At 40.5% G+C, this 144,179-nt stretch overlaps 4 protein-coding genes across 9 annotated transcripts in view; 1 reads left to right on the top strand and 3 right to left on the bottom strand.

The window, feature by feature from the left end:
• The window catches only part of cpne5a (copine Va), a 217,765-nt gene extending 201,070 nt beyond the window's left edge, over positions 1 to 16,695 (bottom strand). For both annotated transcript variants that reach the window (XM_061987293.2, XM_061987300.2), the window contains exon 1: positions 16,390 to 16,695. In XM_061987293.2, coding sequence (XP_061843277.1) covers positions 16,390 to 16,499 — 110 coding nt within the window. In that variant the 5' untranslated portion in view covers positions 16,500 to 16,695. The remainder of the gene's footprint in view (positions 1 to 16,389) is intronic.
• A 61,730-nt stretch (positions 16,696 to 78,425) lies between these two features.
• On the top strand, positions 78,426 to 91,120 carry lhfpl5b (LHFPL tetraspan subfamily member 5b). Its single transcript, XM_061969654.2, has 3 exons — positions 78,426 to 78,837; positions 85,865 to 86,101; positions 91,110 to 91,120. The coding sequence occupies exons 1-3, from the start codon at positions 78,429 to 78,431 to the stop codon at positions 91,118 to 91,120; spliced, it is 657 nt and encodes a 218-aa protein (XP_061825638.1). The 5' UTR covers positions 78,426 to 78,428.
• Positions 91,121 to 91,302: 182 nt separating this feature from the next.
• srpk1a (SRSF protein kinase 1a) lies at positions 91,303 to 114,584 on the bottom strand. 4 transcript variants are annotated; one of them, XM_061987247.1, is made up of 16 exons: positions 114,473 to 114,582; positions 113,788 to 113,842; positions 104,001 to 104,140; positions 103,759 to 103,867; positions 102,515 to 102,602; positions 102,300 to 102,387; positions 101,476 to 101,582; positions 101,008 to 101,173; positions 100,904 to 100,929; positions 100,574 to 100,799; positions 100,072 to 100,437; positions 99,848 to 99,948; positions 97,292 to 97,399; positions 97,044 to 97,113; positions 94,734 to 94,826; positions 91,303 to 92,784 (listed from the first exon to the last, which is right to left on the bottom strand). In XM_061987247.1, the coding sequence occupies exons 1-16, from the start codon at positions 114,483 to 114,485 to the stop codon at positions 92,600 to 92,602; spliced, it is 1,941 nt and encodes a 646-aa protein (XP_061843231.1). In that variant the 5' UTR covers positions 114,486 to 114,582; the 3' UTR covers positions 91,303 to 92,599. The 4 variants fall into 4 exon arrangements, with proteins under 4 accessions (XP_061843231.1, XP_061843239.1, XP_061843213.1 ...); XM_061987255.1 differs by having other exon boundaries at positions 104,001 to 104,128; positions 114,473 to 114,580; XM_061987229.1 differs by having other exon boundaries at positions 99,848 to 100,437; positions 114,473 to 114,584.
• Positions 114,585 to 115,020: 436 nt separating this feature from the next.
• On the bottom strand, positions 115,021 to 141,862 carry mapk14a (mitogen-activated protein kinase 14a). 2 transcript variants are annotated; one of them, XM_061987330.2, is made up of 12 exons: positions 141,433 to 141,862; positions 133,517 to 133,646; positions 133,368 to 133,426; positions 129,976 to 130,087; positions 129,842 to 129,871; positions 128,130 to 128,177; positions 127,911 to 128,025; positions 127,768 to 127,839; positions 127,158 to 127,237; positions 121,544 to 121,622; positions 120,788 to 120,961; positions 115,021 to 115,977 (listed from the first exon to the last, which is right to left on the bottom strand). In XM_061987330.2, exons 1-12 carry the CDS (start codon positions 141,549 to 141,551, stop codon positions 115,913 to 115,915), a joined length of 1,083 nt encoding a protein of 360 aa, XP_061843314.1. In that variant the 5' UTR covers positions 141,552 to 141,862; the 3' UTR covers positions 115,021 to 115,912. The 2 variants fall into 2 exon arrangements, with proteins under 2 accessions (XP_061843314.1, XP_061843304.1); XM_061987320.2 differs by lacking the exon at positions 127,158 to 127,237 and adding an exon at positions 126,732 to 126,811 and having other exon boundaries at positions 141,433 to 141,860.
• Between the last annotated feature and the right edge of the window lie 2,317 nt (positions 141,863 to 144,179).

The raw sequence follows: 144,179 nt of genomic DNA, 5'->3' as shown, positions 1-144,179 counted from the left end.
TATATATATATATAAATATATATATATTGTATGTATATAAATAAATCTAGAGCTTAACTACGCCCCCTTGTGGTCTGTGCCGTCCACTCCTCCTGTACACAACACAATGAGTGTCCGAGAGGCAGTTCCAAGCCCGGATCAATGGGAAGGTTGTGTCAAGAAGGGGGCGGGGGGGAGCAATGCATGGTTCTATGTTGGCCTAGTAGCCACAATTACAGAGTTATTGTGACAAATGTGTTTTCCCAGTATATTAGTTATTGCAAAATAACTGTGTTGGGATTCTTCCTAAACTTTGGCTAAATATATTCTCATATCATTCGGAGATTTCCAACCAGCAGCCTATGTAGTGTATAACTGTTGAATGTTTTTAATAATACCTTGGTGACGGATGATGATTCAGAGTACAGTTGATTCTATGTGGCTGTGGTTATATTAAAAAAATCACACTCTGATTCGTTATTAGCCACAAAGCCATCTGCTGACCTTCACTGTGGTGGCACCAGGTGTCTGCCCCTTCTCCTCCATCTGCTTCATTATTCAGCCCCTGTTCCACCTGACGTCTCTCCAGGTCGACAGCATCACAAGCAGCGCTCTCCCTCAGCAGCGGTCTTACGGACAGTGAAGGATTCTCACTTCTAAGAGCCGCTCGCCTGACAGTTTATTAAACATGCACAGGTCGTGCACATGCCCCTCCCTTTCCCCTTGCTTTTGCCATGTGACAAACGTCTAAGCTGGAAATAAGACCACTGGCTAATTGCTTACTGTGATGTGTACAGAGAACATGCAAGCGACACAGGAGCTAGTAGAGATGCTCACATGGTCATACTGATACAATATGGCCAGCACTTTGCCCTTAGCTCACTATGAATTCACACCAATCGTTCCTACCCTTCATTTCCACAACTGCAGTTGAACATGAAACACGCACTTTGCATTGAATGTAATCAAGTCCGGAACAGCCTTTCTAACCCGGTGTGTGATTCTGAATAGGAACTAATCATTCTAAAGGAAAGGATGTGATTCGAGCAGAGGGAGCAGAGTTCAGTCTCGACGCTGAAGCGCCCAAAGAAATTCACCATGTTGATGACAGTAATGGATGTTAACAAGGGGAGCGATCGCTGTGAGCACACTGCACTGTACAATATAAAGAAAGAAAAGAGCTAATTGGTTCTAAACTTATGTTGATCTCTGGGAGGTGAAAGCGGAACAGCAGGTAGCCATGAGGAACCATAATGAGCAGGTGGAAATAAAGTTACAGTATTCGGAAGCTGCTATTTAATGATTGAGAACAGGTGTACTCAAACTATATCCCACGGGCCGGATGCAGCCCGCCAACGTCCCCAATCTGACCTATATATGTACATATATATATATATACACTATATTGCCAAAAGTATTTGGCCACCTGCCTTTACTCACATATGAACTTGAAGTGCCATACCATGGAATTGTCCAAAATGTTTTGGTATCCTGGAGCATTCAAAGTTACTGTCACTGGAACTAAGGGGCCAAGCCCAACTCATGAAAAACAACCCCAAACCATAATTCCTCCTCCACCAAATTTCACACTTGGCACAATGTAGTCCGAAATGTAGCGTTCTCCCGGCAACCTCCAAACCCAGACTGGTCCATCAGCTTGCCAGATGGAAAAGTGTGATTCATCAGTCTAGAGAAGGCGTCTCCACTGCTCTAGAGTCCAGTGGGGACGTGCTTTACACCACTGCATCCAACGCTTTGCATTGGACTTGGTGATGTATGGCTTAGATGCAGCTGATCGGCCATGGAAACCCATTCCATGAAGCTCTCTGCGTACTGTACGTGGGCTAATTGGAAGGTCACATGAAGTTTGGAGCTCTGTAGCAACTGACTGTGCAGAAAGTCTTTGCACTATGCGGTTCAGCATCCACTGACCCCTCTCTGTCAGTTTACGTGGCCTACCACTTGGTGGCTGACTTGCTGTTGTTCCCAAACTATTCACTTTTCTTATAATAAAGTTGACTTTGGAATATTTAGGAGCGAGGAAATTTCACGACTGGATTTGTTGCACAGGTCCTATGACAGTTCCACGCTGGAAAATTCCTGAGAGCGGCCCATTCTTTCACAAATGTTTGTAGAAACAGTCTCCATGCCTAAGTGCTTGATTTTATACACCGGGCCAAGTGATTAAGACACCTGATTCTCATCATTTGGATGGGTGGCCAAATACTTTTGGCAATATATATATATATATATATATATATATATATATATATATATATATATATATATATATATATATATATATATATATATATATACAGTACAGGCCAAAAGTTTGGACATACCTTCTCATTCAATGGGTTTCTTTATTTTCATGACTATTTACATTGTAGATTGTCACTGAAGGCACTTAACAAAAAAAGGTGAAATAACTGAAAACATGTTTTATATTCTAGTTTCTTCAAAATAGCCACCCTTTGCTCTGATTACTGCTTTGCACACTCTTGGCATTCTCTCAATGAGTTTCAAGAGGTAGTCACCTGAAATGGTTTTCACTTCACAGGTGTGCTTGACGCTCATCGAAAGAATGCCAAGAGTGTGCAAAGCAGTAATCAGAGCAAAGGGTGGCTATTTTGAAGAAGCTAGAATATAAAACATATTTTCAGTTAGTTCACCCTTTTTTGTTAAGTGCATAACTCCACATGTGTTTTGAACAATATTCTGGAAATTATTACAGTAAAAATTATCAATGGCACAAGCAAAAATACTATTGTCACTCCTGTGTACAGAAGATCTGGGTGTTCTGTACAATAGTTTACGAATAATTTAACAGAGTTGTATGATAGAATTCTAATCAAAACAGTGTTTCTACGTGGTGATTTTATTATTGATTTTGAAGGGCTGCGAACATCAGATGAGTTTGTGAGCACACAAGGAATGATGAATAAAAATGTTACTATGCGGTATTTTGATGACTGATGTAAGTGATCATCGACCAGTATTTTCTGTGTATGAGAATCAATGTACTACAGCAGTACAAGACCCAATTGAGATATTTATAAGAAACAGATTATTAGAAGCCTTAAATGCTTTGCGAGAAAACCTAAAGAAACAAAATTGGGACAAAGTGTACAAAGATGATGTGAATAATTTATATGACTCATTTATTAGTCTGTATGAAAATAACCGGGAAAAAAAACAAAATTGGAGACAATGGCAACAAAAAGACAATTAACAAACCAGGAAAGATAAATGGGGTAAAAAAAAATAAATGCTTGCAAGAAAAAAAAAAAATTGTATAGAATGTTTTGGAATTAAGAATAACATATTCAGAAGAGCGGTATAGAAAATATAAAAATAAATGTATGTGGACTATGAAAAGACATAGGAGTGAATACTATAGTTAGTCGTTTTACAAAAATAGAGACAATACAGGTAAATGGGGCATAATTAACAAGGTTCTACAAAAAGGAAAAGCACCACTAAAAATGCCAAACTATTTCAACAAAGACAATAAAAAAGTTTACGACAAAAATTGTATAGTAAATGATTTTAATAATAATAATTTGTTAAACTTGATAATATAATGGCAGAAACAATAATAGATAATATGCATAGTATTTGTTCTTGATAAAGTGTAAAAGTTTCAAATATTATTATTATGAATAAGAGGAGTGGCTCATGAGTAGGATCAAAAGTTATCTGAAAGACAGAAAACCGTTTGTGGAAGTTAACAATAGGAAATCTGCCTTACATAATATCAGTTGTGGAGTGCCACAATGACCGGTCTTTGGGGCCTATACTGTTTCTAATGTATGTCAATGACATTGCTATACTTTCCAGACTGCTTAAGTAAATGGTAAATGGGTTATACTTGTATAGCACTTTTTTACCTTCAAGGTACTCAAAGCGCTTTGACACTATTTCCACATTCACCCATTCACACACACATTCACACACTGATGGCGGGAGCTGCCATGCAAGGCGCTAACCACGACCCATCAGGAGCAAGGGTGAAGTGTCTTGCTCAAGGACACAACGGACGTGATAAGGTTGGTAGAAGGTGGGGATTGAACCCTCAGGTTGCTGGCACGGCCACTCTCCCAACTGCGCCACGCGGTCCCCTAGTGTATTTTATATGCGGACGACACAATCCTATTTGATTCAGGACAAAATATTACAGATGTGTTAGAGGTGGTTGAACATGAATTTATCAAAATGAAAGGGGACCTATAATACAAAACCAACTTTTATACCTTGATGGTACCTTCTTATGTGCCTTTAGGATCTGCATAAGTCCTGAAAATGTGAAATCAAACCATGGAAGAATTGCATAGAGATTTATAAAACAATCTTGCCTTCCTTTCTACTTCCTCCAAACAGTCCGTTTAGAATGTGTCAGTCCTGTGACGTCTGCCGATATCTCTATATATTGTATGTAAAGACTTACCAAAATATCTTTGTGTGAGTCCACCATTTTATTTAATGTTTGCGCATTTGTAGTCCAAACGACACAATGCCAATGGTACAACATGAAGACCGAAAATGCTGTTGGTTGTTTTAACCAGCACAAGTCTCTACACAAACATTCAGCCTCATCTGAAGCAAGAAAGTGCCTTACTTTTAACTTATATTATTTGTGGCAATAAACTTTCAACTCGGAAGAAGTCTCTCTTTGTGTGTGCAAAGCACTTCAAAGAGTCCTGCTTCAGAAACCTGCATCAGTATAAAGATGGATGTTCCATTAAACTACTTGTAATGTCCGGCTTGGTGACTACTATTTATGGCAATGGAGGAGACAATAAAATGGTAAGTAATAACAGTAGCTTAGAAATGTGTGAATGATACGTTAGCATTGTTAACTTGAGTTGTTGTGTAGCTAGCTTAGCCTTCTAATGTAAGACAATAGCGTCACCGAAATAATTATTATCCTAAAAACTACTTTTAATTGGATCAGTGCCTACTGTGTTCGGCAATGGAGCAGTAAATTATATAATCCGTTATTAAGTTTGCGATGTTGCACCTCGCTCGTAGTTTAGTTTATAGCCTTGAGCCTCCATTGTTTGCAACTCAAAGCTGCTGTGCAGCAGAGTTATTTACATAATATAAAATAGAAAAGCTTTTTATTGCCAATATATACACATATATACGTCCAGGGTCTAGCCTTAGAAAGTTACAGGCTTGGTAAAAGTTTAACCTTAGCCAGACTATAGTTCCAACCTCTACGTCTGCCCGCCTTGTCTCCTCAGTGCCGGCAACAAACCAAGGTGAGCCGCTGATCTCGCAATATCATCTGGGATGTTGTGTTGTGGTGACAGTCACTCAAAACAGATGGATGGTGGCGGTCACCGATGTCCATAGGGCACAATAAAAGCAAGAAAGCTAAAAAAAAAAACTACAAAACATTTCTGCCGAGATGGCGAGGTTCCTTTGCATCGAACTCCCCCATTCCTCAAAACAAACCGTTTTAAAGGGGAGCAAAAAGTGGCTTGAAAATAGGTATGTAAAACAAAATCTATGCACAATTTTCAACAAAGAACCACCATCACATGTTATATAGACCACAAGGAAGTGTTTTAGATGTACAAGTAGAAAAAAAAACATGATACGACCCCTTTAAAATGTGTTTTGATGTTAATAGATTATTCTTGAATATTGGTAAAACTAAATTTATGATTTTTTTTGTAGTAGTAAGAAAAGTGTGAATGCCTCATATGTAGAAGGAGTTGAGATTCATAGAACAGAAGAGATCAAGTTTTTTGGTGTTATGATTGATGAAAATGTGTCATGGAAATCACATATAAATTAGACAAAGGTTAAAATATCTTAAAATATTGCTCTTTTACACAAGGTGAAATAATTGCAATATCAAAAACATTGTATATTTTGTATAACTCACTGATTGTTCCATATGTAACAATCTTCCTTTTGCTTAAGAGAGCCATAAGAATCATTACTGGAAATGCATATAGAGAACCCACAAACCCAATATTCAAACAGTTAAACTTACCGAAATGTAATTAATTAGTAGAGTATTATATCTTAAAATCATCAAGCACATACAAAAATTCTACCAAAGCTTTAAAACAGATTTGTTAAAATAGAAGGTAATTATAATTTAAAAGGAAATGAGATCTTTAATAAATTGAGATTTAGAACAGTGACAATGGAAAGAAGCATTTCAATCAGAGCTGTTAGATTATGGAACAAACTTGATAGTGAAACAAAAAATGTTCAATTTATTTCTGTATTTAAAAATACAAAAAAATCATGATGATAAAAATATATGATTTGGAGTATATTATTGTTTTCATGTTTGTTTTCATGTTTGTTTGTATTAAACATTGCCTTAAGAAAACTTTAAGTTCAACAACAAAAGTAATATCATATCTGCTCTTTTTCATTCACAATTGATTTTTTTTTTTTTTAAATATTGTTTTATTTGTTTACCTTTAATGAACAAAATAAAAACAAATAGAAATGGGATAGAATAAAGAAAAAAAGTTGAAGACGGAAAGGAAAATTGTGGGGACAAAAGACATACATTATTAAGATTATTTGGGGGGGCTATTTATTGAAGCTTGGGGAAGGGGGCCACCAAGAGTCCTAAACGCCGGGGCCCCTCGTTGGATTAAGGCGGCCCTGACTATAGGGTAGTCCTTGGGAAAGTCTATTTATGTTACTGGAGCATACAATATGGTTTCAATCCTAGTTGCGGCCCACTGAACTAGCTTTATACTCTCACAAAGATATTGAAAGGTCGTTGGGAGTTTGCAGTCAATGTGTGCTTTGTGTGCTATAGAAATTGTGTAGACTGTAGTTGTCTGTAAAAGGTGCTGCAGGAGTACTAGTAGTAGGTTTGGATACTAGGAAACAATTTAGTTCACGGAGGGTCAGAGTAGAAGCTTCTTTTACATTGCTGGTAATAAGTCATACAAGTTCTCTGTCAATGTTGGACTATGCCCTTTGTCATTGGTTCTCTTCATTATTTCTATGGACAGAATTTCCAGATGCAAGCCAAGGCATAAAGCGTGTCCAATTTGATGTTCTTACAGTATCTAATCTTTGCTTTTTACAGATGATCCTTATGGCTTCATTGAGCTATGGCCTTGTGTGTGGGCTGGGCCGTGTAACTGCCAGGATGAGACTCTGCCCCCTCTAAATTCAGCCGGAGGAGTTTAGGTATATCAGGGGCTTGTTCTTGAGTGAGGAAAGGAAGGAGTGTGAAATCGATGGACTTATCAATGTGGCTTCTACAGTTGCTGTATGTGAAGAGGGAGCTGAGCCAAAAAGGAAAAGCCCTCATTTCTCCGGTCAATATAGGTTCTGACCTTAACCTATAGAGCTCTGGGTAATGACCAAAAAACAAGGTCTCAGAAATAAGCAGCTGAAATCAATTTCCATCGAGATAAAGATGGAGAGTTCTGTCAATAAGAAGGGATCCAACTGGCAACCAATGTTGAACGGTGTTTGGGTTAAATGTACTGCGCACAACTTTAGACCATAACATGAATCCTACAACTAAAGCAAGATTAAACTTCTACAGGCTAGTCACACAAAAAAAAAACATAACTCATTAGGAAGGTGATAAAATATCACTATGGTAACAACAAACATGTGCTGATCAACCTATTGCAAGTAAGTGTACGGTCAACATTTTTTCAACTGATTGCAATCTTCTTTTGGGGGGAGGAGGAGTAATTGTGTTTAATATGTCCCACTTGGGCAGCACGGTGAAAGAGGGGTTAGTGCGTCTGCCTCACAATACGAATGTCCTGAGCAGTCCTGGGTTCAATCCTTTCTGTGTGGAGTTTGCATGTTCTCCCCGTGACTGCGTGGGTTCCCTCCGGGTACTCCGGCTTCCTCCCACCTCCAAAGACATGCACCTGGGGATAGGTTGTTGGCAACACTAAATTGACCCTAGTGTGTGAATGTAAGTGTGAATGTTGTCTGTCTATCTGTGTTGGCCCTGCGATGAGGTGGCGACTTGTCCAGGGTGTACACCGCCTTCCGCCCGAATACAGCTGAGATAGGCTCCAGTGCCCCCCGCGACCCCGAAGGGATTAAGCGGTAGAAAAAATGGATGGAATGGATGTCCCACTTGAATCTTTTGATTCCTCACGTAGTCATTTTCCAAGTTTCAAAGTCCAGTTTTAATACCTTCAGAAGACTAAGCTTACAAAGCCTATCGTTTCCGTGAACTGTGGTGTACTGGTGTCATCAACATTGTACTATCATCCATTCTCTTCTTTGTCCCCCAAACATACACAACATGCAATACGCAGAGCTGGTTGTCCAGTAGCCAGAGGGTTCCCGGTTCAAGTCCTGCTTTATCGATCCCAGTTTCCGCTGTTATGTCCTTGGGCAGGAGACACCGCACACAATGCCAACATCGGTAAACACTCCACGATGGCTGCCCACTGCTCTTCAGAAGAATGGGTTGAATGCAAATCAGCATTTTAAACAACAGAAGTGACAATAAAAATGTATTTTTCTTAAAAGCCACAGTGTTATGATCCGCTGCCCGGATCATAGTTTGTTTACGTTTTCTAGTCACGTGTGTTTTCAGCACCTTGAGTTTGTTTGTTTCAGTTGCCATGACAGCAGATTACATTCACCTGCCTCTGGTTAGCGTCCGGGACGCGCACCTGTTGCCCGGGCGCTAATCAGAGGGCTATTTAGTCTATGCGCTGGCCTCACTCGGTCTGGCTTCCTAATTTGCTTGATGCAACAGTTGACGACTTTTTCTATTCCTGCTAGTTTACACGCTAGGCTATTTTCTTGCTAGCTCCCACGCTAGCCCCTTTGTTTTTGTCTATAGTGCTATGAGCATGTTTTTGTTTGTTCTCGTATAATTTCATTCTTAATAAATCATTTTCCTACCTGCACGCTGTGTCCGAAGCCGTCTGCATTCCTGGGAAAACAACCACGCACCACGATGCGACCAAGTCGTTACACACAGTTTCATAACCTGACTCTCGCCAGATCCTTGTAGTTCACTGAGCTCCACACAAGGATCTGGGACTTCTCAATAGGAAAGTATTTCAGAAGGCGGGGCCTGGTAAAAATATCATTGTATGTAATTGGATAAACCACTTGTCCATTATCTTGAATGACGTGCTACTTCAACCACTCACATGGAAATCAACCCGTGACGCTGATGAGAGCGAAGCTGGGAAATCCAAAACAGAACAGCCGACATATTGGATAATAACAGGGCGAAAAGTTAGAGAACTTTTACTGAAACAAAGCAGCAATGTCAGTAGACGATCGATGTCGCAAAACAGTTGCAATAGCAAAATCAATGTCATCACACGACTCCTCGCTGCATGCCGCCATTCTTGTTTGAATCAAACAGTCGCTTCGGCGCTACGTCACATCTATGAATCCTGATTGGTTCATTATTTTTGCTATCTTGAAGGAGTTTGCAATGCCCTCAGTTTCCCCAACATACAGTTGTTTCCCCAACAACTGTATGTGTTTGCCCTTATCAGGCATTCTTGGAATTGTAAAGACCCCCACACACACTTCAGATTTGTATCTAGACAAACAAAAAACATAATTTCTGTTATTGTTTGACTCGAATCTACCAAACTGTTGGAAAATAGAAAAGTCACCAGAACAGTTAGTACTGTCTGCAAAAGTGCTTACGATGAGAGGTTTGATTCAGCTTGCAAAGAAAACAGTCACCATCAGAAAGAAACTGTGCGACACTACAAAACATGTCAGTCATTTCACATTCCCTAAACCAGCAGGATGTTGGGTCAAATATCCTTAAAAAACAGAAAACATGCTCTCCTGACCCTTGGGGACGCTCTGAAAATAGTGACAAAAGCAGCTTGATACCTCTGAGCCAGCAGGGATCGCCTTGTTTCTACTCTTGGCTGTCCCTGTCATTCCTATCAACACATTCAGATGCCTTCTTGTCATCAAGGCGCCAAAATGGAGCCACAACTGTTACCATGGGATCCACCGCTGCTGTGCTGCATCCCCGATAGGGTGAACGTTTATAACAGTGACACCAGCAAAAGTCAACAAAAACGCTCTGAGATCCAAACTCATTTTCACTGTGTCATGGGTTCATGCATAATCACGCGCTTCATCGACCTGTGAGACTGCATTGATCTGAGCGCACTTACATTCAAGGAAAAGAACAACAAATACTTGGCCCAAAACACATCCTGGTATTTTACCTGCAAGTCAGTCTGGGCAGCATGTGAAAACAGTACAGTAAATTTATTTAAAAAAAATGCAAATTAAAATGACTGTCTCACTTATTAATATGTATACATGCCCAATACAAAGTAGCTCAAGCTGAATTTGCCTTCTGCCAAGGCAAAACATGAAGGCTGTTTGAGGCAGGTCACAAGGTTAAAGAAGTTACGGGAAAGTTAAAGTTAAAGTTAAAGTACCAATGATTGTCACACACACACGAGGTGTGGCGAAATTATTCTCTGCATTTGACCCATCACCCTTGACCCATCACCCTTGATCACCCCCTGGGAGGTGAGGGGAGTAGTGAGCAGCAGCGGTGGCCGCGCCCAGGAATAATTTTTAGTGATTTAACCCCCAATTCCAACCCTTGATGCTGAGTGCCAAGCAGGGAGGTAATGGGTCCCATTTTTTATAGTCTTTGGTATGACTCGGCCGGGGTTTGAACTCACAACCTACCGATCTCAGGGCGGACACTCCAACCACTAGGCCACTAAGTAGAAGTACAACAGCAGCAGCAAGTGTGAATAAGCATGAAGTCGGTCACCCGGCTTGAATCCAAAGCGCCTCACACGGGGGATTGTTTTTGACTGATGGAGTGGCGGCAGCACACGCTAATTGTGCTGATGATTTCATTTGGCCTCCCTGCACAGCTGCAATTACAGCCTCGCCAAGAGCTCAGATCAGGAAGTACAGCGTGCATTTTTCTTCTTCTTTTTTTCTGCGTGACCCCTGCAATCGGAGATGTAGGACTCTCCCCCTGCGCATGGTCACATGTCCAAGGTAATGACTGCCTTGGGAGGCGAGTGGCCAGACTATGTTAGATACCCCCGCAGCTATGGAATGTATTGATTCGCTGCTGCGTTGCTCTCATCAATCCATCAATGCGATTGAATGGTTACGACGAGGTCCAACGTAACGACTGAGAATGACATGAAGCACCATTTATTTCCTGGATAACTGGCACTGATGGATGTTGAAGCTGTCAGGTAGGAGGCTGCGTTATAGGCACATGACATCACTAACTGCTTCTGCGATGGCAAAAAAATAAATCATAACTTAACATTAAACCTGAAAGGGAAATAAAAAAATAAACCATGTCGTTGGCTAAAAGTTCTTAATTTGAAATCACTTTACAGTGGTACCTCAACTTAAGAGTGTTTTTGGGCTAATTGTTTTGCTTTAAGTTGCATGCAAAAAATGGAGTTACAGCATCCACGTCACTAGTTTGAGTAGCAAATGTCACAGAAATGATATGGTCTTACTCACTAACATTAGCTTAAGCTAGAGATCAACATAAAACTTAGTTTCCCAACCATGGAAAGAAAGAAAGTCAGCCTTAAAGACAGTGCTGAGAATAAGAAGTGAATGGTTCATTGAAATAAAGACAGAAATCATCAAAAACATGACGTGTAGCCAACTTGGCAAAGCAATTTGAGAGGATCACTGCTAGTCTGCAGCATACTGAAGCAGAATTCATGTAAAGCAGGGGTGTCAAACGTACAGCAGGTTTAAAGGCCTACTGAAATGCGATTTTCTTATTTAAACGGGGATAGCAGGTTAATTTTATGTGTCATACTTGATCATTTCGCGATATTGCCATATTTTTGCTGAAAGGATTTAGTAGAGAACATCGACGATAAAGTTCACAACTTTTGGTCACTGATAAAAAAGCCTTGCCTCTACCGGAAGTAGCAGACAAGTAGCGTGACGTCACAGGTTGTGGAGATCCTCACATCTGCACATTGTTTACAATCATGGCCACCAGCAGCGAGAGCAATTCGAACCGAGAAAGCAACAATTTCCCCATTAATTTGAGCGAGGATGAAAGATTTGTGGATGAGGAAAGTGAGAGTGAAGGACTAGAGCAGTGGTCCCCAACCTTTTTGGAGCTGTGGACCGGTCAACGCTTGAAAATTTGTCCCGCGGACCGGGGGGGGGGGGGGTGATTTTTTTTTTTAAATGTTTTTTTTAATAAAGAAATACAATCATGTGTGCTTACGGACTGTATCCCTGCAGACTGTATTATATGCATTGATATATAGTGTATATATTGTGTTTTTATGTTGATTTAATAATTTCTTTTTTTTTTCTTGTGCGGCCAGGTACCGGTCCGCGGCCCGGTGGTTGGGGACCACTGGACTAGAGGGCAGTGGGAGCGATTCAGATAGGGAAGATGCTGTGAGAGGCGGGTGGGACCTGATATTCAGCTGGGAATGACTAAAACAGTAAATAAACACAAGACATATATATACTCTATTAGTCACAACACAACCAGGCTTATATTTAATATGCCACAAATTAATACTGCATAACAAACACCTCCCCCCTCCCGTCCATATAACCCGCCAATACAACTCAAACACCTGCACAACACACTCAATCCCACAGCCCAAAGTACCGTTCACCTCCCCAAAGTTCATACAGCACATATATTTCCCCAAAGTCCCCAAAGTTACGTACGTGACATGCACATAGCGGCACGCACGTACGGGCAAGCGATCAAATGTTTGGAAGCCGCAGCTGCATGCGTACTCACGGTACCGTGTCTGCGCATCCAACTCAAAGTCCTCCTGGTAAGAGTCTCTGTTGTCCCAGTTCTCCACAGGCCAATGGTAAAGCTTGACTGTCATCTTCCGGGAATGTAAACAATGAAACACCGGCTGTGTTTGTGTTGCTGCAGTCGGCCGCAATACACCGCTTCCCACCTACAGCTTTCTTCTTTGCTGTCTCCATTGTTCATTGAACAAATTGCAAAAGATTCACCAACACAGATGTCCAGAATACTGTGTAATTTTGCGATGAAAACAGACGACTTAATAGCTGGCCACCATGCTGTCCCAAAATGTCCGCTACAATCCGTGACATCACGCGCTGACGTCATCATACCGAGACGTTTTCAGCAGGATATTTTGCGCGAAATTTAAAATTGCACTCTAGTAAGCTAACCCGGCCGTATTGGCATGTGTTGCATTGTTAAGATTTCATCATTGATATATAAAACATCAGACTGCGTGGTCAGTAGTAGTGGGTTTCAGTAGGCCTTTAAGAGATGAATTTGCTCAGTATAAAAAAAGAAACTGCAGTTCTAAATGTGTCCACTGGATATTGCAATGGCAATTCTGTTAGGCAAGCAAACAGTTTGTACCGGGGCCAAGCAAGAGGTACACAGTAAAGTGTGGCTGCGGTTCCTTCCCCTCAACCCAAATGAAACGTAAAACCTGCCAATTTAGGTTTTCTGCTTATTGACCCAAAATGTTTCTGTCAAAGAAAAGAAAAGTGGACGGAGAGTGTAGTAACTCAACCAGGAGTATACATCTATTTAATATTTATTTTTGTTCAATCCCAGTTCGGCTGCGACTTAATATTTGATTGCTTTGTAGATAACCCTGAGACAAAGTCTAAGTTCATTGTGTTCTTCATGGTGTTTTTGAAACTGCACCATTTTTTCTCTCAGAATTATCAACTAACTTGGAGCTTTTTGTCAAGAGGATTATTTGTGATTTGTACATTTTCAGAAAGTGCTTCTTCTACATTTTGCCAAAGTAAAACAAAGAAAACAATCTGAAGTTGTCTTTATTTTTAAGTTATCATGCCATGATTTTATCAGTCCGGCCCACTTGGGAATAGACTTTTCTCCATGTGGCCCCTGAGCTAAAATGAGTTTGACACCCCTGATCTAACGTCAGCCAAGAATGTTAAAATTATACCTAAACGGTGGACATGTAACCATGAAAATATGGAAAAGCTGCTGATGGTGTGTTTGAAGGAGAAGCAACTGGAAGGATATACCGTAGAAGTCCACTCTCCAAGGCAAATACTGTACATTATTATTACATTATTTTATAAAACTACTGTAGTTGTCTGTACTACATTCCATTGTATTGTTTTTGTAATATTTATTATCGGAGAGTTAGTTTTTCTTTTTGATAGGCATTGTAAATGGTAAAAGTGTGCTGTTTTGGGGTTGGTGCTGCAAACACCAATTGATTTCAGTTCATTAGGGACGGAGGATTCTCTGTCTATCGTCTGTCTGTGCAGTGTGAGCACTGATCCTGCAGCTGTGTATGGAACTATCAGTTTGCACGTCCTTCTCACAGGTGCTAAATAAAACGCAAAATAGCGCTTGCAAATAAGTTTTAATAAATCACATTGCGCATGCTCAATATCTATTTTTGTATTTTCTCTTCCCAGTAGAGCGTTTTGATGATTATAGCATATAGTTTGCATACTAATGAAAACAGACCCAAAATGGATTGCACACCGTATTCCACTCACTTATCAAACACAATCCACTTGGCACATTTTCTTTGCGTGTGCTAACAGGTTTGCACCTGTTTTAATACACGCAAACCTTTCCTAAATCAGCCCCTAAGAGGTTTAAATTTAGAACTATTGTCTCGATTAAAGCATGATGTGGCAAACTGTATAGAAAATGTATGAAATATTTATTAGCATAGCTTAAATATTAACACATGACCGTGGAGAAGATCGGACAGTAAGTGCAACGGTGTGAAGAGTCATACTGATTTGGAACAAAGCCCTCACTACCTAAAAAGCAGTTGGTGCTCGGATCACTGACTGACCTGTGAGCAAAAATCAATCAACACTTTGGTAGCGTGCCTTCACAGCGATGCGCACTTTGGTTTTGATGAGGACTTGTCTGCCTCCCTCCATTCACTTTTTTCAAGGGTCTTTCAACAATATTGGCAGATAATATAGGAACGCCTGCAGGGCTGAACGCTGCAATTCAATTCCAAGTGCTCTGCAATCTCAGAGTTTTCAGGCTGACTAAATCAATTACACAGCATTGTGGAGCGCCTCAGCCACACAACACCCACTTGCTCCTTTTTGTCTCCGTTCGATGCACCAAATGTACATCTGTAGTAATAACTGAGGGGTGAGTGGCTGCAAGCATTGATGTATGTGTATTCCAAACAGTGTGTGCAACTTTTAAGTGTGTTGCAGTGCTTCAGAGGGCAGTGGAAATGTGTCTCAAACAGCAGCCAAACCTCTCTCGGCTCTCTGAGAGCAGAAATAATTTTCCTTCTCTATAAAAGTGTGGCCAGAAGCAAGTCTTTGTCTGGAGAGACATTAATGACAAACAAGGGAGCTGTAGACCAACAGAGCCTCAAGGTATCAACACTGATGCATGCCATTTTAAGTATGAGGGGCTGAAGGATAAAAAACAATCATGTGCATCAAGAGGGTTGCACTCGAGTCCAGCTGCTACTTCGGCAAACACACACAGGCCTGGTTCCCATCTGACAAGGTTAAGAAATATACCCGAAAAGAGATAAGCACACAGAAATTGGTTCACGGAGAGGATGGACACTCTCCTTCCTTTCCAAACTATGATGCTCTTTTGCGTGCAGCCTATACATGAGATAGAACTCATCAATTATGAACCCATGAATAATTCAAGCGTACATAACATTGTGTTGTAGGCACCGAGTGCACACAAAGTGTTCCCATGAAGCAGCGTGTAAATGTGTGCCAGCTGCACATACGGGTTCACCTTTAAGGGTGGAGAAGAAAACCAGTGCATGTTGCAGCAGAGACATGCAGCCCTGCCCCACCCTAAAGCATGAATGCTTGGGCAGGACTTTGTATTTTTGGGGGGTGTATAATAGAGCCTAGATTGTAAAATGTTGTGTTTTGAACTAACTGATGATGCTTGTGGAGCACTTGGACAAAGGGCTCCCTGGAAAGGGTTAGGTGGTGTACTGGCATCAAGCAACACACACACACACACACACACACACACACACACGAAGCATACAAGAACATTCACTGATGTCCACCTGACAAACAAAGGAGAAAAGTTCAAAAGTGCAAAATGGCACTTTTTTAGACCAATATTTTATTCTATTCATCACTGTCTTTTGTTTTTCCATCCATTTTCTACCGCTTGTCCCTTTTGGGGTCGCGGGGGATGCTGGAGCCTATCTCAGCTGCATTCGGGCGGTAGGCGGGGTACACCCTGGACAAGTCACCACCTCATCACAGGTTTTTTTTTTTTTTTTTTTTTTTTTTTAAGGAAAGTGAATACTTCCTATTGCATTTTTTTATGTATTTTATTTATTTACATTTTTCAAAAATATCAAATGTTAGAAAATGCAGAATTTTATGATAAAGTTCAAATTTGATGAAGAGTTATTTGAACGTTAAAAAGGTGCGCACGCAAAATCCACCCACCTGCAAGAGACGGTGATCTCCACCTTGGTGGCCGGTATGCTCCCACTGATGGGGTCGAAGTCGCACACCGTCGCCGTGGCCTCCACCTTGTCCATCACGTCGCCCTCCATGTTGCCGGGAGACCCTGCCAAGGCTCCCCCGAGGTCGAGCGTTGCACCCTGGGTAACCTACAGAGCGAATGGCGCGGAGGAGTCCGGTCAAACCTCCACGGACGTGGAAAGCAGACGGAAAGTTTAGTGGGAGTGCGGCGAGGCTGCAGGATGGACCGGAGGGCGGGCTCACATCAGCCTCCCAGACCGCCTGGCAGACGAGGAATGCGCGCTTTGACGCGGAGGTTCGCCGGTGGAGTGCGAGCTTGTGAACTCCACCCTCCTCCTCCTCCTCCTCCTCCTCCTCCTCTCGTTCAAAACGTGCATTCTCCTGCAAGCTATTGATCCGCTGCACGGATGTTTACCGGGCATCAAACGGGCGTTAAAAGAGAATAAACAAGCTTTAGGTGGGGAATGGGTATGAATAAAAAAGTAGAATATTTTGTGTTGAGCATATACTCTCTAATCGTTATTTCAGCACTTGGACAGCTCCTCGGACTCAGTTTGGTGCGGAATTCCTTCTTATTATGAAGAGTGACGTTCTTGTCTCCCTTTTCTGGCTCATTAATGTCTTGCTTTGCAGCTTTGAGAAGAGACCAGAAGTTGTAGCGAGAGTTTGCACGCTGTGGTGTGAAGATGAAGATTGACATTTGGGTTATAATTGCCTTGAGTGATGCAGGGATTGGCGCACATTTCCCTGCAAGGATTTTCCAATGAACTGCAAGTGTGTGTGCTTTTTTTTTTTTACACTATTCAAAGTACAGCATTTAAGTGCATTTGCACGGGGAGCTTCCATTGGTGACATATGGAAATGAATACTGCCCACATGGGCACTTATATGATTGTGTGCCCACACCATAGACCGGGGATATTCAACTAAATTGTTTTAGGGGCCACATTTTCAGTAAGTCAAACTATTAATCTTATTATGTATTCTCCAAAGAGCCAATGCCCTCTACAGTAATTGTTTTCTTTTGGTCTATTTATTTTGGCAGAGTATACAGAAGTGTTCTGCTGTTTTTAATGACCTTCTGCAAAAAAGCTAGTCAAAGATCATCTCCATGGCAGCACTCTAGTGTTGAACAGCCCATATCACCTCCGTTCTATCCAGTCTTCATTGGCTTCCAGTTAAATTCCGCATTGAGTTTAAGATTTTAGTCCTGACATTCCGTGCGTTGCATGGTGCGACCCCTCAGTACACCACTGATTTGCTATGCCCCTACTCCTCAGGGCGCAGCCTCTGGTCTTCAGGCCAGGGTCTTCTAAAGATCCCAAAAACACAGAAGATGCTGTGGCCTGCCTGCTGCTTCTCCTCCTCCAGGCAACTTTGCCAGGATTCTCTTTGTGGACTTCAACTCCGCCTTCAATCCCTACAGAAGCATCTACTGATCCGGAAACTACACCATCTCAACATCCCCCCTCAGCTGATCCACCTCACCCACCTCAACTTCCTCACCGACCGACAGCAAGCAATAAGGGTGGGCTCAAACACGCTTACCATCAACACCGAGGTCCCACAGGGATGTGTGTTGAGCCCTTTCCTGTACACACTCTACACCAATGACTGCCGTAGCATCTCACAACACCACAACACCACAACATACTTAAAATACTCAGACGACACAGCCATTCTTGCACTCCTCTCCAACAGTCAATCCATCCTGGACTATCATAACACAGTCAAACATTTCACAGAGTCATGCACAGCCAGTTATCTGGAAATCATTGTCAATAAAACAGAAGAAATATGGTTCAACCCCCTCTCACCTCAGCACCCCATCATCATAAACACACAAACAGTTGACACTTTTAAATACCTGGGCGTAACCTTGGACAATAAACTCACCTTTGATCAGCACACCACGGACATTCAAAAAAGAAGTCAACATAGACTGTCAGCCATCCGTAAACTTAAAGGACTATACGTTGCACCTCACCTCCTGTTATTACTAGACCAAAGCACCGTTCAACCCATCCTTCTGTACTGTTCCACATGTTTTTTCACTATACATTCTGTAACCAACCGGACCAAACTCGCACGCATTACAAACACAGCAGCTAAAATCATCGGCCTACCCACACCCAACATCGCAGATCCAAACCACAGGTCCATCATTCGACTGGCAAACACGATAGTCCAGGATATGACTCATCCACTACACCAATACATCATCCCACTACCATCAGTGCGCAGGTACAGAACTATCAAATTCCGGAAAAGCCTTATCCCTGCATCTGTAGCCGCCCTAAACAGCAGGCCCGGCCGACCTGTCTGACAAGCCTGTAAATGTGTTGGTCATGTATGATATCTTTTTGTTATTTTTGTTTGTGATGTGTAATGTCTATTGTTCAAATGTACGGCAGTGAAAATGAATTCCCCCAACAGGGACCAATAAATCTAAATCAAATCAAATCAAATCAAACTTGTTTTAAAACCCGTGGAGACCTGGCATTCCAAGCTAAAGCTCCCAGACTCTGGAACAATTTGCACCAGTCCCTCTGTGATCTTGACTGTGTTGAAACTTTTAAGAAACATTTGAAAAGTTCTCTTTTTAGTAAAGCTTTTAGTTATTGTGCCTTTTAACTATCATTTTTAATCCTCTTTGTATCCTTTTTATGTTGTTGCCCCTGTTGTTTTAATTGAATTGTTATAAATAATGATAAATGGGTTGTACTTGTATAGCGCTTTTCTACCTTCAAGGTACTCAAAGCGCTTTGACACTACTTCCACATTTACCCATTCACACACACATTCACACACTGATGGCGGGAGCTGCCATGCAAGGCGCTAACCAGCACTTCACCTATGTTTTGTACAGCGCTTTGTGATTTTATCTGTGAAAGCGCTTTATAAATAAAATGTACTTACTTACTTACTTACTTTAATGGGAACTACTTTTTTGGAATGTTGCCTATCATTCGCAATCCCTATGTAAGACAAGAACACATGTTTTCTTTGTATAAAGCATTCTTACTTGTAATATACGGAAAGTACAAGGTGGCTAACAATGCAGCTAACAGGAGATCTTTATTGCGCCCATAAATCCCATCCAAAAAGCACCAATAATACTCCATTTACATGTCCTGACCTGAATATTAAACAAGTATTAATGCTATTGTTAATATAAGTGCTAACGCTGATGTAATGGTTGGACTAAGGGGAGGTGACGGCGGCAGACACTAGATGGCAGTATGTACAATGATTTATTATATATATATATATATATATATATATATATATATATATATATATATATATATATAATAATCAAACAATACAAATATAAACTAAGGAAAATGGAGTGTGAACTAGATCCAAAAGTATATGTGGTGTGTGGCTATGTGTGTGATTAGCTGTAGTGTGTGTTACCAAGTGTTGTGTTGGACGAGAGGAGGAACAAGACAGGAAGACAGTCCGTTGGGCAGGCAGATGATCCAGGGCAGGAGAGAAGAGGCAAGATCCGTTTCCAAGCGGGAGGTCGTGAATCCAAAAGGGCAGTCCAGGAGGTAAGGGAAACAACAGGGGATCACGGAAGAACACGGGAAGCGAAGGGTAAGAAGACTATACTCCGGCGAGCGACCGAAGGTTGTCCAGGCTTAAGAAGACCACTTGATCATCCCAGGCAGGTGTGCCGATTGCCGGCAAATGATTGCAGCTGGCGGCTTCTGCTGGGCGGAGACGCGCGCGGCGCGTCCCTGGCTGAGCGCGGCCGTGGGCGTGTCCCGAGGTGCACTCACTGGAGTGCACAGATGGATGAACGGCGTTGGCAGGAGTCTGGGCCGTAACAGTACCCCCCTCCTTATGGACAGCTCCCAGATGTCCTACAGGTCGAACCACAAAAAGCACAGGAACAAACATCATGGGAGGGCGGAGGGGCGAACTGGTGGTGTGTCGCCGGCCCAAGTGTCCCCGAATCCACCGGGGACGAGTCTGGTGGCGGCGGCGAGTAGAACGCCGCTGAAGATGGCGAGACGGGCGACCAAGGAATGACCACCATCTTGGCCGTAGGGAAGGCGGACGCGAGTGGTACCATGGTGCATCTCGCCGGAAACGAGAAGGAGACGTCGGAGGCGTGGAAGCAGCAGACGTCAAAGCCAGAGACGAGGAGGGCAGCTGAGGAGCTGGCCGAGGTGCTGAAGCCAGTGCTGCTGGCCGAGGTGCTGAAGCCGGCGCTGCTGGCCGAGGTGCTGAAGCCGGCGCTGCTGGCCGAGGTGCTGAAGCCGGCGCTGCCGGCCGAGGTGCAGAGGTCGGGGCCAGCCTGGGAGCTGGTGGAGACGCGGGGCCAGCCTGGGAGCTGGTGGAGACGCGGGGACCAGCCTGGGAGCTGGTGGAGACGCGGGGGCCAGCCTGGGAGCTGGTGGAGACGCGGGGACCAGTCTGGGGACTGGCGCTAGCTCAGACGCTAGCCTGGGGACTTCTGCTAGCTCGGACGCTAGCCTGGGGACTTCTGCTAGCTCGGACGCTAGCCTGGGGACTTCTGCTAGCTCGGACGCTAGCCTGGGGACTTCTGCTAGCTCGGATGCTAGCCTGGGGACTTCTGCTAGCTCTGGTGCTAGCTCGGACGCTAGCCGGGGGACTGGTGCTAGCTCGGACGCTAGCCGAGGGACTGGTGCTAGCTCGGACGCTAGCCGAGGGACTGGTGCTAGCTCGGACGCTAGCCGAGGGATTGGTGCTAGCTCGGACGCTAGCCGAGGGACTGGTGCTAGCTCGGACGCTAGCCGAGGGACTGGTGCTAGCTCGGACGCTAGACGAGAGTCTGGTGCTAGCTCGAAGGCTAGCCGGGGGTCTGGTGCTAGCTCGGAGGCTAGCCGGGGGACTGGTGGCTGCGGCTGGGAAAAACAGAAGAGAGGTGGAATTTGTCTGGCAGGGGGTAGCCTGTCTGGGTGCAGCTGCGCCACCACACCAGCACAGCCACCAGTGCTAAAATGGAAGAGACTAGTACTATCCCCCCCCTCCGAACGCGGATGCCAGACGCTTCCAGCTGACTGAGGGACAGTCACAAAGGGTGGGAGGTGGGTGGCCAGGCGGCGGGTAAATTCTTCCATCCCTACAGCACTGCTAAACAGTCCAAGATTTTGCTGAGGTGGGCTAGAAAAATTGTCCAGGGTGGATTGAAAAGAAAAAGACATCCTGAGAGGGTCAAAAAGGAAAAAAAAAAAAAAAAAAACGAGAAATGTCTTTTTTCTTCTTTTCTTTTCTTTTACTGGGGGCGGGGTTGAAGTCACTGGGGGCGGGGCTAAGGAACTGTGCCGTCAGGTCCCTAATCAATTGGCCGGAGTATACTGTAATGGTTGGACTAAGGGGAGGTGACGGCGGCAGACACTAGATGGCAGTATGTACAATGATTTATTATATATATATATATATATATATATATATATATAATAATCAAACAATACAAATATAAACTAAGGAAAATGGAGTGTGAACTAGATCCAAAAGTATATGTGGTGTGTGGCTATGTGTGTGATTAGCTGTAGTGTGTGTTACCAAGTGTTGTGTTGGACGAGAGGAGGAACAAGACAGGAAGACAGTCCGTTGGGCAGGCAGATGATCCAGGGCAGGAGAGAAGAGGCAAGATCCGTTTCCAAGCGGGAGGTCGTGAATCCAAAAGGGCAGTCCGGGAGGTAAGGGAAACAACAGGGGATCACGGAAGAACACGGGAAGCGAAGGGTAAGAAGACTATACTCCGGCGAGCGACCGAAGGTTGTCCAGGCTTAAGAAGACCGCTTGATCATCCCAGGTAGGTGTGCCGATTGCCGGCAAATGATTGCAGCTGGCGGCTTCTGCTGGGCAGAGACGCGCGCGGCTCGTCCCTGGCTGAGCGCGGCCGTGGGCGTGTCCCGAGGTGCACTCACTGGAGTGCACAGATGGATGAACGGCGTTGGCAGGAGTCTGGGCCGTAACAGCTGAGGGACTAAACAGTAACTGAGCCACTGCTGCATCGCTTCTGTGCTGGTAAAAGTTAGTTCTAGATTGTAAATCATACCTCTCACTTGTATAGTGGAAGGTTGTGGCCATAAACAGAGAGGTTGGTCAACTTTAACATTCAACTTAGACGCCCAAGATGTTGGCGCCCACTTTTTTTCTACCTATATGAGGATTACAATTATTTCTTCATTAAAACGAGAAGATATGAGCATCCCATCAGTCGGTATCTCGATGAGAGCAGACATTGTGCAGTTAGTGATTGTTTTAGTATGTTGGTATTTTTGGTTTAGCACTTAGCAATAGTGCCACTTGCTGGCTGTGCTTATCACTTATCTTAACCTCGTACCTCGCCCTCCTTATATACTGTATTGTATTCAGTCACGTGACTTTTGAACGTAAGTAAATGAAGTGGTGGGCCACAAAACCAACATGGCTACTGTGCAGCAAACAGAGTGCAAACGATCCAAGTACACAAGGGGCTTAGATCTTACCATTAATAGAAAATACAAACTTTGCAATGGAATCCATCCCTATATGTTTAAAAAAAAAAAAAGATATGTCGTTTGATCTCAAGGATTTTCCGTCGCGTTCCCAGTCATATCGAACTATTCGGTGCACCAGACATCATACTGCACAACAAAACAGATGAAAACTTGGAAAAGCATGAAGGTCTACAATGTCTTTGTGTGTGGCTGGGTCAAGGATACTGGTATTGTAGAGGTTGCTTTAAGGCAGTGCTTCTCAAATATTTGCTGTTACGCCCCCGCCCCACATACACCCCCAGTCTCCACCATGACTAAAAATAGTATATTTTGTGGATAAATTTGTTATGACAATACCTCTGCATAACATTGTAAGCTTATCAAAAATAAAGGAAACAACACTCCAGTGGTTCCTCGTCCCCCACCGTGGTTACAGTGAAGCCAAGTGCGACATTGCACCATGCCCCCCTCCATCCCCCCAGGGGGGCCTGCCCCACTGTTTGAGAGAGACTGCTTTAAGGACATAATTTACCACACCTGTTTACTTGACTTTGTCGTCATTATTCAATGCCATTGTTCTATTGTGCACATAACAATGTTGTTCTTGTTCAGCATTCATATACAGTATGCAGTTAAGAGTGAGTAATTCGGTGCGGTCCCTTTTAAGTGACCGTCGAGAGATTTACCCAAAAGGTGGGGGTTTGTTGTGACCGCCTTTTTGAGTCTCTTTGATGTAAGCATTCATTCAGTCTTCTCTTTGATGGAATAAACGGCGCACACGTTTTTGTGTGTCAAAAGATACTTCAAGCTGTCTTACTTTCGCATTACAAGCGCAACAGTATCAAGATTCTCCCGGATAAAACATGCATTGTTTTTGCTCGGGTAAGGTTGCATTTCATGATTTAACTTTGCGTCTACTGCTACGTCTGTTGCCATGTTCTTGTTGTTGCACACGTCGTTATGTTTTCCCCATCTTTATCAAAATATAACTATAGAGCTCAATGTTTTGTATGTGCTAAAAGCTTTGTTTATGATTCCTGCCTTTGGTAAAAGCCTAAAAAGTGCTGTTTGTAACTTCCTCACAGTAAGATTTTTTCAAAGCAAAAACAACTTAAAGGGGAACATTATCACCAGACCTATGTAAGCGTCAATATATACCTTGATGTTGCAGAAAAAAGACCATATATTTTTTTAACCGATTTCCGAACTCTAAATTTCCGAACTCTGGCGAATTAAACGCCTTTCTAATATTCGCTCTCGGAGCGATGACGTCACAACATTTTCTCAAACACCGAGTCAAATTAGCTCTGTTATTTTCCGTTTTTTCGACTATTTTCCGTACCTTGGAGACATCATGCCTCGTCGGTGTGTTGTCGGAGGGTGTAACAACACGAACAGGGACGGATTCAAGTTGCACCAGTGGCCCAAAGATGCGAAAGTGGCAAGAAATTGGACGTTTGTTCCGCACACTTTACCGACGAAAGCTATGCTACGACAGAGATGGCAAGAATGTGTGGATATCCTGCGACACTCAAAGCAGATGCATTTCCAACGATAAAGTCAAAGAAATCTGCCGCCAGACCCCCATTGAATCTGCTGGAGTGTGTGAGCAATTCAGGGACAAAGGCCCTCGGTAGCAGGGCAAGCAATGGCGGCAGTTTGTTCCCGCAGACGAGCGAGCTAAACCCCCTATAGACCCTAGCTTCCCTGGCCTGCTGACATCAACTCCAAAACTGGACAGATCAGCTTTCAGGAAAAGAGCGCGGATGAGGGTATGTCTACAGAATATATTAATTGATGAAAATTGGGCTGTCTGCACTCTCAAAGTGCATGTTGTTGCCAAATGTATTTCATATGCTGTAAACCTAGTTCATAGTTGTTAGTTTCCTTTAATGCCAAACAAACACATACAATTTGTTAGTTAGAAGGCGATAGCCGAATTCGTCCTCGCTTTCTCCCGTGTCGCTGGCTGTCGTGTCGTTTTCGTCGGTTTCGCTTGCATACGGTTCAAACCGATATGGCTCAATAGCTTCAGTTTCTTCTTCAATTTCGTTTTCGCTACCTGCCTCCACACTACAACCATCCGTTTCAATACATTCGTAATCTGTTGAATCGCTTAAGCCGCTGAAATCCGAGTCTGAATCCGAGCTAATGTCGCTATAGCTTGCTGTTCTTTCCGCCATGTTTGTTTGTGTTGGCTTCACTATGTGACGTCACAGGAAAATGGACAGATGGTTAAAATCAGGCACTTTGAAGCTTTTTTTAGGGATATTGCGTGATGGGTAAAATTTTGAAAAAAACTTCGAAAAATATAATAAGCCACTGGGAACTGATTTTTAATGGTTTTAACAATTCTGAAATGGTGATAATGTTCCCCTTTAAGAAGACCACCAGCTAGTTTATTTTACCATTAGCGGTTTAACAGAACACATTTGTTTGACAATAGTTGATATTTTTCACAATTACAAAGTTTATGTAATAAAAAAAATGTACCGGCCCGAATAAAATGGCGCGTGCACACATACAGTCGACAATTTGCAGTTATGTTGTTGTTATGATAGAATATGCATTCAATGACAGCTCACGCGAACTACCCAAATTGGTATTATTAGCTAACAACACCTAAAGCTAGTGTGCGTGCATGTGTTACATGTGTACATAATAAGAAGCTATAAGAGAGCGGGATATACTGTGTAAAATACATTGGGAAGTTGGCACCTTCTAGGATTCTGTGTAAATGTTGCAAACAGCCACTTTAACTCTTTTGGGTTTTGCTCATATTTGATGTATTTTATCTAGATTTGCCGAGCATGTGGTTTACGAAACACTCTTGGCAAAAATGTGTTTTAAGGACTCCAAAACAAGATAAAATACACATAATATCAAGATAATATTATATATTAAAAGTATATCAAACAAACCTTTATCGAAGTGATTACTGCAAACGTGTGCATTCTTTGACTCTGCCTTCTTGGACTAGAGTGCGTGACACTTCTCTCGGAGTCTTTCGTCAAATCTGAACATCTTTCGCCCTTCTTGATTTCCTCTCGAGGAACTCTGAAGAGGCTTTTATCCTTTTCAGAATTGAACGGTTCCAACAGCCTAAAACATTGCAAACATAGGGCATGTTTCTTGGAGAAAGGCAAAATGCTGCCCAGAACACTATGACAACGAACGCTCGCTGGCCCACCACTTCGGGCCTCGCATAGTTAATGAGCCGGACGTGATGCCAGGTGACTACAGCCTATATTCAGCCACAAAAATACAAAGTTCTGGATAATCATTTGTTCCAAAGTAGTCGTTGATGGCTCTCATGAGGGCTGCCATGATTGGCAGTGTTGTTGTTGTTATTGTAGAAATTAGTGAACGCTGTCTGTAAAATTAATACAATAACGTATTCCTTTAAATGCCTAAAATACGTAAATTATACATGTTGTCATGTCTTATTAGTACATTACGTATATACTATGTAAAACGTTGATAGAGGTTTTTGAGTGCGCTTTATAGGCGGAATAGAGCAAATTCCATTACCTCCATTGTTAGCTGACTTCTGCTAACGTTTATTTACTAGTTAGAATTAGGGATGTCCGATAATGGCTTTTTGCCAATATCCGATATTTCGATATTGTCCAACTCTTTAATTACCGATATCAACCGATATATCATGGAATTAACACATTATTATGCCTAATTTGGACAACCAGGTATGGTGAAGATAAGGTACTTTAAAAAAAAAAAAAAAAAAAAAAAATAAGCTAAATAAATTAAAAACATTTTCTTGAATAAAACAGAAAGTAAAACAATATAAAAACAGTTACATTGAAACTAGTAATTAATGAAAATTAGTAAAATTAACTACTAAAGGTTAGTACTATTAGTGGACCAGCAGCACGCACAATCATGTGTGTTTACGGACTGTATCCCTTGCAGACTGTATTGATATATATTGACATATAATGTAGGAACCAGAATATTAATAACAGAAAGAAACAACCCTTTTGTGTGAATGAGTGTAAATGGGGGAGGAATGTTTTTTGGGTTGGTGCACTAATTGTAAGTGTATCTTGTGGTTTTTATGTTGATTTAATAAAAAAAACAAAAAATAAAAAAACGATACCTATAATAAAAAAAACGATACCGATAATTTCCGATATTACATTTTAACGCATTTATCGGCCGATAATATCGGCAGGCCAATATTAATACAATTATCGGACATCTCTAGTTAGAATGCATAAACAAAGAAAAACATATGTGTGCTTGTATCCAATAAGGATTGTGAATGATGGACACAATTCCAAAAAAGTGCTGTTCCCCTTTAAGAATCTTCTGCAAAAATAAAAGCCTCTCACAAGTTTTTGAACTGAACTGATAGACCACCAAAAATGTTGAAAAAGAGAGGACCTAAAACGGAACCTAGAGGAACAAACCAAAGAAGCTGGACAAACTACTACTGACTGCATCTGAAGTAAACAAGCTACAGCAACAACTTAGTTACATAAATCACAATACACCAAACAATGTGTAACTGCCAAAAAGGAGAGGATTTAAAGGGGTGCCTAGAGGAATTCCTTAGTTATGTAAATCACAAGTTTAGACCCCAGTGCTTTGTTTGCTGGCAAGGTTAAAATGTTAATGCAAGGACCTGCCAACGTGTTTACAGTGGTCTATCCATTTTCTATAAATGATAAATACTGCTTGCTTGTCCCTCTCAGGGTCGCGGGGTTTTGGGGCTTATTCCAGCTGCACTCGAGCGGAAGGCGGGGTACACCCTGGACAAATTGCCACCTCATCACAGGGCCAACACAGATAGACTGAAGGTGTTCCAAATCAGCCTACTCCTTGGTGCATGTCTTTGGAGGAGAGAGGAAGCCGGACTACCTGGAGAGAACCCACACAGTCACATGCAAACTCCATACAGAAAGAGCCCAGGAATCAAACCCAGGAACTTCTTGCTGTTAGGCACAAGCGCTAACCAGTGTTTACAGTGGTCCAAGTTCCTCAATACAACAGTAGATCTCAAGCGGTTGTGGGAATTTTCTGTAAAAATGTTTGTCTCTTAAGTAGTCGATATTGTGTCACTCCTGGGTCGGATTTGGCCCCTGGGCCGCCAGTTGAATAGGCCTGACTTAGACCTCGCATCCATCCAACCATCGCTCTCCATAAGGTTTTGTTCCACAGTGTATCTCATGAGAACACTTTGGCCTGATTGGAGGAGCTGAACAGTTATTTTAGACACACATGCACCGCTAAAGCATCACTATCGGAATGCTCGTACAGTAATTAGGGGCCTGTGGTAGCTCTGGTTGGCTGATTGGTAGAAACCTGCTGATAATTTCCATCCACCGCTCCCCCCAGACCAGCACCACTTCCTATGGCTGAGCTGAATGTGATTACAACTGCCTGCAGTGAGTGTTACTACATGGTAGTCTTTTAGTTGTTGATGGAACACTATTTTTCCCAAAGGAAATAATAGGTTTAAATGTGTCTGTTCCAGGGTTAAACTGTTACCTTCATGGAACCTTATTTAACAACAGGATTTTAAGAAGCATTTTAACTTGGGCTGTCAAACTAGTTTATGTATGCGATTGATCACGAAAAAATATCACATTATCTATCAGCGTTGAAGAATGTGACACATTTAGCTCTAAACACAACCCCATGGGAATTTAAATGAAAATGTTACCAAGTTATGAGCAAACACATTTTAGTGTAACATTTAAAAAAAAAAATCCCTACAATATTCTGGCAATAAAATAGCATTTGTGTCAAAAAATGGGGGTTCTTTCAAAAATGTTGTGCGAAAAAGAGGTCTCTGAAAAAGTGTCTGTCTTTAAATAGTGAGGACAGTATGAATTATAACTAACAAATTGGGTGAAATATACAAACTTTAAGACGTACAAGACGTGTGTTAATGGTTAGTATAGGTTTAAAGTTTGTCAGTTTTTGGTGTAGAATAGGCAATGCTTCTTTCATGCTCTGTTGATAAATAAGGTTTAAAACATGTGATAATAATGCACATTAATGTACGTGTATGAGACAGCTGTGATTGACAGTAAGGAATGCCAATCAATGCCAACATTTCCACCAATCCGTTTGACCAAGTTTAACATCTAATGAGGATTTTATTTTATTTTATTTATTTGTCAAATGTGTTTTCTTTAACCAATATCGGTAACATGCTAGCACTGTGATTGAGTGGTATGTTTGATTTATTTTATATTATTTATTCATTTTATTTTATTTATTTTTTTATCAAAAGAAGAAAAAACTGAATAATTTCAACATTCAATATTTATTGCTCAGAAAATTATTTTTACCGGTTTTTGATGTATTAACTTCAACACTTTGTATGGACCCGATGTTACATTTTAGTAAGTAAAACAGACGACTTAACTTCAAGTATGTTAAAAACAAGAATTCACTTCATATAAACACTTCATAAAAACACACATATATATGTATATACTGTGTATATGTATATATATATATATATATATATATATATATATATACTGTATATATGTAATAGATTTAGATAGATAGATAGATAGATCATTTATAATAATGTAATGAATTTAAATTGAAATACTGTACTTCAAATTAAGGGCTTTTTTCTGAATTTTTTTAGCTGAGATTAAAAAAGAGATTGACTTCAATAATTAATTACAGTTCATAATTAATTCATCAGATTTTTTTTTTTTTTTCGTATGACTGATATGAATGTTATGTATGAATGGTTGTTTTTAAAATGATAACTGTCTTAATTTAATGATGCAGAAGGTAAATACTGCTTGCTGGTCTGAAAGCCAGGCTTGCATACTCCACCTAACTAGTAAGGTGTGTCTGTTGGAATGAGCGCCGGTGCAAAAAAGCCAAAGTAAAACGTGACCAAAAGTAAATCTTAGATCTTCACTGGACTGAACTCTTGTGAGGTTACCTCTGGAGCCATCATTTTTCAAAAGGTTTTGCAAAACTGCCACACAAAGTACGAGAAAAGCGAATAAAAAAAACTGTGTAATGCTCACTGAATCTCTTCACTTCACTCGTTGTACAACTTACAACTGACAAAAATTCCACTGTACATCAGTGAGTGCTTGAATGTCCTTTTGAAATATAAACAATATACATAGAAATGTAAATATTGGTCACGAGAGCAAAGGTTAAACTGCTTATCGCTGTCTTCAAGGCAACAGCTTCAGCAGACAGCAGATGGAAGAGGAGTGAATATTGCTGCTGGTCCTCTTCAGGGTGATTCATCTACGAGAGGAAAAGAAAATTGCTACTTTTTATGGTAAATGGGCTTATAAAGCACGGTTTTACCTTCGAGGTATTTAAAGGGCACCTATTCACCTTCTGAAGTGGCAACAACGGCTGATTGAAAACCAGTCGTTTTATTTTAAGCTCTATTATTATATGTACAAGAAAAGTACATAATAATGATGTATAAGTATTAATCAATTACAATGTTCTTTAAGATGTTTGCAAAATACTATAAATACATTTGAATTATCAACTCTCCGACTGAGTTCTCCATTATAGAGATATCCAGCCTGCCCAAACATTTTTATACTCTATTCCTAAGGTTAAAAAAAAAACCCACTTGAATTGGTTTTAAGATATCAGTTTGGGAACTATTAGGTGACTTCACAGTGTTAACAATTATATGACAAAGGTTATCCGAGCCAAATTTTCATAAAGAATGTGAATGCAAAACTTATGCATACTTGGACCTTTACACACAAGGCTTTAGCTCATTATTTCAATCTGTGACCTTTTACAAAGCACAGACACACTAACAGCATATTTATCAGTGAATTTTAAACAAAAAAAAATGCAAACAAGAAACACCACAAGTGCAATAATGGCTTGAATTGACAAAAAGTGGTTTTATTGGGCTGCCCTAATAGATTTGAAGCTGATGGAGACAACATAAATCTACAACATTCTACTTTTGTACACAGAAGAGTTAAGAAACAGATCCCTTGTGACTTATTAATATTCAACTCGTGTAGCATGTATCCAAACACACACTACGAAGGGCACAAGTTTTCATATGTCATTAAATGACTGTCAACCAGGCCAGGGTGTATCCCTACACTTGCCTACAATTAACTGACCTAGTCACCCTCGCAACTTTGTCTAATGCTTGCAACTCTCCTGCACATTTTCGCCGATCAAATGTGTCTCGCCTAATTGCACACATCCAGTCACTCATCAAAACTTAAGTTTGTTGCTTGGGTAGACGAAACAACATGTAACAATATATCAACTCTTTATTGCCATCCATCCATCCATCCATCTCCGAGGTCGGGTCGCGGGGACAGCAGCCTAAGCAGGGAAGCCCAGACTTTCCTCTCCCCAGCCACTTCGTCCAGCTCCTCCCGGGGGATCCCGAGGCGTTCCCAAGCCAGCCGGGAGACATAGTCTTCCCAAACAACACAATTGTCGGCATAGCTCAGAACTAATTCCTGTTCCTGCCTACTGCGCTAACCCTTCTGGGTAATGTACTATGTAAACATTTAGGAACACACCAGCGTCCTCACTTCCTCGTTTACATATATATTAATATATTAATTTAACCATTATTTATCCAGGGTAAGACATTTAAGAACCGATTTTCATTTGCAAAGCCGACCAAGCAAAGAAGCAGCATTTATATGTTAGAGATGTTGAAGTCTGATCATAATTCTTCATGGTCTCTCATTTATCAACAAAAATTTGCGCTATAGATTGCTCTCAGCAGTTCATGAATGTTTAAGATGGATAAACATGTTTCAAACATACATGGAGAATGGATAATAATAAAGTGGCCCACAGTGGTTTCTGAAGGTACACTGCCAGCTCATGCTGGTTTCCTGCTGCTACCTCAACTGCTAAAGGGGCTAGCCAGCCGGTCCCTGTGCAGCACCACCACGCTTTTCCTCTTGACCAGCCACACTCTGTACACAACGTCTGACAGCCTCTCCAGCACAGTGGCTCATCAGCTTTGGGGAAAGGCCCTTCTTTCTCTCAAGATTGTAGACCCAAAACTGTGCCCCTGCGGTGAAGTCCGCTCCCCTACAACGAGTGTCGAAGGCCCGCTTCTGACGAAACCCAGCATCCGCAAGGGCCATTCTAGTTAGGCCATGGGCCTACTGAAGCCTCTTTCAAAGATGGAAGCGATAGTCTAAACCGAGCCCACCCACCACTTCTGAGCTCTTGTCCGAACATGAGGGACGCAGGGGTGCGCGAGGTGGACTCTTGGAAAACTGTTCAGTAAGCCCATAAGACCAGGAGTAGGTGCAGATCCCGGTCTCTAACGACTGGTTAGGATAGCCAGTTGGGTGGCCAGGGGTGCGGTTATAACACCAGCTCGTCACTTTGAGGATGCAGCTGTGTAGTCCGGGTCTTTCTGACGCCCAACCTTTTACAAACCTCGGCAAACACCTGAGCCTCAAAGTACTGCCCCGGGTCGCTGTGTAGCTCCCCCAGTACCCAGAAGCAGCAGAACATCTTGTTTTACCAGGCACTCTGCGGTTGTGACGGCACTCTGGTCAGGTACTGTGTAGATTTCAGCCCATTTGGGGTAATAGTCCATGGCAACCAGAATGTAGCAGTTATCTCGTTTTGTGGTCGGAAAAGAGCCTAGGATGTCAACCGCAATACGCTCCGTGGTATTCCCCACCTGGTACTGTTGCAAAGGGGCATGGGAGCGCCGGTTGGGCCCCTTCTTTGCATTGCAGGTGTCAAACCGATGAACAAAGAGCTCCACATCCTAGCGTCACTCTGGCCAGTAGAACCGGGACGGGGGGTGGTGAAGGGTCTTGGTAACCCCAAAATGGCCTGCTCCCACCGAACCATGAACGAACTGGACCACTTTAGAATGTAATTGGCGGGGCAACAGAAGCTGGAGAATGTTGTTTGTTGCCCCTAGGGGTCTGCCAGCGGGGATGTAAGAGCTGCTGTCTTACGTTCTTTTAGCCGCTGGCAGTACCTGCACTCTTCCTCCTCGCAGGGCCGGCGAGATAGTGCGTCTGCGGTGATATGGAGATGACTTGCCTGGTGGAAAATCTCAAAGTCGTAGTCTTTCAGCATCTCCAGGCACCGGGCCAGATTCCAGTTTCTTAAAGTTGAGGAGCCAGTCGAGGGATGCATTGTCTGTGCACAGCTGGAACCTTTGTCGGTAAAAGTATGGTCGGAAGTGGTGTAGATCGAGGACAACAGCCAACAGCTCCCGATGTGTGACGCAGTAGACCCTCTCTGGTTTGCTAAAGGACCGGCTGGAATACTACCCCAATGCTTACATTGGGGCAATCAACGCAGAAACGCCAGACACTTTGTGAGGGGAAGAAGGTGCGGCCGTAGGCTGATGGGATGTGTGATACCAGTGTCAATGTCATGCTGCACCAAACCGGTGTGTGTGCAGTCCTCATCCATTGCTGCAAAGATGTCAGGAAACATGTCCAGTAACTCACAAAGTTGATGTCTGTGCTGCGCCTCCAGGCCCTCACTACTGTTGCAGTACAGATCCTCAATCGCCTGCTTCGTCTCGACGGATGTCGGTTGAGGTGGCTCTTTGGCAAGAGATGATGCAGCTGTGGCCCCACTGGTTCCCACAGCTGCTGAAGGAGTGGAGAGCCTTTGTGCTGGCAACGACACGGTTTGCAGTCCTTCCTCTCTAGTGGTCTGGAGTGCTACAGTCTCAGAACCCAGGTGTAGTGTGGCTTTGGTTACGTCGACCACAGCTTTTGACTTAGCCAGCAGGTCCAGCCCGATAATGCAAGACTCAAACACAGTGAAGCTGTCACACCTGGGTGAAGTCTTGTCGGGGTTTTGTCTGGTTTCATGTTGTCTTATCATTTCCTGTTTTATTTTGAAATGTTAACTCTCCCTCTCGTTTCAGATCGCTTGCCCTTCCTCCTGTTTCATTGGTTTGATGTCTCTCCTGATTGCCTGATTGTGCCCACCTGTGTCACCCTCCCTCATGTGTATAAATGTCTCGTCCTCCTCCTGTCCTGTGCCAGAGTGTTTCGTATCTTCTTGTGCGTACCTCCAGCGTTCCTTTGTCACAGTCTTGTCTACAGCCATTTCCACGTTTTTGTGTGTACTTTTTGCTCCACGGGAGATTCTTGGTTTGTAAAGTTTTGTCAGGTAAGATTAGCTTCCTACCATCGCCTGTGTTGGAGCGCTTTTTGTTGTATTTGGTAGTTTTTGTTCTTAGCCCCTTTTTCCCTCCGTAGCCGGAGCGTTTTGAGTTGTTAATATTTGTGTTAGTTTAGTGGTCAGGTTAGATCTGTTTTGATAGCCTGTTTTGTTTCTCCCGTTTTGGACCCTTTCCCTTGTCAGAATAAATATCTGTTTCTGAAATCCTGCATCTGTGTCCAGAGTCCTATTCGGGTCGTGACAGAAGCAATGCAACTCGCAACAGTGACTTGAAGGGATCACTACCCTGGCATTCTGGTACGTTCGCCAGTGACTTTGGTGATACGGAGCTTGAACCGTATGGATTCTGGCACTTTGTCCCAGGTAACGTTCCGGGCCGGATGAGGAAGATAATGGACCGAGTGTCGATGTCGCAGAAATGGAAATGTTGGAGGCTGAGTGAGGATTAGGTTGTTGGGTTTGGCAGGTCTCCTGTCGTTCCACCACGTTCTAGTTTGACGGCAGTTAAGGGGCTGGGCTTCTCGGAGCTGGTGCAGGGCAGTAGCACGCGATGTGGCCTGGTTCTCCGCATTGGTAGCATTCCTCCGTAGGCCATCCGGCAACCTGGTTCCCCAACGGGGTTGTTGTGGTGGTGTGCTGATGACTTGGCAGTTCACTTCTTCGGGATCACTGATTTCGAATTCTGCTTGACAAGCCATACAGTATCATGTCAGGTGGCTGTCGCTTTGTGCCCAGTATGTGCTCAACCCGCTCTGCTTCAGCCAGGGCCTCAGCCAAAGTAGTTGGTGCAAGCAGGCGGACGCGCTGATGGAGTTGTTCTGGTTGTAGACCCCGAACGAAGGCCTGGAGAGCAAGCTCTTCTTGTGCAGCAGCATCAAAGGAGGGGTACCCTTGACGTGCTTAAAGGCGGAGATCTGCGGTGTAGGCACATAGCCACCCCCCTTCTTTCCTCTGGAGGCTGACTAGTTTTTCCCGAGCATCATCAGCATAGGTGCGGTGACCAAAACAATGCTGTGGTGCTCTATCGATAGATAGCCAGTTCAGTCTCTTTTGTGGCTGTTTGTCGGTAAGGATCTGCAGGTCTCTGCCTTCCAGGGCGAGGGTGTCTTGGACTGCTGTCTTTTCTATTTACCAGCCATTAAAATAAGCAGCCAACTTCACTTGGTTGAGGTAGGTCTCCAGGGGCTCTTCTCCAAAATAACATGGCAATTTCATCGCCGGCGGCCACACGCCCTTTAGTTCCAGCCCTGGAGTACTATTGGTGGCACTGTGGCTGCTTGTGAGCGAGGTTGTGGGCACACTGCCGGCTATCAGCAGTAGAGGCGCTGCAGCGCCGTTCTCCCTCGCTGATGCTGGCTGGACGATTATTCCCCCCTGAGCAACTGGGCAGCGATCACTGGTCGAAGATTAACAGCTGCATCGGGTCACCAAGCTGGTAAGGAATTGTACTTGCCACAATGTTGCTAGGCATTTTGGGTCGAGCGCTCTCTGTCATCTGATTACGTAAAATCAGTTCTTTAATCTACTTCAGCATAACTGCCAGCTCTATCCCACTTCTGACACCAATGTGGTGAGCCTGGGCTCGGAATGCAAGATTGCAGTGAAACCAACAGTGACATTGCCTGAACTCATGGTGCTAACTAACACTTTTTGCAGTGCATGCTGGGAGATTAACCACAACAATTTACATTATGAATCATCATCACCGGCTCCACTGTTATTTTTTCAGAGATAAATCAACAATATCCCTGCGTGTCAAGCTGGAAATACTTCTGCTATTCTGCAACAATAAAAGGGAGCAATCACTTTGTTTTGTTGACAATCCCTCACAATCCGTGACGTTCAAGGCTGTTACCAGCGCAGCGCTTCACGTGAACCTCCAGTCATACATAACCACACAGATAAACATCATTTCATCCATTGCATTGTCTAAGTGAGCTGCACTGATCTAAAGTAAATCTGCAGGGAGGCACTTTCTCATTCCTCTTCTGTGATGGAACAAAGCTAAATATGAGCACTACAGCACATACGTGTGATCAATGTAACGCCTGTCGCCACCGTGCATCGTTCTGCTCAAAAACAATCAGTGTGCGCCACGGTAAAGTGAAGAATTTTGGCGGGGTGTTGAGGTACTTTTCTAGCTTTCACACAAACAATCTACAGTATCCTGATTACAGACTGAGAAATATTAGCAATGCGATGTGTGATGAAAGGTGCACACTGACAATGGCTTTCATTGAAATGCTGCACACGTTCATCAAGAGGAACTTAGCGATTCCCTTGTAGCGCTTTTTTTCTACCCCTACATGATAAAAAATGAACAATTTATTGAGAACTGTCACGCGTGCCCGAATCATAATCTGTCATAGTCGTAGTGTGATTCTGAAGTGTGATAGTAGTGCAGGAGGGGGAAACGCCTGCACAATTTAATGAAAGCAAATATGAATAAAGGCATTTTTCATATTATCTGAGAGATTAATTTTTTTGTATCCACAGACACAACACACACATCTATTCAGGTTTACGGTAATACCCTGCAGTGATTTTTCAACATGTATCCAATCCAGTAAAATATGTTTGAATTGCTCTATAAGAATATTATGATTGTTTTACAGCAGGGATGTGAATATATTTGTTAAAACTGTGTGGGTTAATTACATTTCTCAACATGCAAAGAATCCCCGCATTTCACCATTTATAATCCAAAATATCTTTAATAGATGAAGAGAATGTGGGTTTGCGTGTGAGATGCATGGCTGAAAACCAACATTAGAACAGTGGATCCTGAGGCACTAGTGCATTAAAAAACAAATTAAAAAAAGTCTCAGGAAGATACTTATTAAAATCTGTACATGAAAGCATCACTGATGCTGGAAGAACACAGTGTACAACTATCTAGCGCTCAACCTCATAAATGGAAAAAACTTGTGTTTTCTGTTGACATGGAATTTTTGTATTTGAACATTTTTGTCGTGATATCAAATTCAGAACAGCAGATACATTATTTTTATGCCAAAACATTTATTTATTTAAAAAAAAAAGTATTTATTCCTAAATGTGGCTTCCATCTTCCATGTCTGTAGGTCCACCGCTCACAGTTGTTTTGTATCAATGCAGGAATCCTACTGATTTTATATTTGAGGTTAAAAATCATTACATCATATTTCCCTTATGGTGTCTCAAAGCGTGCATTCACTTGCCCATACTAAAAATAAAAAAATAAAAAAATTCAAGGCCTTATCTACTAAAGGGTTACGTGTACTAAAACATGTGCGAACTTGATAGTGCTCATAAAGCTGATCTACTAAGCTCGTGGATTGCATCTCTTAAATGCACAAAATAGAAAGTGCATTCCATTTAGCGTGTGTACAGAAAATATGCTGATTATCAAAACACCCAAAATAATGGGAGGAAAACATGCAAATATAATGATTTTGCACTTGAAATGTGATTTATCAAGACTGAAACTGTTTTCCGGCTGCTGTTTTGCGTCAATATTTAGCACGTTTGAAATATCCGTGCATACTGGCACACAATTGGCCAGAAAGAGGCAATCAGTGCAATATTCTGTGTTCATGTCGACAATCAACTTGTTTCTGTCAGATATATATTAAATGTATCCTGTTACTATACATGATACTAGTGTCACATGATTGTGTTGTATTGATAATTAAGAATCAGATTATTTTAGAGAGGAGGCAGGGCAGTATAAGCTTTTGCTTCTTCCTGCCCATTTTCGGACACAGCATGTTTCTTTGTTTATTTGACATTTTCTTTTCATATTACTATTGTTTTTTCTTTAGGTTTTTTTTTGCTGATGAAGATAATGTATGGGACATGATTAATTGTTTGAATTGTGTAGATGAGTTGTGTGTTCGAAATAGATTGTTGAAGTGGAAATATAATAATAGACATATCGTATGTCCAGCAATTCAATCTTTGAGCTGATGAACGACTTCAGGGCTGATTCGAAGACAACAGGCTGCTGGCGTTATTTTTATTCAATTGTTTTTCAGATGGTAGATATATCATTAACGTACAGTATCTCTGAATAAAAAAAATCATTTGCAATATGCATTTTCTTGCATCTGGATCAGTCCAGCACACACTCACAGTTAGTGTCAGCCTCTTCCAGAGTGCACCAACTAAAAAGAGGGTTCCGTTGTTTGCATTGCAGGACAACTTCCAAATAAGCTAGAAAAAGTGGAACATACTATAGTGCTCTATTATTCTGCATGTTCCAAAACATTGTAAAACGCCACAGGTCGGAGCATGATGTTTCCGTGGTGACAGCTGTATAGTCCACACAAAAACCTAATTTAAATAGGGCGGTCTGCACCACTTTTGCCCTATAATCAACTGTACCAAGGACTTAGTACAGACCTGGGCAATTATTTTGACTCGGGGCCAAATTTAGAGAAAAAATGTGTCTGGGGGCCAGTATATCTATTTTTAGGAACACTGATACACAACCTCACAATAATGTCTGATTGAATGCTAAAAATCGTTATGACAGACCACATTAAAAAACGGAACGGAATTTTAATTACATTTTTTCACTGAATGAGAAATCCAGAATGTACATGAAAATAAAGAATGTGGGATTTACAATATTAACTATGAACAATAAAACACTGAATATTGACAACAAATGAACGTCACACCCCCTCTCGATCGACATGTTTTACAATCAAGTGAAACGCAACAAAAATGCAACAAACACAGCGAAATATGAACGCGAAGGGTAAAAAAAAAAATACAATCTGATACATCTGATATATCACTAAGCTTTAGAACTTTGGTGTAAAAAATCTCCTTTCGCGTCTGTCCCTGACACCCACATTTCAGGCTGGCCGCGCTGGAAACACTCTGTGGAAACAACCCCACCTACACTGCATGGTGCCTGGTTTGAGCTACCATAGTAACTAGCGCAGATTCCGAACCATTGAAATACTTTGTATAGTTCAAGACTTCCCGTAATTTGAAAACATCACTGCACATCATAATGGCAGCTACAGTTTCCATCTTAAAGATCTTGTCAGAGTTTGTAGGTGCCGAACCCCAAGATGCAGAGAAGGTGGAAGGCATTGTGCGGGAAAACAAGATTTAATGTTTATAAAATAAAGGAAAAAACACAAACCAGGAACTAGGAACAGGAAACAGGATGCCAGGGAAACAAGAACTGGAAGACGAGGAACAAAAAGACAGCAGACTACAAACAGCTACAGAATATAGCTTACCGCTACCGCATCCAGCTACACTGACAACGACAAGTAGAAATGACAATGATCCAGCACTGACTGGAGGGGAAGGCAGGTTTAAATAGCAGCTGGCTGATTGACACCAGGTGTGGCCAGGTGCCAATCAGCCACAGCTGAGGGGACACAGCACTCAGGGAGACAAGTAGGAAATAAAGACAAAATAAAAGTTCTGGACAGAAAACTAAGACAAACGCAGAGAAAAAACTAAAACACAGTCAAACTGTCAGGGACAAGCCTGACAGTAGCCCCCCTTCCTATAACGGATACCAGACGTTCTAGAACCCCTCCCTCCCCAAAAAAGTCCAAAGTCACGGGAGGGTGGAGGGAGGACAAGGAGGTGGGCCACCAGGCTAAGTGTCCCCGCAACCAGCGGGGAAGAGTTAGGTGGCGACGGCGAGTTGAACGCCGCCGCAATTGGCGAGGCGGCTCGTCCGCCGGTGTGGGAGAACCCACCGGAGAAGATGGTGGTGGCGCCCTCTGCTGGCCCACCGGGGAGGATGGTGGTGGCGCCCTCTGCTGGCCCACCGGGGAGGATGGTGGTGGCGCCCTCTGCTGGCCCACCGGGGAGGATGGTGGTGGCACCCTCTGCTGGCCCACCGGGGAGGATGGTGGTGGCGCCCTATGCTGGCCCACCGGGGAGGATGGTGGTGGCGCCCTCTGCTGGCCCACCGGGGAGGATGGTGGTGGCGCCCTGTGCTGGCCCACCGGGGAGGATGGTGGTGGCGCCCTCTGCTGGCCCACCGGAGAGGATGGTGGTGGCGTCTGTTGGCCCACCGGAGAGGAGGACGGTGGCGCCCTCTGCTGCTGGCCCACCGGAGAAGAGGATGGTGGCGCCCTCTGCTGCTGACCCACCGGAGAAGAGGATGGTGGCGCCCTCTGCTGCTGGCCCACCGGAGAGGAGGATGGTGGCGCCCTCTGCTGCTGGCCCACCGGAGAGGAGGATGGTGGCGCCCTCTGCTGCTGGCCCACCGGAGAGGAGGATGGTGGCGCCCTCTGCTGCTGGCCCACCGGAGAGGAGGATGGTGGCGCCCTCTGCTGCTGGCCCACCGGAGAGGAGGATGGTGGCGCCCTCTGCTGCTGGCCCACCGGAGAGGAGGATGGTGGCGCCCTCTGCTGCTGGCCCACCGGAGAGGAGGATGGTGGCGCCCTCTGCTGCTGGCCCACCGGAGAGGAGGATGGTGGCGCCCTCTGCTGCTGGCCCACCGGAGAGGAGGATGGTGGCGCCCTCTGCTGCTGGCCCACCGGACAGGATGGTGGTGCCGTAGGTTGTAGACCCACCGGAGTGCATGGTGGCGTCTGCCGGCCCACCGGACTGCATGGTGGCGTCTGCCGGCCCACCGGACTGCATGGTGGCGTCTGCCGGCCCACCGGACTGCATGGTGGCGTCTGCCGGCCCACCGGAGAGGATGGCGCCGTCTGTTGCAGACCCACTGGGGTGAGGAGTAGCTGTGCCTCCCCAGCTGCACAGCTACTCATAACCCCCCCCTCAAGGGACGGATCCAAGACGTCCCACGAGAAACCAACACAGGACAGGGATGGGTGGGAGGGATTGCAAAAAGAGGCAAAGCTTTTTTTTGATTCGGCCATCAACGATAAAGCTTTGTTTAGTCTCTCCGCCAAGGAAATCTCCGCGAGGTTCGTACTAGGCTGGATCATTATGTCAGAGTTTGTAGGTGCCGAACCCCAAGATGCAGAGAAGGCGGAAGGCATTGTGCGGGAAAACAAGATTTAATGTTTATAAAATAAAGGAAAAAACACAAACCAGGAACTAGGAACAGGAAACAGGATGCCAGGGAAACAAGAACTGGAAGACGAGGAACAAAAAGACAGCAGACTACAAACAGCTACAGAATATAGCTTACCGCTACCGCATCCAGCTACACTGACAACGACAAGTAGAAATGACAATGATCCAGCACTGACTGGAGGTGAAGGCAGGTTTAAATAGCAGCTGACTGATTGACACCAGGTGTGGCCAGGTGCCAATCAGCCACAGCTGAGGGGACACAGCACTCAGGGAGACAAGTAGGAAATAAAGACAAAATAAAAGTGCTGGACAGAAAACTAAGACAAACGCAGAGAAAAAACTAAAACACAGTCAAACTGTCAGGGACAAGCCTGACAGATCTAAAAAAAAATGATTTGGGAATGTCCGGCGGGCCGGATTAATTTTCCCAGATCTGGTTTAGTAGATCCCCAGCAACACCCCCAATTTGATGGTTTGCACACATTATTCAACATGTGTTTTTTGGGATCTGAGTGGATCAGGCTCGTAGTGTGCACTTTAGTGGTTCTGTTAGCATTCACACCTGTGTTTATGTCAGCTAATTTAATTAAGTAATTGCATAAAGTCGGGCCTTGATTGGAACTCATCAGTGACGTGTTCATTGTTGGACGAAACACATCACGGATCACCTGTCCATAACAACATGTCATTAACCCATTCCGGGTTAAATACATTACAACCTTTGTTGAAGAGAGCCAGGTAAGTTTAACCTCTGCATTTACGCTTTTAGGTTTACATTTGACTCTGTTTACCTCAGCTTTCTGTTGGGTTTAGCTAAACATCGCCTGGTTTCACTCACATTTGGTGACATCAAATCTGGTGATCTGCAGACTATAGTCCACTTACACGCAGACTAAGACCTTTGGTCTTGGTTTGCCTGTTTGTTACGACCCTGGCTTCAGTGGACAGAGTTCACACTTGAGCAAATGGACTATAGTTAGTTTTAAAGTGAACCAAAAATGCCAAGTGTGAACACAGCACTGGTAATACAAACACAAATAATGCAAACTGTCCATGTTTGATATTTATTTGTATACTTGTATTATTTATTTCATTCATTACCACTTATCCTTTTTAGGGTCAAAGTAAACTGGAGCCTATCCCAGCTGACATTTGGCAAGAGCCAAAGTACACCCAGGACCGGTCACCAGTTAATCACAGGAGACACATTAAGACAAAGAACCATATATGGACGATTTAAAGTCTCCAGTCAACTTAACGTGCACTTTGGACTGTGGGGGAAACCGACTGAACCCAGAACCACTGTGCTGTGCTGCCCCTGATTGGACAGCTGTATCTTTTGATGCCGCTGAATCGCTTGTCAGCGCAGTTCTCCGTTACCAAGCCTTTGTGACGCTGGAATTACATCAGCTGCAGAAGAGGTTGATGATTACATTTGGTGTACTGTCGGTTCGCGACAGAGCTTCTCCCTGGCTTTGGAAACATACATTGCCTGTTGCTGTCTTGCTTCGCTGTGTTGGAGTGTAAAATATGTCCACACAGTAAACGTTGGTTAGCTTCAATGATAAAAAGTCAACGCCCTGCAGGTTTCTAAGCGAGCTGGCTGCAAACTGCAGAATGGATTCTGGAATAGAGGGGGTGTCACGCCCACAATAATGGTGATTATTTGAAAATTTGAAGCAAGGAGTTTGAATATATGCAGTAGACTTTCGGGGAGGTACAGCAGCTTGAGAAAAACATTACTTTTCAAACTAGCTAAGCTATATTTAATAAAGTCCAACGCGTAAAGATTATTTAGGTCCAACAATCAGGGTAAACAGTCAGGGGTGAGCAGACAATGCCACAAAATATGTTTTAAAAGAAAATATTTTACTAGGGGTGCTAAAAAATATATATTCACATTCAATCATATAGCAATTTTTATCTATTCAAATTATAAACTGAATCGTAATTTTAAAAAATCTATTTTTTTTGTTTTGTTTTTATGAATAATTTTTTTTAAAGACTTGTTTAGGTCATTGTCATAATTACTTGCGGTGCATATATCATGCGTCAGCAGCCGAGACAAATTTTAGTAACCTGTTTTTTAAAAAAATTCTTGTTATTTTACACCAAATAATATACTATGAGAATCCGTTGGAATTGAGAATCATGTTGAATTCTAGAATCAACTCTGAGTCAAATCCTCACTCCATGAATCAGAATAAAATGTATTTGTGACTTGTTGTAAAATCACCATCCCATAGTTTGACTCCTTTTTGTCACTTTGTGGGGGAAACTGTCATCCTTAAAATCCTCTCCTTGCTTTTAGCCTCTTATTGTGATTTAATTGATGTTTACCGTTTAATAACGTCAATGGTTTGTTGAGTTTTTAATGTGTTTTAATTATTTATTTGGGCTGATTATTAATGTTTAAAAATCACTTTGGTAAAGCCTCCTGATTTGAATTGTGCAATAAATCAGGTTCAATTGGATCTGTTACCATTTCGGTGGTTTTCATTCCTTTTATCTGTTTGTTTTTACCCTGAAATGACGCATTATCTTCAATAAAACACAAATTCTCGTCACCTGGAAACGCGACATCCTCTTTGCTGTCATGATTCACACAGCCAATAAAAAATGTGGTTGCCCTATTTAAATGCCAGGCTTTAACACTGAAATGGTCTCTCGGGAAGTCATTTCAGGCTCCTTAGCTGGGATGGGTAAAAAAAAAAAAATCCATATGACTGAAAACTTCTCAGACATGCAATCTTGAAGACATAAGGTCTTGCAATTTCTCTTGAGGGTTTCTCTGAATAGTCTTGGGTTGCTTGGCTTCACAGGCATCTCATCAGCAACCAGCAGCTTGACCTAGATCCGTTCCCATGCTCGTATTCCATACATATTCATAGGGCTCTCAATCATAAGGCTGCCTCTTGAGCGGAAGAGAAAACTCTCTAATTAGCAGCTCTCATCCGATGGCAGCTCATTGGGATGTGTTTTCCCCGTCCTTAACGCACGCTGGAGAAGTCATGCAGGTTGGAGGCTGGCTTTGTGGTGCTTTGATGATGTCCACTGTCAAGAATGATGCAAGCAAAGCAACGGTTTGTTTGGGTGCTTCACTGCGTGACAGATTTCAATTTGGAAATAATTATAATGATGTCTGCTTGCCTCTCTCAAAAGTGTGACGCTGACTCCGTTGGAATTTGATGCTCGTAAATAAGACAATAAACAAATGCAATCCTTTCTCAAATGTTGCCCAAGTTTGCGCTGTTGCTTCCTATTCCATCCATCAGTGTCAACCACATGGTTGTGTGGCTGTGAGAGCCCATTAACACAACACCATCTATCTCAACACATTAAATTGTTATTGATGAACAAACATTGTATCAATTAACATTCAGCAAGGATTCATAGTTTGGTTCTGTTTTTTTCTCCACAATCTTTCCTCAAAAAACTGAAGCACTGTTATGTTGTATGCTGCTGTGAGGCAGAATGGCTTCGGTTGGATCGTTAGAACAAGACCATATGCTCGTTAATGAGGCGTTTAGAAAATTGCAATACTTTGTTCACGAGTTCTGAGCAAGAGCCAGCGCCGCAGGTCATAGCTGCAGCCAAAACTGAAGGGGCATTCACCATGACACACGTGCTTTGTTTAGAGTCACTGCAAACTGCAACACGGCAAGAATATAATTTGAGACCCAACAGAAATATAAATATGATTATGCAAATTATTGGCATATTTGGAGTGACAAAGCCAAATGGTCTATGATGAATTTTGTCGTTTCTTACTTATAAATGTTGCTACGTTGTTGGATATTCGTGTTGAACAAAAGAGTCAATTTATAATGTCCATACATTTTGTCGTAAGCTTGCACACAGTTTTAGATGCCTGTGTTCCCTTCAGAGCGAGGTGCATATACTTATTTGGACATTAAAGGGACCCTATTATGCCAAATCAAATGTTCTTACCTATTGGTACCTATTTTTGTGTATTTGGGACCTGCATGTACCAAAAATTTGAAATCATACCATGGGGGCATTGCAGAGATATTTATAAAACACCCTTCATACTTCCTCCGAACGAGCCTTTTGGAATTTGACCAAATTTAGAAATGTTTCCAATTCTTGACGTCAGCGGACATGTCCATACATGGTAATGCTTTACCCTAAGAGCTTTGCGCGAGTCCGCCATTGTAGTCCAACTTCTTAGTCAATAAGTTCCTTCTTTTTCTCAATCTCTTGTTGTGGGGCAGACTGGCTCGTACATGCTCATGCATATAATACAAAGTAGCATACAGTTCTGACTGGGGCTGCAACAACTAATCGATTAAATTGATTAAAATCGATTATAAAAATAGTAGGCGATTGATTTAGTCATCAATTCGTTGGATCTATGCTATGCGCATGCGCAGACGCTAATTTTTTTGTATTTATTTTTTTTTAAACCTTTATTTATAAACTGCAACATTTACAAACAGCTGAGAAACAATAAAACATTTTTGTAACATTTTCCTTGTTATATTTGGCAAGTTGAAAGAACATGGTGCCAGTATGCTGTTTTTTTTCTCAAGAAAATACTGGAAAGGATAGAAATGTAGTTTGTCTCTTTTATCCGATTATTAATCGATTAATCGAAGTAAAGTCGACAGATTAATCGATTATCAAATTAGTTGTTAGTTGCAGCCCTAGGTCTTATACTGTCTTATATCTGTCAAGAGACTCGCAATTGAAACGCTGAAAACTACAACATGGCTGACGGGGAGAAGATGCATTAGAAGTGGGGGTACATAAATAAAACCGCATCTTAAACAGGCAGCCAGAAAACGGCTTGTAGACGGGCTGTAAAACGAAAAGTATGCAAAGTTTTTACCAAATAACCACCATTACATGTCAGATAGACCACAAGGAATATGACTCCCCTAAATCAAGCTCTCAACTAGAGGGGGAGGAACTCCTCTGGTCCAAAAAAAATGGAGGATAAAGTATAATTTTCATCTAATTGTGGCATGCACATAATAACGCAGACGTGCACTGTACAGAGACATAAATGTTGCTAAAAGCAGGGGGGGTTTTTTTAGTTTAAATCGATCGCTGAGTGTGCAGGTGTACCTAATGTTGCGACCGCGTGAATCTAAATAATGTTTATGAAGTTTATTTTCGAACACGTCTGGAAAAAAATATGTATATTTAAACAGTGTACATTTTCAAAAGATAGATGATGATACTTTGTAGAGAGTGGGGCATGGTTTCATTTGCAATCTGGGAATGCCTCCACAATCAAACATCTTGCATCCATCCATCCATTTGCTACCGCTTGTCCCTTTCGGGGTCGCGGGGGGTGCTGGAAACTCAAAAAAACGCGTTACAAAAGTGACTGTAGAAAAAAATGGACACAAAAGCATATCCAATACAAACGTATGTATTAGGTATTGAAGAAAGTGTTTAAACATTGTAGATTAAAGTCATCATAGGTCCCATTTTTAAACATCAATTTCATATGACAGAATGATAATGATGATGATGATGATGATGATGAAGTCTGATGCAATGTACCACGATTGTATCTCTGTCAATGATGACTGCACATATTGTGACCAGTAGTCATGCATCACATTACTTCAAGTAACTTTTTCGATAAATTACACTTGTCAGAGTACTGCAACATACTTTTGACGTTTCCTTTTACTCTGTTACATGGAGTTTTATTCCGATTGCTGCATTTATTTATATCATCATTATATTTATTTATGAACTATTGATTACTGCATTCAAAGACACATTCTTTTGGCTTGTTAGAGAGACTTCTTCCTTGGAGCAGCGTCACATGACTCTGTTTCACCAATCCAACCTAAGCACTACTAGTGACTAGTGACCTTATATGAGGGGACAAAGAGGACATGTCCAATGCACTTTTTCAAAAGGCTGTTTTTGTCCCCCGCACTTTATAATGTCCAAAAATAATGTAACAATATTAAATGCAGACAATCTGCCAGGACCTGTCGTAACAGGCCTGACTTTATTATGCATATTTCCTTATTTCTGTATTTATTTCTCTGTTAGCGCTCTTACTTTAGTTGCACTTTCTGTCTGGCTGCACTACTCTTCTGGCCTGAACTATTCCCTCACTAGTCCTTGAATGGCAATCTGGGCGCGCCTGTCCCTGGTTGCAAATCAGGCTTCTTTATATACGAGCCTGTTGGACCATTGTTTGTGACCACATACTCTGGCTTCCATGCATTGCGTTGTTTTGCTTGCAGTAGCTTAGTGTTTGGTGTTTTGCTTGTAATTGCATTTATGTTTCCTGTGCACTTCCCAGCTGCACTATTCCTACCTTGTTTTTGTTACAGCTCGGGCGCACGTCAGTGTGCATTCATGCACTGTAAAAAAAAAAAAAAAAGAATGTAGAGAAAACTCAAATTTTCAAGTTAACATGATGCAACAAGATTTTTGCGTTTTCTCAACTTTTGACTACTGCTGGCCAGACACTGTTTTGGTATATTTTGTCGGACTAATTATAGTCTTCAAGTTAGTCAGACTCAGAAATAAGGTTTCACTATGTTTAACTACCAAAACAGTGTCTGGCCAGCAGTAGTCAAAAGTTGAGAAAATGCAAAAATCTTGTTGCATCATGTTAACTTGAAAACTTGCTTTTTCTCACCTTTTTGTTTTTTACAGTGTGTGTGCGCTGCACTGAGCGCACCTCCGAGAGCGCGCCGGGTGCATGCCAGTCTGGCTGCAGCTGGCAACTGTAAACAATCACTGGCAATCAACACACCTGAAGCTGATGATGAGACCTGCCTTCATGAGCCAGCACAACCTGCTATCCGGGGCCAGAACGTAGTCACCTGTTCCTGTACAGTAAGCTCTATGTACTCTTGCTCTCTCTGTCTGTTCTCCCCCGTCGTGTTGAATTGTCTCGTGTCCTCCTTGTCGTCCTCCCTGCAGCCTGCCTTTGTTCCCACGTTACGAGTTGTGTGTCTCGTTCCCTCTGCTTCCCTGGCTGCCTCTTGGATCTCGACCTCCCGCCTGCACACGGACTCTGACGCCTCGCTATTACCCCCGACTACCTGCCTGTCTCACGGACCTTCGAGCCTGTCTTTCCTCTTCCAGGACTTCCACCTCTCGCTCAACACTCCGGTAACACACAACAGTTAACTCACACACATAGTTGCACACATACACACCTTTTTGGCTTAGTCACACCCCATACCCTTGTTTGTTAAGATTATTAGTTGTTATTTTTATATATAGTGTATATAGTGTACCGTATTTTTCGGAGTATAAGTCGCACCTGCCGAAAATGCATAATAGAAAAGGAAAAAAACATATATAAGTCGCACTGGAGCCCGGCCAAACTGTGACTTATAGTCCGAAAAATACGGTATATATATAAATAAATAGTGCTAATATGACGTCCCTCCTGTCTGTGCCGTCCCCTTCCTCCTGTACACATAACAGTTTTAGGTATTAAAGAGATTCCTACCTGCACGGCATCTCCTGTCTCTGCTTTTTGGGGTTTAAGACCAACAGAACCTAACACTGTCACAGTCCCTGCAATGTCTTGTGTTTCTATGTGTAGTCTGTCTGGGCGTGGTTATGTGTGGGCGGAGTTCTGGTTCCTGGCTTCTGAGTTTGGCACACCTGTCGCTGATCATCTCACTCACCTGCCTGCCATCTTCTCATCACCTCCACTCTACAAAAGCCCTGATCTTCTCACAGTTCTCCAAGGGATAACGCTTGTAGTTGGTTTTTCTAGCATTTTAATGATCTTGCTGATCTGCTGTTTTTGTGTTTTTTGCTCCTGGTGTTTGTGCTCCTCGACTTACCCCTGTTTTCCTCTGCCTTCAGTGCCTACCTACTACAAGTCTGTCTGCCTGCAAAAAACACCTCCACTCCAGCTGACGACTCCTCTCCCTCCTCCCTCGTTTGTTTAAATTAAAACCTTTGGACTTTGGATCTGTCCTCTTGTCTGCTTTTGGGTCCGCCAGTTTGTTAAATCGTGACAAACACTCCCCAAACATTTGTGCCGCCGCTCAGAGTAAAGCTGTCCGCCACAAGCTTATTGATTGGCTTTCTGGCACGGCCTTCTTACCAACGTGACACTGACTGACAGCATGCGCAGCTGACCAATCAGTGGTCAGATGCAAGATAAATGAAGATAAGTCATTCACTGTAGAGAGAGATATTTTTGATAGAAATGGTTAAAAAATGTTTGCTATTAAACCATAAAGTGAGATCATGCCCCTTTTCAAACACTGCTTTTGTAACAATACGGGTGTAGTTCACAATACATTATATCTGACCAAGACAAGAGCAGATTACAGGGGTGGACTGGCCGTGATTTTTGTTTTTTAACGCCCTCGACACTTGATACACACTTAAGAAGCAAAAATAGCTTGTAAAATGTAAATATACAAATTATACGGTCACGGTGCATTTAATGAAGTTTTATGATAAATATAGTCGCCTTACCCAATACGCCTGGCACGGTTATATACCATTTTTATAAGGGCAGTGTTTATCACATCAATCGCTGATGGTCTGTGACAGGGCAGTTGTGGATTTGTCGTCAATTCAGTGGGCGGAGAGCACTGGCCAAACAATAAGCCACCCGGCGAGGTTAGGCTCATGGGATCCCCATAAGACCACAGCGATAAAAGGCCCATGTTGTCTCAGGAGAAAATAAATACGAAACCCAAAACCAGTGAAGTTGGCACGTTGTGTAAATCATAAATAAGAACAAAATACAATCATTTGCAAATCCTTTTCAACCTATATTCAATTGAATAGACTGCAAACACAAGATACATAACGTTCGAACGGGAAAACGTTATTTTTTGCAAATATTAGCTCATTTGGAATTTGATGCCTGTAACCTGTTTCAAAAAAGCTGGCACAAGTGGCAAAAAAGACTGAGAAAGTTGAGGAATGCTCATCTAACACTTAGGCTAATTGTGAACAGGTGTGTGGCATGGTTGGGTATAAAAGCAGCTTCCATGAAATGCTCAGTCATTCACAAACAAGGATGGGGAGAGGGTAACCATTTTGTGAACAAATACGGGAGCAAATTGTCGAACAGTTTAAGAACAACATTTCTCAATGAGCTATTGCAGGAATTTGGGGATTTCACCATCTACGGTCCGTAATATTATTAAAATCTGGAGAAATCACTGCACGAAAGCAATGATATTACGGACCTTCGATCCCTCAGGCAGTACTGCATCAAAAAGCGACATCAGTGTGTAAAGGATATCACCACATGAGCTCAGGAACACATCAGAAAACCACTGTCATTAACTACAGTTAAAACTCTACTATGCAAAGTGAAAGCCATTTATCAACAACACCCAGGTTGAGTAAGCAGTCTGGCTCTTTCTCTACTGTCTCTACTGTATGAGTCATTCAGAAATATTAGTTTAGGCCTACTTACTGTTGCGTAGATGTCGTGATAATTAGCCTGCAGTTGGCTCTTCAAGTTGGTTGTATTTTTACCAGAGAAAATCAAGCCACAGGGTTTACAACGTATTTTGTTGTCTACCGTTGCAAAAGTAAAATGTCTCCATATGTCTTCTCTATCTTCCAGGTTTAGGAGACATATCGAAATGATGTGTGTAACAATACAGTAGGGATGTAACATAAGAATTTCATACCACGGTTATTGTGACCAATAACCAACTAGGATAATTTTAATGCTAACATTAACATACACCTAATAAGGTTTTATTGCATGCAATCATTATTACCGTTGATCGTTACTTCCCTAATATATACTAAGTCTTGTTTCCCGGTGAAAAATCCAAACACCGTGTCTCAGTAGTTGTAGTTCTGATTGGATCCACGCCGTGAGGCTTCGTCTAATTGGTAAAATGGAGTCAAACGTCACTGAAGGTTACGTTGGATTGGCGAAACAGAGTCATGTGACAGTGCCTGCCGGAAGAAAGCTCGCTGACCAAATTAATGTGTCTTTGCAAATCTTAATCAATAGATTATAAAATAAATATGATATAAATAATGTAACATCCGGAATTAAACTCAATGTAATGAGTAAAAAGTATGTGACATTAAAACTACTCTGACAAGTAATTTTTTTTCAAAATGTTACTTAAGTAAATTAAACGGAGTAAATGTAACGTGTTACGAACCACCTCTGCTCCTGCTTGTTTGAAAACATAGCAAACACCACAGAATGTGCAGGAAAGAGTGTGTCTCTATGGTGTTACACACAAAATACTCATTTAATAAGGCGGTCTGCGCTACCTTACAATTGCACGCCCAGTGTTAGTAGATCTTATGCAACATGCCCACTAATAGTACACGCTGTTTTAATGCGTGGTGTTTGGATCTTAGTAAATCAAGCCTATAGTTGCTACAACAAAAATGACAATGGATTAATGACTAATGTAGTATTGACTAATGACAATGATTAATTTCCAAAAGTATGCTGCGTCCAAGTTGTGCCGGGGGACACAACATCCGCTTGGACATGTCCAGAGGTGTGTCACCGACACATTGACTGTTGTTGTTAAGTGACTAAAGCTCACTTCAATAGGGGCAATTGTTCGAGATATTTTCTCCTCAAGTAGAATGAAATGCTTCAGGAGTCATCCTTTGTGTACTCTGTTTTGCTTGAGGAACACAACTCAATGAGGCCACCATGTTGCTATGGTAGCGCCGGCACTCATACACATATAGAAAATACTCCTTAGTTTCGATGGTGAGAGGAGGTGCCAGGTCTGAAATGGAGCGAGAGCGGATGTCTGTATGAGTGTGTGTGTGTGTGTGTGTGTGTGTGTGTGTGTGTGTGTGTGTGTGTGTGTGTGTGTGTGTGTGTGTGTGTGTGTGTGTGTGTGTGTGTGTGTGTGTGTGTGTGTGTGTGTGTGTGATCATACACACACACAAACTTAGATTAACTTTCAGTTTGAATGGATTGAAGCCAAAGCAGCTCCACTTGTGAGAGGTAGCAGGATGTACAAAATCAATTGAGCAATGTGACTACCTTCAGAGAACGCGCCAGCCTTTAGTGAGCGTGGTCTTCTCTCCAGCTAGTTGGTATTGCTAATGTTTGTACTTACCGTATTTTTCGGAGTATAAGTCGCTCCAGAGTATAAGTCGCACCGGACGAAAATGCATAATAAAGAAGGAAAAAAACATATATAAGTCGCACTGGAGTATGAGTCGCATTTTTTGGGGAAATGTATTTGATAAAAGTAAACTCAACACCAAGAATAGACATTTGAAAGGCAATTTAAATTAAATAAAGAATAGTGAACAACAGACTGAATAAGTCTACGTTATATGAGGCATAAAACACCAACTGAGAACGTGCCTGGTATGTTAACGTAACATATTATGGTAAGAGTCATTCAAATAACTATAACATATAGAACATGCTATACGTTTACCAAACAATCTGTCACTCCTGATCGCTAAATCCCATGAAATCTTATACGTCTAGTCTCTTACGTGAATTAGATAAATAATATTATTTGATATTTTACGCTAATGTGTTAATAATTTCACACATAAGTTGCTCCTGAGCATAAGTCACACCCCCGGAAACTATGAAAACAACTGCGACTTATAGTCCGAAAAATACGGTACTCAATTTGTAGGATGAATTGTTCAACTTAATTTCTAGCCTCCTCATTTTAGTCAGACAGTTGCTAGAACAAAGGAACCTGGGAGGACTTCGCCCTTGAAAAAATAGGAAGCCCGAACAGTACCAAACCGTGAGGATGCCGTACTGTTACACGCCTGGAATGCACATATTAATCAGTTGACAGCTGTTGCATTGGACTGCACCAATTTGTGCAGGTGTGAACTCGGTAATCAGATGTCGACTGGGATGTAGCACCAGCACCGTTTAATTTTCTTTCAGCATTGTTACAAGGTTAAACAGAAACACTGTCAATGACACGTCCATTTAAAGTAACACCTGTTGTCACATCTGTTCAATCAGACAGTTCATCTCTCTCTCGTACTCAGTATAGGCAGCGACTGTGAGGATGGAAATAATCCCTACAAACATGATGAGGTGTAATAACTTAATTAAACTACGGCAATAACAAACGGCTGAGTACCTAAAAAGCTGTTATGATGAGTGGCAATGCTGAAGCAATAAACAACGTCAACCTCCTGATCATTATTTCCATAATCAGAAAATTGTGCAAAAGGGCAGTAGCATTCACATATCTGCAGGAAAAATGAAAGCAGAACAAAATGTGCTCTATTTGCAAAAAAGGGTTATCAATCCAAAAATGACACGCATGCACTTTCTGAGCTGCGGCGTCTTCGGAATGAGCCATGGTAGATTTTAACAAAATGTATGGCAGGAAATTCCTCGGCCGCCTGCTTGAAGAAAGTCCAAGCATAACTGTGACCGGCGGTAATCAATAAAAGAAAAATAAATTACCTGAGGGGCAGGGATTCTTAGAGACATGCATCATCTCTCCATCCACACCACAGTTCCAGGCCAGCTCAGTTTTCCATTTGGGGTATCATCGTCATGTGACAGCGGCACATCCACTAATCGTTTTCCCCGCAGCTGCACTTCCTCTGCTCATCTTCATTTTTGCAAAGAAATATTCAGCTCAAAATGCTTCTACTGTCCAAATTATGTTTTGATTGCAGTTGAACAAGCTAAATGCTGCACCTCAGTACCTCCTGCCCTTGTGATGCCAGGAGACATTCCCCTCACTGATCAAAGTTTACTTTCCATCTTGTGCAGGAGGGACTTTCATTAGACTGTTCACTCAGAGCTGTATGCATGCAAATCATTACAATTATCCCCTGAGTGCAAGTACGGGCGGAAATGAATGCTCGCCCACTGATATGAGCGGGGTAAGTCTCGCAGCAGGTGCAGCACATTGCCGAGGGCCCACTGAGGAGTAATATCAACGTTCCTCCCACGCAGAGCTGGGATGCAACTGTTCTGCTGAGCCAGATCAGTGAGGACCAGTTTCGCACAAATCATCAAATATGATCAGGAGTTGACCTGCTAACAGAGCAGAGAGAGGCCTGCTTTTGGTATATGCTTAAATGTCACTCTTGTCATGGTTAAAAGCGCTTGCTGTCAGCGCCCATGCCTCGGAATGTGACGTGTGAACTTCTGTCTGCACCGTGGACCCTCGCTTGTGTGACGGTGTGATTAATGCGACTGCACACCCACGCTGTTTTTCCACCCTTGTGGCACTGACCTCCAGTTAATGAGAAGAGATCACTCGCCAAGCTGAAACACCCTCGCTATATGGTGAGCACGCGCTGCCGTCATATCCAGCGCAGGGGCCTCTGAGTACAACTTGCTATTAAGGCGTTTTTTTATTACAGTAGCAGCATGATATCTGCGCTTGATAGGCATCTGTAGACCTGAGGACATCCCAGGGAAGTAAAACCTATGGCTTAACATCCGCAGCCTTCAGCCCCTTAGAGGTCATCCAGTTGTTATGAATTCTGGGCCCCCGGAAAGAATATCCCATTCATACCCCATTCATTGCCACCTTCAATGTTCAATAAATCAATCAATCAAAGTTCATTTATACAGCCCTTAATCACAAATGCCTCAAAGGGCTGCACAAACCACAGGCTTGTGAATGCTAACTTGTGAATGCTAGCTCCCCCGCCCCCGTTTTACTTTTGTCTTTTTGAACAAAAGACAGCTACCATGACCACCCCCGAACTGTGAACCATCACTGTAGACACTTTTCATCTTTGATCACTAAAGACACTTTAACTGCTGCTGTGACCAAATGTCACCTCCATATTTATACTGTTGACTGTCAATCAGAATGTGCAATAATGTTATGTTACTTACTGTGCCTTGTATATACATTTTTATTTTTATTTTTTATTTTTAGCTAAGTACCGTGTGACTTGTTGAAGGGTGGACTAGCAAAGTAAGATTTTCATTGTACGGCAAACTGTCTGTTTAACTGTGCATATGACAATAAACAATCTTGAATCTTGAATCTTGAATCATATCACGTATATAGTGGAACCTTGATTACGAACACCTCATTGTACAAACTTTTCGATTTACAAACCACTGACCAAATAAAAAATGCTGATCTCCTCTGGCTGACACAGTATTTACTTTTAGTACCCCGACTGACAAGAGGCTAGCAGCTAATTATGTGTATCCACGCACAGTGTGGAGTCGCTCCACTGAGCTAATAATAATGACCTCCATTACAGTAAATAAACAAAAAAATTGTTGTATTTTAAGTATCATTGTCAAGTACCATTATTGCTGAAGGACGAGGCTAAACATGTTACACAGCGAAAGCAGGAGCAGCGATCCTAATAGCTAAGCTGACCACTAAGCACAGGACACAGGAGGACTTTGCGGGCAAAAACCAAAGGATTTATATGAGCAATAGATACATTAGTAGTTTTTGCTTTCGCTTAGTTATTGTGTACTACTGACATTGTTTTGTTCATGTAATTGTATATAATAAAAGAGAATAAGAAAGTAGTTTAAATATTGTGTTGATATTGATAAACTGTCAATAGCACTGGTTTAAATGTAACTTAGATATTGGGTTTCACTATGTAAAGTGCTTTGAGTCACTTGAGAAAAAGCGCTATATAAATGTAATTCACTTCACTTCACACTTCACCAAAAATAAATAGAAAAGTTTACTGTTAATACTAGAGATGTCGGCAGGCCGATATTATCGGCCGATAAATGCGTTAAAATGTAATATCGGAAATTATCGGTATCGGTTTTTTTTATAATCGGTATCGGGTTTTTGGGGGGGGGGTTTTTGTTTGTTTTTTATTAAATCAACATAAAAAAAACACAAGATACACTTACAATTAGTGCACCAACCCAAAAAACCTTCCTCCCCCATTTACACTCATTCACACAAAAGGGTTGTTTCTTTCTGTTATTAATATTCTGGTTCCTACATTATATATCAATATATATCAATACAGTCTGCAAGGGATACAGTCCGTAAGCACACATGATTGTGCGTGCTACTGGTCCACTAATAGTACGAACCTTTAACAGTTAATTTTACTAATTTTCATTAATTACTAGTTTCAATGTAACTGTTTTTATATTGTTTTACTTTATTTTTTATTAAAGAAAATGTTTTAAATTTATTTATCTTATTTTATTTTATTAATTTTTTTTTAAACGTTTCTTATCTTCACCATACCTGGTTGTCCAAATTAGGCATAATAATGTGTTAATTTCACGACTGTATATATCGGTTGATATCGGTATCGGTAATTAAAGAGTTGGACAATATCGGAATATCGGATATCGGCAAAAAGCCAGTATCAAACATCCCTAGTTAATACATGTGATCAGTTTTGGCATCGACCAATCTCACTCATAGATGATCTGTATCAGAATGGGCACTATGTTGTTGTTTTTGATTGGGACATTCCTAGTTTATTTGGTACATATAATATAACAAGTTTTCGGATTTAATTAAGTGTATGCATTGAAGTTAAATCTCATTATCAAAGTACATAACTATTTTCTGCTAGCCTGGCCTTTTCACACCCGAGCCACATTCATATTCCCAAGGTTGAAAGTGCATGTGAATTCAGTGGTACATTTTAGTCGCGCTCACCAAATTACCTCCCAAAATTGTTTATTAGGTATGAAGGTGGGTGCCACATCCATTTTGTATAGAAACTGAATTGAGTGAGCGGGCTATTTATCCTTAGTCAAAGACACTGTGCTCCCTTGGTGGAGGTTTACCTTCACTGAAGGCTGCTTTATTGGATTCCATTGTAACAAGCTAGATTTACACACGCGGACCTACCAACACAGTCCTTGCTGAAACGAATAAGGTATGTGACTAGCATCACCAAGGAGTGTATTTTACAACGTACAGTGTAAATTTGCAGAAAAAGCCAGAGGGAGTGGGTTAAGTCTGAAATCGACACAAATAATAACTCAATTAACAAGAGGGGATTTTTCCCTCAGCGTCTGCAGAGATGTGTGACCACACGTTATTGCTGAAGAGGGGGAAATTGAGTTTGTTTGTTACAAGGTTATATAAGCAATATAAAAGTGACAAGGCAATCATATCAAAAAACTAAACGGCAGATTTCCAGAAAAGAAGGCTAGTTGTGTTTGAATACTTTAGGTGTCAAACTCTGGCCCGCGGGCCAAATTTGGCCCGCCTTGTAATTTCATTTGGCCCTTGAGGCAATTTCAAATTAATATTAGAGCCGGTCCGCCGGTATTATTTTCAGTGCTCCTCTCGAAAGTCTCCCGGGGAAACCATTCTCCCGAATTTCTCCCGATTTTCACCAGGACAACAATATTGGGGGCGTGCCTTAAAGGCACAGCCTTTAGCGTCCTCTACAACCTGTCGCCACGTCTGCTTTTCCTCCATACAAACAGCGAGCCGGCCCCTATCACATGATATATGTGGCTTCTACACACACATAAGTGAATGCAAAGTATACTTGATCAAAAGCCATACAGGTCACACTGAGGGTGGCCGCATAAACAACTTTAACACTGTTAAAAATATGCGCCACACTGTGAAACCACACCAAACAAGAATGACAAACACATTTCGGGAGAACATCCGCACCGTAACACAACATAAACACAACAGAACAAATACCCAGAACCCCTTGCAGCACTAACTCTTCCGGGACACTACAATATACAACCCCCTCCGCTACCACCAAACCCTGCCCCCCCTTTCTCTTGCTACTTCTAGGCTTGAATGTTTGATTCATTCATTATTGTTATTTTATTTTCAAATTAATTATTAGCCTGTGGAAAAAGTTTATTTTGATATTTACCTCAGAAGGCTGCAAATAGAAAAGAGACATTCAATTTTTATTAAAAATGTATTTGATATGCCATTGATATTTTTGAATTAGTATTACTATTATTTGAAACTCAATTTTTCATGTCACAATAAAGTTATATAAGCCTTGCTTGTTCAATATTCAATGCAAAACTTGTTTGGGTCCCTATTAAAAGGTTAATTTGTTCAACCTTGGCCCGCGGCTTTGTTCAGTTTAAAATGTTGGCCCACTCTGTATTTGAGTTTGACACCCCTGATGTAGACGCTATTTCAAGAAAGTGGCAACACGTTTAAAGATTTAACCCGAAAAAAATCTCTACTTCACTTAAAAAGCTTGAGATTACAAGTCATAACTGTTGATCCGGGTCACGGCACCAATTGCGTTTTCTGAAAAAGGGTGGAACTTCATCACTGATACACTTTTATTGCATCACCTATGTGCATGGACAACAACAATGGGCGGCGTGGACAGTCTATGATCGTCTCTTTCAACTCCTCGGTCATCACAGTACCACGCACATCACATTTTTTTAACCACATAAACTCTCATAAATAATACAGTAACAAAACAAAGCAAAATGTATAAAAAGTGAAAACAAAACATCACACGTGTGTGCAGAAACAACAACAAGGAGCCCTGTGATCTTCTCCTTTAACACCTGGAGATACGAGTAACGACGAGTGAGTCATAGAATCTGTGCTAGCAACGTTGGGTCCTTCTAGCAGCAGACAAAATTACAATCTAGCAGCCATGACGAACACAGAATGTCTCAAAAATGCTATGACTCCAACCCAAGTGAACAAATAGTAAACTTTACATATTTACACACATAGAAAATAATAGTGATAGATAATATACCGTATTTTTCGGAGTATAAGTCGCACCGGAGTATAAGTCGCACCTGCTGAAAATGCATAATAAAGAAGGAAAAAAACATGCACTGGAGCCCAGCCAAACTATGAAAAAAACTGCGACTTATAGTCTGAAAAATACGGTAATTAACAATAGTGAAAATATTTTGGTGAAATGAAACAACTAGGGATGTCCGATAATATCGGACTGATGATATTATCGGCCGATAAATGCTTTAAAATGTAATATCGGAAATTATCGGTATCGGTTTCAAAATTATTGGTATCGGTTTCAAAATTATCGGTATCGGTTTCAAAAAGTAAAATGTATGAAAACGCCGCTGTGTACACGGACATAGGGAGAAGTACAGAGCGCCAATAAACCTTAAAGGCACTGCCTTTGCGTGCCGACCCAGTCACATAATATATGCGGCTTTTCACACACACAAATGAATGCAATGCATACTTGATCAATAGCCGTACAGGTCACAATGAGGGTGGCCGTATAAACAACTTTAACACTGTTACAAATATGCGCCACACTGTGAACCCACACCAAACAAGAATGACAAACACATTTCGGGAGAACATCCACACCGTAACACAACATAAACACAACAGAACAAATACCCAGAACCCCTTGCAGCACTAACTCTTCCGGGACGCTACAATATACACCCCCCCCCCCCCCCCCCCCCCCACACACACACACACACACACACACACACACACACACACACACACACACACACAACCCCACCCACCTCAGACTTCAATAATAAATATGGCAGTGCCATGTTGGCATTTTTTTCCATAACTTGAGTTGATTTATTTTGGAAAACCTTGTTACATTGTTTCATGCATCCAGCGGGGCATCACAACAAAATTAGGCATACTATTGTGTTAGTTCCACAACTGTATATATCGGTATCGGTTGATATCGGAATCGGTAATTAAGAGTTGGACAATATCGGAATATCGGATATCGGAAAAAAAGCCATTATCGGACATCTCTTGTGATGACCATAAGCACAGACAATGGACAAACAACTAAAACAAACAACAAACAAAACAAAAAAAGTGAATAATCTAATTGTGCGTGCATGTCTGATTAGTTTTCAATAGGGATGTCCGATAATATCGGTCTGCCGATATTATCGGCCGATAAATGCGTTAAAATGTAATATCGGAAATTATCGGTATCGTTTTTTTTATTATCTGTATCGTGTTTTTTTGGGGGGGGGGGGGGGGGGGGGGGTTATTAAATAAACATAAAAAACACAAGATTCACACTCAGTCACACAAAAGGATTGTTTCTTTCTGTTATTAATATTCTGGTTCCTACATTATATATCAGTATATATCAATACAGTCTGCAAGGGATACAGTCCGTAAGCACACATGATTGTGCATGCTGCTGGTCCACTAATAGTACTAACCTTTAACAGTTAATTTTACTAATTTTCATTAATTACTAGTTTCTATGTAACTGTTTTTATATTGTTTTACTTTCTTTTTTATTCAAGAAAATGTTTTTAATTTATTTATCTTATTTTATTATTTTTTTTAAAAAGCACCTTATTTTCACCATACCTGGTTGTCCAAATTAGGCATAATATTGTGTTAATTCCACGACTGCATATATCTGTTGATATCGGTATCGGTTGATATCGGTGTCGGTAATTAAAGAGTTGGACAATATCGGAATATCGGATCTCGGCAAAAAGCCATTATCGGACATCCCTAGTTTTCAACCACTGTTTCAGTGCAGTTTTAAATGTTAAATAGGTGTCACAGTTTCTGACATGGGCTGGAAGCCTGTTCCATGACTGTATGCCTCTGATAGACACCACCATTTGGCCAAATTTAGCCCTGCACCTTTGTACGTTGCAGTTGCATTGGCAGGGTTATAACTTGTGTTTTGCGTTTCCTTTGGCTTTTTAAAGCTGAAAGAGTGGAGAGGGCGAGCATGTCATCACATTGATGGCATCTGTTTTAGACAGAGCGAGCCGAGGTGTTTCCACAGAAATGTGGCCTGTCGGGAAGACTGGAGGAGGATAAGTGTCACGTGTGATATCACACACTTGCACACAGATGAAACACACACACATACACACAGATCTAGTCCAAGCAAACGGTGAAGCAGCCGAGCATCCAGTGAATAAACGCATCGCCTTCAAATGGGCAAGAAAGGATGCGAGAATAGAAGCAGTGAGGGAAATGACACCTCAAGGAGTCGATATGGGCATCAATCTGTATGAACATTTTATGTCGTGATATACAGTATTTGCTCTCTTCAATTTAAGACAAGCCCTAAAAGCGCATACACTGTGGCCAGCAAGAAAATACATCTATATATCACATTGTAGAAGTATTGCCATGCAGGAGCCCAGCATATTAACGCAGGATAGAAATATTGAAACGGAAATAGGGTTCTCTCAGCACGTGTAGGTTGAAGTGAATCCCACATGCATTTGAAATGCTTTAAACATACAGAAATACATTTGTTTGTCAAAATATACATACATTGATATGCAAACACTGTATTATATAAACTGTGTATCAATGACTGAGTAAAATGCATTAACGCAATTATCAAACTATTTATTGCCTGTGTGTTGAGTCATTTTCGTGGATGGTGAATATCAACTGCTGTACAAGCTGTACACTGACTACTCCAAAGTATATATTTTGTATAGTATTTATTGACCCTAAAGAATGTATAACAAAAATGGTTTCAGAAAATGTATAATAAAAATGGTTTCAGAAGGACTAATAAAGTACCGCGATACTAATTGATTGAAATCGGTACTATACTGCCTTTGAAAAGTACCGGTACCGTTCTTTCATCGAGGTGCCGCTGTGTGGCGGTGAGGACAGAGCCGAGGCGCATGATGTTGAGTGTGTAAAAACGCACACACAAAGTGCATACAAGCAATAATATCGCGGTGGGGAAAAATGGCAAAAAATTACAATTGTACTGGTTATAAAAGAGGGTGCGTGAAGTGCAATATGGAGGTATTTGGGCTTCAAAACCAATAGTAAATGTGACGCTTTAAAGGGGAACATTATCACCAGACCTATGTAAGCGTCAATATATACCTTGATGTTGCAGAAAAATGACCATATATTTTTTTTTAACCGATTTCCGAACTCTAAATGGGTGAATTTTGGCGAATTAAACGCCTTTCTAATATTCGCTCTCGGAGCGATGATGTCACAACGTGACATCACATCGGGAAGCAATCCGCCATTTTCTCAAACACTGAGTCGAATCAGCTCTGTTATTTTCCGTTTTTTCGACTTTTTTCCGTACCTTGGAGACATCATTCCTCGTCGGTGTGTTGTCGGAGGGTGTAACAACACGAACAGGGACGGATTCAAGTTGCACCAGTGGCCCAAAGATGCGAAAGTGGCAAAAAATTGGATGTTTGTTCCGTACACTTTACCGACGAAAGCTATGCTACGACAGAGATGGCAAGAATGTGTGGATATCCTGCGACACTCAAAGCAGATGCATTTCCAACGATAAAGTCAAAGAAATCTGCCGCCAGACCCCCATTGAATCTGCCGGAGTGTGTGAGCAATTCAGGGACAAAGGACCTCGGTAGCACGGCAAGCAATGGCGGCAGTTTGTTCCCGCAGACGAGCGAGCTAAACCCCCTGGATGTCTTGGCTCACACCGTCCCTTATGCCACCGAAGATGATCAAGAGAAGAATGTCGACCCTAGCTTCCCTGGCCTGCTGACATCAACTCCAAAACTGGACAGATCAGCTTTCAGGAAAAGAGCGCGGATGAGGGTATGTCTACAGAATATATTAATTGATGAAAATTGGGCTGTCTGCACTCTCAAAGTGCATGTTGTTGCCAAATGTATTTCATATGCTGTTAACCTACTTCATAGTTGTTAGTTTCCTTTAATGTCAAACAAACACATACCAATCGTTGGTTAGAAGGCGATCGCCGAATTTGTCCTCGCTTTCTCCCGTGTCGCTGGCTGTCGTGTCGTTTTCGTCGGTTTCGCTTGCATACGGTTCAAACCGATATGGCTCAATAGCTTCAGTTTCTTCTTCAATTTCGTTTTCGCTACCTGCCTCCACACTACAACCATCCGTTTCAATACATTCGTAATCTGTTGAATCGCTTAAGCCGCTGAAATCCGAGTCTGAATCCGAGCTAATGTCGCTATAGCTTGCTGTTCTATGCGCCATGTTTGTTTGTGTTGGCATCACTATGTGACATCACAGGAAAATGGATGGGTGTATATAACGATGGTTTAAATCAGGCACTTTGAAGCTTTTTTTAGGGATATTGCGTGATGGGTAAAATTTTGAAAGAAACTTCGAAAAATAAAATAAGCCACTGGGAACTGATTTTTAATGGTTTTAACCCTTCTGAAATTGTGATAATGTTCCCCTTTAAACAAGGAAGCGCCGCGCTTCAAGTGTTGCTTTAAAACACGCCTCGCCAAATGTGGCGATTAGTATTGGCACATTTGCTTCAAACCTAAGTAGACATTTAAATAATAAGCATTCAGATTTAGAGTGGAAAATAATAAATGATAACAATAATTTCAGTTTATTCATTAAAGTTTATTTTGAGAGCGTTACAGAATTTAATCATAGAGCAGTACGGCCCACGAACAGGTTTTATCCGGCCCACAGGATGAGTTCATTAAGTATAAAAATGAACATGAAATTTTTGAATGAAAGAAACAGCTGTTCTAAATGTGTCCACTGGATGTCGCAATAGCAATTCTTTGTATATTTGTAGATGATGCTACATATGTACAAAATAAACCACATGATATTAGTGCATCAGTCAAGGAAAATTATCAAACTACATACATTTTGATATAAGTTTTTTATCTTGATAGATTGAAAATTACCACCAATGAGTTGACTGATGAACATTATCACATAATTTATTCAGAAAATATAAATTATGATTAAAGTTATTATGATTTGTAAAATTTCAGAATGTGCTTGTTCTTTTTTTAAACAAAGAAAATAATCTAAAGTTGTCTTTATTTTTAAGTTATCGTGCCGTGATTTTACCAGTCCGTCCCACTTGGGAGTAGATTTTGCTCCATGTGGCCCCCCCGATCTAAAATGAGTTTGACACCCCTGTCATTGAGTGAACATTTGTGTACCTTATTCAAGAGGAAAATGCACACTCTCCAGAATAGAAGGCTACCAGACAGTCCATCAAGATTAAATATGTATGTTTTGGAAATGATACAAGCGAACACAAACATACATGGAGGAGTTGCAAACTAGATTTGGGATGAAAATCTCAGTGCAAGTTTGAGAGGGGAACAAAAATGTTCCTCTTTAATGACACACTGCCCCCTGTTGGACACAAACGGCATGTTTTTTCTACCCAAGCAGAAGCTTGGGTAATACTACTGTAGAAGTGGTGCTTTCAGGTGTTGATGTTGCATGAAAACCTATCATTTAGTGTGAAGATGATTAGGCTTGCACTGTGCAGGCAGCTTTAAAATAACAAGCTTGGTTGTGTTCTCCTTTTCCAAACTACAACTATATTTATGCCAGCAGGGGGTGGAGGAAAAAGAAAATGTAACTGAGAACAAATAACCAAGCATCTTTTGAAGCTGAATGAAAGATGAGGGTTGGTGAACACAAAGAACACTCTCCTCTTCCTGACGTGGACACTCCCCACAACACTGGACTCACACACAGCTCATTAGCAGCACATATTGTAGCTGTGGGGAACTATAAACAACTGGGGCCAGGGTCAGGGATGAGACACAAGGGGGTGTTTAAAAGAAAGGGTTATACATTGTTTGTACTCTTGCACAGACGCAGTGCCAATTATGATTGTTTTAATGATGAAACCGCTGAAAACAAGAAATATCTGTGTGTTGCTTTGAAAGGATTCAGAGCAAAAATAGGATGCGGAACATCTGAGTAGCGTTATGATTAACTCCGTCGTCAGCCTTAGCAGCAGATCCTAATCGTTTTAACGAATTAGGCTGTCTATTTTTTGATGAAAGTTGGCTATAAACGTAATAACGCCACCGCAGTTTATTGGAAGTGCCACCAGCCATTTAACAACAGCTCACACATTACTTATTGCTTTACGAAATATAACCCAGTGAGAAAGTAGGACTTGCCCGTCCGCAAAGGGTCTGGGGAAGCTTAATGGCTTGTGACTGGAGCTTGTTTATACAGTTCCTAATGAGATGACAGTGGCGACTTGTTTACTCAGAGCCCATACAGTACTTGTCAGGACTTAGACTTTGGAATGGTTTGTTCTCCCGAGGTGCAAAAGATTTGGACCAGACGTGGCGTGAAGGGGAGTACATGATTTATTGTAACACTATAACTACAAAAAAAGAAGCAAACAAAAGGCGCGCACAAGGGCGGAAGTACAAAACTTGACTATAAACACAAAACTTGCACAACGGCAGAAACTATGAACAATGAAACAAAACTTGCAAACTATGGCATGAATAAAGAAAACTTACTTGGACATGGCATGAAGTGCGCAGAGGTAAGCAGAGTGTGACAGGGGTATGAATCCGGATGTCGCCAGACAGACAGCCTGGCAACTGGAAGCTTAAATAATAGTGACATGATTAAAGACAGGTGCGTGAGTCGTGAGGGCAGGTGAAAACTAATGGGTTGCTATGGTGACAAACAAGAGTGCACAATGAGTCCAAATGTGGAACAGGTGAAACTAATGGGTAACCATGGAAACAAGACAAGGGAGTGAAAAGCCAGAAATTAAAGAGTCCAATAACTAAACTAAACAAAACCTGACTAAAACAAAACATGATTACACAGACATGACAGTACTGCTCTGAGAGTTTTTAGGAACTGCTGTGGTAACTCAACTTGAGAGGGCCCCAAAGATAAGAGCTGTCTCTACGCTAATTGTTATGCTTTAAGTTGCAAGCAAAAAAAAAAAAATCAATAGTAATAGCGCTTTTCTAGACACTCAAAGCGCTTCACAGAGAAGTGAGAACCCACACTGGTGAGACACTTGTGATTTAGGGCTACATAAATAAACGTTGATTGATTGATTGACTTATATAGCCCTTAATCACAGATTGTCTCAAATAGCTGCACAAGCCACAACAACATCCTCTGCTCAGTTCGCAAATCAGGGCAAGAAAAAGCTCAACCCAATGGGAACAATGAGAAACATTGGAAGGGAGCGCAGATGTTATACAAGTATATACATTTACCATTTACCATTTAATCTGCACCATACTGAAGCAGAATAAGTCTAAAAGCCAGCCAAGAATGTTTGAATAATATCAAAACGGCAGACTTGTATTCATGAAAATATGGAGAAGATGCTGATTGTGTGTTTGACAAAGAAGCAGCTGGAAGGAGATACCGTAGAAGTCCATTCTTCAAGTCTTATTATTGTTACATTGTGGCATCCATGTTCCCAGGAAGTGGCAGAAGCAGTGTGCAGGTAAGACTCTTTATTCCCATGACAAGGCAAAAAGACAAAAACTGCATGTCAGGAGCAAGGGATCAAGGGAGCTAACAAGAATGCAAAACGCCACCAACGGCAAACCATGGACCAGCGCTGAGTGAACGCCGAGACGGGTACTATATGCTGTATAGCAGGTGGGGACACTAATCAACAAACAGAAACAGGTGTGTATGATCAGCGCACCTAGCAACCAGAACGTAAACAAAGGAGAGCTATAACAAACCCAAAACAAGGCATGACAATTACTTCATAAAACTACTGTAGTTGTTAGTACTACAAGCTATTTTATTGTTTTTATACAATATGTCTTGTCTAAACGTTGTTTTTCTTTTCAAAAGGCATGTTACATGTGTGCTGTTTTGGGGGAGGCGAACATCAATCAAATTGATTTTAATTCATTTCAATGACATATTGAGATGCAAGTGTTTAGAGTTAAGAGCTCCATTGTAGAACCAAATAAGGTAGGTTACGTACGTACATTACAGTAGGTTTGCCCTGTATTTGATCAAGAATTGTGCGTATTTAGTAGTATATTATTAATTAAATCGTGACCTATGATGAGTTTAATTTATGTCTACCACTATTCCTTGTGGTCCAAATTGTCATGTCTGTGTGATCATGTTTTGTTTTAGTCATGTCCTGTTTGGTTTTGGTCACTTAGTTCCTGCTTTTTCACTCCCTTGTTTTGTTTCCATGGTTACCCATTAGTTTCACCTGTTCCACGTTTGGACTCACACACCTGTCACCAATCATGTCACTGTTATTTAAGCCTGTCTTTTTCTGTTGGTCGGCCTGGCGACATTAACTCTGTTATCCCTGTTACTCCATTGATTACGTGTTCCATGCCATAGTTCCATGCTTTTCAAGTAAATGTTTGTTTATTCATGTCACAGTTAGCAAGTGTTATTTATTTCATGTTCATTTTGCCCAAGTGCTAGTTTTGTTTTCTTAGCCAAGTTTGTACTTCCGCCTTGTGCGCGCCTTTAGTTTGTTCTTTTTGTTATAGTAAAATTAAATGATATTTTTACCTCCAAGCCATGTCCGATCCAACTTTACTTGCATCTCGGGAAAACAAAACCCTCACAGTCCACGCCATGACACATATCAGCGGTTCTCAAACTTTTGTTGCCAATTACCACCTCAGAAAACACTTGTCTCTCCAAGTACCATCATAATGACCAATATTAAAACTAGAGATGTCCGATAATATCGGCCTGCCGATATTATCGGCCGATAAATACGTTAAAATGTAATATCGGAAATTATCGGTATCGTTTCTTTTATTATCGGTATCGGGGTTTTTTTTTTGTTTTTGGTTTTTTTTATTAAACCAACATAAAAAACACAAGATACACTTACAATTAGTGCACAAACCCAAAAAACCTCTCTCCCCCATTTACACTCATTCACACTCATTCTCACAAAAGGGTTGTTTCTTTCTGTTATTGATATTCTGTTTCCTACATTATATATCAATATATATCAATACAGTCTGCAAGGGATACAGTCTGTAAGCACACATGATTGTGCGTGCTGCTGGTCCACTAATAGTACTAACCTTTAACAGTTAATTTGACTAATTTTCAATAATTACTAGTTTCTATGTAACTGTTTTTATATTGTTTTACTTTCCTTTTTATTCAAGAAAATGTTTTTAATTTATTTATCTTATTTTATGAATTTTTTTAAACAGTACTTTATCTTCACCATACCTGGTTGTCCAAATTAGGCATAATAATGTGTTAATTCCACGACTGCATATATCGGTTGATATCGGTATCGGTTGATATCGGTATCGGTAATTAAAGAGTTGGACAATATCGGAATATCGGATATCGGCAAAAAGCCATTATCGGACATCCCTAATTAAAACACAGTAGTGTAGTAGGCAAGTATTCATTAAAAACAAGGCAGAGGTTTTATTTGACAAGTACATGTAATAGTTCTGGCCACTGTAACATTACACACAGTTTGAACAGGAACACTGTTGAAAGTGTTCAACGCTGTACTTTAATCAAGTGATTTTTTTTTGCCGTAGCACTAGATACTGTATAGCCCGCATACCAGTAGTGGTACAAGTACCACTAGTTTGGGAATAATTTAGTCCGTATAATATACATTAAACATGTTTTGGTGTAAATATTGTGTAGATTTTGCTCTACAGTCACATTTATAAACCACATTTTTAAAGGAAAATTGTCAACCGTCCTCTTTAGGAAAATGTTGTTTTTTTAAAAACAATTGTAATCCTACAGAAAATCATCCGGTAAACCATAGGTCCCTACAGTACATCAGTGATTGAGAATGTGTTACTGTTGCTTTAAGGGAGTGCCACTACGCTCTGTAAACACAGGAGACTTGTTTGTTGACTATAATGAAGATTAAAATGCTTGCCTCAAGATCATTCCCTGCTATGAGAGTGAAGTGGCGTGTAAGCAACAACACACACTTAAGCATGCAGGCGGGCGGGTGGCCTCTCATTGTTATTGAAACACCTCCTCCCAGCACTGCAGGACTTAGTGAAAATCTATTGTACGGATCAATACACACCTCCACTATTCATTCTTTGTGAACAGGTGAAATACGTCACGGCTGCCTCGGACTTAACTGCCTCACAATTCATTAAAGATTTGACTTGAGAAATTAAACCTACTTCATATTCACATCAAGAAAGTCAGTTTGCGCCACGGGAGACAAAAAACACAAACTGTCTAACTACTGATGAACTTGAGTCTGAGAAGTCTTCTAGGAATACAACAGACGAACTGAGCTGACAGGATGGCTCAAAAGTCTTGTGTGTCGGGGTGGGGGGGGAGTTTTTAAATAGAAGTAATTAATATTCTCATTCATATCATAAAAACAATCATTAAATAAAAAGAAAGTTGTATAGTCACCACCAAGAATGTACAACTTTGCTTCTCAACAAAAGGGGAGAAATATTTCAGTGTTTACAAAGTACAAGGAAGAAGAATCTTGAACCTTTAATTTTAACCTTTAGAAAGGAGATCATCATAATTATCTCATTTAGTTGAATCACAATTTATAAACAACTATTCATGATAATTTGATTATTTATTGATGTATTGAATATATATATATATATATATATATATATATATATATATATATATATATATATATATATATATATATATATATATATGTGTGTGTGGGCTTCACGGTGGCAGAGGGGTTAGTGCATCTGCCTCACAATACGAAGGTCCTGAGTAGTCTTGGGTTCAATCCCGGGCTCGGGATCTTTCTGTGTGGAGTTTGCATGTCCTCCCCGTGACTGCGTGGGTTCCCTCCGGGTACTCCGGCTTCCTCCCACTTCCAAAGACATGCACCTGGGGATAGGTTGATTGGCAACACTAAATTGGCCCTAGTGTGTGGATGTGAGTGTGAATGTTGTCTGTCTATCTGTGTTGGCCCTGCGATGAGGTGGCGACTTATCCAGGGTGTACCCCGCCTTCCGCCCGATTGTAGCTGAGATAGGCTCCAGCGCCCCCCGCGACCCCAAAGGGAATAAGCGGTAGAAAATGGATGGATGGATGGATGTGTGTGTGTATGTGTGTGTGTGTGTGTGTGTGTGTGTGTGTGTGTGTGTGTGTGTGTGTGTGTGTGTGTGTGTGTGTGTGTGTGGTAAATACATGAATACATAAATACATAAATACATAAATAAATTATATATGTATATATATATATATATATATATATATATATATATATATATATATATATATATATATATATATATACTGTATATGTATATATATACTGTATATATATATATATATATATATATATTTGGGGTGTGGGAAAAAATTGATTCGAATTCGAATCACGATTCTCATGTTGTGCGATTCAGAATCGATTCTCATTTTTAAAATATCGATTTTTATTTTTTTATTTTTATTTTTTTTTTTATTTTTTATTTTTTTTTTTTTATTAATCAATGCAACAAAACAATACACAGCAATACCATAACAATGCAATCCAATTCCAAAACCAAACCCGACCCAGCAACACTCAGAACTGCAATAAACAGAGCAATTGAGAGGAGACACAAACACGACACAGAACAAACCAAAAGTAGTGAAACAAAAATTAATGTTATCAACAACAGTATCAATATTAGTTACAATTTCAACATAGCAGTGATTAAAAATCCCTCGTTGACATTATCATTAGACATTTATTAAAGAAAATAAAAAGAACAATAGTTTCACAGTGGCTTACACTTGTATAGCATCTCATAAGCTTGACAACACACTGTGTCCAATATTTTCACAAAGATAAAATAAGGCAGATAAGGCAGATCATAACAGTACATGTCACGTTCAACGGGTCAACATGTGGCAACCTTGGAAGGCCTACTCTCAACAACTCGTGATCTGATTGGCTATCGCAACTGTCTATCACCTGTATGTGCCGCGTTCACCTACACTGCAGAGACCGCCGCATTGTGGATTTAGAAGGCCTTCAGAGGATTTCATACAGCGCCAGCAACAAGCTAGCTAAATTCTGATTGGATAAAAGCTCTGACGTAAAAACAGCAACACCGGAGCCTAATATGACATGAAAAGAATATGATGAATACTTTTATATATTTAGGAAAAGTACATAAAAAAATGAAAATAACTTGGTAACACTTTAGTATGGGGAACATATGCACCATTAATTAGTTGCTTATTAACATGCAAATTATTAACATTTTGGCTCTTAATGAGTCATTATTAAGTACTTATTAAGTTCTTAATAATTATTCTTAATGGGGTGCTGTTACTCCCAGATCCACTCGACGTCCATTGCACTGGTCGCCTGGGGGGGGGTTTGAGTTTTTCCTTGCCCTGATGTGGGATCTGAGCCGAGGATGTCGTTGTGGCTTGTGCAGCCCTTTGAGACACTTGTGATTTAGGGCTATATAAGTAAACATTGATTGGTTGATTCTGCATGGCCTTATTACACCACCAGTAAGTCATTAACTAAGAGTCTTCCCTAACCCTAACCCTAATCCTAGCCCTAACCCTAACCCTAACCCTAAACCCATTCTCATTAAAGGGAATGAGAGGGACAATCAGTAGACAATGAAGGGATGGATTGTAATCACAAAAATATGCACCCTTAATTTGTTGCTTATTAACATAGGGTTAGGGTCCCTATCCCTAATCCTATGTTTATAAGCAACTAATTAATGGTGCATATTTTCCCCATACTAAAGTGTTATCAATAATTTTTATCAATTTATGATCATGATTTATATTAGACCAGCAGGAAAGGCCCCACCACTGATAACCACATTGTTGTTCTTGTAGTTTGCAGTAGTGTGGAAGTGCCTCATACTGAGAACTGCTACTGCAGTTAAATGAAATATATGAAATATGCAAATAATTCATATGATTTATTTTTTTTTGTATATACTAAATGTTTCTTGTGCAATTTTAATGGATGGTTGAATGCAACACAAATGCAATTAGTTCACCAAAATATGTCCTGCACTTTAAAACACAAACAAAGCAATAATCGTGCACTAAAAACGGCTATTGCTAGCCAGGGAAAGCAGCAACAACGCCTTGAGTGCTCGTAAGTGTGTCGTAAATATTGGGAGCGTATGATTGACTGGGGAAGTTTAAAGGCATGGAACGCATTTATTATCCAGCATAGGTTTTAAAAGTGGAGACATTGCAGTTTATCTTGATTTAGGTTCACATCGCACAGCACATAGTGGATGTGCAGCCAGATTCGGGCTTTCACTAATTCCTTAAAGCAGGGGTGTCAAACTCAAATACAGAGTGGGCCAAAATGTAAAACTGAACAAAGCCGCGGGCCAAGGTTGAACAAATTAACCTTTTAATAGGGACCCGAACAAGTTTTGCATTGAATATTGAACAAGCAAGGCTTATATAACTTTATAGTGACATGCAAAATCGAGTTTCAAATAATAATAATAACTAAAAAAATATCAATGGCATATCAAATCAAATAAAAATAAAAACTGAATGCCTCTTTTCTATTTGCAGTCTTCTGAGGTAAATATCAAAATAAACTTTTTCCATAGGCTAATAATAAATTTGAAAATAAAATAACAATAATGAATGAATCAAACATTCAAGCCTTGAAGTAGCAAGAGAAAGTGCATGAATAAAATGTTAATTATTGCTCAGTTTGATACACTGATTTGCTTTAACACTGAATATGGAACAAGCAACGCTTATATAACTTAATAGTGCAAAATCAACTTTCAAAAAACTAACAATAAAACATCAATGGTGTATTAAATAACATTTAAATAAAACATTGAATGCCTCTTTTCTATTTGCAGCCTTCTGGGGTAAATATCAACATTAACTTGGTGGGCGGGGGCGGGGTTTGGTGGTAGCGGGGGGGTGTATATTGTAGCGTCCCGGAAGAGTTAGTGCTGCAAGGGGTTCTGGGTATTTGTTCTGTTGTGTTTATGTTGTGTTACGGTGCAGATGTTCTCCCGAAATGTGTTTGTCATTCTTGTTTGGTGTGGGTTCACAGTGTGGCGCATATTTGTAACAGTGTTGAAGTTGTTTATACGACCACCCTCAGTGTGACCTGTATGGCTGTTGACCAAGTATGCTTGCATTCACTTGTGTGTGTGTAAAAGCCGCATGTATTATGTGACTGGGCCGGCACGCTGTTTGTATTAGACTTAGAGACTTAGACTTAGACTTAGACTTAGACTTCCTTTTTTTTTCATTCAAATTTTAACTTTACAGCACAGATAAGAACGAAATTTCATTACATAAGCTCATGGTAGTGCAGGATAAAAAAGCAATAAGGTGCATATATAAATAAATAAATATATATAAATAATATATATAATATATATATAAAATAAATAAATATATATATAAATATATATAAATAAATAAATAGATTACTGTCCAGATAAATATATTGCACTGTATTGAGGGAAAGCGGACGTGACGACAGGTTGTAGAGGACGTTGAAGGCAGTGCCTTTAAGGCAGGACCCCAATAACGTTGTCCGGGTGGAAATCGGGAGAAATTCGGGAGAATGATTGCCCCGGGAGATTTTCAGGAGGGGCACTGAAATTTGGGAGTCTCCCGGGAAAATCGGGAGGGTTGGCAAGTATGAGTATTAACGGTGAATGCGGTGTAACAGCGGCACAGCCGCTGTATAATACCGGCGGGCCAGCTCTAATGTTAATTTGATATTGCCTTAAGGGCCAAATGATATTACACGGCGGGCCAAAATTTGGCCCGCGGGCCAGAGTTTCACCCATGCCTTAAAGGACTGAACATACATGATCAAAACCAATCCATGGCTTTACTGTATATACAGTATTTCCTCTTTTCTTAGCCATTGCCGTCACGTTGCGCTGAGGCGAATCTGCACCTCCAGCAATCGCTGCTGTGACAATCGTCTTGATAAAAGCTTAAAAAACCAACTCTGAGGCTGTCACGTGCATGGAGGATTCTGCCTCATTAGTGTCACAGGCAAACGCAGCTTAGTTTCCGCCAAGTTTGATTGTTTACTTATTTTTATCCAGCCTGATAGGGCTGGTGTTTTCTTCTGCACGCAAACACACACTTGAAGGGGAAAGGTCGCGTATGTGGCCTCCAAAGAGAGTTAAACAGTAAACAGTGACAGCCAGAGTGGAGTGAGGTGTGCAGCTTGAAGTAAGCAGTCAATGTTTACATCACATTCTGTCAATTTGGAAGCAAGGCTGCAGGAATTACGGACGAGAACTTTGGAAGGGAACTCCACAGGGGAGCAATTAAAGCAGGTGTGTCAAACTCATTTTAGATCGGGGGGGCCACATGGAAAAAAATACACTCCCAAGTGGGCCGGACTGGTAAAATCACGGCACGATAACTTAAAAGTAGAGATGACGGCAGACCGATATTATCGGCCGATAAATGCGTTAAAATGTAATATCGGAAATTATTGGTATCGTTTTTTTTATTATCGGTATCGTTTTTTTTTTTTTGTTTGGTTTTTTTTATTTTTTATTAAATCAACATAAAAAACACAAGATACACTTACAATTAGTGCACCAACCCAAAACACCTTCCTCCCCCATTTACACTCATTCACACTCATTCACACAAAAGGGTTGTTTCTTTCTGTTATTAATATTCTGGTTCCTACATTATATATCAATATATATCAATACAGTCTGCAAGGGATACAGTCCGTAAGCACACATGATTGTGCGTGCTGCTGGTCCACTAATAGTACTAACCTTTAACAGTTAATTTGACTAATTTTCATTAATTACTAGTTTCAATGTAACTGTTTTTATATTGTTTTACTTTCTTTTTTATTCAAGAAAATGTTTTTAATTTATTTATCTTATTTTATTTTATTAATTTTTTTTAAAAGTACCTTATCTTCACCACACCTGGTTGTCCAAATTAGGCATAATAATGTGTTAATTCCACGACTGTATACATCGGTTGATATCGGTATCAGTTGGTATCGGTATCGGTAATTAAAGAGTTGGACAATATCGGAATATCGGATATCGGCAAAAAGCCATTATCGGACATCCCTACTTAAAAGTAAAGACAACTTCAGATTGTTTTCTTTGTTTAAAAATAGAACAAGCACATTCTGAAATTGTACAAATCATAATGTTGTCTTCATTTGTCGTTATTTATACTTTCTGAATAAATGGTGTGATAATGTTCATCAGTCAACTCATTGTCGCACCGGCCGAAAATGCATAATAAAGAAGGAAAAAAACATATATAAGTCGCATTTTTTGGGGAAATTTATTTGATAAAACCCAACACCAAGAATAGACATTTGAAAGGCAATTTAAAATAAATAAAGAATAGTGAACAACAGGCTGAATAAGTGTACGTTATATGAGGCATAAATAACCAACTGAGAACGTGGCTGGTATGTTAACGTAACACATTATGGTAAGAGTCATTCAAATAACTATAACATATAGAACATGCTATACGTTTACCAAACAATCTGTCACTCCTAATCGCTAAATCCCATGAAATCTTATACGTCTAGTCTCTTACGTGAATGAGCTAAATAATATTATTTTATATTTTACGGTAATGTGTTAATAATTTTACACATAAGTCGCTCCTGAGTATAAGTCGCACCCCCGGCCAAACTATGAAAAAAACTGTGACTTATAGTTCGAAAAATACGGTATATATATATATATATATATATATATATATATATATATATATATATATATATATATATATATATATATATATATATATATATATATATATATATATATACTGGGCAACACGGTGGAAGAGGGGTTAGTGCGTCTGCCTCACAATACAAAGGTCCTGAGTAGTCTTGGGTTCAATCCCGGGCTCGGGATCTTTCTGTGTGGAGTTCCTCCCACCTCCAAAGACATGCACCTGGGGATAGGTTGATTGGCAACACTAAATTGGCCCTAGTGTGTGAATGTTGTCTGTCTATCTGTGTTGGCCCTGTGATGAGGTGGCGACTTGTCCAGGGTGTACCTCTGCCTTCCGCCCGATTGTAGCTGAGATAGGCTCCAGCGCCCCCGCGACCCCAAAGGGAATAAGCGGTAGAAAATGGATGGATGGATATATATATACTGTATTTTTATTTTATTTTATTAATTATATATATATATATATATATATATATATATATATATATATATATATATATATATATATATATATATATATATATATATATGGGTTGTACTTGTATAGCGCTTTTCTACCTTCAAGGTACTCAAAGCGCTTTGACACTACTTCCACATTTACCCATTCACACACACATTCACACACTGATGGAGGGAGCTGCCATGCAAGGCGCTAACCTGCTCTTCAGGGGATTTTATTCTATAAAAACAGGCGAAACAGGCTTGAAGCGATGAAATAGTCTCTGTGTTTTTTCCTGACCTCACGTGTGTGTGTGTGTGTATATATATATATATATATATATATATATATATATATATATGTATATATATATATATAATTTTGATTTATTTTATTATTATTATTATTATTAATTTTAAGTTTGAATATTATTATGTTCATAACTGCAATGTGGCCATTAATGGGAGAGAAAAAAAACTGTTTAACACCACTGCTCTAGGTTGACCCCCCAAAAAACAGAACCCATAAAATGTTTTATTAAAACAGAGTCTTGTTCTTTCCGAGACATACTACAGATGGGCTGTGCGGCATTGGAGGCTTTTTGATGGGGCATGACGACAACAAAACGTTCTCCAAATATTTTGCCTGCTTCCTCCACGCAAAATGTGTTTTCCTTGGTTGACCGAGACATGTTGGGGAAGACTCTCCAGTATTTCATGTCCAAAGTCCATTCGTGTACCATGAAACAGAAAAGAAACACTAAAATGAACAGATTTATTCAAAGATCAGATGGGTTCTGATGGGGCTTATTTTTGAGTTCTTGGGAAAATTCCTGGCCAGACTGCTTGACGGCTTTCACAACCCCCCAACCCCCACCCTTCCCACTCCTCATGCAGCATTGAGCCGACAGTACGTCTCCTCCATCAGACAGACAGGTGATAACAACATTTGTGAGTTCCCTTGACATTGTTTGGCGCTAGATTAACCGCAACATTGGTGCCGCTGAAAACATTACAACGCTACTTGTCACGGGGGACAGAGAGTTTAGCGTTGTTGGCGTGACCCCAAGATGCAGAGACAAGAAGCGGCATGCAGGTAAAATTAGATTTTGATGATATGAAGTGTGGAAGAAGGAACGGTCCCCAGGTGAATCAAAAAACAAACTAACCAGAAGCAAAAAGGGGACCAAGGCAGAGGCAACAAAATGACACATATGGAGAAACAAGGCACATAGAGTATGTGCATGACGTGTACGAGTACAAAACCTCGTCCAGCTGTTTACTGACGTTTGTTTAATGAAGAGAGAGAAGGCTGTTTGCATTTCAATATTTGGGAAATTTCCCAGGACAGTTGGAAAAATAAGGGGTTTTAATTTTTATCCCAAATCTGCGTGAAATCAGCAAAACAAATAAATTGATGATATTCCCATGCCAGGCTTGAACCATGGATGCCTTGTTCCTCATAACGTCGTAACCGCTGCCATCCGTTCTGATATCACAAATGTCAAGCAGGTAAATAATTCAAAAGACGCTTTTGCTGTTCTCCAAATTAGACATTCACATTGACGTCCCACTGAGTTGTGAGTTTTTCCTTGCCCTTATGTGGGCTCTGAACCGAGGACGTCGTTGTGGCTTGTGCAGCCCTTTGAGACATTTGTGATTTAGGGCTATATAAATAAACATTAATTGATTGATTGACATGTTCACAAGTTATGTTTCTGTCAAAATCCTAATGATTGAGATGAAAAGGAGTGTCACGACACATGCGCAATCCCTCATTCCATCTGCAGCAAGTGCCGCCGGCAGCTCCGCTAGCAGCGGCCCGGGCCACGCCCCTGCTCGCTCTTCCCGTATCCCGGCCACGCACCTGCACGGCTGCTGGCAGTCCACAATCCGCGCACTTGGATCTGATGAGGGCCGATGCCATAAAGACCAGCAGACCTGAATATCCAGTGCCAGAACGTAGTTCACTCTTTATATATTCCCTCCGTCTCCATTGATCAAGCTGTGCGCCTCGCTTCATTGGACTTCCCTCCGGATTTTGGACTGCTTCCCTCGATCCTCGACCCCCGCTTGGACACGGACCTCGACACCTCTCTCCAGGCCCCGACCTCTCACTTGCCTATGGACTTCCTTCTTGCCTTGCCGAGTCGTACCAAAGACTATATAAATGGGACCCATTGCCTCCATGCTTGGCACTCAGCATCAAGGGTTGGAATTGGGGGTTAAATCACCAAAAATGATTCCAGAGCGCGGCCACCGCTGCTGCTCACTGCTCCCCTCACTTCCCAGGGGGTGGAACAAGGGGATGGGTCAAATGCAGACGGTAATTTCACCACACCTACTGTGTGCGTGTGTGACTGTCAGTGGTACTTTTTTTTTTTTTACTTTAAATAAATCCTCTGCCTTGTTTTTAATGACTACTTGGGCCTACTACGCTACTGTGTTTTAAAGTCGGTCATCATTATGGTGGCCGAAAGCTTTCTGAGGTGGTACTTGTTGGCAAAAAAAAGTTTGAAAAAAAGTTGCCACGGTTTTGCTGTGGCAACGGTGTGTGACGTCACAGAGCTGTCCATGGTGCTGAATGCTGACAGAGGTCAGTCGCTGCAAAGGAGCGGTATCAGCAACAAGTTGTTCCATACTCGTTAAAAAGTGGATCGACGATCAGCAGGATGGATTTACTCCCGGCCAAGGAAGCTGCCAAAATCTACCACACCAACTACGTGAGGAACTCCCGGGCCATCGGCGTCATGTGGGCCGTGTTCACCATGTGCTTCGTCATCATCACGGCGGTGGTCTTCATTCAGCCTTTCTGGATCGGGGACAGCGTGAACACCCCGCAGGCAGGCTACTTCGGTCTCTTCCACTACTGCATCGGCAACGCGCTCACAACGGAGCTCATCTGCAAGGGCAGCGTGCTGGACTTCAGCTCCATCCCGTCCCCGGCCTTCCGCACGGCGATGTTCTTCGTGGGCACGTCCGTGCTGCTGGTGGTGGGCACCGCCGTCTGCTTCAGCCTCTTCTTCTTCTGCAACGCCGGGAGCGTCTACAAGATCTGCGCCTGGATGCAGCTGGCCTCCGGTAAACTTCATAGACGTTGTTTTTTTGTTTTTTTGAAAGTTTGAATATTTTTTGCTCTTTAAATATGTAAGTTGTAAAAAAAAAATAAAAATAAATAAATAAATAAAAATGTTTAAAAAATAAAAGACGTCATAAATGTTAATATAAAACCAATTCAGTCGTGAAAATTCAATAGTTAGGTTGCTTGAAACAAATGAAGAAAGTCTAAGACAAAGGTGTCAAAGTCGTTTTCACCGAGGGCCACATCGCAGTTATGTTTGGCCCCAGAGGGCCGCTTCTAACAGTGAATACTATTATTACGGTAGTATTATTAGTTTCTTCAGGCTAGGGTCTTCTAAAGATCCCAAAAACTCTCAATTTGCAGCAGTCCCTCCGTGATCTAGACTGTGTTGAAACTTTTTAAGAAACATTTGAAAAGTTCTCTTTTTAGTAAAGCTTTTAGTTAATGTACCTTTTGACTATCATTTTTTAATCCACTTTGTATCCTTTTTATGATGTTGCCCCTGTTGTTTTAATTGAATTGTTGTTTCACTTCACCTATGTTTTGTACAGCGCTTTGTGATTTTATCTGTGAAAAGCGCTTTATGAATAAAATGTACTTACTTACTTACTTACACACATTTTTAATGCATTTAGTATATTTTTTAGAAACTATAATGTAAAAAAAAAAATTATGATAAGTTGTAAAAATTTCACCTCAAAATGTAGTGTATATTACTGTAAATGGAAAAACACTACTGCTGTTTTTATGGTAAAAAAAATAAAAAATAAAAAAATGTTTTATTGTAAATAAAAAAAACTGCGAGAGGAGCCAGATGAGGTGGTTCGGGCATCTGGTCAGGATGCCACCCGAACGCCTCCCTAGGGAGGTGTTTAGGGCACGTCTGACTGGTAGGAGGCCACGGGGAAGACCCAGGACACGTTGGGAAGACTATGTTTCCCGGCTGGCCTGGGAACGCCTCGGGATCCCCCAGGAAGAGCTGGACAAAGTGGCTGGGGAGAGGAAAGTCTGGGCTTCCCTGCTTAGGCTGCTGCCCCCGTGACCCGACCTCGGATAAGCGGAAGAAGATGGATGGATGGATGGGTGGATGGATGGGAAAAAAACTGCAATTTTACAGTAAAATTTTGGCACCTGAACTGCCAGTTTGTTTGTTTTTTGTTGTTTGTTTACTGCAAATCAACAACTGTAGATGTTTTGGTGTATTACTGCAAATGCCAAAACGGCACCACAGTTTATTACAGTAAAAAAAAAAGTACAGTTTTTTTCATTTAGAGAAAAATGCTGTAAAAAAAACCACAGTAAATTTCACTATGTTAGCATGAAATCTATTGCTACTTTTACATTGCACAATTTGATGGATAACTTGCTTTAAAATCATTATTAGTATTTATTTCTATTTAGAAAATGGTTTTGAATGTTTGATAATATATTTTTGCATGAGGTGGCGACTTGTCCAGGGTGTACCCCGCCTTCCGCCCGAATGCAGCTGAGATAGGCTCCAGCACCCCCCGCGACCCCAAAAGGGACAAGCGGTAGAAAATGGATGGATGGATATAGACAATAATTAAGTTAACATCAGTTGCGATTACATGGAGTACATATATTTTTTTCCTCCCAAAATAGAAGAAAGAATAGATTTAGTAAGAAAAGTTACAGTTCCAGGCTTTCGGAGGGCCAAATAAAATGAAGTGGTGGGCAACATCTGGCCCCCGGGCTTTGAATTTGACACCTCTGGTCTAAGACTATATCCACCTTGATAGAGTGGCAAACTTGGAACACTTCACTCAACATGACGTCATAACGTCATCAAAGCTCAACGAGGCAATAGGAAACATGTTTTAAAAACTATAATAAATACATCTATGGCAGCATAGAGGAAAGTTATGGTATACATTTCACTTTTGCATCTCTTTGCCAATAACTGTGGTGCGTTCAAGGACCCTCGATTAAAGGTACAAACAGAGATGTCACTCGTTTTTAAAGACGGGGGAGGCTTGATTCCCAGGAGATGCACTAATAATTGTATGGTAATAATAATGTGTTATTATGATTTGTATCAGGTGTGTCAAAGATACGGCCCACGGGCCGGATCAGGCCCGCGAACAGGTTTTATCCGGCCAGCGGGATGAGTTTGCTAAGTATAAAAATGAGCCAACATTTTTGAATGAAAGAAACAGCTGTTTTAAATGTGTCCACTAGATGTCGCAATAGCAATTCTATGTATCTTTGTAGATCAGTGGTTCTTAACCTGGGTTCGATCGAACCCTAGGGGTTCGGTGAGTCGGGCTCAGGGGTTCGGCAGAGGTCAAAACACACCCGACTCATCGTGTAAATAAAAACTTCTCCCTATCGGCGTATTACAGATACGGCAACAGCAGAACTCACACTGATTTGCAGGTGTGTAATTTGTTGTGAGTTTATGCACTGTGTTGGTTTTGTTGTTTGAACAAGGTGATGTTCATGCACAGTTCATTTTGTGCACCAGTAATAAAACATGGTAACACCTTAGTGTGGGGAACATATTCACCATTGATTAGTTGCTTATTAACATGCAAATTAGTAACATATTGGCTTTCACGAGTCATTATTAAGTAATTATTAATGCCTTATTCGGCATGGCCTTATTATAACCCTAACCCTCTAACCCTGACCCTAACCCTAACCAAATAACTCTAAATTAAGTCTTTGTTACTTAGAATATGTTCCCCTAGTGTCCAAAAAACTATAATTGAAGTCTTTGTTACTTAGAATATGCTCCCCATACTAAAGTGTTACCAAAAACATATAACTTTGTCTTGAATTTGAAAAAAAAACATTTTATTTTTCACAAAAGAAGGGTTCGGTGAATGCGCAAATGAAACTGGTGAGGTTCGGTACCTCCAACAAGGTTAAGAACCACTGTTGTAGATGATGCTACATGTGTAAAAAAAAATTATAAACCACATGATGTTAGTGCACCAATCGAGGAAAATGACCAAACTACATAAATAACATCCTGTAATTTGATTTTGATATTATTTTTTTATCATGATAGATTGAAAATTAACACCAATGAGTTGACTAATAAACATTATCACATCATTTATTCAGAAAGGATAAATAACAACAACAAAAAATAGAATACTATTAACCGCAACATGTAAGTGTGAAAAAAAACAACAACATTATGATTTCTACATTTGTGCCTGTTCTATTTTTAAACAAAGAAAACAATCTGAAGTTGTCTTTATTTTGAAGTTATTATGCCATGATTTTACCAGTCCGGCCCACTTTGGAGTAGATTTTTCTCCATTTGGCCCCCGATCTAAAATTAGTTTTACACCCCTGATTTGTATTATCCACTGATGATAATATATGTATCTCTACTTTACACTTGGAAGTAAAGGGAAACGTAACATATTTATAATCATAACACCCAGCAGGCACAAGACATTGATCCAACATTGATTAAACATGCATGTCCTTTAAAACTGACTTTGAAACAATGTTGCAAAATAGTTGGATTTGTAAATTGATGTCTAGCGTTGGATCCACGTTGTTGGTTGGAAGATGACCAAATTTCAATGGTCAAATCAACGTACAACCCGACATTGAATAAACGTTGTCAAAAAGCATGTTGTTTCAATGTTGTGTTTGTGTTGTAGAACATTGGTTAGGAAATGACCAAAGTTCAATGGTCAAATCAACGTCAGAACTATACATTGATTAAACGTCCTCAAAAAGCATGTTGTTCCAACGCTATGTTTGATTTGGTCAACATTAGGACCTAATTCAACAAGTTCTCAACGTTGTTTTAATGTCTTGTGACTGCTGGGTAGGTTATATGAGTATTTAAATACATATTCTGGCCACTTGATATTGAATTTATTGGTAATAAAAAAAACCTTGCTTTATTCTAAACAAAAAGACCATTTTTAGGGGGGGGGGGGGGGGGGGGGGTAATATAGATATGTATTAGATGTGTTAATGCCGTCTTTAAAAAAGTCCAAAATTGCTGTTGTTTTAAAAAGATGTTTTCAACCAAATTGATGCAATAATTAGTTTTGTGTGGGGCAGCGACGATGGGTTTAGGGTGGGATGGAAGCCCTTTAGGAATCTTGTGTATAGAAATGGTGCCGTATTAATAGCAACACCTCAATAAAATTCTGCACTATTACTTTAGCTATCATTACATTGAGGGTACTTAATGACACTACTATCCCGGACTGCATGCATTTATCCCACATTGGGAAAAATTCAACGATTGTGGTGTAAAAAAGTTTTTTAAAAAAACCAAACAAAGTCAACAGGACAAGTAATACAACAATAGTAGAGAAAAATAAAAAATAAAAATAAAAACTAAGGAGTGCACTACACATACAGTATTAATAAGGCTGCGTTATTGAATATAATGACTTAAAAATATATGTATTTTATTTAAAACAATCACATAGAATATCAATCAGTCCAACAAAATAATACATACCGTATTTTTCGGACTATAAGTTGCAGTTTTTTTTCATAGTTTGGCCGGGGGTGCGACTTATACTCAGGAGCGACTTATGTGTGAAATTATTAACACATTAGCGTAAAATATCAAATAATATTATTTATCTCATTCACGTAAGAGACTAGACGTATAAGATTTCATGGGATTTAGCGATTAGGAGTGACAGATTGTTTGGTAAACGTATAGCATGTTCTATATGTTATAGTTATTTGAATGACTCTTACCATAATATGTTACGTTAACATACCAGGCACGTTCTCAGTTGGTTATTTATGCCTCATATAACGTACACTTATTTAGCCTGTTGTTCACTATTCTTTATTTATTTTAAATTGCCTTTCAAATGTCTATTTTTGGTGTTGGGTTTTATCAAATAAATCTCCCCAAAAAAATGCGACTTATACTCCAGTGCGACTTATGTATGTTTTTTTCCTTCTTTATTATGCATTTTCGGCAGGTGCGACTTATACTCCGAAAAATACGGTAATAATTACATTCCAATTCCAAACCAGTCACAGCCCAGCAACACTCGGAATAGCAATCAACAGAGCAATTGCAGACACACAAAGGCGACACAAGAAATCCAAAAGGCTCAAACAAAAAATGAATAATATCTACAACAGTATCAATACTAATAAAAATAACAACATAATAGTGATTAAAAAAATTAAAAAAAACAACAAGCAAAAAATCACTATTAGTAACACTCATTTCCATTGCCATCACAAAGTAAAGAAAAGCAATAGTGTCAAATTGGCTTGATTGCATCCAATAATTACCACAATGATTAAAGAAGACATATCTTATGTTCATTTAACAGTTGAAACAAATTAATCTACTGGGTATCATATTTCAAGCTATAACTCATTATCTACACTAAATGCCATTTTTTTTCTACTGATATCATCTCCATAGCTTGTGTGTGCAGTCAATATGAGTTGGACCATCAACATCAATCCATTTTCTTTAATTAATGTTTGATGATGCATATTGACAGAAATGCATTTTTATACTTTGATGACACGTCACTAAATTGATGCAGATGACCAAGAATACACGTTTGTACTGTCATTGGGACGTTTGTATTTAGGAATGTAATTGTGTCTTTTGTTGTTTTACCTCTTTTATTCTCTGGATAACTTTGTTTGATTAGGAAAATGCATATTGATCAACATCTGAGCATCACAGCAAATGGGCTAGAATGAGCTAGAGAATAGCTCATTTTATTCTGTTGTCCTAAGGAAAGCACCATAAAAGCAGATGTAGATTTGCAGACAATATTATACATACATTACAAGATAAGTTGCAATCAACATTGTGTGCGGGCGGGTGTGCATGTGTGTGTGTGTGTGTGTGTGTGTGTGTGTGTGTGTGTGTGTGTGTGTGTGTGTGTGTGTGTGTGTGTGTGTGTGTGCCTGATCACCTCTCAGGTTGCAGGCGGGGTTTGTGCATGGTGTGGAGTTTCTGACACCTCTCTTGGAGCTTTGCTTACATGAAATATGATCAGGTGTCCCCTGAACAATATATGTACACCTCCAACATCAATGCAACATGAGGATGCCAGCAAAACTAGCTCTGATAAATAAAAAAAACAACAGCTATAAAGTGCAAGACAACCACATTTTAATACTGGTAATAATTAGGGATGTCCGATAATGGCTTTTTGCCGATATCCGATATTCCGATATTGTCCAACTCTTTAATTACCGATACCGATATCAACCGATATATACAGTCGTGGAATTAACACATTATTATGCCTAATTTGGACAACCAGGTATGGTGAAGATAAGGTACTTTTTTTTAATTTAATAAAATAAAATAAGATAAATGAATTAAAAACATTTTCTTGAATAAAAAAGAAAGTAAAACAATATAAAAACAGTTACATAGAAACTAGTAATTAATGACAATTAGTCAAATTCACTGTTAAAGGTTAGTACTATTAGTGGACCAATCATGTGTGCTTACGGACTGTATCCCTTGCAGACTGTATTGATATATATTGATATATAATGTAGGAACCAGAATATTAATAACAGAAAGAAACAACCCTTTTGTGTGAATGAGTGTGAATGAGTGTAAATGGGGGAGGGAGGTTTTTTGGGTTGGTGCACTAATTGTAAGTGTATCTTGTGTTTTTTATGTTGATTTAATAAAAAATAAAATAAAATTAAATTAAATTTAAAAAAACGATACCGATAATTTCCGATATTACATTTTAACGCATTTATCGGCCGATAATATCGGCCTGATAATAGCATAAACCTGGCATGAACCTCCATGAAGCAAATTATTTAACGTTGAATAACTTCCAATACAGTACATCATGCAAACAGCACCAGTGAGATTCCTCTTATGCACCATAAATACAACTTTCAGTCCTTAATGGGGATGTTTTATGTCTTATCCTGCAGCTGGGGCTCCAAAGCTCCCCCTTATAATAAACATTTATCAACATAAGTGTTCACAAGGGATAATTACTGCAACACAATGCCTTCTTGCTCCCTTTTTTTTTTCTTCTACTTCCCCCGCAGCTGCTTTGATGGTGATGGGCTGCATGATCTACCCGGATGGCTGGGACGCCCCGGAGGTGAAGCAGATGTGTGGCCAAAAGACTGACAAGTACAGCTTGGGGGACTGCACGGTGCGCTGGGCCTACATCTTGGCCATCATCAGCATCCTGGACGCACTTCTCTTGGCCTTTTTGTCCTTCACTCTTGGTAACCGGCAGGACAACCTGCTGCCAGAAGACTTTGAGGTGGAGGGGGCAGGTAGGAGATGTTTAAACTTGAGAAGGGGACACATATACATTCACTGTACAAACACATATACACATACTGTACATACACATTCACTGTGCAAACATACATATACACATACTGTACATATACATTCACTTTACAAACATACATATACACATACATTCACTGTACAAACATACATATACACATACTGTACATATACATTCACTGTGCAAACATACATATACACATACTGTACATACACATTCACTGTACAAACATACATATACACATACTGTACATATACATTCACTGTACAAACATACATATACACATACTGTACATATACATTCACTGTACAAACATACATATAAACATACTGTACATATACATTCACTGTACAAACATACATATACACATACTGTACATATACATTCACTGTACAAACATACATATACACATACTGTACATACACATTCACTGTACAAACACATATACACATACTGTACATACACATTCACTGTACAAACATATATACACATACATGTACATATACATTCACTGTACAAACATACATATACACATACTGTACATATACAAGTACATATACATACATACAGTCATGCATATAATCACGTTTCATCAAACATATATTAACGTTGTTGCCTTAGGGCAGGGGTCTGCAACTCGCGGCTCTTTCATGCCTCCGCCGTGGCTCCCTTTGGCTTTGAAACCGAATGTCAACAAATAATGGTTACTGGATAGGCTCCAGCGCCCCCTGCGACCCCGAAGGGATTAAGCGGTAGAAAATGGATGAATGGATGGATGATTTATTATATTTCATTTTATTTATTTTATTTTAATTCAACAGTTGTTATTTTGGAGAGTTCTGGGATCTTGTCATATGAAAATAAAACAGATTTTAATACATTGTCGAAGGAAATGTATGTGACATCTATTGCTGCCATGCAATTGTATTGTTTTTAGCGGTCAACCCCTACCAATGGACGGATCAAAAAAGAGAAACATTTTATTTATTTAGATTTTTATTAATTTGCTGTTTTTATTGATGACTAGGTAGTTGTTTTAAATTTTTAGTCAAATGAATATGCCGCAGTCGTATGCCTTCAGAACATTGGAATGAGTTGATTTTTATTTTTTTATTCATTAATAAGGGAAGGAACAGTGTGTTTTTTTTCTAATGTTCAAAATAATTTGATGATTTGCTTCGTTATACCCAGAAATACATTAAATAAGTGTTTATTTTCATAAGTCCTATAGCACAAGTTTAAGGAAACTATAAGTGGTGTTATCGTCATTTTAGGTGGGTTTTATTTGGGGGGAAATGGGCTCCAATGGCTCTTTGTATGCTGAAGGTTGCCGACCCCTGCCCTAGGGGAAACTGGGTAACACATGGCACACTGACAAAGCTTAACCTTTGTTACTATAACAATCAACAAGGTTAATATAGTTGGCTTCTCTTTCTTCCCCTCCTTTTATCGGCTTTCTTTCGCAATTGAAGTTATTATTACATACTGTATATGTATTGTTGCATTTGAACAATTGTATTGTTGATAATAGAGGTAATTATTGTTATTATTCATGATCAATAGTGCTATTTCTATTGGTATTTGTATTGCTCCATTTGTAGTGTAATAATGTTTATTATTATTAATACCGTATTTTTCGGACTATAAGTCGCAGTTTTTTTCATAGTTTGGCCGGTGGTGCGGCTTATACTCAGGAGCGACTAATGTGTGAAATTATTAACACATTATCGTAAAATATCAAATATTATTTAGCTCATTCATGTAAGAGACTAGACATATAAGATTTCATCGGATTTAGCGATTAGGAGAGACAGATTGTTTGGTAAACGTATAGCATGTTCTATATATTATAGTTATTTGAATGACTTTTACCATAATATGTTACGTTAACATACCAGGCACGTTCTCAGTTGGTTATTTATGCCTCATATAACATACACTTATTCAGCCTGTTGTTCATTATTCTTTATTCTCTCAAAAGACCTAACCTTGATCCTGACCTCATGGTAAACTACCGACCGGTGTCCCACCTTCCCTTTATTTCGAAAATCCTCGAAAAAATTGTCGCACAGCAGCTAAATGAACACTTAGTGTCTAACAATCTCTGTGAACCTTTTCAATCCGGTTTCAGGGCAAATCACTCTACGGAGACAGCCCTCGCAAAAATGACTAATGATCTACTGCTAACGATGGATTCTGATGCGTCATCTATGTTGCTGCTTCTTGATCTTAGCGCTGCTTTCAATACCGTCGATCATAATATTTTATTAGAGCGTATCAAAACACGTATTGGTATGTCAGACTTAGCTTTGTCGTGGTTTAACTCTTATCTTACTGACAGGATGCAATGCGTCTCCCATAATAATGTGACCTCGGACTATGTTAAGGTAACGTGCGGAGTTCCTCAGGGTTCGGTTCTTGGCCCTGCACTCTTTAGTATTTACATGCTGCCGCTAGGCGACATCATACGCAAATACGGTGTTAGCTTTCATTGTTATGCTGATGACAGCCAACTCTACATGCCCCTAAAGCTGACCAACACGCCGGATTGTAGTCAGCTGGAGGCGTGTCTTAATGAAATTAAACAATGGATGTCCGCTAACTTCTTGCAACTCAACGCCAAGAAAACGGAAATGCTGATTATCGGTCCTGCTAAACACCGACATTTATTTAATAATACCACCTTAACATTTGACAACCAAACAATTACACAAGGCGAATCAGTAAAGAATCTGGGTATTATCTTCGACCCAACTCTCTCGTTTGAATCACACATTAAGAGTGTTACTAAAACGGCCTTCTTCCATCTCCGTAATATCGCTAAAATTCGTTCTATTTTATCCACTAGCGACGCTGAGATCATTATTCATGCGTTCGTTACGTCTCGTCTCGACTACTGTAACGTATTATTTTCGGGTCTCCCTATGTCTAGCATTAAAAAATTACAGTTGGTACAAAATGCGGCTGCTAGACTTTTGACAAGAACAAGAAAGTTTGATCATATTACGCCTATACTGGCTCACCTGCACTGGCTTCCTGTGCACTTAAGATGTGACTTTAAGGTTTTACTACTTACGTATAAAATACTACACGGTCTAGCTCCGTCCTATCTTCTCATTGCATTGTACCATATGTCCCGGCAAGAAATCTGCGTTCAAAGAACTCCGGCTTATTAGTGATTCCCAGAGCCCAAAAAAAGTCTGCGGGCTATAGAGCGTTTTCTATTCGGGCTCCAGTACTATGGAATGCCCTCCCGGTAACAATTAGAGATGCTACCTCAGTAGAAGCATTTAAGTCCCATCTTAAAACTCATTTGTATACTCTAGCCTTTAAATAGCCCCCCTGTTAGACCAGTTGATCTGCCGTTTCTTTTCTTTTCTCCTCTGCTCCCCTTTTCCTTGAGGGGGGGGGGGGCACAGGTCCGGTGGCCATGGATGAAGTGCTGGCTGTCCAGAGTCGGGACCCGGGGTGGACCGCTCGCCTGTGCATCGGCTGGGAACATCTCTACGTTGCTGACCCGTCTCCGCTCGGGATGGTTTCCTGCTGGCCCCACTATGGACTGGACTCTTACTATTATGTTGGATCCACTATGGACTGGACTCTCACAATATAATGTCAGACCCACTCGACATCCATTGCTTTCGGTCTCCCCTAGAGGGGGGGGGTTACCCACATATGCGGTCCTCTCCAAGGTTTCTCATAGTCAATAACATCGACGTCCCACTGGGGTGAGTTTTTCCTTGCCCGTATGTGGGCTTTGTACCAAGGATGTCGTTGTGGCTTGTGCAGCACTTTGAGACACTTGTGATTTAGGGCTATATAAATAAAGATTGATTGATTGATTGATGATTTATTTATTTTAAATTGCCTTTCAAATGTCTATTCTTGGTGTTGGGTTTTATCAAATAAATTTCCCCAAAAAATGCGACTTTGACAAAATAAATAGACCAAAATCAAAATTCCACTGCAGAGGACGTTGGTTCTCAGAATATACAAAATAAGACATATAGTCCGACCCACGATCTTGAGCTTTCTGGAAGTTAAGCCCCCAGAACAATTTAGTTGAATTACCCTGTGCTGGGGCTACAGTAAAGGGCTGACTGCAGCCGAGTGAGTATAATGTAGTATTATATAATGTCCAAAGTTAATATGAAAAAGTGCAATAATTGATTGATAGGTCCAAGAGGAAAAGGAAAGTGTTTGATATTGCCCAATGCAGTGACACGTATTCAAAACTGCCATGCCGCTTTGGCATGAATTGAAAAAGTAAATAACACAGTCAATGGGCAGAAACTCTGAAAAAACAAATATTTCTTAGACACTATATAATAAGGGCAAGGGTTCGGCTATAATATAAACTTAAATAATACGGTCGTTTTCAAAATATGGCCATAAATATGTTGTTCAAATCGATGCTAAATTAGAAAGGATTTCTATGGGCTTTTGAATGGACGCCGCTGTGATGCTGCCAAGCCAAACTCAAACTATTACAAAGAATGTGTTGGCTCCCTACTGAATAAAAGTTTAGCAAAGACAAAGTATAATTGTATCCATGATGTAATTCAGTCCATGAATGTAGGACAAGTAAACACCTGCAGAGCATGACAACAGTGATGATCACCATAATCATGTGGCACCCCCTAGTCGTTGTGGCTCTTAACAACCAGGGGCCGGCCCTGCTAGGAAGGACACATTTCCAGTGCCATGCTACATAAAAACAAAGGAAAATCCACAACTGCAGCTAATGTAGTCTTCGGTGAACCTAAGAGGGACAATAATGGCTGAATGTAGGGTCATTTTTAGTGGATAGCAAACCTATACAAACTATACACTGACTACTCTAAAGTGTATTGTCCCTGGAGAAGATTGTGTCTTGTGAGATATTGAATAGACCAAATTGATTTAACACTAAATTACAAACAACTGTTAGTTACTAACAGAAAATAACTGTTGTCCTATTTTTAATACATCATCTTTTCATTTCACAGAAAACCCCTAAAGGCCCTTGGATGCACGCTGAAGACCTTCAAAGATGCTTTATAGAGCATTCTACTGGATCATCATCTAAACAAAGCTGTACAGTTCAGTTAAACCAAAACAAGATGGAAAAGTCACACTGCAGTTCTTTGGCACGAAAAACCTATTCAAGATGAAGAAGCAGAATGGACACAGCAGTTTGTTCCGTTTGCAACATCGGTTTTATTCTAGAACGTGTTTTACAGCTTTGCTCACACAAATCTATGTACTTTAAGCTTACTTTGACATGAGCAGTTCCTAACACATTAACTTCCTCTCTTACAATAAAATGTGTATTGAAGAGTTGGCCACACACACACTCAAGCACAAACATCATCCATCCATGTATTAAAACACAGCTACACAGCTAAATCACTTTAGCTATATGATTTGTTAAAAACTGTACAGAACTGTAATATATATAAAGGCAAACTCTTTGGTACAAATATATACAATTATTGTCACTTTTTTTTTCCTTTTCAATGGTCTTACTTTTTGTTTTGTTAAATCACCAAATTCCTGAATTTTAGGGTCAGAAGACTACAATGAAAGAGCTGCTTTTATAACTAAACAGACCAATAACTCTTGGAGATTCGGAAGAAACGTGTGAGAAATGTCATATATTTGCACATCCTTTCAGAGTACACATTCAATTGAATACAGTACAAACAAAATATTAGAGGCGCGTTTTGTTACCATTAAGACGATTCATCAATTCAGCCAATATACAAAAACTGCCATGTGTATGCAATGAAACATCACAACAAAAAGTTCCATTTGTGAATAAGCATATTTGCACTGTTATCAATAGAACATTGGTTGAAAAAGGACTTGCAAATTATTACATCGATATCATTTTACGCACTAGTATTTAGCTATTGCACCGCAACACAAATGGTTTGTGCATCAGCAGACAACAACGCTTCACAACACACGTCTGTCTGGAGAAATGCTGCTTGAACGTTACCATAGTCAGTGTAAAGGTCAGCCCCATGTGCAATTTTCTAAGCCGTCTTTACAAATACAAAATGTGTATCATACATGTTAAATGGAAGATAAACTAACTGGTTTTAAAAGAAAGGGGGAACCATACTAATTAAACTATATGAAAATGAGTCCTTATTGTGGGGACATGGCTACATATTATCCTTTAGTTTGGGGTTTTAGTGCAGGAGTGTAACAAACAAGGATGAGTCACTAGCAGTACAATACCAGTGTTGCTCAGTTGGGTGGGTACATGGACCATAGCAGGAGAAGCCAACCAAGTAACATCACCGTCGCACTGAGAGAATAACCAACAAATACAAAGCAAACATACAAATTAGCTCCGAAATGAGAACATAAGAAAACAACTAAACAAAAAGAAATAAATATTCATATGATATGCCCAAACTGGAAAGTGATCTGTTGCAGTCTCTGGAGGAGAGGAAGGGAAGAGAGGTGCAGATACTGGAGGCGTCCATTAGAGGGCCAGCCAGGGGTGTCGCAGGCAATCTGCAGCTGTGGCTCTCTTCTCGGGGACCAGCTCCAGCATGGGAATTAGGAAGTCGGTAAAGCACTCAGCTTCTTCACAGGGCCACTCGTACTTGTCCACCAGCACCTCCAGCAGCCCCCACGGCTTCAGCTTGGTGATGTGCTTTAGGTCCCCTGCAGACAGTAGTCAGTGAGCAGTGCACAAAGAAAACAACACATGTATTTGTAATAACATGAGTAATGTTAACCCTCACACCTAAAACACAATGCTTCCAAAAGGCTGTTCAGTAGAATGTGACATTGCTTCCATTTCCACATCTATTTATCTTCGTTAAATGACATACGCGCCCGGGGCTGATGTAACAGTTGGTTGGGGGCCGCATAATAAATGAAAATAACATTACATAACATAACATACAGTATTAGTGCATTAGTGTATTTATGTAAGTGTAGAAATCTAATTGTAACAAACAAATACAATAGATAAAAACTTAGATGGACTGTTTGCAACCTTCACACAGATTCCTAGAGGGCGCCAAGTGTTGTAAGCAATATAAACTACCTTCTTTCGGCTTTTAGCCCCCTAACTACGCCTGTACTTAACACACAGACACAACACATTATCTTTGTGTGTCGTCAGGTAATGATAGTGAGTTAGCAAAGTTTTTTTTAGTAACATTAGATATCAGGAAATGTATATTCTATCATAACAACAACATGACTACAAATTATTAGTTGTTTCTCTCGGACTGCTTTTGTGTAAGGCACATGCACCCTACGTGTACGAGACAGCGGTGAGTGACAAGCCTCAACGGCAGACAAATTCCTTGGGCCAACGAGTAATCTTTATACAACTCAATTAGTTACTGTGAAAAATATACACACTTTAAATATATTTAGAGTGTATTCGGAAAGTATTCATAGTGCCTCACTTTTCCACATTTTGTCATATTACATCCTTGTACAAAATGGAATAAATTGTCCTCAAAATTCTACACACAATACCCTATATTGACAATGTGAAAGCACAGTGGCCTCCATCATCAGGGTTCTTGCTCACCTCCCTGAATAGGGCCTTCTGCCCCGCTCAGTTTAGATGGCCGGCCAGTTTTAGGAAGAGTTCTGGTGGTTGCAAACTTCTTCCATATATACATGATGGAAAAAGAAACCACTACTACAGCTCGATGGTGTAGTTCTCGTAAAAAATTTAACTTTGAACAGGTTGCAAACAGCCCCTCTAAAATTCCAGGAATACCCCTTTTGGTTCGGGTATTAGCTCATTTAGTATTGTGGTCGTCATTATAACTTTCCTCTATGGCTTATCATACTAACACCATTGTGACACACACACACAGCCAAAAAAAAATCTAAAATAAATTACAGTACTACTTCAAATTAAGAGTGTTTTGAGATAAGAGCAGTCTCTCAGCTAAGTGTTTTGTTTTAAGTTGCAGGCAAAAATTAAGAGTTACAAGCATCTTCACCCTTCGTTGGGAGTAGCAAATGCCACAGTGAACCCTGTAAAATCTGACGAAAACATCTGGTCTTATGCGCGAGCATTACCTTATAGCTAATGATGGACATAACTTTGTTTTCCAACCAAGGAAAGGAAAATACTGAATGTGAGGTATATTCATTGAATTAAAAAAAAACTCCTCAAAAACATGACACAGCGTGTAGCTAATTTTGTGAAGCAATTGGAGCGTATCACTGCTAGTCTGCACCATACTGAAGCAGAATGATTCCAACGCCAGCCAAGGATGTAAAAATAATATGTAAATGATGGACATTTACCGATGAAAATATGAAAAAGCTGCTGATGGTGTGTTAAGACAGAAAAGCAGCTGGAAGGAGATAGCGTAGAAGCCCACTCTCCAAGGTAAATGTTGAACATTATTATTCCATTACTTCATAAAACTAGTTGTCAAGGGTTGTACCACTGGATCTTCTTCCATCTTAGGTCGAATTCAGAGTTAAATCAAGTTCTGATGGTCTACCCTGTAACAATATAGTCATATCGCTAAACCTCTATATATTGTTTAACCACACATTATAAAGAATATTTATGGTATATAATAATTTAAGGCTGAGAAAAACATTGTATATAATTGCAATACATTTACCTTTCTTGGTGAAAAAATCCTTGGAATATTTGCCATTCATTATGAGTTTGCGTGGGACACTCCCCAGCAGCTCAATGATCAGGGCTATATGGTCTACACGGTAGAGGTGCCGCATACAGTTGCAAAAGGAGAAAGACAGACAACACAACAAACACATTGATGAGAAAATGTCTTGCTCACTGGCCCACTCCCGGTGTCTAGGTAGAGGGCTGAGGAAGAGGAGACTAATAGCACACACCGTCACAAATGTTTGTGATGGTAAAATTTAGCACAATCATCAGACAAGTATTGTTACGGGTTCGTATTGTTGAATCTTCCCCCTCATTTTCCTCCCGTCCACCATCCCCAGAGTAGGCCATTGACAGAGGACTGGCGTACCTCTTTTTGTGAAGTATTCCTGTGAGTATTTCCCACTCAGTGCATAGTGGCGAGGAATTTTACCGAGCAACTCAATCATGAGAGCAAGGTGGTCTAGAGACAGAGCCCATCAGAAGGTAGAGCAATATGAAAGGGATTCAGCAAGGATGTGGAAAGAAGAGGAAATGGCAAACGGTCATGTGGAATGCTGGACAATGAATGATGACAGCCTGACATGAAAAGCTGCACATGTATGGAAGCCTTTATGTTATAATGGCAGACACATATTGTTACCTATTGAACAAAACTGCTTTAAATAACTATTTATTAGTCAAGTTTACCCATGACCAACACCTTCTGCTGATACAACCATACAACCTTAGTTGCCTGTTAAGACACACAAATAATCCCTTTAAGGTTAATCTGATCAACATGTGACAACACAAATAAAAATGTTAACAGTTCGATGAACTGGCATGATCTTATCTGCTTGAGCATAAAAAAATATAATAAATGAAATAAGATAATTTGAGATTTGCAGGCGAAAATTTGCTTACATAAAACAGAAGCAATGGACTGAGACCAAACATCTTGAATTAGGGTTGAATGCACATGAATATATAGCCAACAGAGACAAACACAACAGCATGTTACACAGGAAGTTAAGGACCAATCACGCAATAATGTTATGTCAAGTTAAGTGCCTGTAAAAAAAAAAAAAAAAAACTTCCAAGTATGCATAAACGAAACGCGTACCTGACATGCTGCAGCAGAATCAAGTGAGTAAAGAAACAATGAGCATAGGCGTTGATCCAAAATTAACATAAAAGCAAGCACAGATAAAGGAGACGTGCAGTATGAAAAGATGAGGAAGATATAGGGTGAAGATGAGACGATGGCCCTGTCTCTAGTATTAAGTGTTCAAGGTAGGAAAACCCACAGGAATAATAACACTCATCACACAATTATTCAGGATTCCCACTGTTTTCTGGAAATTAATTATTCCAGGACATTTTCAGTTAATACAGAGACAAGTTATCACGTCATACACTAACACAAGATTCTTTGAAAGTGTTTACACAGCTGTTTCTATGTTGGTTACTCAACCATGTGATGTGCCATGATACAGCTGCATCGTCTTCTTCTTTGGAAGCAGCCCCCTACCCAAAACTCTGTGATTCTTCTATGCCCGTGAATATTAAGAGCTAAAAAACCTATGCTAACAGCCAAATATCATCTACAAAACTTGCAGTATGCCCTATGTTTTTCTCCTGACACGTCTCCGAGCCGGACCCTGAACATCATCCACTCACTTTTGAACTAGGACTGTTTTCCAGACATTGTCACTCACTCCTGAAATAGGAGGACAACACACATCTATGACTGCCCATTTTTCTTGTTTAATCGACCGGCCACGCCTTTTGAGTTGTATTTGATTACGAAGTGAACAAACTTTAATGCTAATTTAGTCATGTTAAATCAAATTATTTAGGTAAAACAACAGAAATAAGAAATGCCAGTAATTCAAAACACTGCGTCCTTTTCTTATTTTAAGGGTGCACCTCTTTTTCCTTGTGGTCTCTGTGCACATCTCACTCTGTTGACAACTACATTCATTAGATAATTTTCCAGGATAACATAACCATTACCTTGTACCTGTGTTCAATGACTGGAAACTACCAGTATTTTCGAGGACGCGTGGGAAGCCTGTTATTACTAAGCATTTCTGTATGTGCTCTTAAGATTAAACAGTGACATTTACGCTACGTGTCAGGTTATGTCACATGTTGTCATGGTTACACTATAATCTCTGATAAATGTATTCATATTCTGAACAAATATTCCCTCAATGCAATATTAGTGTTATCAAGCTAATACGCATATTCAAAAACACAGCTGTAATATTTCACAAATACAAAATCAAAAACCAAATGTGAGTCTGCATAATAATACCTTCATCCCTGGAATAATCTTCGCCAGAATGTGGTTCAAACAAGTAGTCTCCTGTGGCAAGTTCAAAGGCCTGCGGCAACAACAATATGATCATCAACACAAGAATTTAGGGAGAACCAAAGGCCTGAAGTACAAGAACCATCCTGTTTGTATCTGAATTATTGTAGAGGCCTTGTCAAGGTGCATTAGGTAAATATTGATTTTGCTTTTGTGACATGCAATTACTAATGTTTTGTCCAGTCTCTCACCATGCAGGCTGTGCTCCAGATATCTGCTGGTGTGCTGTAACCAGCACCGATGAGTACCTCTAAGGACCGATACTGTCGTGTCTGGATGTCTTCAGTAAAGTGCTTGTGCTGAGAAAAAGTGAGAAAAAAAAGTTTAAAAAAAAAACACATTTATCTTTAACACAGAAAAAACAGGACAGAACGCAACAAAGAATGAGAACTCAACACCCAGGGCATTACAGTATAATAGGTAGAGCAACACAATCTTAAGAGATCTAACACAAAACTGCTTTTGCAAAAATAATGTTTTTTTAGTTTGTATTTTTTGCATTGGTAAACTAAACTGCATCATAATGTGTTTTAAATATCTTTGTTAGCTTAAATTGTGCCCAAATTTTAGGTAGTGTATATATATATCTTGTATTTGGTCTAAAAAGATTTTGCCAGTAAAGGAGAACTCGTGATGGGTACCTACGGTACTTTTATAGGTGCCGACCAAATTCTGTCACTACTACTGGGTACCGATTCATGTGAAACCAAACGGTATCATATTCACATACAATTAAACGGCACCAGATTTAACAGTTGGCGAACAAACAGACGGAGGTGAATTTTTTTCCATGCCAACAAAGCGAGCATGCCTGATAGAAAGCACTCAAAAGACTGGACTTTTCAAAATGTGCTAACAATAGAGGTGGGAAAATGATCAATTCACCAATGCATCACGATTAGAACCTGGCCGATACATGAATCGTTGGACAAATATCCAGATTTGGGTTGTACATAATACCGGTACTAATAAAGTACCACGGTACCAATTACTTAAAAACGATACTATACTGCCTGCCTTTAAAAAATACCGGTACTTTTTTTCCATCTGCATGCTGCTGTACAGCGATGACGTACAGAGCCAAGGCGCATGATGTTGAGTGTGTCAAAACGCACACACAAGCGCAAAGCACAAGCAAAAACAGTGTGGAGAGGATGAATGGCAATAAACGGCGATTCTACTGGTTAATAGAGGGTTCGTGAAGTGCAATCTGGAGGTATATGGGCTTCATAACTATTGTGAAGTAAAGTGAAGTGAAGTGAAGTGAATTATATTTATATTGCGCTTTTTCTCTAGTGACTCAATGCACTTTACATAGTGAAACCCAATATCTAAGTTAGATTTAAACCTGTGTGGGTGGCACTGGGAGCAGGTGGGTAAAGTGTCTTGCCCAAGGACACAACGGCAGTGACTAGGATGGCGGAAGCGGGGATCGAACCTGCAACCCTCAAGTTGCTGGCACGGCCACTCTACCAACCGAGCTATACCGCCCTAACTATTGCTAACTGTAACGCTTTAAACAGGGAGGCGCTGCACTGTATGTTCTGCTTTAAAACATGCCTTGTCAAAGGTGGCGATTAGTATTACCACCTTTGCTTCAAACTCAGGTAAACATTTAAATAATAAGCATTCAGATCTGCACAAGGAGTTATAAAGAGTGACAGGTAATATTGTAGTTGTTACACCTTTCCTGCTGTTTGGCTCCCAGACCGTAGTCGAGGAGCACAGGGGAGACTTTCCCGCCAGGGCCGATGAGTAACACTCTTCATTTTCTTTCATTTTTCGATGGGTCTGCTAAGCTCTGCTTTCGGGTCAGAATGACGAGGCCACCAAATCATGACAATCTGGTTGCTTTATTATTAGTTTTGCAGGACACAACCAGACCCGTTCATCACTCTACTACTACTATACAGTGCACATACTACCGCTCTCTCTCTTCACTCGCCCACTCACTCACTGACGCCACTTACCCAACACATTGCTGTTCTCGCAAACACACATACGCTACTCTTATAACAGTTAACCAGCTCCACTGCTGTGCACATATATATATACAGACGCGCACACAGCTGCTTGGCTTGTTGCCAATTGTTAGCGGAGTTAAAACTGCCCACATAGCGCAAACTAAAGCAAGAGGAATGATGGAATTTTTGTAACAAATTCCTACAATTTGTTTTTTATTTTTAACAATGTGTGTTTTGCCTGCTACGTGTCTTATCTGTGTACTTTTAGCTATAGTTTTTTTTTAGTATTTACTATAGATTGTATTTGTCTTAAAGTACAGACCAACAATAATCATGAATCATCTAATACAGCATAATTAAAAGCTTTCTATTCTATTCTAACCTAATGCTTGACTATGGCATATTATATACAATATTATATATGATACGAATTAAAATGATCGGAAAACTGAGATTGATGAATTCACTTTGATTAACTCAGACTTGACTGGCGCCAGCTCGTTAGTTTAAATGCTCACATGAAAACAAGAGACATTAATCCATTAAAATGTTTATATTATGAGCAATTTAAACTCTGTTTGGCAGTGTGACAAACAAGCCCATTTGCCCCAATACCTAATGTTGTCAAGCAGTAAGTCATTAGCATCATTAGTACTGAAGCAAAAAAGGACAGATATAGTAAGCATTCCTTATTGTGGTGTATAAATAACACTGAATGTGTCTTTGTCTATAAGGCTTGAAGCATGATCAGGAAAGCCCTGAGTTCATGAACAGACAACTCACCACCCAGCAGGCATTTCCCAGGTCGGCAATCTTGACCTTGATCTTGTCTGCGTTGATTGGCTCAAGGGGGTTAACTAGCAGGGATCCTGCTGTTAACTTGTCTACATCAAAGCACAGACAGATAAGAGAAAGCTCGGAAAATATGAACGCTGTAAAGTTTAAGTGGATCAATAAACACCACCACTCGTTTCTGTAAAAATTGTGACTGGCTTTGTCGGACTGACCGTTTTGCAGACTTTCGTCGCTTCTATATTGACAATCAGGCCCATCTTCTCCTACCTCCCGACAAATGTTCAGTTTTAACGCTCCCTCCTCCAGCTCAGCAGGAAAGTGTCTTGCTCTTGTCACCCCACTGCAGTGAGCACCTTCAATCTCAGTGTCCAGCTCCTTAAGTTCAGCAGGATACAAACCATTGCAGATGGAGTGGACAGGAAATTCCTGGTGTTTTTTATCCAGAAGGACACACTGCTCTGAGGTCCCGGTGTTGCCATTTTGTTGGTCCTCCTCCCTCCAACACGGTGGTCTCTGCACCACCTCCACATGGCCATTACAGTTCAGCTCGGACAACACATCTGCATTCACACTACTCTCTGACAGAAAAGGACAACCATTTTCCCAATGATTCACACGAGAGACGCCATCATTTTAATAAAATTAAGATTAAATTTGCAAAAAAAAGGCAAATTAGGAAAGGAAGTGGATAATTCCCCTCACGTTGTTTCTTACCTTCTGTATCTTCGTTCTCCACATCCTGCATGGACATCTGTCTGAGAGGAGCACAAGCTCGACCCTTTGGAGACAACGGCTCTTCATCACCATCCTCATCTTCCTCCTGTAGCTCTGTGGTCTTGTCCATCTCCTCCAGGTCCATGATGCACTTTTCTAGCATTGCTGCCTGTCGCTTTTGCTTCTTTTTTAACTTTTTCTTCTTATTTTTTGACATTTTGACTGTCTGTTGAAGAGGAACATATATAATCATGTCAGTGTGCGTGTGCATATAAAGGACATATTAAACAGTCAGATATTCAAAATTAAACAAAGCACACAAATTCATACCTGTTTTGGAGCAGGAGCAGTGCTTACTGTAAAATAACAAATTACAGTTAGTTACAACACTGTCAACATATTAAGTCTGCATGTATCAGAAGTGTGTCTCATACTTGCTGAGCCAGAGGGAGGCGGCGCCCCTGACCGCTGCCATTCTGTAGCTTCTGCCGCCAGCTTGCGAACGTAAGGCTCATCAACACTCATCAGGATATTCTCCGGCTTAATGTCTGTGTGGATGATCTCACACTTTGTGTGCAAGTAGTCAAGGCCTTGGAGAACCTGGAAGCAAAGTTGCCCCTTTCAGTTAATCAAATGAAGTTGGTTTGCCTTTGTGTAAAATTCTAGCTAAACCCATCACTGGTAAATGCAGGATAGGCCAGATGTGGGTCATAAAAACAAGTGTAACCTGATCCTTAAACACTTGCACATGAGTCATTTGCACATTGTGTGTGTGTGTGTGTGTGTGTGTGTGTGTGTGTGTGTGTGTGTGTGTGTGTGTGTGTGTGTGTGTGCGTGCGCATGTGTGTGTGCGCATGTGTGTGTGCGCATGTGTGTGTGCGCATGTGTGCGTGCGTTGCTACCTGTTTGATGATGCTCTTTACACAAGGTAGGGGCAAACCTTGGTAATTGGATTTAATGATCCACTTTAATAAGTGATGTCCCAAAACCTCAAATACCATGCAAACATCTGAATGGAAAACATTTGAGATCATAACAATATGAAAAAAAAAAAACAATAATAATGTACATGCTGAAGTTTTGTAGCCATTCACCTACCGGTACTTAAGGAGTAACCTACTGTTTAAACCAGTGTTTTTTAATCTTTTTTCGGAAAGTACGCATAACGATAGAAACGCATTTTTGGTTAAAAAAAAGACGTATAACATAGCACTGTAGTGTCATTGTCTGACTTAATACTGTCCAAAAGCAGTGTTCATTTGTAGTGTTCTTGTGTGAAACATTTAGGGGAAAAATACATACTGCATGAAATAACTTTAAACAAATAAAAAAAATTATAGCTCAAGAACACCTTGGTTAGCCTTCACATACATCCAGAAGTACTAATATGCCCACGTGAAAACCACTGATTTACACTACACTACAAAGATGAAATCAAACAGAAATACTCTCTTTTATGACTGAATATCATGAATGTTCCTTGTGGGTCACTGATAGTTGAGTAGTACAACTAGAGATTGACTCCTAATGTGTCTTTATGTGAAGTCCATAGTGTGCTGGGGCAGAAAGATGGACAAATAATAATGCAACTAAGGATGCAACCCTTCTATAACATACATTTTAAAACCTCTTCAGGGCAAGGTAAGGTTAAAAATGCCATTAATCTGGTCAAAAAAGATAAACACCAGGATGGGTCAAGTGGGTGATAAATAGCTATAAAGGATACGAGTTCCATTGACACCAGAGATTTTGAAGTCATCCACCATCTGAACCACCATCTCTCTTTTAGGATCGTTGGGGTCTGAGTTTCTTACCTGGGCACAAAGGACCAGAATAAGCACATGGAATGCTGATGTCTGTTTTTTTTTTTTCAATTGTGGTCATGAAAAACATTCCACATGAGGAAAACACACTTAACAAACCTCAACTTTGTTTACTTACAGACTTGAGAAGCTTGATCTCATCCACAGCAGTTTCTGTGTAGTGCTCTGCACTCTTTACCACTTTCATTGCCACAAACCTCTTCATCCTGCAAGTACAGGGCAAATACGCACAAACTGTAAGATTTAACATTGCTCTACTGTGATTAATTGCATCTTATTTAAAGTGAACAGCACTTTTTATTTTTATTTTGCCCATCCTACACAATCTTTATGTGAGACAAAAACACACGTCTTTTCCTTTACTGTGTATTCTATATCGTAAAAAACTGCTCTGCAGGCAATGGGAATACTATCTGTTCTGCCAATAAAGCGCTCTAAAAAACATCCAAAAACCTCCATCACCGTTTTATATACAGTACATTTTGTAACTATGTATGTAATGTAGTAACAGACACATTCATTATAACATGTAATATTTACAGTATTTTGTTCACTTTAAGCATTAAACTCCTTTCCTGGGCGTGTTAATTTCAGAGAGAGCAACGCCGTTTGATGCTAAGCGCTAAACATTTCAAAAAAGAAAACAAAACAGTTACTTGCAATGTTTGCGCTCACTGAAATGCCGACTGATGGGACGATATTTCTTTCTAGAGCTGCTAAATTGAGAATAATCTTCATTTCTCAGATATAAAAATGTTTTCTAGCGATGTTCTGCTGCGTTATTGAGAGACATGTACAGTCAACTGTCAAGTTGGTAGCATGTGGATTTCAATGTTGACCAACCGCCCGGCTTGATGCCTCAACCTCCTATTGAACAGTTGCGATCCCTAATTTATAACCTAGAATTACCTTTTTCAAACTCCAAGCCAATACAGCAGCAGCAGCTCAAGCTTCTTCTTGGTTTTATGGCGGTTCGCAACCAACGTTAGTGGCAGCTCAAGCTAGCTAGTAGCTAGCTACTTGTGGTGGTCTGAGGAGCACTGAGCATAGTGATGCGTCACAATGCTAGAAAATTAGTTTGGTGGTGTTATCTCTTACAATAATAATTTCACTAGTTTGATTAATATGCAGGTCAGAGCACATAAATGGGGTGTTATTGGCAGTTGTTAGATGTTTTAAAGCGATTTATTGCCGGAATATATTAATCCCATTATTTGCATTGTTAGCCACCTCGTACTAGCAGTTTTTCAAGATTTTGAATTCACACAAAAGGTAAAGACGTGTGTTTTTGTCTCACATGGGGATTGTGAACGATGTACAAAATATTTTTTTTTAAATCACTCCAAAAATAAAGTTTCGTACTGGATGTCCCACGAAAGCCACACCGTGGAGAAGTGGCCCCAGCCCAGTTTCCGGATGACATGATATTTTCCATTGTAAAGGTCACCTACTTTTACATGATGGTAGCCCCCTAGAAGAAAAAAACAATAAACAAATATAAGTAGTTCAATGAAGCCAAAATCATGGTGTCTAATCTATAAAATGTACAAACACTTCATAACAGAAAAAGCATTAGTAGTGTAAATAAAGAAGACAGGACTCACCTTTGCAGTAGTCATTAGGATCCTCCTGCTCTTCATCATCAGAGCCGAGGATCTCCTCAGGTTCCTCAGGTTCCTGAGGCGATGCTTCTTGTTGGGGTTCATGACGACTTCTGGGATTTACAGGCTGCCTGTAAGACAAACTCACCAACATTTAGACATTGTATTTGACTTTGTTTCTCCTTCTCAAGTGCAGGTGTCTTCTTTAAGCAAATACCTGTTATTGAATCTCAAAAGTCAATTTATATTTAATAAAAGTTAATCTTCTGTTACTGCCATTCAATACATTAAACCACACACAAATGTAACCTGCTTCAATGTATGAATTGTTTCTAACTATTGCTGGGTTGCAAATAACGTCACATCCGTTTTACTTTTTCGCAGCTTAATTCACACGATGGTCAACCAGCTTGAGCGTAGCATTAAAACAAGTAAGAGTGAGTGTAGAGTTAGAGCAGAAAATGCTGTATTGCTGTTCTGTTTTGGGGTCTTCCAGTCGTTCAAATAAATAAATAGGAAAGTCTTTTCATAGAGTGCCAAAAAAAGTTGTACATAAACGTAAAATGGTCAGGTAAAAACAAAAGTGGGTCAAAGGAAATAGATCTTAAAAATATAACTTTCATCATCTTGTGGAATAGTTAGTTTTGCATAATAGGGCTCCTTTAAAGATAATCATTGGATTGCTCAGTAGCTCAAAATTCATTTGAGTGCCGAGTGAATTTCTGCTTGAAGTCTGTCCATAAAGCTTGAGATGTAAATTGTATGGTGTTTATTTAGGGATTATAATCGCCCCACAGCAAGTATGCACTTGTAGATACTTGCGTTTGTATCTTCTATTTCAAAAAGATATGTCACAATTTACAGATGCTAATTGCCGGAACGTTTCAATAAACAAATCAAACATTGTATACCACAGATGTCAATCATGCGGAACAGGTTCAATCCGGCCCGCGAGATGAGCTAGTTAATTGTAAAATTGAGCTGCATTTTTAAATTAAATAAACTTATGTTCTAAATGGTCCACTAGATGTCGCAATAGCAAATCTGTTAGGCAGGCAAATAGTTTATATCAGGGCGAGAAAGTATACCTAAAAGAGGAACACGGTAAAGCGGGGCTGCGACTCCTGCCCCTCGGCCTAACGTAAAACAAACAGGAGTAAAATAAACAATTGGTAACCCCACTTAAAATGCTGCATGAGACACTGCACATTGATATAGTTCTGTGAAAATGATTGTATCCTGTGCAAATTTAACAAAAGTGAACAGTGTGTGGTTTAGCACATACTGTAATTAATATGTGGAAATTAAAAATAAGGTAGTTGATATATAGAATACTAGTTTTTATTTATGCTTTATTTTGTTTTTTTGTTCATTCCAAGATGGGCTGTGACTTAAAGTTTAATTGCTTTGTAGATACACTGAGATTAAGTCTAATTCATTGTGTTCTTCAGGGTGTTTTTGAAACTGCACCATTTTTTTCCTCAGAATTTTCAACTAACATGAAGTGTTTTGTCAAGAGGATTATTTGTGATATGTACATTTTCACAATGTGCTTGTTCTATTTTGGGCCAAAGTAAAACAAAGAAAACAATCTAAAGTTGTCGTAGTTGCATTTTTTAAAGTTATTATTCCATGATTTTACCCGTCCGGCCTACGTGGGAATAGATTTACCTCCATGTGGCCACTGAACTAAAATTAGTTTGACACCCCTGTTGTAGACTGTGTTGGCCCTGCAATAAGGTGGCAACTTGTCCAGGGTGTACCCCTCCTTCCGCCCGAGTGCACCTGGGATAGGCTCCAGCACCTCGGCAACCCCGAGAGGGACAAGCGGTAGAAAATAGATGGATGAATGGACTCATAAAGAAAAACATTGTCTGGCGGTGGTTTGGCTTCAAGCGCCAAGATGTCGAACAGACAACCGTAATATGTCAAGTATGCGGCAAAAGCGTTGCTACAAAAAGCAGCAGCTCTACTAATGTGTAGCATCATTTGAAAAGTCACCTGCTAGAAAATTAAGAGTGCTTGAAACTCCGCATGTCAACATCTCCGCCGGTGCTACACCAACAAAATGCCCAAGCAACCATTTTCCAGATCAACACAAATCAAAATAGTCTCCAACAGAAGGAGATAATGCCGCAGTAAGCTACCACATAGCGAAGGACATACACTATTTGATTTTCTATTATGCAGCTAATTTTTATTTGACAGTTATTGGAATATCTTGTGTGACATCATGCACAAAAGTGCACTTTATTTGTTTTAAACTATTGTAGTGGCGTTCTGTACAAAAAGTGCACTTTAATTTAGTGTTGTTTTGATATGTCATCTTAGTGACATCATGCACAAAAGTGCACTAATAGCTTGTTTTAAAATGTCTCTGACAATCTTGCACTTTCTGTTTTGTAAATGACATGAATGTTTGTGCCACTGCTTAATAACTGTTTTATAAATACAGTTTTGGTACATTGACGTAGTTGTGATTTCCCTTTCTGCATGAAAGTTTAAAATGATAGATAGATAGATAGATAGATAGATAGATAGATAGATAGATAGATAGATAGATAGATAGATAGATAGATAGATAGATAGATAGATAGTACTTTAGCATATATTAATGCAATATGAACAAGAATGTTTTAATGTAGACACATACATACCATGAATTGATTTTACGTGGACCCCGACTTAAACAATGAATGAAAAAGGCTGTGTTTACTTTATCCACTTACTGAAACAAACTGTAGTCTTCTCAATGTTTTACGTCATTATTTATTTGGATACAATACTACATATTTATATACAGAAGTATGTTATTCAGGACAGAAGTTTGGACTTTATTGACCTCAATGTTAGAGATTATTTGCATGCAAAATGTCCAATGCTACATTTTTGTTAACAAACGTATTTTATTGAAGCAGAAGTATTGCTTCCTAGGGATGGGCGATATATCGAGTTTGTAAGATATATCGATATATTTTTAAACAAGATATGAATTAAGAAAATATCGTAATATCGATATAATTAGTTTCACGTTAAAATGACCAAATGCCACTTATTTGTTGTGTTACTTGATTCTCCCACACAACACTCCATGGGTTATTAAACCCCTGTCCTTCCTCCTTCCAAGATGTGCGTGCCCTCTCTCACCCACTGAAATGACCCACAACAACAACACACAAGTAAATATGGAGTCTGACTGTGCCACCAGCGACCCATGTGCCAGTGACCAACTAGTAAAAGTAAAACGCCAACTTCTGCATTCTCGCCAACAACTACGGTTTTCCCATAATTAGTACGGTTTTTGATAATCCAAAAGTACAGTTTTCCATCCATCCATCCATTTTCTACCGCTTGTCCCTTTCGGGCTTGCGGGGGGAGCTGGAGCCTATCTCAGCTGCATTCAGGCGGAAGGCGGTGTACACCCTGGACGAGTCGCCACCTCATCGCAGGGCCAACACAGATAGACAGACAACATTCACACTCACATTCACACACTAGGGCCAATTTAGTGTTGCCAATCAACCTATCCCCACGTACATGTTTTTGGAGGTTTCCATTAAAAATAATTAACTTAAAAATCGAAGGTACGTAGTTGCTTAACTACATTTATTTCCTAGTAGCTTCTCTACTTTTTAAACAAGTAGCGATTTCCGTAGCTTGGCTATTTTTAGACCCATGTAGCGGTTAGCTCAGCTACATGCTACAAAAGAAGAAAGAGGGAGAAGAGAAAGAAAGAAGTGGACTAGTGTAACTCCATGGGCAAGGGGCCAACATATACGGGAAACATCAATGACGATTGGTTGGTTTACGTATAAGAACATCCCATGATTGGTTGGTTGGTTTACTATGATGAGTCACGATTGGTTAAGAGTAGGGCAAAACATTAGGTACACGCTAATCAGAGGCAAGAAAGGGCGGGTCATTGAACCAGGAACAAAAATCACAACAGACATCCCAAATGACAACGAGAGTCGGAGAAGAGAAGAGGGAATTTTCAAGCGGGCGATTTATATATATAAAAAAAACTAGTGGAAGATTGCAAAAGGATTCTCTTCCTTAGATTTTTCTTTTAGCAATGTAGACGGCGTCCAGGAAACCCACAATGTGTCTACTTGGCCACATTTAGACAAATGTATGCGTCTGGATAAAACAATGCGCAAAACATTCATTTGAGTTGTTTACCATGTAAACCCAAATCCAAACTGTTCTCAGCATTGAAGACGTGGAATACACATTAAAGAAAACACATGACTTGTCTAGGGTGTACCCCGCCTTCCGCCTGAATGCAGCTGAGATAGGCTCCAGCACCCCCCGCGACCTCGAAAGGGACAAGCGGTAGAAAATGGATGGATGGACATGGTTGTGGTAGACATGTGATGACTTTTGCTACAGTATAGCCTATCTAAATGCTAACTTTCATTTTCATTGGTGTTATTCAACAAGACAGTAGCTGACATTTTTTTCATTATTTCTACTGTTTATATTTTGACATTGAATAGTTGAATCATTTTGAAAAAAACAACAAGATCATAGTCGCACAATTAAGTCAAGTGACTTACTTGGTGCTGACCACAGAACCGTACATGTGTGACAGTCCATTACATCGTCAACTGGAAATTAAAAAGTGCCTCACTGCAAATGTATTTTTTATCTGAATTTGATACATTTTGTATTATTTCCACAGCTATGTTATTTATTTTATGTAGAAAAAATATGTTTCTATTTTAGGTATACATTCTTGTTTTTTCTATTTTATATATGTTATGTAATTCTGTGCTACTTTAACAGTTTATTTTATGTGCTGTTAATACCCATCTTGACTAACTGGGTTAATAAAAATACTACTGAATGTTTATATACAGTTGTCATTCAGTTCAAGATCAGTGAATTTCGCTCAAAAATTAATATCTTTATATTAATATTTTCACCGGAAAATATATCAAGATATATATCGAACATCGAGTTCAAGTAAAAATATATCGAGATTAGGGCTGCAATAACTAATCGATTAAATCGATTAAAATCGATTATAAAAATAGTTGGCGATTAATTTAGTCATCGATTCGTTGGATCTATGCTATGCGCATGCGCTGAGGCTAAGTTTTTTTTTTTTTTTTTTTTTTTTTTTTTTAACCTTTATTTATAAACTGCAACATTTACAAACAGCTGAGAAACAATCCAAATAATAGGGGTGTAACGGTACATGTATTTGTATCGAACCGTTTCGGTACAGGGGTTTCGGTTCGGTGCGGAGGTGCACCGAACGAGTTTCCCCGCGGACATATTAAGTAGCGTACTGCACGTTGTGTAGAAAATATTGAAAATGCCGGACATTTGAGGCATTTAAGAAACTCTGCCCTGACAGCTCCGCAAAAGAGGACATGTCCGGTGAAAAGAGGACGTATGGTCAGTCTATCCTAGCCCGTTAGCTGCTAGCAAAAGAGGACATGTCCGGTGAAACCGGGCGAGGATAGACTGACCATACGTTCACCGGACATGTGCCCTTTTGCGGAGTTGTCAGGGCGGTGTTTCTTAAATTCCTCAAATGTCCGGCATTTTGAGTTAGGATTGCGTGTATTTTCAATGTACGTTCAGGGTTAAGAAGGTTAAAAACAAAACAAGTTGTACGTGCAGCAGCATTCGTGAGGGAGGGGGAGAGACAGAGAGAGCGAGAGAGTTGTGATAAATGCGCATGCGTCGTCAAGCTCTGCTTTTTATCGATAGATTTATCAGATTTAATTTTTTATTATCTATAGCAGGGGTGTCAAAAGTGTGCATTTTTGTAACATTTTCCTTGTTTTATTTGGCAAGTTGAAAGAACATGTCGCCAGTATGCTGTTTTTTTTTCAATAAAATACTGGAAAGGACAGAAATGTAGTTTGTCTCTTTTATCCGATTATTAATCGATTAATCGAAGTAATAATCGACAGATTAATCGATTATCAAATTAGTTGTTAGTTGCAGCCCTAACACCCGCATCAGCAATTAAAACATTTTAAATCTGCCAGAAGCCTTCAGATTCAGCAATGCGGGCATCTGTGCGCTGTAAATGAACGGGGACATACAGTGATTGGCTATTGCAACTGTCTATCAGATAATGTGTTGTCAGTCAGGCCTTCTAGATGGCTTAAGGCAGATATATAGTGATGTTATGAGCCAGGTTACATAAGAACTCCATTACCCAGCATGCCACAGTAGTGAAGAGCATGCACAGTAGCCCCGTTTAGGTTGTTTAATGGACACATGCCGGCAGCGGGATGTTTTTGATGAGCACGCTATAGAGTAAACTTTAAGAACTCAGCCAGCACGCCTGGTCTGCATCTTTTATGATTAGACAAGACAACACATATATTTGCAAGGCCATTTTCAGGAAGGATATTTAAAGAGAAACTACATCTTGTGAGACCATGTCGGCCAACCCCGGAAACTAGCTCAGCTGTCGAGGAAATGTGAGTTCAGATATTTTCTTTATTTATTTGTCACGTTTAAAATGTTTTAATTGCTGATGCGGGTGTTAGGGCTGCAACTAACAACTAATTTGATAATCGATGAATTTGTCGATCATTACTTCAATTAATCGATTAATAATCGGATAAAAGAGACAACCTACATTTCTATCCTTTCCAGTATTTTATTGGAAACAAACAGCATACTGGCACCATGTTCTTTCAACTTGCCAAATAAAACAAGGAAAATGTTACAAAAATGTTGGTTTTTTTTATAAAGTGCACCATTGTCATGCACAATAGCAATAATTTTGCTTGGGGGAATTTCAAACCTGGCTACTGCCTATTCCAACCATTCTGCAATGTTGGATGCTGAATGAAATGAAATAAATGGACATTGGGGATGCAGCATACACCAATAATAACACAGAAATGTAACTCATCAGATCAGAACTGAATCATATAGTGTACATGTTTCTGTTGTGAATAATAAAGGATTCATTTTAGGCTGCCTCTGAATAACAGCATGAAATATTCCAGCACCTTCATAACGTTTAGTTATACTAAAGCTTCACTCAAATCTAAATATATTTATATAGCTTTATCGGATCGGCTACATTGATCCATTATGAAACGAACCTGAGATATTTCTGTCCGTTACGTTTATTTTGAAATTGGTAACCGTGCGTTTTCTCTCTCAAAACGGAGTCAAATGTGCCGGAGACACATTATCAGCCCAGCGTTGCAACAAAGAGATAACGTTAACGTTACTCACAAAAAAGCTGAACTCATGAATGCCTGTTGCCACTCAAAACAACACAGAAAATGCACTTTCCAAGAAGTTCCTAACACTCTGAAAGTTTATACACAACAGTTGCTGCTTCGCTTCCTTAAAAAAAATCTCCTCGTCGTCACGTGAGCTGCACATGACACACCATTGGCTGGCTTACTGCCACCTCATGAGACGTAGCCTCAGCGCCCCCCTGGCGCTGTTTTGTACTTATTTTGATTATTGTTTCTCAGCTGTTTGTAAACGTTGCAGTTTATAAATAAAGGTTTATTTTAAAAAGTTAAAAAACATTTTTTTTAATATTTAGCCTCAGCGCATGCGCATAGCATAGATCCAACGAATCGATGACTAAATTAATCGACAACTATTTTTATAATCGATTTTAATCGATTTAATCGATTAGTTGTTGCAGCCCTAGCGGGTGTATTGATTTTTAAATGCGCCAGAAAATAACCCGTTTTGTACAATGCCCAGTAGTGCGTAAACGTGTTTCTGTATATTATTTTTCCAGCAATTGTCATGTGGAGACATTAATAATGGTATTTTTAGAGGTAATCATTGAAGTCGGACATCACTGAAGGCCTAGGTGGGAAACGCACGGCCCGCCACTGGTGAGACGCCATAAACAAAATTTAAATTGTCCAGGCCTACATGTAATTTGATTCAAAAGAAATAGTGATTGTTCAAGGACTGTAAATGATGTGACTGGCAGACATTGATTGCAAGGCTTCAGTGAATTAGACCCAAGCAACTTTACAATTAGAAGGCAATCATGTGTCACACAACAAGGAATATCAAGGTAGCAAATATTAACCTGACTCTCGCCAGATCTTTGTAGTTCGCTGAGCTCCACACAAGGATCTGGGACTTCTCAATAGGAGATGTATTTCAGAAGGCAGGGCCTTGTAAAAAAAACATTGTATGTGATTGGATAAACCACTCGTCCGTTATCTTGAATGACGTGCTAGTTTAACCACTCACATCGAAATCAACCCGTGACGCTGATGAGAGCGACGCTGGGAAATCCAAAATAGAACAGCCGACATATTGGATAAAGACAGAGCGAAAAGTTAGAGAACTTTTACTGAAACAACGCACCAATGTCAGTAGACGATCGATGTCGCAAAACAGTTGCAATAGCAGAATCAATGTCAGCACACGACTCCTCGCTGCGTGCCGCCATTGTTGTTTGAATCAAACAATCGCTTCGGTGCTACTCACATCTATGAAATCCCGGCCGTCGATCCTGATTGGTTCATTACTTTTTGCTATCTTGAAGGAGTTTGCAATGCCCTTGAGCCCAGATCCTTGTGTGGAGCTCAGCGAACTACAAGGATCTGGTGAGTCAGCTTAAACAAATATGGCAGTAAGCCATACTTGCCAACCCTCCCGATTTTCCCGGGAGACTCCCGAATTTCAGTGTCCCTCCCAAAAATCTCCCGGGGCAACCATTCTCCCAAATTACTCCCGATTTCCACCCGGACAACAATATTGGGGGTGTGCCTTAAAGGCACTGCCTTTAGCGTTTTCCCTCACCTGAAAAGGAGACTAATACATACCGTATTTTTCGGACTGTAAGTCGCAGTTTTTTTCATAGTTTGGCTGGTAGTGCGACTTATACTCAGGAGCGACATATGTGTGAAATTATTAACACATTACCGTAAAATATCAAATAATATTATTTAGCTCATTCACGTAAGAGACTAGACGTATAAGATTTCATCGGATTTAGCGATTAGGAGTGACAGATTGTTTGGTAAACGTATAGCATGTTCTATCTGTTATAGTTATTTGAATGACATAATATGTTACGTTAACATACCAGGCACGTTCTCAGTTGGTTATTTATGTCATATAACGTACACTTATTCAGCCTGTTGTTCACTATTCTTTATTTATTTTAAATTGCCTTTCAAATGTCTATTCTTGGTGTTGGATTTTATCAAATAAATTTCCCCAAAAAATGCGACTTATACTCCAGTGCGACTTATGTTTTTTTCCTTCTTTATTATGCATTTTCGGCCGGTGCGACTTATCGGCCGGTGCAACTTATACTACGGAGCGACATATCCATAGGTTTATCTATAACCCATAAAGTAGGCAGGCACGGAGTTATTTCTTAGCGTGTGTTTATTCCAGCCGGCACGCTAATACACTGACAGACAACATCCGGATTACCATCATGCATTGCTTCAAAACTACGCAAGTAGTAATGTCCAGAAACATAACAGACGAAGCAGAAGAACGAGGAAGAGACATGGCGATGACGAGTAAGAAGAAGAAGTACGCTTGCAAGTTCCAAAATGATTAGAAAAAATAATTTCAGTTCATCCAGGACTGAGCTGTCCCGGATTAACTGAAATTATGCTGCCTGCAAATTTTGTAGATCAGACTTCTCCATTGAACACGGTGGCCGAACGGATATACTCATTCATGAACGGATTATTTATATATATATAAGAAATACTTGAAAATATATATACACCCCCAAATCTCCCGAATTCGGAGGTCTCAAGGTTGGCAGGTATGCAGTAAGCAACAAATGATATCTCACTTTTTGCAGGGCTTCTTGGCTTTACCCCGTTTCTTTCTCGCCTGAAGAGCCAAAACTGTAAAAAGAAGAAAATCATTTTTATTCATATGAAAGGGACAAGCGGTAGGAAATGGATGGATGGATGATTTAGCGTGTACTGCGAGCTGATACACCCATCAAATGAGTCGATACAACTATTTCCAGGCAAAAAGTCTTCATGCAAAGGTGTTATTTTATATTTGCATGTATACTCATTTAGAATCCAAACACATCTCATGATCTGTCAGACTTGTAGTCTATCAACTTTATATTAGAATTGACGCTCTTATTAAATTCACATTACACCACTATAAACTCCCCGCCCAGGTGCCGAGGTCATTGACACCGTAAAGGTTGTCATTAAGCCAGTACAAATAGTTGTTTCAATAATTGCACGGAGAATGAAATGAGTGCATGTTGATGATGTCAAATGTGGCGTGAATGCAAGAGAAAAAGCGAGACGCTAGCTAGCTAATCCTGACACGGCTAATGCTAGCTCGCCGCGGCTAACAGTGCGAAACATCCAGTCCTGTTCAATTAAATCATTTACATGCGTTTGTGACCAATAAACTTTTCTCTACACGCTGGAGCATCAAATACAATGGCATTACTTTCGTTGACGAGAGCTAAGTATACAAAGTGCCGCGTTTCGGTGAGAAACGTTTACCTTTTTTCTCCATGTTGACTGGAGTCGTAGCTTAGCTGTTAGCTACACCGCCAGTGACCGAATCTTCCACGCATGCGCACTGGTTCGCCGGAGCGAGCGACTTCAGCGGTATGCCAAAACCTTGCAGTTTTACCACAACCATTCTACATAACTTGTTCTAAGTACTTTTATTTCTCAAACTCAAATAGTCTTTCGTATTTCAGGTATGTGTTTATGTGGTTTCAGCATGAAGCATGGATGATAAGGATGTTAAAATAATTCAAACATAAGGTCAAGCATGTTCTATCTGTGTTGGCCCTGCAACTACCAGCGACTTGTCCAGGGTGTACACCGCCTTCCACCCGATTGTAGCTGAGATAGGCTCCAGCGCCCCACCCCCCCGCGACCCCGAAGGGAATAAGAGGTAGGAAATGGATGGATGGATGTTCTGTTGTGCACACATCTTTTCCGATATTTAAACACAAATAAATTTTGTAACAGGTGAAATCTCAAACAACTTTTTATTGAGTCCAGCAATATCTGTAGAGAAAATACAAAACAGAACAGTCTTCGAAAACAGTCTTTATTTTGCTTAACAATTTACTCAGGAGTAGTTTCACTTTTTGGACTGAAAATAGTTTATGGGATTTCTCATTTGCAATTCATAAATACACCCCCCCGCAACGTATAAATAGATCTGAAATAGCTCTTTAAAACACATTTAAGCAGTATTTCTATTGGAGCATGACACTTAAAAATACCAGTAAACCGCTAACACACAACATTGCAGACAAATACAATTTTTGACAGAAAATCGTAAAAACAAAAATAACTTTAAATATGGCACATGTGCACATTCTTCAGCAGAGTATGCAGTCTGGAATACCTTTCTATAATGGGTGCCTTGTTGTGCACCCTACCTACAAAAGCAGAATATATATATTATCGATAGAATACAAATATTACGTGAAGCCCTTTACTGGGAAAATGTGTTGAATTGTAAAATTAGGAAAACATGGCTTACAAATTTGGAAACAACGGTTGTATTTAAAATTTGGTAAAATATTTATGGTATAATGTAACGCGCTTACCATGTCTTCAGTTATTGTAGGAACCCTGGCAGATTAGCATTTGCACTTTTTACTGCTAGACACAAATGCTTACTTACTGTATTCACAAAAATCTTAAAACAAAATAGCACAGCTGTATAGGTCCAGATTTTTCAGCATCTAGGTGTCACAGTGATATGTCAAAATCAAAACCAACCAATAGGGACGAGATGAAAATTAAATGACTTTATATGATGTCAAGAAGCGACATCATAATTAGTGGTTCGAGGTTTCCTTCCGATAGTTAAAGAGTAATAACATGCTGGCTGGCACTGTGTGTCTGAGAGTATAACACTAATGCAAATGTTCAAATTGTCAGATGCTGTCGGTGTGCTGGTAAGGCGGCACTGCGTTATTCCATGTCATCCTCATCAAAGATCCGTGGCTCAAAACTGCACATTTCCTCATAGGTTAATCCTGTAAATAACAAGAGCATATTGTGAAACTAATATTTTTACAATGAAGAATACAATCTGGGTATGGTCTAATCCAATACATAATCAAATATTGCAAAAATCATATATAACGCCTCTAAACCTGATCCAAACAGCCAAACTATCACGTAAAGGCTCTGGTTAGTATTGCGTGACATGCTGTAAACAGACAGACAGCAGCTGCAAGGCATTGTAGCACACTTGCTAGCTAACACAGTTGCTGAAGCATGAGTCTATTAGCCTAGGGCTGTTCCCACTTTAGTTATGTATAGTTAAAGTTAAAGTACCAATGATTGTCACAAACACACACTAGGTGTGGTGAAATTTGTCCTCTGCATTTGACCCATCCCCTTGTTCGCCCCCTGGGAGGTGAGGGGAGCAGTGAGCAGCAGCAGTGGCCACACCTGGGAATAATTTTGGTGATTTAACCCCTAATTCCTTGCTGTTGCTTTCCATGCAAAGAAAATAAAAATAGCTAAAAGCAATTTGTGCGACACGGATGGACATTTGGACATTATACATTTCAACAACAAATTTGATAAAACATTTTTAATATCACACAAGGAAGTATTGTTTCTACACTCTTGTAGTGCTTTAAAATGTTTCCTTTTGGCACAATTCTGGAACCAATCAAGCTATGCTTCTTCCCACTCCATTTGGACATGTTCAAAATATATTTAATTGAAAATATTTGATGAAGAAGGAAGATCATCCATTCAAGCCATTACCGTTTTGGAAGATTATTTTTGTGGAATAGAGAGCAGCTCAGTCGCCAATATTATCGATTAAAAGAGAAGCAGACGGACAGCTGCAAAGGCTAAAATGTTCATCTTTCCCGTGACTAAATTGAATTCAAAGTTCTGATTACCTGAAAGCCCCGTTTACCCTACACACCAAATCAAATTTTTTTGCCCTCAAGTGACAGATTTTCTGTGTCAGTCTAAACGCTCCAAAATGCTGTAAAACAGATCTTTTCGCATCAAATTCAGGCCACATCAGGAGGTAGTCCAAATCCGATTGGAATCTGATCTTTTCAAATGTGACTTCAGTCTAAATGGCAATGTATGTGACTTTTTCATCAGCAGTGGGCGAGCTACGTCATTTGCGTGGGCGGGGAAAGACAGCCCACCAGCGGAAGTGGATACGTCATCACATCGGGTTTCGGTGAGCAAAGTCTATTTTTGATGACCGTATTTTTGGTGCATTATTAGTCAATATCGTGCAACTAAAAAGACTTATGTAAATATATGAATATATATTAAGAAATAACGATTGTTGAAGGACCGGAATTGCCGCATTTGCTTACATGTGAGTTGAAAAATAAAGCTAATGTAGATCCACACTGATGTCTGTGCCTCTGCTACCTAACAGCCATAAAAAGATTAGGACCCTCCCAAATATCCATCCATCCATTTTCTTCCGCTTATCCGAGGTCGGGTCATGGGGGCATCAGCCTAAGCAGAGAAGCCCAGACTTCCCTCTCTCTAGCCACTTCGTCTAGCTCCCCACGGGGGATCCCGAGGCATTCCCAGGCCAGCCGGGAGACAGTCTTCCCAACGTGTCCTGGGTCTTCCCCGTGGCCTCCTGCCGGTCGGACGTGCCCTAAACACCTCCCTTGGGAGGCGTTCGGGTGGCATCCTGACCAGATGCCCGAACCACCTCATGTGTCTCCTCTCGATGTGGAGGAGCAGCGGCTTTACTTTGAACTCCCCCCGGATGACAGAGCTTCTCACCCTATCGCTAAAGGAGAGCCCCGCTACTCGGCGGAAGAAACTCATTTCAGCCGCTTATACCCGTGATCTTTTCCTTTCGGTCACAACCCAAAGCTCATGGCCATAGGTGAAGATGGGAACGTAGATCGACCGGTAAATTGAGAGCTTTGCCTTCCGGCTCAGTTCCTTCTTCAACACAACGGATCGATACAGAGTCCGCATTACTGAAGACGCCGCACCGATCCGCCTGTCGATCTCACGATCCACTCTTCCCTTACTCATAAACAAGACTCCGAGGTATTTGAATTCCTCCACTCGGGGCAAGATCTCTTCCCCACACCCTTTCCCGGGCAAGAACCAATGGATCGGACATGGAGGTGCTGATTCTCATCCCAGTCGCTTCACACTCGCCTGCGAACCGATCCAGTGAGAGCTGAAGATCCTGGCCAGATGAAGCCATCAGGACCACATCATCTGCAAATCCGGGTGGACGAGTTCCTTAAGTCTCTGGATGCTGTGGGGCTGTCTTGGTTGACATGACTCTGCAACATCGCGTGGATATCGGGGGCGGTACTTCTGGATTGGCAGACCGGGGTGGTGGTTCCTCTCTTTAAGAAGGGGAACCGGAGGGTGTGTTCCAACTATCGTGGGATCACACTCCTCAGCCTTCCCGATAAGGTCTCCCAAATATATTGCACTATATACATCCATTCATACATTATATTACCGTATTTTCCGCCCTATAAGGCGCACCTAAAAACCTCCAATTTTCTCAAAAGCTGACAGTGCGCCTTATAATCCGATGTGCCTTATATATGGACCAATATTGAGCCACAACAGGTCTCGCAACTACGAGACCTTCTTCTACTAAGCGCATCTTCTTCTTCTACTGGGAAAAATGAAGTCGGCGGCTGCTTACCGTAGAAGAAAAAGCACTTCTTCTTCTACGGGGGAAAATGAAGTCGGCGGCTGCTTACCGTAGAAGAAGAAGCGCGCGGTGCATGCTGGGATATATGACTGCGCGAGGCATGCCGTTTCATTTCCATTTGTGTGTTTATGTAAAGACCCCAAAATGGCTCCTATTAAGATACGCTTACGAGGCAGAGTGTGGTCCGAGCTTTAAGGAAGGCAGGAATTGTCACTGAACTGCTAGACAACAGCAGTGACACTGACTCAAGCATGTTGGATGCCGTATTCGCCCAACTGTTTAATTCGGACACTGAAGAAGAAGAATTCGAGGGATTCGTGGATGAGGAATAACTTAATAAAGTGAGCTTAACATGTTTATTTTGTGTGTTGTGTGACATTAACATTTGAGCAATGTTGAGTTATTGATATATTGTTATTGCTTTGCACTATTTCGAGTGTTACTATATTGTGATTGCACTAACGTTTGATTTACCGTAACAGTATCAGACTGTTTTTTACGTGTTTATTGAATCGAAGAAAAGTTCTCCTCTACTATGTGATATAAATGTTGCACTACATGTTGTACCTTGCTGTTGTTAAAAGATAAACAAAATACCACGTCACTTACTTTACCTCGGGGAAAATAATAAAACAGCTGTTTATTCACTTTGGGAGTGAACTGAGTTGTCAGAACGCTGATTTGTAATCTATTAATAAAGTTTGACTGACCTGACTGTTTTGTTGACATTCCCTTTAGCGCAGCTCCATCTAATGGATGCATAACATAACCCCAGCCTCTACTGTAGCGTCTATTCTATGCGCCGTATAACGCGGTGCGCCTTATAATGCGGTGCGCCTTATATATGAACAAAGTTTTAAAATAGGCCATTCATTGAAGATGCGCCTTATAATCCGGTGCGCCTTATAGTGCGAAAAATACGGTACTTTAATTTCTTTTCACGTAGAAAACAGTAATTTTTAGGGTTTGGCGACCGTATCTATGGTGGCGACTTTTATTTTATTTCATAGTGATAGCAACTTCCTTGTTCATTTACTGAATCCGGTCAACTTCCTTTGTTTTCACTTTGTCGAACTGCACATGCAAGTGACATCGAGGCCACATTGGGGCCACATTGGGTCTTGTGCGCGTTTGTACTGAAGTCTGATAAAGATCACATTTTACTGGCAGTGTAAACAGTGAGCTGAATAAAATCGGATCTAAAAAAAAAAAATCTAATTTCGGCCACATTGGCTTGCAATGTACGGTAAACGTAGTCTAAGAATGAAAGCAGTGTGTGCCATTGCACACTTTTAAACAGATATTTTTTCCCACATTACAATTATTTAAGTTATGATTAACATTGCAACTCACTTTTTGTTGTCATTAAGGTTTCGCCACATTTAGTGAGAAGTGAATAAAATAAAGTTGAAGTCCTTTCTTTTTTTGGAAGATTCAGAATTAAATGTTTGTCCTCAGGGTGCACCATAAATATCAGATAAATAAAAATTGAGCCAATATGAGAAATTATGACCAATATATACCAATAAATACGATAACATAAAAAAATGGCGCCAATAAAATCTTTTTTTATATATCTCTCATGTGTTAAGATTACACGTACTGCAATCACTGTTTTGAAAGCCTACGAAAATGCCTGTGCTACGAAACAAGCTGCGCCAAAGCCAGCTTCAAAGAAAGGTTTTCAAACTTCAGTTAAATCAAAATTTAAATAATAATTGATTTAAGTTATCGGTCTTAAGAAGCAGAACGTTAGCTGTATCAAGATCGGCTTGGAAAAATATATATTGTGCATCCCTATTTTGTACTGAGTTTTGCTTTATTCAATGTTAAATTGAATCATTGATTGATGCTGTTGGGTCTGAAGACCAATCAAAAATGCTATTAAAAGCTATGTACTCCTAAAGGTTATATAAAAAGCAGCGGCAGTAGTGCAAATCAACATCAATTTCTACCTGCTGGGGAGCAGAATATTTCTTGCCAAGTGTACAAGTTGTCAAAATTGGGCAAATTACATGCATAAAAAATAATGTAAGAAGAAAGGAGAAACAAAAGTTGGGATCAAATTGGTATTGGTAAATAAAAAACGTTATGGTATCTGATCATCACTAATACAAACACCCCTGTTTGAGTATAGGACAATAATGACATACGTTTCCACTCTTCAATGGGTAGGTCACGGCTCTCAAAGCTCTGGTCGTACGGCTCCGCCTCTGGCTCGTCATCCGGATCGTGGTACTGAGTGAAGTAAGGGTGGGCCAAAGCCTCAGCAGCTGTTATACGCTTGTCGGTATCCAGAACCAGCATTTTCTCAAGAAGGTCAACAGCTAAAAAAATTGACAGCATCAAATATTATGTAGGAGTGGGAAAAAATATAGATAAGGCAACATAACACAATATTTTTTGTAATTACATAACATTGCATTTTAATGTTTCAATATTTTTTTTTTTTTAATTACACATTTTATAAAAAAATGTATGTCATGTTTTGGGCCATTTGTAATTAATGGACGACTTCTGCACTTCCGCTCTGCAAAGTTAGCAAGGCAGTACAAGAAGTGGACAGTTAAGTAGCAGTATTTAAGTGGAAAGAAAAGTGATGCATTTTATAATTGAAATGATTGGAAATTGATCATTTAAATGACATTGTTTTTTTACTCAGTTAATTATTACTGTCATCTAGTGTACATATATACACAATGTGTACTTTAAGTTACATTTTAAATTTACTACTGAACCATGTAGAATATCGCATCAATCGCCATATCACAATACTGTATCATATTGTGATACGTATCGCATTGAGAAGTTATTGCCAATACCCAGCCCTATTAAATATGCATTATTCCAGGTAACATTTGAACAATTAAATTAGGAAAAAGTGTTGTGTTGTTTTTTTCTGATCTCACCTTGCGGGTTGGCGCCAATAAACACATCAGCAAAATTCCTCTTGGGCATGTGTGGCAAGGAGCTGATGTAGTTCCTCGCCTGGGGAAGTACAAAAGAGTTCAGTCAAACTCTTACAAGCAGAAACATGTTGGACACATTTAGTACAGTTTGTCTCATAAAACACATCATTTCATGCTCCATGCATTAATTTGTTGCTGTTGATAGCAACTATTCTTCTAACTCGAGTGAGCCTTGATAGCACAGTATTCATATTTAATTATGGTTACATTATTACATCCATCCATCCATCCATCTTCTTCCGCTTATCCGAGGTCGGGTCGCGGGGGCAGCAGCCTAAGCAGGGAAGCCCAGACTTCCCTCTCCCCAGCCACTTCGTCCAGCTCCTCCCGGGGGATCCCGAGGCGTTCCCAGGCCAGCCGGGAGACATAGTCTTCCCAACGTGTCCTGGGTCTTCCTCGTGGCCTCCTACCGGTCGGACATGCCCTAAACACCTCCTTAGGGAGGCGTTCGGGTGGCATCCTGACCAGATGCCCGAACCACCTCATCTGGCTCCTCTCGATGCGGAGGAGCAGCGGCTTTACTTTGAGCTCCCCCCGGATGACAGAGCTTCTCACCCTATCTCTAAGGGAGAGCCCCGCCACCCGGCGGAGGAAACTCATTTCGGCCGCTTGTACCCGTGATCTTGTCCTTTCGGTCATAACCCAAAGCTCATGACCATAGGTGAGGATGGGAACGTAGATCGACCGGTAAATTGAGAGCTTTGCCTTCCGGCTCAGCTCCTTCTTCCCCACAACGGATCGATACAGCGTCCGCATTACTGAAGACGCCGCACCGATCCGCCTGTCGATCTCACGATCCACTCTTCCCTCACTCGTGAACAAGACTCCGAGGTACTTGAACTCCTCCACTTGGGGCAAGATCTCCTCCCCAACCCGGAGATGGCACTCCACCCTTTTCCGGGCGAGAACCATGGACTCGGACTTGGAGGTGCTGATTCTCATCCCAGTCGCTTCACACTCAGCTGCGAACCGATCCAGTGAGAGCTGAAGATCCTGGCCAGATGAAGCCATCAGGACCAAATCATCTGCAAAAAGCAGAGACCTAATCCTGCAGCCACCAAACCGGATCCCCTCAACGCCTTGACTGCGCCTAGAAATTCTGTCCATAAAAGTTATGAACAGAATCGGTGACAAAGGGCAGCCTTGGCGGAGTCCAACCCTCACTGGAAACGTGTCCGACTTACTGCCGGCAATGCGAACCAAGCTCTGACACTGATCATACAGGGAGCGGACCGCCACAATCAGACAGTCCGAAACCCCATACTCTCTGAGCACTCCCCACAGGACTTCCCGAGGGACACGGTCGAATGCCTTCTCCAAGTCCACAAAGCACATGTAGACTGGTTGGGCAAACTCCCATGCACCCTCAAGGACCCTGCCGAGAGTATAGAGCTGGTCCACAGTTCCACGACCAGGACGAAAACCACACTGTTCCTCCTGAATCCGAGGTTCGACTATCCGGCGTAGCCTCCTCTCCAGTACACCTGAATAGACCTTACCGGGAAGGCTGAGGAGTGTGATCCCACGATAGTTAGAACACACCCTCCGGTTCCCCTTTTTAAAGAGAGGAACCACCACCCCGGTCTGCCAATCCAGAGGTACTGCCCCCGATGTCCACGCGATGCTGCAGAGTCTTGTCAACCAAGACAGCCCTACAGCATCCAGAGCCTTAAGGAACTCCGGGTGGATCTCATCCACCCCCGGGGCCTTGCCACCGAGGAGCTTTTTAACTACCTCAGCAACCTCAGCCCCAGAAATAGGAGAGCCCACCACAGATTCCTCAGGCACTGCTTCCTCATAGGAAGACGTGTTGGTGGGATTGAGGAGGTCTTCGAAGTATTCCCTCCACCGATCCACAACTTCCGCAGTCGAGGTCAGCAGAACACCATCCGCACCATACACGGTGTTGGTAGTGCACTGCTTCCCCTTCCTGAGGCGGTGGATGGTGGTCCAGAATCGCCTCGAAGCCGTCCGGAAGTCGTTTTCCATGGCTTCCCCGAACTCCTCCCATGTCCGAGTTTTTGCCTCCACGACCGCTGAAGCCGCACACCGCTTGGCCTGTCGGTACCTGTCCGCTGCCTCAGGAGTCCCATGAGCCAAAAGAACCCGATAGGACTCCTTCTTCAGCTTGACGGCATCCCTCACCGCCGGTGTCCACCAACGGGTTCTAGGATTACCGCCACGACAGGCACCAACTACCTTGCGGCCACAGCTCCAATCAGCCGCCTCGACAATAGAGGTGCGGAACATGGTCCACTCGGACTCAATGTCCAGCACCTCCCTCGTGACATGTTCAAAGTTCTTCCGGAGGTGGGAATTGAAACTCTCTCTGACAGGAGACTCTGCCAGACGTTCCCAGCAAACCCTCACAATGCGTTTGGGCCTGCCAGGTCTGTCCGGCATCCTCCCCCACCATCGCAGCCAACTCACCACCAGGTGGTGATCGGTAGAAAGCTCCGCCCCTCTCTTCACCCGAGTGTCCAAAACATGAGGCCGCAAATCCGATGACACAACTACAAAGTCGATCATAGAACTGCGGCCTAGGGTGTCCTGGTGCCAAGTGCACATATGGACACCCTTATGCTTGAACATGGTGTTTGTTATGGACAATCCGTGACGGGCACAAAAGTCCAATAACAAAACACCACTTGGGTTCAGATCCGGGCGGCCATTCTTCCCAATCACGCCTCTCCAGGTTTCACTGTCGTTGCCAATATGAGCGTTGAAGTCCCCCAGTAGAACGAGGGAATCACCCGGGGGAGCACTCTCAAGTACTCCCTCGAGTGAATCCAAAAAGGGTGGGTACTCTGAGCTGCTGTTTGGCGCGTAAGCGCAAACAACAGTCAGGACCCGTCCCCCCACCCGAAGGCGGAGGGAAGCTACCCTCTCGTCCACCGGGTTGAACTCCAACATGCAGGCTCTGAGCCGGGGGGCAACAAGAATTGCCACCCCAGCCCGTCGCCTCTCACTGCTGGCAACGCCAGAGTGGAAGAGAGTCCAGCCCCTCTCGAGAGAACTGGTTCCAGAGCCCTTGCTGTGCGTCGAGGTGAGTCCGACTATATCCAACCGGAACTTCTCTACCTCGCGCACTAGCTCAGGCTCCTTCCCCCCCAGCGAGGTGACGTTCCACGTCCCAAGAGCTAGCTTCTGTAGCCGAGGATCGGACCGCCAAGTGCCCTGCCTTCGGCTACCGCCCAGCTCACATTGCACCCGACCTCTATGGCCCCTGCTATGGGTGGTGAGCCCATTGGAGGGGGGACCCACGTTGCCTTTTCGGGCTGTGCCCGGCCGGGCCCCATGGGGACAGGCCCGGCCACCAGGCGCTCGCCATCGTGCCCCAACTCCGGGCCTGGCTCCGGAGGGGGGCCCCGGTGACCCGCGTCCGGGCGAGGGAAATCTGAGTCTCGGTTCTTGCATTTCCATAGAAGTCTTCATGACTAAAATATATTAGACAGAACTCCCATTATTGCCTGGCAATTTTACCACAGTGTGTGCAGTTGAATTTGCGTTCTCAAAAATGTCACCAAGCCATAATTTCACAGAAAAAGGTTAGAATGAATCATAACCATGGTCAACAATTACAATAAAAAGCCTCAGGGAAACCTCAGTGACCTCAGGGAACATGCTTTTTTTTGCCGTAATAGACTACAATGAAGCGTATGTAGCACTTGGCTTCACGGTAACCACAGTGGAAGAAGATGAGGAAAAACCGGTGAACATGCAAACTTCACGTGCTGTTTCCTTCAATGTTAATAAGCTTACAATGTTATGCAGATGTATAGTTATAAAAAATGTTTTAGACAAATTATACTAGGGTGGAGAGTGGAGGGGGCCGCAAAATATTTTTTTCTCCCAGCACTTGGCCAAAGTTTTCAGGACAATATGAAAGTGTGGCTCTAGACAAATCAGAATTGTTACCATGTTTAACTATACTTATATTATATATACTATTATGCTTACATACTTAAAGTTTTGTGTCCATATCTAGTGCAATACTTTATGCATGGATACACTTGTGTATGCTTTTGTGGTGCAACTTTCTTTATGTAAACACATTGGTTAATGCTAAGTGTGCAATAGGGCTATCTGCAATAATAACCGCACTTTAACTAACTCGGCCAAAAGAGATGTACATGTTCTTCCTTAAGCCCACTTATTAAATGCAACAAATAAACACACTTGCACTTTACCACTTTTATTGTACTGTTAATGATGTCTGATGATTGTGCTTTTATGCACATATTTGTTTTTTCTTACAAACTTTATTGTATGCACCAACAACACTGCAGATGGAAATTAGCCTTTGGCTACAATCTGGCACATTTGTAATGTCCATTAATGTGTATTGTCCCAGGTAACATGTCTCCCATTATAATCTTATGACTGACTGAAGGGAAGGGGCTCGGAATATGTTTGCGGTAAAATTTCATATGAAGTATTCATTCATTCATTGACATTTTACATTAACTATACTGTACAAGCTGCACGCTCCGCTGCCCTGCAAACAAAATTACTTTAAGTTATTCCCAAGTTTTAATTGAGACGATATAATAAAACGGTTGCTGAAATGTGAGGGTTGTACTCATTTTTTGTAAGATATGCTATAAATATTTTTGATGCACAACAGCGGTGCTCACATCGGTCAGAATTCAAGCCATAGATAATAACTGTTGCGGGACTGACTAATTATTCTAATAATACATGCATCAACATTATTATGCTGATAAGAGTTCATATGAAAGTCCCCTGGCTTACATGTGGAACGGCTTACCTTTGAGTGTTAGACAGGCCTCCTCTCTTCCTGTTTTTAAATCGCTCTTAAAAACATACTTTTATTCCATGGCTTTTAACACTGAGTGATATCCATCCTGCTATGGCGTCCCACAATGCACCTGCTGTGAACCTGTTTTTATGTTTTATTTATTTATTTTTTATCGTGCTCTGTTTGTGTTGTGGTGTGCTTGCTCCTTTCTCTTCTGTTATCTTTTAACCTGCCCATTGTACAGCACTTTGGCTACCTCTGTGGTAAATTTTAAATGTGCTTTATAAATAAAGTTGATTTGATTTGATGTGCTTCTTGGCTTCACACTCTGTGGTCTGTAATAAAGCATGCGAGGAACGTGCTCACCTCATGGCTGGGCATCCTGTTTATTAGAGATGCTGGGGGCGTTCCTGTCAACCGCATTATCTGCTGAAGCTGGTTTATGTCTACGAAGTTTGTGTCAAGGGGAGTATTGCGACAGGGGCAGAGTTGGTTAAGAAGCCTCTTCTCAACGTAAGTTGACGGGCACTGCGCCGTTACATTGAGAAGCACACTTCACGCTTCAAAGCCAAAGGAGGTGAAAGAGGAAAGACACGACAAGAGTTTGCCATACAGTTAGTCAGCGAAAGCCGGTGTCCCACAGCAAACAGCGTATTGTGTGTTATCACAAACCCCGAGATATGTAGCGAAGAAAACATGCTGTCAGTGAGGTAGCACACTCATGAAGGTGTCGCAACACTTGGGCTGGGAAAACCAGTGAGAGCAAAGCCTTGTGCGACGTCGGCAACTCACACAATCTGAAGAAATTTTCATCAAGAGCTCAGGCCCTGGTGTTCCGACGAGCAGCATGATTAGCTTCAACTGATCAATGTCTACCAGCACAAGTTAAAGGAAGACCAGACAATAGACAGGAGCCTGAGTCTTCAGTTTCCTTGTGATATCCGCTGTCATTGTGTTACTGTAGTTACAGGCGTTATCTCACACCTAACTTGAGAGAGCAGAATGGAAAGAAGAGGCCTGTTGTGTGGCTTCTTTTGAGCGCAGCCGTTAGTCTGAATACTATCAAAAGGGGAAAGGATAAGCGCAATTCTGACATTTCAGCAGGAGATGAGACCCGTGCAAGGACTAACTGTGGTGAAAAATGGACCATATGGAGTTGAAGTGAAGCAGGAGTAGAGGCAGACAAGTAGAGCATTGACAAATATGAGTTTCTAAAGCTAGAGGAAAGTGAGGAGAATGTTCCCTATCTGTGCTAGTCAGAACACCTAAGGCTGTCTCATGTGTGAAGAGAAAATTAAGAAAAGCTTTCGTTATAATGTTGTCAAAAGCATGAGCACAGAGAAATACTTGTGCAGAACTAACAGCGACTATAGAGTCTGATCATTGCAAATGACAAGGATACGGTCAGTTCCAGGGAACAAAGTTCTTCCAGTGAGAAGTTCTGCCATTATACACCCCACCGACCAAATATCCACTGCAACACAGAAATGAGAAACGTGAAACAACAGATCTGTTTTGTTTGGGTGTGTTTTTATGTCCCTCTACCTGTCATGTTGTAATGCATCCAGTTCAACATGATCTCTGGAGCGCGGTACCAACGGGTGGCCACGTAGCCAGTCATCTCGTCGTTTGTGTGCCGTGCCAAGCCAAAGTCCAAGATCTGACAGGGGTTTTTAGGGGATGACAAAAGGAGCAGTGTTTGCTTCGTATTATAAGCAATATAGCGGGGTGGTTTTTGCCCAACTCTAGCAGCAAATCACTCACCTTCAGCTCGCAGTCCTCATTTACTGCAAGGTTGCTTGGTTTCAGATCCTGACAGGAAGAAAGACATGGAAGGAAATGTTAGTAATGTGCGGCCAGAATAATGCTATTTTATAAAAACAGTGCTTTAATAAATATTTGTGTATAAGAGCATGTGCCAAAATTAAACAGAGGTTTTAATTTGTTGACTATCAACACAACTTACACACATAACAAGCAAGAGAACACTGTATTTAGCAAGACACACAACTAGAAAAGTACTCGGATAGCACAGGCCTCCGCCAAGGCCTAGCTTCTAATGGTAAAGAACCCTTTAAAAATTCCTGAATCCAAGTGGTGATTCAGATGACCCCCAAAATGTGATCACTATTTCCTTATCCCATTTCTCACATTTCCTGCAAGTGTAATCTAAATCCGCCTGTAACATTTGGAGCTACGTTGCTAACACACAGATAAAACAAACCCCAGCTAATTGACGGAATAAATGTAATTGCCAAGTCCGTGCGTGTTTGTTTTGTTCGCCTATCGTTACCAAACAAGCTGCAAGAGGATTCACTCTCAATGGTCTCAGCGTTTTGTGTTCTCTAGCGGAATGAAATATATGGTGTGAACCCTCTTGACAATCATCCACTCTCTTTGTATCTGTATCTGTAGGTGGAGGCGGGACGGAGCCACTAGCATAAAACACACACACAGAAGAAGTTCAGCCTCGTAACTTAAGGTAAATAGTACAATGATCCAGATCACTCCAAGATGTTATCCCATTCCTGCCATTTCCTGAATGTTTCATTAAAACCTGCTCAGAAGTTTTTAAGTTATGTTGCCAACTACCTGGCTAACAGGCAGACAAAAAAGTGATTGCATTATCTCTTGGCGAATGTAACATAGGCCTAAACAAAATACTCCGGCAGGACGTAGTCCATGGAGGTCTATACGGACTCACGTTCACCTCCACAAGGACCGTGCGTGCAAATTTTACAAATGGACTCTGCTTCGTGCACTGTGGCACACATAACACTGCTTGGCAAGGTAACACACACACACACACACACACACACACACACACACACACACACACACACACACACACACGCATTATCTTTGTATGTAGTCAGCTAATGACAGTGATTTAGCAAAGTTTAGCTACCAACATTGCTATCTTTGAATGTATATTCTATCATAACAACATTTTGACTGAAAATTGTTTGTTGCTTATTTGGGATTTAATTTGTGTATGTGTGAGTGCTGCCTGTGTGTTTGAGACAGCGGTGGGTGACAGTCTGACACCAAACTAATTCCTGGGGCTGACAGGCAATTTATATTCATTATAATTACTGGTAGTAGTTCTGAGAAAATTGCAAACAAATTAGTAACAATTGCTTAATTAAGAATTCTGTCACAATGTGGTGCCGTGTTTTAAAGAAAATAGAGTGCACTACTTGGTAGCAACCAGCAGAGGCGCTGCTGATTCTGAATTTGAGTGTTATTCTCAACTTGTTTACTTTCTGAAAAATAACATGGATTTTGGATTTGGACATTGGATTTTTTAACTCATGGTCTTTTTAGTAATGTTCCCACCGCTCTGTTTAAATACCAGTTCCAAGATGAAGTCTCCACTAACCTTGACACACTTTTCCCACCACATTGATCAGGTCAAACTGACATTTAAGTCATGATTTAAACAAACAGAAAATTACATTAAAAAAGGCACTTACTCTGTGAATGATGTCAGCTGAGTGGATGTACTAGACACACATGTTGAAGAAGATATACATGAATGTTAGGTGTTATATTTGATTTATTCAGTAGTTTGTGTCACAACAGGTGTATAATACAAAATAAAACCCACCTTTAACCCTCGTAGGATCTGGTATATGAGGAACTGAACGTGGTCATCTGTGAGTTTCTGACATTTCACTATGTTGTTGAGATCAGCACCCATTAAGTGAGTCACCAGGTACCTGCCAATTAGGTAAACAACACAGACAATAATTAAGGAAGAACAGTCTACTTTCAAACAATAGTGTTCTGTGCTTTTTGTTTTACTAATAATTTCAACTGAACTGGCAAAGCTGCTTGTGTCACAGGCTTCTCACACAAATGGAATGCCATGTGAAAACAAAACACAAATAAATGGCCATTGAGAGGCCGCATCAGTGTTTAATAAAGCCCAAACTGCACTTATGGAAGTGGGGCAGGGCAGCATATTCGACAATATTCTTCAATACAGAGTAGGCAGAGTGGAACTTTAAAGCAGCGGTTGAACTCGTTCTCAGCAGCGCAACACTGAGCAAAGTTCAGCCGCCTTGGAAAACGAGGATATAAATAGTGATCTCTGTTTTGCTCTCGCCTATAGAAACAGGGGCAATTCTGATGCTATGAGAAGCCTCGCCACAGTGTGATGACTGTGTGCTATTTTAAGGACTGAGGGGAAGCGGCTCATGGCACCTGCATGCCTGAGACATTGCATGCCTATTAAACGGCATACAGAACATTTCCAATGTTAAAGCACATGTGCATGTAAAGAGAGGTCTGACGTTGACACTAGTTAGGATTGTTTCTTAGTGCCTGCAGACAGACACGACCTTGCATATTTATCAAACAGTAGCAGCAAAGAAACCTCAATTTCAACATTGCTTCAATAGCACAATCTGTACAACGTACTGTACTATTCTTCTCTTATATGCTGTGCAATGCTTCAGAATGACTCATGTTGCACAAACAGCATGTATGCATGATGTTCGATTTGTTGCAACACTTAACGCATTGAATTAAATCAAAAAGAAAAGCCTACACATTCCCTGCTCAATGACATATTTTACACTCTAAAAAAGCCTTGAGAGCAACTTCAGCAAACCACTTCTGCAAGATATTAGGAATAAAAACACAGAGAAATGAAATGTACACGTGTTGATGTTACAAGGCACAAAGATGAGCAGAGTGGAAGGAATGTATTTCTAAGTATTTGGCAAAGGGACATTCTTGTGTTGGTTGGCGCCCCAAACTCCCAGCACTTCACTCTAATCTTCCTACAAGTCGCTCAGTGTGCAGGGACGTCCACGCGCACACACACAATGTACGGTACATCTAATTACGGAGTCAACATCGAGCTGCCTACTTCCTCATTTATAACAACTGAAGGCAGAAAAATGTATTATGTTTTTGTTAGCAAAGCAGCTACATGGTTTCAAATTAAAAAGCAGGAAACAACTACGGAAGTGTCTGCTAAGTTGCAGCAGCTGGAATGTGAGCATTAACTGAATACAAATCTAACAGCGTGTTCAGTCAGCTGGCTTGCCTCCAGGTGTTTCCCAGCCTTATAGGCCTTCTGCCTAGAAACTAACACTACATTTACAAGACAAGGATGTAGGGGGAAAAAAAAAGGGAAAATGTTTGCACTTGTGTCAAGTTAAACATTGCACACAGACAGTGACAGACCACTAGTTGGCAATGTCACTATGTTAAGAAGCATTACAGACACAGATGCATAGCAACAGCTTCTTGCACCAGAAAAAAAGTTATTGAGTAACATAATGTAGCTATGTGGTATGCTAAGTAACCTAAATTGCGCAAGTAATGTGACTGGTGAAGCAAATGTACTTTGCTAAATAAGCATTATAAAAAAATACACTCCTCTAGCAATGTTGCGCCATTCCTGTTATGATTGTGACATATGCACATTTCCTTCATTCTTATTATGCAGACATGCTAGTACAATTAAAAAAAAAACACCCTCTTGTTGTGGTGGTTGCATTTTTGTCTTAAGTGTCATCGTTATGAACCAAAACCACACAGATATGATCCGGGCGTTGTTTACCAAACATGTGGATCATCTAGTCTGCTTGGAAGCAAAATCTTGTGCTGCTCAAGTAAGAAAGGTCCAAAGTTCCACGACATGGACCAGCGTTAACATGATAGAACAAGACATGCGTTAATTTTACGGTCTTATTACAGTATATCTCAATTTGTGTTAGGAGAAAAAGCAGGGTTTTTTTTTTAAATACATGATTGCCCTGTTTACATTGCTATCAGATTCTTTGCCCTTAAGAGACACAAATCAGGTTTTTTTTGCCAGTCTAAAGGCTCCAAAGTGCTTCAAATCTGATCTTTTGGCATCAGATTCAGGCCACATCAGGAGGTAGTCCAAATCCAATTGGATTCTGATCTTTACAAATGTGACTTCGGTCTAAACGCAATGCAACCAGTATGTGACTTTTCCGTCAGCTTTGGGCGAGCTAGCGGAAGTAGATATTTCATCACAACATCCGGTTTCAATGAGCAAAGTCTATTTAAGACAACCGAATTTTCGGTGCATCACCGGTCAATAGTGCACAAATAATAGACTACATGTAATATACAAATATATGTTTTGATTCCAAAGAATTAGTGATTGTTGAAGGATCGGAATTAACGCTTACATGTGAGTTGAAAATTAAAGTTCCCGTAGATCCACGCTGATGTTTGTGTCTCCTCTACTTAACAGCCATTAAAAGATTAGCACCTCACAAATATATGACACTATACACATCCATTCATACATTATATTACATGAATTTACTCATTTTTAAGGCGTGGCGACTTTTATTTTGTAGTAGTAGCGACCTCCTCCCCGTCAACGTCCTTTGTTTTCAGGTTAGCGAACTGAGCATGCAAGTGACGTAGAGGCCACATTGGGGGCCACATGCGCGTTTACAATGGAGTCTAATAAAAATTAGATTTTACTTTCAGTCTTAGATGTGCCATGATCCCATATTACAGTTTTGACTTTGCTATTTTCCTGAACGTTGTATAATTTCCTGTCCTGGTGCTCCTATTATAGTTTTATTTCCTGTTTGATTAATGTTTTGCTGCACCTTCACTTTCTGTTCTGTTTCCTACCAGCACCAGGGCCTTTGGGCCGAAGAGATTTTGGGGCCCCTCCCCAAACCTTTTTTAAGTTAACAAAAAAACAACACACAAATCAAAAAGTCAGGCAAATATGCAAAGTGATGTGCTAGCAGTTGTGTCATTCTCTCAGGAGTTCAGCTAGTCCATGCAAAAAAAGTTCCCAGACTTAGCAACTGCATAATTGATCCGCAGTGCAATGTTAAAGGCCATAACCATCCATCCATTTTCTACCGCTTGTCCCTTACGGGGTCGCGGGGGGTGCTGGAGCCTATCTCAGCTGCACAAGGGATTAAAGATATTTTCATTTATAAAAAAATTAGTAAAGACACAGGATTTTTAATACACTAGACTTACACATCTGTGAACTCCTTCAAACTGGTAGCGGGGCTGAAAACATCAAAGAGGCCGATCACCTGGAAACAATGACATAACCAAGGGTCGTCCAATCAACACAATGAGACGAAAACATGACAAAAGACAAGACAAAAAGTTACTGGACAAACATTTTCATGCGTCATGTGCTTCAGCAACCGCAGCTCTCTGTAAGTGCGCTTAGCATGGATGAGGGACTGGAACGGCCTGGAGAGCTTCTTCACAGCCACTTTCATGCCAGTCTTCATATCATCAGCAGAACTGATAAAAAACAAAAAAAGCACAAATGTTACTGTCAATGAAGTTAGAAATCACTTCCTGTAAAGCACACATGAGCATGCAAACTGGAGACACACAATGGCTGAAAGAATGTGAGTTATGTTGACAGAAATGTTTTAAACCTCAGAAACAAGTTATTTGCAGAGGGCTTAAGAGCTACATCAGCAGAAATGTCCATCTCTCGGCACAATTGCCTGCAGATATGACTGTCTCCAATCCAAACATCCCCTTCAGACTTGGTGCACTAGCACTCAGAGACCACAAATCAAACTGAACTAATAAAAAAAGTGCATTCTTGAAAATGTTGATGGACACAGAAAATAACACTGTGATTATTATTGTTGTTGTCATGTGGAGTGTGGCGTACAACTGTCACTGTAGACTAGTAAAAGTTTTTAAAATAACTTTATGACCCTTGCCAGCTTGATCATGGATCCTCTAAAAGCTTTTTGTTGTCAGGCATGGCTCACATAAGCCTAATTTTCTTGTTCTGGGCAAAACTCCAAATGTTTGAGAGGTTTTTATTCAATTTAAGTATCTGTAGTTCACCCCTTCAAACTCACCATCTTAAGGGCTACTGCTATCAATTTTTTTGGTAATCGAGTCATCTATCAAATAGTTTGTTTGATTATTTGAGTAATTGGATAAAAAAAAAAATAAACATGTTATAGTTTCACTACATATTTTGAAATAAACTTTTTCTGCTTGCCGTGATCTCCTTTTTTTGCTGATAAATGCACATCATCAACATTGAAATTTCACTTTTATCATGCATGCATTAATATAAATTAAAACCTCTCTGCACTGTTTACCGCCATATGGATCATGACACCCACACCCACCCCTCTCTATTGCAACAGCCGTGCAGAAACTATGTCTGCTTAGTTAAAGTTACAGGCACTCCATTCGGTCCAGATTGTATACATTTTTATTAGTTACAATCATTAAAAAAATTAATTGAAGTAACAGAATATAAATCGAAGCTTTTTTTCCCCAAATAGAATTAATCAATTTAAAGGGGTCCTGTTATGCAAAACCAACTTTTCTTACCTGTTAGCAACTGTGTTTAAGTATTTGGGATCTCTATAAGTCCCAAAAATGTGAAATAAAACCAGAGACATAGTAGAGATATTTCTAAAACAATTTTGCGTTACTCCAAACGAGACGTTTTATAATTTGAGATTTTAGTGACGCATTTTGCCCTAGTTACATCAGCGGATATATTCATATAAGGCAGAGGTTTATCCAAAGAGCTTAGCGCGAGTCCGCCATTTTTAATTAGTTGTGGTCTGACGTTGTAGTCAATAAGTTCCTTCTTTTTCTCTCTACTGCTCGCTAGTGTTACCATACCCGAGTTATTGTGCAGAAATATGGGGAAATAATTACAAAAGTACACTTCGGTCACTAATTGTGTTACAAAAAGGTCAATTAGGAAAATGCACAATGCTGGATATAGATAACATACTACCCCTTTATTTATTGAATCAAGAATATTGAAATTCAATGAGTTGGTGAATCCTGTTACCCATGAATGTACAACAATTCTTCTCAACGAAAGAAGATAAATATAATCTTACAGAAAAATGTAACCTAAGACATTTGTGTGCACACACAACACTAAAGACTTTTAGCATAACAGTATGTGGAAATTACATTATGGAATGGATAAAGTAAAGAAGTGAAACAATGTACTAACATGATCCACTTTAAAAAACTGTTCAAACTACAAGTGTTTACAAAGTACAAAGAAGAAGTACACTGGTAAATGTCTTGAACATTGGTTAAAAAAATATATTATCTTATTATTATTAATATTATTATATTATAATATTACAATATTATTTAGCTCATCCTAAGTGACTTACCTAGTTATGAAAAAAAATGTTGTATTTACACAACACCAATTGTAATGTGTGAAATGTTTGAAATGTGTTCATACAAAGTACAGGGAGTGAACATACAGTATGTATAAGTAATTGATATGAAGTGGAAAAAATTAAATAAGCATTGATTCTTCCTTCTCCTTTTTGGACATGTAAAGAATATGCTAAAATTTGATGCGTCATTTTGAAACTATATTTGTTCAAATAAAACCAATCTGAATCTGATTTTGAATCTACCCTCTTGTTGTTGGGCAGACTGGCTTGTATATATATGCACATGCCTGGAGGAGGACTTTGACATTCAAATACCGTAAAATGGGCCCACAAAACCCCACATCATCTGAAAGCGGCTTGAAGATTGTCAGTGAAACAAAATCTATGCAAAATTTTGACCAAAGCACCACCATCACATGTTATGAGACGACAAGGAAGTCTTTTAAAATTAGAAAAATAAATCATAATATGACCCCTTTAATCAATTAATCATTGCAGCCCTAATCTTAATCAGAATTACCTTTATTGGCCAAGTATGTTTAGCACACAAAATTTGATTAGGTAGACTGTGCTCTCTTTGTTCAATTTAATAAACAAAGAAACACTACAAGAGAGCGCAGTACCATGGCGGCCACGCGTAAACCCCAGGTGTACTAAAAGTCTGACTTCAATGATCCCTTTTGAGTTTATTAACTCAAAGGTTAACATAATTTTAAGTACTATGAGGTATTTTTGGTTGTTCTCAATAAAAACATGAACAGTCAAAACAATACTGTGTTGTATTTTTTGTTAAAGATCAGATCACATTATGATACATTTATTGTAAAAAGCATGAAATTCTGAAAGGTTCTTGCAACCATATTTTTAAAAAAATGTGTTAATCATGGTGACCACTGGACTCAACTACTGCCCACAATTGTGATGTTTTTGGTCCACAATTGTGCAGCCCTGATACAAAGTCAAAGTTGCATGATACTTGAAGTAGCCAAGAAACGCCCTGTGATGAGATGGCGACTTGTCCAGGGTGTACCCTGTCTACCGCCCGAATGCAGCTGAGATAGGCTCCAGCGACCCCCCGCGACCCCAAAAGGGAAAAGCGGTAGGAAATGGATGGATAGATAGCCAAGAAACACAATGGAATGAGACACAAAGGAAACAAAACAATTACAGTGCATAGACTGGTAGGCAACCACTGAGTAATCTGACTAGCAACAGATTATCCTACTACCCGGCAACAGAACAGCTGTCCTCTTACATTTTGCAAAACAAACATCTGCCAACTGAAGCAAGTGCACTGTTGACAACATTTTGTCCTAGATACTCTCTGCAACTTGAATTGAGTCCATTCTAACAAAGATTTTGACACTGATACTTTGGGCATGTGCTTAAAAGTTATTTCCTCCATTTGCCACTGTGCACATTATTAGTCAAAGTGGTCATACTTAGAAATCTTATTTTCTCATTAACCTTCATCCATCCATCCATTTTATATCGGTTGTCCTTCTGGTCACGGGGGGCTGGAGCCTGTCCTAGCAGCACTGGACGGAAGTCAGGGAACGCCCTGGACAAGTCACTACCTAACCGCTTAGGGCTGGGCCAAATGTGTTTGATAAAACGTTTGCGATATATATATATATATATATATATATATATATATATATATATATATATATATATATATATATACGTACCTATACTGAAATCTTTTAACCAAGTTTTATTGAAAAAAACACAAACGACACATTCAAAATGATTTCCATTGAAGAAGGAACATTACTGTATGTAAGAACACTGTACTTGTACCGCAAGTAAAAATTGAATGTGCATATGAAAACAACACAAGCATTATAAACAAAGTAATATGGCAGAAACAAAATAACATAATTAAGTAAAAATAAATGTGGAAATTGTGCAAGATAGCACTTTTTTGACATAGGAAATAAACAAATAAAACACAAATGTAAGAATTTTGCAAGATGGTACCTCATGGCCATAAGACATATCTGCACTTTTTGTCCATATAAATAAAAAATATTGTGTTCATCATATATGAGATCTAGTCTTACACATAGGGATGCACGATTATGGCCAAATTAATAATTAAGATTTTTTTTTTATCAATAGTGAAATCACAATTATTAATCCGGATTATTCATTAGGTTAGGTAAAACAGTGTTGGGTTGGGGTGTGAACGTAATGTCTAATAAGGCTATAAACGTAATCCATATATTTAAAGAAGAATTAATAGTATTAATATGTCACCCTTTTCACAATACATGATGCCTGTATCACTGAGTTTATATTTCAATAGAGAGAAGTATGTTTTTAAATTATGTACATTTACATCTACATGTTGGATTGGGACAGATCCATTAAGAGTTTTGAGCATAAATATGTTGTAAATGAATTAAATATACACCATAAAACATTAACAAAGTGCTATGTCACATGAATGTTTCTTAAAGTAACTTTGTGAAATAAAAGTTGTTGACAACATGTAAAATCATGGTGTTTACTTTTTGATATCAATATAAAGCAAAGTTTGGCTAATGAAGATAAAGTCTAATAAACTTTGTTCTTTTCCAACAACATCGTGTGTTTCAGCACAACAGTTTAGCCAACTAAAACAAACACGAGTGATACCTCTCACATTTAATACACAACCTTCACAGCCTGCGTTCAATTCGAAAAGACGATAAAACATTTTAGCGAGTATTGATGTTATCGGAACACTGAAAAAGTTGTAGTTAAATAAAAGAAGTGTGAGCGTCCCAGTAAACAAACTAAAGACTTTATAAACAAGTTGTGCCAACGTTCCCAACACATCGCCTGCTGCATGTTTCCTCAAGTCATTAACTCTGTCACAGCAGGACGCTGTGTTGAGAAAATTAAACAAACATCTCCTCCACTGTATACTTTTAGTGTGGGACAAATGCGTCCGTCTCCAATATTGTCAACACCTGTCATTTAATAGCAGCAGTGCGCTCTTGAACACATGCTGAGACTACAAGGAAATAAAGCGAGGGGAAAGGAAGTTAAACGAAGGGCTCGGCTCCGTTTAGTCCGAGACGAACTCTACGAAGCAAAGTCTGTAGTTGCTTTGCACCATGTTTCAAGCTAAAAGACGTTAGTATGCATGCGCGGGCACTGCTGTGACTCCTTTTTCAGGAAGGAAACAGTGTTGCCTAAAATGCATTAATAAATGACGGTTTTTCGATAATTAAAAATGTAAACGGTATTGCTAACCGCGGTTTATCATTACACCGTTTATTGTTACATCCCTAATATATCCATCCATCCATTTTTTTCCGCTCATCCCTTTTGGGATGGCAGGGGGTGCTGGAGCCTATCTCAGCTGCATTCGGGCAGAAGTACAAGTCGCCACCTCCAGGTCCTTAATATATATATATATATATATATATATATATATATTTTTTTTTTTTTTTTGTGGTTTGTTTTTTCCGGAAAGAATGAAGCATTGTTGCTTGGATGAACAAAGGCACTCGGGGTCTGGTAACTTAACAAAACAGGAAGTGATCAGTGAGCAATGGAGTGACAAGCTAAACAGCCAATTGCATAATAGTATCAACTAGCATGTTTGGTTGTGCCAGCTTGCTGTCTCGCTGTTGATTCTCTGCATGCAGTGAGAAGAGACGGTAACAATGACTAGTGCAGAGAGCAGATAAACTGTGGGCAAAACAGGAACAATTTGGGGGATTTTTTTCAAACATACCGTAGTGCTTGACCACGCGCACCTATTCTTTTCAACCCTCATCCGTTCCCTTTTCGGATGTACGGAAACAACAGGTAGGAACTAAAGTGAGGGACTGTATAAATAAACTATAACATGCTACTTTAAAATTATAATTTAGTCCAATAATATCTACATAATAATTATTGTAAAACATGAATTAATTTCCATACTTGAGAATAACCAACAAAATTTCATGTAACTTCCGGCAGTAAACTTGTAAAAAAATGTTTTTTCCCACGTTTCTGTTTACATTTTCACATTGGCACTATTTTGTTACACTTTATTTAGCATTTCTTACATATTTCTTAATGTTAGCACCTTAATTTGAAGAGGTCACTGTTAAGTGTTTACTGTGTTTTTAGAATTGTGTCCACATTGATTGTTAGAGCAGTGTTTTTCAACCTTTTCTGAGCCAAGGCAAAAAAAAAATTTTGAAAAAATCCCGAGGCACACAACCAGCAGAAATCATTGAAAAATGAAACTCGGTAGCCGATATTGACAATAAAAAGTTGTTCTCGCAATTGTTGGATATCAATTCAAACCATAACCAACCATAGCTCTTGTCTCAAAGTAGGTGTACTGTCACATCACGCCGTGACTTATTGAGTTTTTTGGTGTTTCCCTGTGTGTAGTGTTTTAGTTCTTGTCTTGCGCTCCTATTTTGGTGGTTTTTCCTCTTTTGTTGGTATTTTCCTGTAGCAGTTTCATGTCTTCCTTAAACGCTATTCCCCGCACCTGCTTTGCTTTCACTCAAGACTATTTAAGTTGTTTTTAAGCTTCTTCGTGGGGACATTGTTGATTGTCGTATCATGTTCGGATGTACTTTGTGGACACCGTCTGCTCCACACGCTGTAAGTCTTTGCTGTCGTCCAGCATTCTGTTTTTGTTTACTTTGCAGCCAGTTCAGTTTTAGTTTCGTTTTGCATAGACATCCCTAAACTTCAATGCCTTTTCTTAGCGGTACTTGCCTTTTATTTATTTTTGGTTTAAGTGTTCGATACCTTTTTACTTACACGCTGAATCCCGCATATTGTGATCACCACAAACCATGTTCCCGACATCTACAAAGCAATTAGCTACCTGCTGCGTGTTCTGTTTGTGTTGTGTTGTGTTTGCTCGGTACTCGTTTTATCTTTTAACCTGCCCATTGTACAGCACTTTGGCTACCCCTGTGGTAAATTTTAAATGTGCTTTATAAATAAAGTTGATTTGATTTGATGCCGCCTACTGATTTGGAAGAGTATTACATGGTTATTCTGCCGAGCTCTAGACAGCACACTCGACAACGGCACATTTGCGGATTATAATTACTGGTTTGCAAAATATATTTTTAACCTAATCAGGTGAAATTACATAATCTCGCACGGCACACCAAACTATCTCACGGCACACTAGTGGCACAGTGGTTGAAAACTCTGTTGTTTCCAATGGTTGTGTTGACATTTCCTTTCCTTTCTGCCTGTAAAGCTGAGGGGAATATAATCAGAGGAAGGTTACAGAATGTGAACATTTAATATATATTTCTCCTAGTCCATATTTTTCATAGGTCGTAAAACATACCAATAATTATTGATATCGACCAATTAAAAAAAAATTGATACAGTTTTCATCCATATCGCCCAACTCTAGCCTAGTTAGTTTAAAGCAGCATTATCCTCAGATAACCCTAAATAACCACTTAGGGGAGAATTCGACATTTTCCATGCACCTGAAAATGAATAAGTTAATGAAATGCTACCAAAACACAACCTGTCTGATTATAGACTTTGCTTTTTACGTGCATGTCATGACAGTAGCAAGGTTGTCAGTTCCGTCCTAAGAAACGTAGACATACGTCAGCTACGTAAGAGTGTACGTATTTAGCATTGTACGACAGTTCGACGTTACAACTATATGTGCCGTTCCTGGAATACGTGTTTGAATGTGCATGCAAAGGCAGTGTCAAGTTGACCAAAAGAGATGATATTTCAGTGTTTCAGTGCGTCAGCGAGTACTGTTTTCGAGGCTCTACCTTGCTAGCAAACAGTGCGGACAAGCTAGCGGAACTTTAGCATGAGTACCGTAGGCCTCATTGATGTGAATGAGGGGGGGTCGGGTTGGATAAACACATTCTTACACAAATCATAAATTGTTTTACCACACGGATCCATAGGCACCAGAGCCGACTGGCGAAAGGTTCTGGTAGCGCTCCGGGACTTCCCATATCGCCTTGTTGACTTCTTGCGGGTAAAACTTGGGTCTCTCTTTCTGCGACATCCCTGCAAAGGCAGCTGTCGACCACCGACTCGTCTGTCTGCACTCAGCTCGGACTGCAACTTCTACAAACTTTTTTGAAGCGTCAACACAAATGTTTTTTTCGCCCCCAACCGCGCCGTCCGACAGGCTTATGCAGAGTACGATTCGAGTTGCGAAATGCTGCTAAAATCCCCGTTTGATGCACGCACGTCTTGAAACATTCACGCTGTTTGTTCCTCTGTCGCCCACTCAAACTCTCTGAGTCTCCGACTCCTCCAGGCAAGGGAAGGGAACTTCACCCTGCTCTGCAACCAAGTCTCGCGAGAACTGGACGAATTGAAACCTGTGCCGTATTGTCGCCCTATTTAAAAAAAAAACGTGACGGTGTTCTTAAAAATGTGCTGCTGCATTAAAAAAAAATACAACCAGTTGCATAGTTCGATAGTAAGCAACATAAGTAATGGAGAGATTTTGGTGACATTTTCAGAATGTGTCGGACAAAGGTTTTTGTAATTTTATTATCATTCATACATATATGAGCTTTCATTCTGTCACCATAAGGTATAGAATCAATCAATCAATCAATCAATGTTTATTTATATAGCCCTAAATCACAAGTGTCTCAAAGGGCTGCACAAGCCACAACGACATCCTCGGTACAGAGCCCACATAAGGGCAAGGAAAAACTCACCCCAGTGGGACGTCGATGTGAATGACTATGAGAAACCTTGGAGAGGACCGCATATGTGGGTAACCACCCCCCTCTAGGGGAGACCGAATGCAATGGATGTCGAGTGGGTCTGACATAATATTGTGAGAGTCCAGTCCATAGTGGATCCAACATAATAGTAAGAGTCCAGTCCATAGTGGGGCCAGCAGGAAACCATCCCGAGCGGAGACGGGTCAACAGCGCAGAGATGTTCCCAACCGATGCACAGGCGAGCGGTCCACCCCGGGTCCCGACTCTGGACAGCCAGCACTTCATCCATGGCCACCGTATAGAAACAACCAGCCATGCATTTTAGGTTAATCGAGGTTTATACCGTTTTCGTTTTTATTTGTTTTCTGGTATCTAAAATAAAGCTAAATCATATATATATATATATATATATATATATATATATATATATATATATATATATATATATATATATATATATATATGTATGTACTGTATGTAAATATATATATATATATATATGTATGTACGTAAATATATATATATATATACATATATGTATGTATGTATATATATATATATATATATACATACATACACGTATACATATATATGTATACGTATATGTATGTATAAATGTATATATATATATATATATATATATATATATATATATATATATATATATATATATATATATATACAAATACGTATACACTCTCTGCAGTCTGTTGCGGTTGTGTGCGGTGCTATTCCCAAACCAGGAGGTGATGTTACCAGTCATGACGCTCTCTGTTGTGCATGAGTAGAAGTTTCTGAGGATCTTGTGGTTTAGTTTGAACTTCCTGAGTCTCCTGAGGAAGTAGACGCTGCCGTGCCTTTTTCACCATGTTGTCTATGTGTGTGGTCTGATATTGTCACTATATATATTCATATACATATTTATATATATATATATATATATATATATATATATATATATATATATATATATATATATATATATATATATTTATATATATATATATATATATATATATATATATATATATACATATTTATATACATATAAATATATGTATACATACATACATCAATCAATCAATCAAAGTTTATTTATATAGCCCTTAATCACGAGTGTCTCAAAGGGCTGCACAAGCCACAACGACATCCTCGGCTCAGATCCAACATCAGGGCAAGAAAAAACTCAATGGATGTCGGGTGCATCTAGTTAATAAATTAACAAGTTAATAAAAATACATACATACAAGCCGTAGAAAATGGATGGATGGATAGATATGTATACATATAGATATTTTGTTTATATTAATTGCTATTATTTTGTTCGAGGAAACCTTTAGCGTTGATGCGCAAGTGTGCATGCATGCTCAGTAGCGATTATTTTTAACCCCTCAAAAAATGTCTGTAATATATGTTTGTTGCATGATCAGTCAGGGAATTGCATGCAGTAGATAGCAAATACAATAATAAAGATTAAGTGCTTTAATGACGCGGGCCGCATAAAACGGCGTGACAGATCAGGCCTGGCCTTGAGTTTGACACCTGTGCCCTGAAAGTTTCAAAGGAATCAATCACAAATCAATGATTTTAAAAAGATTCCCGCCACTAATAAATGAGCACAAAGGATAGTATTATGTAACGTGTGGTTTTCAAAGTGAGCATGAGAAAAGTGAAGAAAAACTTTTTTTCAAATTTTGCTAAGTTAATTTCAGTTGCATTATAAAAAAAGGCCCAATGGCTTTTTACTTCCTGTGAGAGTAAACCGAGTCTTGGGGATCTCGTTATGTGGGAAGACTCACATGTAAAATGTCAATGAACGAATGACAGAGGGCTTCATATAAAATTTTCCGAGACATTTCCTGCACTGTCACTGATAAGATTATAATGGCAAATTTCCCTGCATAGTCCCACTGGCTCCTGTGGCGCACAGCATTAGTGCTTCTTTTGAA

This window comes from Nerophis lumbriciformis, linkage group LG01 (genome assembly GCF_033978685.3).
Source record: "Nerophis lumbriciformis linkage group LG01, RoL_Nlum_v2.1, whole genome shotgun sequence".
NCBI classification, from domain to species: Eukaryota; Metazoa; Chordata; class Actinopteri; order Syngnathiformes; family Syngnathidae; genus Nerophis; species Nerophis lumbriciformis.
Note: the sequence above shows the minus strand (reverse complement) of the source record. Positions and strands in the feature narration are given on the sequence as shown.

Bases quoted from the DNA above. Each gene is read 5' to 3' on its own strand.
- lhfpl5b (XM_061969654.2), top strand. From the start codon at position 78,429: ATGGATTTACTCCCGGCCAAGGAAGCTGCCAAAATCTACCACACCAAC. The intron at 78,838-85,864 runs GTAAACTTCATA...CTTCCCCCGCAG, and splicing joins CTGGATGCAGCTGGCCTCCG to CTGCTTTGATGGTGATGGGC.
- srpk1a (XM_061987229.1), bottom strand. The intron at 100,800-100,903 runs GTATGAATTTGT...CCTCTTCAACAG, and splicing joins CTGCTCCTGCTCCAAAACAG to ACAGTCAAAATGTCAAAAAA. The intron at 92,785-94,733 runs GTAAATGTATTG...TACTGTCTGCAG, and splicing joins GGATTTTTTCACCAAGAAAG to GGGACCTAAAGCACATCACC.
- mapk14a (XM_061987330.2), bottom strand. From the start codon at position 141,551: ATGTCGCAGAAAGAGAGACCCAAGTTTTACCCGCAAGAAGTCAACAAG. The intron at 128,026-128,129 runs GTGAGTGATTTG...AACCCCTGTCAG, and splicing joins ATGAGGACTGCGAGCTGAAG to ATCTTGGACTTTGGCTTGGC. The intron at 127,840-127,910 runs GTAGAGGGACAT...TCTGTGTTGCAG, and splicing joins GATGCATTACAACATGACAG to TGGATATTTGGTCGGTGGGG.